The sequence below is a fragment of the Oncorhynchus mykiss genome, chromosome 2 (genome assembly GCF_013265735.2).
Source record: "Oncorhynchus mykiss isolate Arlee chromosome 2, USDA_OmykA_1.1, whole genome shotgun sequence".
NCBI lineage: Eukaryota > Metazoa > Chordata > Actinopteri > Salmoniformes > Salmonidae > Oncorhynchus > Oncorhynchus mykiss.
The window spans coordinates 65,720,738-65,863,568 of NC_048566.1; the positions used below are offsets into that span (position 1 = coordinate 65,720,738).

At 41.7% G+C, this 142,831-nt stretch overlaps 8 protein-coding genes across 19 annotated transcripts in view; 4 read left to right on the forward strand and 4 right to left on the reverse strand.

Annotated features, from left to right (window-relative positions):
* Window positions 1-9,993: 9,993 nt before the first annotated feature.
* LOC110493906 (carbonic anhydrase 5B, mitochondrial) lies at window positions 9,994-31,308 on the reverse strand. 2 transcript variants are annotated; one of them, XM_021568500.2, is made up of 8 exons: window positions 30,471-31,308; window positions 19,904-20,101; window positions 19,340-19,458; window positions 18,326-18,421; window positions 18,089-18,151; window positions 17,440-17,598; window positions 17,131-17,304; window positions 9,994-10,848 (listed from the first exon to the last, which is right to left on the reverse strand). In XM_021568500.2, the coding sequence occupies exons 1-7, from the start codon at window positions 30,610-30,612 to the stop codon at window positions 17,134-17,136; spliced, it is 948 nt and encodes a 315-aa protein (XP_021424175.1). In that variant the 5' UTR covers window positions 30,613-31,308; the 3' UTR covers window positions 9,994-10,848; window positions 17,131-17,133. The 2 variants fall into 2 exon arrangements, with proteins under 2 accessions (XP_021424175.1, XP_021424184.1); XM_021568509.2 differs by lacking the exon at window positions 30,471-31,308 and adding an exon at window positions 20,254-20,464.
* Window positions 31,309-41,983: 10,675 nt separating this feature from the next.
* Window positions 41,984-57,779, reverse strand: LOC110493917 (SUMO-activating enzyme subunit 2). Its single transcript, XM_021568519.2, has 17 exons — window positions 57,558-57,779; window positions 55,275-55,358; window positions 54,703-54,773; window positions 54,508-54,572; window positions 53,624-53,724; window positions 53,365-53,486; window positions 53,119-53,186; window positions 52,865-52,986; window positions 52,610-52,709; window positions 52,276-52,424; window positions 52,008-52,101; window positions 51,737-51,849; window positions 46,684-46,839; window positions 46,138-46,234; window positions 43,695-43,800; window positions 43,479-43,615; window positions 41,984-43,266 (listed from the first exon to the last, which is right to left on the reverse strand). Exons 1-17 carry the CDS (start codon window positions 57,702-57,704, stop codon window positions 43,067-43,069), a joined length of 1,932 nt encoding a protein of 643 aa, XP_021424194.1. The 5' UTR covers window positions 57,705-57,779; the 3' UTR covers window positions 41,984-43,066.
* Window positions 57,780-61,592: 3,813 nt separating this feature from the next.
* ccdc135 (coiled-coil domain containing 135) lies at window positions 61,593-72,060 on the reverse strand. 3 transcript variants are annotated; one of them, XM_021568547.2, is made up of 18 exons: window positions 71,934-72,060; window positions 67,153-67,298; window positions 66,743-66,917; window positions 66,458-66,583; window positions 66,147-66,341; window positions 65,812-65,970; window positions 65,480-65,698; window positions 65,227-65,349; window positions 64,967-65,039; window positions 64,296-64,424; window positions 63,933-64,061; window positions 63,480-63,709; window positions 63,091-63,306; window positions 62,824-62,934; window positions 62,579-62,689; window positions 62,300-62,494; window positions 61,954-62,093; window positions 61,593-61,803 (listed from the first exon to the last, which is right to left on the reverse strand). In XM_021568547.2, exons 2-18 carry the CDS (start codon window positions 67,296-67,298, stop codon window positions 61,719-61,721), a joined length of 2,562 nt encoding a protein of 853 aa, XP_021424222.1. In that variant the 5' UTR covers window positions 71,934-72,060; the 3' UTR covers window positions 61,593-61,718. The 3 variants fall into 3 exon arrangements, with proteins under 3 accessions (XP_021424222.1, XP_021424213.1, XP_021424203.1); XM_021568538.2 differs by lacking the exon at window positions 71,934-72,060 and adding an exon at window positions 68,032-68,895 and having other exon boundaries at window positions 67,153-67,308; XM_021568528.2 differs by lacking the exon at window positions 71,934-72,060 and adding an exon at window positions 68,032-68,895 and having other exon boundaries at window positions 61,594-61,803.
* Window positions 71,852-81,235, forward strand: lcat (lecithin-cholesterol acyltransferase). The gene is made up of 6 exons (XM_021568559.2): window positions 71,852-72,253; window positions 78,745-78,901; window positions 79,154-79,269; window positions 79,358-79,453; window positions 79,586-79,810; window positions 80,101-81,235. The coding sequence occupies exons 1-6, from the start codon at window positions 72,103-72,105 to the stop codon at window positions 80,721-80,723; spliced, it is 1,368 nt and encodes a 455-aa protein (XP_021424234.1). The 5' UTR covers window positions 71,852-72,102; the 3' UTR covers window positions 80,724-81,235.
* Window positions 81,236-91,492: 10,257 nt separating this feature from the next.
* On the forward strand, window positions 91,493-100,303 carry pla2g15 (phospholipase A2, group XV). The gene is made up of 6 exons (XM_021568592.2): window positions 91,493-91,897; window positions 93,127-93,283; window positions 94,140-94,258; window positions 94,383-94,481; window positions 98,914-99,138; window positions 99,292-100,303. The coding sequence occupies exons 1-6, from the start codon at window positions 91,747-91,749 to the stop codon at window positions 99,801-99,803; spliced, it is 1,263 nt and encodes a 420-aa protein (XP_021424267.1). The 5' UTR covers window positions 91,493-91,746; the 3' UTR covers window positions 99,804-100,303.
* A 616-nt stretch (window positions 100,304-100,919) lies between these two features.
* Window positions 100,920-109,003, reverse strand: usb1 (U6 snRNA biogenesis 1). Of its 3 annotated transcripts, none has more exons than XM_021568612.2 (7): window positions 108,683-109,003; window positions 108,362-108,528; window positions 108,064-108,247; window positions 107,826-107,879; window positions 107,596-107,701; window positions 107,267-107,350; window positions 100,920-101,082 (listed from the first exon to the last, which is right to left on the reverse strand). In XM_021568612.2, the coding sequence occupies exons 1-7, from the start codon at window positions 108,829-108,831 to the stop codon at window positions 100,978-100,980; spliced, it is 849 nt and encodes a 282-aa protein (XP_021424287.1). In that variant the 5' UTR covers window positions 108,832-109,003; the 3' UTR covers window positions 100,920-100,977. The 3 variants fall into 3 exon arrangements, with proteins under 3 accessions (XP_021424287.1, XP_021424279.1, XP_021424295.1); XM_021568604.2 differs by having other exon boundaries at window positions 108,362-108,543; window positions 108,683-108,992; XM_021568620.2 differs by having other exon boundaries at window positions 108,362-108,547; window positions 108,683-108,991.
* Window positions 109,004-109,377: 374 nt separating this feature from the next.
* znf319b (zinc finger protein 319b) lies at window positions 109,378-118,360 on the forward strand. Of its 2 annotated transcripts, XM_021568579.2 has the most exons (3): window positions 109,378-109,749; window positions 112,594-114,214; window positions 114,380-118,360. In XM_021568579.2, the coding sequence occupies exons 2-3, from the start codon at window positions 112,882-112,884 to the stop codon at window positions 114,697-114,699; spliced, it is 1,653 nt and encodes a 550-aa protein (XP_021424254.1). In that variant the 5' UTR covers window positions 109,378-109,749; window positions 112,594-112,881; the 3' UTR covers window positions 114,700-118,360. The 2 variants fall into 2 exon arrangements, with proteins under 2 accessions (XP_021424254.1, XP_021424246.1); XM_021568571.2 differs by having other exon boundaries at window positions 109,382-109,749; window positions 112,594-118,360.
* A 13,407-nt stretch (window positions 118,361-131,767) lies between these two features.
* The window catches only part of LOC110493986 (casein kinase II subunit alpha'), a 13,201-nt gene continuing 2,137 nt past the window's right edge, over window positions 131,768-142,831 (forward strand). The window contains exons 1-10 of one of the 6 annotated variants that reach the window (XM_036953369.1): window positions 131,771-132,733; window positions 134,993-135,098; window positions 136,007-136,052; window positions 136,228-136,329; window positions 138,885-138,935; window positions 139,240-139,299; window positions 139,430-139,513; window positions 140,532-140,642; window positions 140,795-140,896; window positions 141,441-141,541. In XM_036953369.1, coding sequence (XP_036809264.1) covers window positions 135,070-135,098; window positions 136,007-136,052; window positions 136,228-136,329; window positions 138,885-138,935; window positions 139,240-139,299; window positions 139,430-139,513; window positions 140,532-140,642; window positions 140,795-140,896; window positions 141,441-141,541 — 686 coding nt within the window. In that variant the 5' untranslated portion in view covers window positions 131,771-132,733; window positions 134,993-135,069. Of the gene's footprint in view, window positions 132,734-134,992; window positions 135,099-136,006; window positions 136,053-136,227; window positions 136,330-138,884; window positions 138,936-139,239; window positions 139,300-139,429; window positions 139,514-140,531; window positions 140,643-140,794; window positions 140,897-141,440; window positions 141,542-142,831 lie in introns of all 6 variants that reach the window. The other 5 variants (XM_036953350.1, XM_036953353.1, XM_036953375.1 and 2 more) reach the window with 5 other exon arrangements.

Sequence of the window (142,831 nt, forward strand, 5' to 3'; positions counted from 1 at the left end):
TGCCGGGTGTTCCGTTGTTAGTGGGAGTAGCGGTGTCGGGTGTTCCGTTGTTAGTGGGAGTAGCGGTGCCGGGTGTTCCGTTGTTAGTGGGAGTAACGGTGTCTGGTGTTCCGTTGTTAGTGGGAGTAGCGGTGTCAGGTGTTCCGTTGTTAGTGGGAGTAGCGGTGTCGGGTGTTCCGTTGTTAGTGGGAGTAACGGTGCCGGGTGTTCCGTTGTTAGTGGGCATCTATTTTAATAAATCCATTGAATGCATTTGGAAAGTATTGAGACCCCTTCACATTTTCCACATTTTCTAACGTTTCGGCTTTATTCTAAAATGGATGAATTTTTAATTTTTTTTTACCCTTATCAATCTACCCTATAATGACAATAATGATAATTATTAATTATTAATGATAATGACAAAGCCAAAACAGTTTTAAATGTTTTTCTCCAAGTGTATTAAAAATAAAAACTGAAATATCACATTTACATAAGTATCCAGAACCTTTTCAGCGATTACAGCCTTGAGTATTCTTGGGTATGACTCTACAAGCTTGGCACACCTGTATTTGGAGCGTTGCTTCCATTCTTCTCTGCAGATCCTCAAGCTATGTCAGCTTGGATGGGGAACGTCGCTGCACAGCTATTTTCCTCACTCTCCAGAGATGTTTGATCGTCTTCAAGTCCGGGCTCTGGCTGGGACACTCAAGGACATTCAGAAACTTGTCCCGAAGCCGCTCCTGCCTTGTCTTGGCTGTGTGTTTAGGGTCGTTGTCCTGTTGGAAGGTGAACCTTCGCCCCAGTCCTGAATGTTCTAGAGCAGGTTTTCATCAAGGATCTCTGTACTTTGCTTCGTTCATCTTTTCCTCTGTCCTGACTAGTCTCCCAGTCCCTGCCACTGAAAAACATCCCCACAGCATGATGCTTCCACCACCATGCTTCACCGTAGGGATGGTATTGGCCAGGTGATGATCTTTACCTGGTTTCCTCCAGACGTGATGAGTTCAATCTTGGTTTAATCAGACTAGAGAATCTTGTTTCTCATGGTCTGAGATTCCTTTGGGTGCCTTTTGGCCTTTTACTGAGGAGTGGCTTCCGCCTGGACAGTCTACCATAAAGGCCTGAATGGTGGAGTGCTGCAGAGATTCTTGTCCTTCTGGAAGATTATCCCATCGCCACAGAGAAACTCTGGAGTTCTGTCATAGTGACCATTGGTGACCATTGGGTTCTTGGTCACCTCCCTGACCAAGGCCCTTCTCTCCCAGGCGGCCAGCTCTAGCAAGAGTCTTGGTGGTTCCAAACTTCTTCCATTTAAGAATGATGGAGGCCACTGTGTTCTTAGGGACCTCCAATGCTTCAGAAATGTTTTGGTACCCTTCCCCAGATCTGTGCCTCGACACGATCCTGTCTCGGAGCTCTATGGACAATTCCTTCGACCTCATGGTTTGGTTTTTGCTCTGACATGCACTGTCAACTGTGGGACCTTATATAGACAGGTGTGTGCCTTTCCAAATCATGTCCAATCAATTGACTTTACCACAGGTGGACTCCAATGAAGTTGTAGAAACATCTCAAGGATGATCAATGGAAACAGGATGCACCTGAGCTCAATTTTGCATCTCATAGCAAAGGGTCTGAATACTTATGTATATAAGGTATTTCTGTTTTTTATTTTTAATACTTTTGCAAAAATGTCTATACCTGTTTTCTCTTTGTCATTATGGGGTATTATGTGTAGATTGATGAGGGAAAACAAATATTTAATCAATTTTAGAATAAGGCTGTAATGTTACAAAATGTGGAAAAAGTGAAGGGGTCTGAATACTTCCCGAATGCACCGTACACCATCACAAATAAATAAATGATTCATTTGTTTAGGCAGGTCCTAAGAAACCTTATACGACTAATCACATGTATTTTGAGTTTAGTTATGTTACTAGCATAGAGCTACATGGCAGCACCATGCAAATGAAATTCAACAGACAAGACACACTGTCATTTAAAACAAAAGTGAGATTTTGAGATTTTGTAGGTACTTGTATGTGCTTTAGAAACCTTAAAATCTGCTCTGTCTGATCATGTACAGATAAAAAAGCAAAAATCTGACCTGGATGAAACTCTGATTTGAAAAAGTAACTTTTCTATTTTCTTTCCTAGCCTCACTCCGCTTTGTTAGATATCATGCACATTCATCTAACAAAGCTAGCAAACGTCCTCGCCAACTGCTTTTTTAATACAGATGTAGCATCTTAATTAAGCAATAAGGCACAAGAGGTGTGCTGTGTCGTGAATACACATGTAGGCCTAAATGGCTTTTTTCGGCCCGATGCTTGAGGGCAAGTCAACCCATTTACCTGTGACTGTATTCAGGATACAGCACTCCCTTGCGTGCCTTATTGCTTTTATAAAGCTGTTACCAACATACAGTATTATAACAACAATGAATTACACATTTTCATTATCTTTATTTTGATAAGTAAACGCAAACAATTCAATTCTTCCATCAAATGAAATAGTCAGGACAGAAATCTGGTCCGAGTTCTTTTGGTCATGTTTTTACAGACAATCTCTATTCGTTAAAGGTGCTACACATAGGGGGCATAGAGGCATCACTACAGACTCTGGTTCAATTCTAGGCTGTATCACAACCGGCTGTGATTGGGAGTCCCATAGGGCAGTACACAATTGTCCCAGCGTCATCCGGGGTAGGGTTTGGTCGTCACTGTAAATAAGAATTAACTCAGACGACACTGGGCAAATTGTGCGTCACCTCATAGGTCTCCCGGTCACAGCCGGCACAGGTCTCAAACCAGCACCTGTATCAACACAGTTTGCACTGCAATGCAGTGTCTTGGACCGCTGCACCACAAGTTTTTAATGCTTATCAATTGCCTTGCACAAAGTATAAAATGCTAAAATACTACACAGGACTCTTAAAGAATGTAATTTCAATGTTCATTGTATTTTTTGATCACAGAGACAATTAGAAAATATGGAAAAATAAATAATGAAATGTTTATTATATAAAGCAGCCCGTATAATCATCTGCCAGAGTGTAGCCCCAGTCGGCCTGAGCCCCAAGTAATACATTTGGGCCAGGTAACTCGCACCGGAATCTGCCCGAGCTCAATCCCCGCAGCCTAGCCATAAGTAATACTGCCGAAGGCGGCTGGGGGCCACATGACTTTGGCCGAGTCTGACTTTCAGCGGAGGGCCTCGCCTCCCCTCAGATTCAAGGTGGGTGATGTTTAGTGAGCAACAGGGCATGCACTGTCCTTCACTCTCCAGCCGTTTGGCCATTTGATCTGAACAAGCTGTGCTTTGAGTAGGCCTCTGTTGACAAAATCAAGCCTTTAGACATTAATGTTAATCATCATTAATTATATTTGTAAAACATGTCAGGCGTTTAGCCTATATTTATGTAATTAAAAACTCATCAAAATTTGGTTAACTTTTCAGCATCGGTTTGGACGGACATGAGGCTGTAGCCAATAGGCCTATGCTGTAACGATTGTCGTCGGGAGAAGGAGAAGAGGACCAAAGTGCAGCATGGTACGTATTCATAATAATTTTAATAAAGATGAATACTGAACAAAAACAACAAACCGACAAACGAACAGTTCTGTAAGGTGCAACAAAAACACTAAACAGAAAATAACTACCCACAACCCATAGTGGGAAAACAGGCTGCCTAAGTATGGTTCTCAATCAGAGACAACGATTGCCAGCTGCCTCTGATTGGGAACCATACCAGGCCAAACACATAGAAATAGAAAACATAGAACAAAAAACATGAATGCCCACCCCAACTCACGCCCTGACCAAACTAAAATAAGAGACATAAAAAAGGAACTAAGGTCAGGACGTGACATGCATATCACCTACACTTTGTCATGTAGCCTAGGCTTTTTTATTTATGTACATTTATGAAAAATAGATTTGAATATTATTCCAATGTTGGCCTCTGATCCAATTCTGATCCAAGTAATTGTTTGATATTGTGATTTTTGTGTGATTTTTTTTTTAACTTAAATGTATATTCTTCTTGTCTGATTATAATTTTGGGGGACTTTTCCTAGACAAAAGGACAAGGTTGAGTCCTGAGGAAGGTGCAGTACTGCTTTTCTAGCAGCTTCCGAGTCCCAGCACCAAAACCAGAGGAGAGAGGGAAGAAACGGTGTCCCCAGCGACGGTGAGCTCCCTAGCAAAAGTGCGCCCCGGCAACGGTGAGCCCTCCAGCAACGGTGACCAGCCCAGCGACTGTGACCCGAACAATGGTGACCACAGCGGCGGTAATCCCAGAGGCGGTGACCAGCCCAACAATGGTGACCCCAGTGGCGGTGTCCACAGAGACGGTGACCCCAGCAACGGTGTCCCCAGCAACGGTGTCCCCAACAGCGATGACCCCAGTGGCAGTGACCCTAGTGGCAGTGACCCTAGCGGCGGTGAGCCCAGCAGCGTGGGTCTCGATACAGGGCAAGGCCACCATCCTGCTGCCTGCTCCAAGGTCCTCACCCTCAACACCGGGCAGAACCACCACCCCGCTGCCAGTACCAAGGGCCTCACCCTCAACACCGGTCAGAGCCGCCACTCCTCTTCTGGTACCAAGGGCCTCGACACAGGCACCACAGACCTGTGCTTCAGCCAGCCCAAGAAGAGAAGAAGTAGTGCGCCCTCACTGAACCTTGTGTGTTCCTGAACATGCTTCCTGACATCTCAGGCACTACAGTGGAGAACCCCCAGTCCATAGTGTCAGGAAAGAGCCAACCAGATACCGGCTGCATCCTGACAAAGACTTCCACGACACACCCCACCCACCAAACTTAGTGGTTTTGTCATGCCCTTTTCAGCTCAGCTGGGCTGAAAGGATATTTTAAATAAATGACTGGACATGAAAGAAGACAGTTTTGGGTCCTGAGTTCACTTATCTAAGAACTGTTGTATTGTTGCCTTGCATATGTTGAATATTTGAACAAGATATTCAGGATTCACTAGTAATGTTTACTTACCTATTGTTCTTATAGCTTTAACCGTTTACTCCACAAAGTGTTTTTAGAAAATGCGACCGATTTACTTGCATATGCGCCTAAAAATAGATATTTGAAAAAAAATCAAGTATGAGCACGTGCGAGTTGTGATTTTGTCATTTTGTTTCATAGCTGGTAGCTAATCACACAAATAAACTACAGAGTCCTATACATCTCACAGTCTCATGCAGCAATAGTGCTTGGGGCGCTGTGCCCACCGGGAGACCAGTACGAATAAAAAGTATGAGAATGTATGCACTCACTACTGTAAGTTACTCTGGATAAGAGCGTCTGCTAAATGACTCAAATGTAAAAAAAAATGTGCTGAAAGATCAATTCTTAGAAGTGCACAGGCACAGAAGTTAGTCGAACTTACCCGAAAGGGTACTAAAGTGTGACTTAGTCCTCGAGTTTTTGGGCTATTTACAGTTTTGTTCACACTAGGTTGTTTTTCAATGTTAGCTAAGCTTTGCTCAACTGCTAGCAAAGAAGGTACTGTATGTCGAAGAAAAGAGAGCAATAGTAATGCTGTCTTTTTGTAGGCACTAACTACGCCATGGTTCATTGGACAAAGCCTATGGGGTTTTGTAGCGTTTTAAGATAAATGCCAAAAATAAGTTATCTGGTAAACATGCATAGGAGATCATATACGTTTCGTTCTATGAGATATTATTCATCAGCTTTCATTTTTTGTGAATTTTGAAGCATTTATGTAAAAAAAAAAAGCACAAGGCTTCATAATTGATTAAGGTCATGTTAACTGACTGATATTATGTCATAGAACAAAACATATAAGATCTCCTAAGCCTGTGTTAACCCCAGACCTTATTTTCGGCATTTATCCCAAAAACCTATTATTTCCCCCATTAATTTCCCTCATAGGAATGGCTGAACGAACCAGCGGTAACTAATTGCCGGGTTTTAGGACTACAAGCTGGTTAGCTCTGTATCATCTCTCAAAGACAGACGTCTGAGGCCCACCATTACCATGGTAACAGCCAGCCCCTTAAAGGGGCAGCTGAACATTGTTGTGTCACCTAAATTCACTTTATTGAGAATGGAACACTCCAAAACCTTTTAATTAACTTTTAGTCATTTATCATAAAAACACTCTTCCTCAAATACTTTCATTGTGCTCCAAAATGTCTTTGTGTGCTACTAATTTATTTGACTTAGGCGCACATATGAAAGTCAGCATAGAGCCCTCTGGAGGGGATAGTGTTGTGAATGCAGTTCTGCTCTTTTATGCCCCGCCTACTGGGTGGATTGATTGGCAGTGGTGTTGGCCAATCATCTGTCAGCCCCACATTGCCATGCTATGTAACTGACAGTTTGCCTTCAGTTTTGTTGTATGGACACTGTGCTGTGTGATCTGTGCTGAAGCTCAACAGTAACTAAATGTGAAATTTGACTGTAATTAACATCCTAAAACAAGACATAAGGTTGTCATAGACCAGGGTTCCCCAACTGCCGGCCCGCAGTTTTATTTGGCCCTCCATGTTTTCTGAGCAAAAAAGTATATATTTTTATTTTCATTGTTGGACATAAAAGACTGTAAAAACAACAGGAAATCAGTGATTTTAATTTAAGAAATATGTTCTCAAGTATAATAGAGAGACACGTGATAATATACAAATGTATGCAAGGTTTGATATGATTATGTTTTAGTCAAACATTCTGTTTGGGCTTCTTGCGGTCAATTTGCAGTCTACAAATTATATGTAATTGTGTTCCAGCCCCCCAAACATCCGCTCAACAAAAAAATCTGCCCACGGCTGAATCTAGTTGATGATCCCTGTTGTAGACCTTCCCACACATAAGGTCTGTGTAGATACAAGAGAATAGGCAGCTACAGTACTGTAACGATAGTTAGTTCAGCTTGCTAACTGTTAGCTAATGGTCATCTGGAGACTGAAGAGCCTATCTACACTAAGTGGACAAGACCAGCAAATCTCCAAACATGACAATAGCTAGGTGAGACCACCACATCACAGTCATTGTAAGTACATTTTTCCTCAATAAAGAAGTTACCAGCAAAGTCAGTGCCAGTAGAAAAAGACAAGTGCAAGGTTGTTGTTTTTTTTGGAGGGGGGGGGGGCTTCAGACGTTTTTGGAAGATATGCAGGGATTCTTCTGTTCTAGCATCAGGGGGAAGCTGGTTCCACCTTTGGGGTGCCAGGACAGAGAAGAGTTTTCACTGGGCTGAAGCTGATCTCCCATAGCGGTGGGACAGCCAAAAGATCAGAGATGGCAGAACGGAGTGCTCAGGTTGGGATGTAGTGTTTGAGCATTGCCTGAAGGTAGGGAGGCGCAGTTCCCCTTGTTGCTCCGTGGGCAAGCACCATGGTCTTGTCGTGGACGCGAGCTTCGACTGGAAGCCAGTGGAGTGTGCGGAGGAGCGGGTGACATGGGAGAACTTGGGAAGGTTGAACACCAGACGGGCTGCGGCGTTCTGGATAGGTTGCAGGTTGAGTTTGATGGCATAAGCGGTGAGTCCAGCCCACAGAGAGTTACAGTAGTCCAGATGGAATATGACAAGTGCCCAGATTAGGACCTGCGCCACTTCCTGTGTGAGGAAAGGTCGTACTCTACGGATGTTGTAGAGGTCTTCCTACGAGGTCCAGAGCCTGCTGGTTTTCTGTTCTACCTGATAATTAATCAGTCCCTGATTAAAGGGGAACCATTTTAAAAAGCAGTGGAACTGGCTTCGAGGCCCAGTGTTGAGTTTGAGGGTTGTAGAGCATGAACCTGCAGGAGCGAGTCACTATTTTGATGTTTGCAGAGAACGACAGCGTCACATCGGGATTCTTTGATGAAGGTGCTGCTGCCTCCAGATGTGGAGGTTCTGCTTTTTCTCCTGGCAGGTGATCTAAGGGTGGGACTGACCTCAATTTCAGGGCTGGTCAACATCAGGAAGAGAAAATCATCATTCCGTCCTCTGAATGGAGCCCATAGTAGGCCTGTCAGCGGGGGCACAGAGAGGATCTGAGGCATGGAACACTTTTGTTTGTTAAGAGTGTGGTTATTAGGATAAGGAGTCCCATAAACAGTAATCCTCAAAGCAGTGAGGATAAGTGAAAACAATTACACAACTGAATGAATGTTATACAAGCTCTACTTTGTTGGAAGCTCACATGATCTGAGATAAAGGCAAAGTTACCTGGAAGTAGCCTAACATTCACTGCATGCAGTACTTGAACATTTCAGCAAGTATATTGAAAAATCAAGAGAACGACAGTCCCCATTCCTAATGTCTCTGTGTGTAATGTGAATTTGACTGATAAATCAATAATCCAATCAAAATCCAATCATATCAAACTTAATTTGTCACATGTGCCGAATACAGCAAGTGTAGATTTTACCGTGAAATGCTTACTTACAAGCCCTTAACCAACAGTGCAGTTCAAGAAGAAGAAAATATATAGTAGGCTAAAATAAAAATAAATATTAAAAAGTAACACAATAAGAATAACGAAGCTATATACAGGGGGCACCGGTACCGAGTCAGTGTGAAGGGATACAGGCTAGCTGAGGTCATCTGTACATGTAGGTGGGGGTGAGGTGACTATGCAAAGGTAACAAACAAACAGCGAGTAGTACGAGAGGGGGGGTGTCAATGTAAATTGTCCGGTGGCGATTTTTATGAATTGTTCAGCAGTCTAATGGCTTGGGGGTAGATGCTGTTCAGGAGCCTTTTGGTCCTAGACTTGGCACTCCGGTATGCTTGCCGTGAGGTAGCAGAGAAAACAGTCTATAACTTGGCTGACTGGAGTCTCTGACAATTTTATGGGCTTTCCTCTGACACCGCCTAGTATATAGATCCTGGATGCCAGGAAGCTTGGCCCCAGTGATGTACAGGGCCATTCGCACTACCCTCTGTAGCGCCTTACGGTCACATGCCGAGCAGTTACCATACCAGGCGGTGATACCAAAGCGCATGCTTTGAGTACACGTCCTGCTAATCCGTCTGGCCCAGCGGTTTTGTGAATGTTGACCTGTTTAAAGGTCTTGCTCACATCGGCTACCGAGAGCGTTATCACACAGTCATCCAGAACAGCTGGTGCTTGTGTGCATGCTTCAGTGTTGCTTGCCTCAAGGCGAGTATATATGGCATTTAGCTCGTCTGGTAGGCTCGCGTCACTGGGCAGCTCTCGTCTGGGTTTCCCTTTGTAGTCCGTAATAGTTTTCAAGCCCTGCCACATCCGACGAGCATCAGAGCCGGTGTAGTAGGATTCAATCTTAATCCTGTATTGACACTTTTCTTGTTTGATGGTTCGTCTGAGGGCATAGTGGGATTTCTTATAAGCATCCGGATTAGTCTCCCGCTCCTTGAAAATCAGCAGCTCTAGCCTTTAGCTCGATGTGGGTGTTGCCTGTATCCTGTATCCTTGGCTTCTGGTTGAGATGTGTACGTACAGTCACTGTGGGGACGAAGTCATCTATGCATTTATTTATGAAGCCAGTGACTGAGGTGGTGTACTCCTCAATGCCACTGGATGAATCCCGGAACATATTCCAGTCTGTGCTAGCAAAACCGTCCTGTAGTGTAGCATCCGCGTCATCTGACCAGTTCCGTATTGAGCGAAATGTTAATGCCATTTCACTTTCAGATCGACTGAAAACAATGAACAAACAAGTTATTTTCTTCAGTTCAAACCAATGTGTGAATATCCTATGAACAAAACATACTGCCAACCAGACTCATAACAAAGAGCCTGGACTATCCTAATTTCGTGTTTCAAGGAGCTAATTACTGTTGAAGCCAAGGTCTTCCATTCACGTCACAGAGTGGATTTCCTAGTTCTAAATCCCCATCTATGAGAAGCTGATTGAAATATCTAATAAACCAAACATAAAAAGAGTTGAGGGGGAGGAAGAGCAGCTGGATGAGAGTTCTGAGAGAACGTCCTCAAGCTGCAGGTTCCTGTTACACTTTCAGCATCTGGTCTTTTTTGTCTTTTGGTCTAAAAAAATATACTGTTAAAACAACGAACAAAACCAAGAGAAGAAGAAATGATCTTTAATTAGACCTTTTCTAACCACCACTTCATCTTGAAGTGTATGGTCAGAAGAAGAGGTCCACAGGCCTTCATAAGAATGACATTTTACATTTACATTTTAGTAATTTAGTAGACACCTTTATCAAAAGCGATTTACAGTAAGTGCATTAAACTGAAGATAGCTAGGTGAGACAACCACATCACAGTCACAGTACATTGTTCCTCAATACAGAAGTTATAGAGCAGATTCAGTGCTAATAGGAAAAGACAAGTGTACGCCTTTTAAAGGGAAAGGGGGGATACCTAGTCAGATGTCCAACTAAATCTATTCAATTGAAATGTGTCTTCCGCATTTAGGCGGATAAAACTGAGATGTCTTTAAGATGCTCTTTGACGAGGTAGGGTTTCAGTTGTTTTCGGAAGATGGGAACGGACTCTGCTGTCCTAGCTTCAGTGGGTGGATTCTCATGCTCTGAATGCAGAGTTGATAGCTATGTGGTCACGAAAATATTCACTCTAATCGAATGTTCATTTAATTCCCCCATTTGTTATACACAGTTCATAAAGCAGGTTCTCAAACTCTCCCACACAATGGGGAACCTGCAGCCTTTTGGGAGACAACTCTTATCCCATTTTTATATCCAGTGGCCAACTATAATAAACAGATGAGGGTCTGTTTGAATCAGGTTGAGATAAAACTCAAACCATGTTTCCTAACATATCTAAATATCCACACCCTGGCTCCATTCTCTGTTTTGTCTTCAAAGGTGCCGACTAGGTCTGGTGTGGGGTTATGGGTCCTGGAACCAGGTCCTTATTGCCTGCCCAGGCCTAGGCTCCTGTCGAATGGGGAACAATGCACAGCACAACCATTCATTTATAGGGGACCTTTCTAACAACCCAGATCATTGTGACATCATGGTTGTTGCTACTGCAGATTTTACTGGGTTCTGGCTGCTGAGCATTACTCAAGTAGAGACCAGCATGTCCCATAACAGACTTAACTACATCACTTTCCCCAGATGAACACCACATTCCATATAAGCATTTTAATACCACCAGCAAGTCAAAATACTATACAAATACTAAAACACAGTGTACTCATTTCTTTAATATATTCATCTTTAAAATCTTCTATATGAACATTTGTCAGCAGTGGCTTCCTGGTTGTACGGCTGGACTGGGCTAATCAAGCACCTGGTACAACATGCCTGTTGGGAGAGGGGCCCCAATCTAGCCCTTGAACCACAGACCCTCAATAGCAGTTTTCCTTCCGGCCCATGGGGCAGGAATGTGGCCACCCATTGATAAAAGAAATACAACATTTACGACATCACAACAAACGTAGAACACTCCTCTAGCTCCAGGAAAACACCTGCTACGTAGCAAACAAAGCAAGGGGAAGCACTGTCAAGTTTCCATCTGAGGTGTTTTACCCAAAAGGCTCAGAATTGTGGGCCATGACTCCAGCGGACCTGCTCTGACTTGGGCCCAATACCAGGCCACAGGAAGCTGGCATTTATACCGAACAAAAATATAAACACAACATATAAAGTGTTAGTTTCATGAGCTGAAATAAAAGATCCTAGAAATGTTCCATACGCACAAAAAGCATACTTCTCTCATATTTTGAGCACAAATTTGTTTATATTCCTGTTAGTGAACATTTCTCATTTGCCAAGATAATCCATCCATCTGACAGGTGTGGCATATCAAGAAGCTGATTAAACAGCATGATCTTTACAAAGGTGCACCTTGTGCTAGGGAAAATAAAAGGTCACTCTAAAATGTGCAGTTGTGTCACAATGCCACAGATGTCTCAAGTTTTTAGGGAGCGTGCTATTGGCATGCTGACTGCAGGAATGTCCACCAGCGCTGTTACCAGAGAATTTAATGTTAATTTCTCTACCATGAGCCACCTCCAACATAATTTTTGAAAATTTGGCAGTATGCCCAACCGGCCTCACAACCATGTGTAACCAGGACCTCCACATCCGGCTTCTTCACCTGTGGGATCATCTGAGGGGGTGCTGAGGAGTATTTCGGTCTGTTATGTCAATTGACCTATTTCCTTATATGAACTGTAACTCAGTAAAATTGTTGAAAATGTTCAGTTTAGATTTTTGTTCAGCACACATAACAATGGCTAACTGTGAACACCTCACAAAGAAACTGTCTTGATGCAGAGGTTGTTGATCCTGCTCACCCCAAGTCTTTAGTGTCACACTCCTGATGGAAACAATGATACTAGAGCTTACATCAACATAAAAACACTGGCAACACAATGGTGTAGGGCAAGTTAAGTGGAAGTTCCGCATAAGTCCCATTTATGTAAAACATGTACATCGATCTGGATCATTGTGTATGCTAAGTTTGACACGTTTAAAAGAGTCACTGGTGGCATATACATGAAAATACAGCAGTTCATCATTGATGACAGATTAATCAAGACTAATGATCATGATTTAAAGTACAGTCATTACAGTTAAATCACATTCCAGTTACCATTTAGTATTTATAATTTGAAAACAAAAATACAGTTAAGTGAAAGGAAACATCCCACTGGAGATTAAAAAGGCAGAACATAACTAAACAGACCAGGACAAATAGGGGGCAGAAAATAGGTCCCTTACCACAGTTACAGCAAAAAAAAGTGAATCTCTGTCCTACCATCACTTACCCATAAAAATGCCCACATCAAACCAACACCTAAAATGCACAACTGTTTCGTAACCCCATTCAAATCCTCCCTGTACCCAAACATTGTTCCCCTAACCCGTAGTGTGAAAAGGGGTCACCTTCAATTTCATAGGTAACGCAGTGAAACAGGCATAAGTGTCAAGTAGGTATGGAGGGCTGGAGTCTTGAACAGTGCTTTTCAGTTTTCAGAACATGTTATTGTCAAGCTACTTCTCTGCAATTGACCTATTGGGGAGAGGGCCAGGCCGTACAGAGAACAGTTTGTACAGGGACATTGTTATTGAAATATATATACACACACACACACACACACACACACAAAAGACAACCGTCCTCTCACTTAATGCTTTATAGAACAATACCAAAGCTCCCTCTGTGACTGCTCTCCCTTTCATTCCCTGTTCATAGAACAAACCAATCAACCATTTTCTCCTCCAATCTTTTTAGCACCCACGTCAAAGCTCTTCCTTCACTGTCTCTGAACATTGCACATACAGTGAGCTCCAAAAGTATTGGGACAGTGACAATTTGTTGTTGTTTTGGCTCTGTACTCCAGCACTTTGGATTTGAAATGATACAATGACTAGGAGGTTACCTTTAATTTGATAGTATTGTCATCCATATCTGGTGAACGGTTTAGAAATGACAGCACTTTTTGTATACCCCCCCAATTTTAGGCGACTAAAAGTATTGGGACAAATTCACATGTGTACTAAACTAGTAATTGGTCCCATAGTCATAGCACGTAATGAATACATCAAGCTCGTGACTACACATTTCTTGGATGCATTTGCTGTTTGTTTTAGTTGTTTCATTTTTTTTTGCCGATTAGAAATAAATGGTAATTCATTGTGTCATTTTGGAGTCACTTATTGTAAATAAAAATATAATATGTTTCTAAACACTTCTACATTCATGTGGATGCTACCACAATTATGTATAATACTGAATGAATCGTGAATAATGATGAGCGAGAAAGTTACAGACCCACAAATATCATACCCAAGACATGCTAAACTCACCATTACAATAACAGGGTGTGATATGTGCATCTGTAACTGAAGTAGAGCCAAAACAACAACAAAAAATGTGTCACTGTCCCAATACTTTGAGCTCACAGTACATAAGACCCCCCTCTATATTTCCCAGTCACTCTCTAACCAAGATGTCTTATTTAAAGATCTTTGAAGAAAACAGTGAAGCACTGCAAGGCACACCCATCAAACTGCAACGAGAAGTAGGCCAATGGAAAATAGGCAGCACGATACACGTGTGTGTGTGTGTGTGTGTGTGTGTAAGTATGTGGGTACCACTTCAATTAGTGAATTTGGCTATTTACAGCCACACCTGTGGCTGGCAGGTGTATGAAAGAAAATCGAGCACACAGCCATGCAAACTCCATAGACAAACATTGGCATTAGAATGGCCTTACTGAAGAGCTCAGTAACTTTCAACAGGGCATCGACATTGGATGCCACCTTTCCAACATTTTTTATTTATTTAACTAGGCAAGTCCTTCCCAAATTGTGCGCCACCCTATGGGACTCCCAATCACGACGGTTGTGATACAACCTGGAATTGAACTAGGGTCTGTAGTGACGCCTCTAGCACTGAGAAACAATGCCTTACACCGCTGCGCCACTTGGGAGCCCCCAAAAACTCAGTTCATCAAATGTCTGCCCTGCTAGAGCTGACCCGGTCAAATGTAAGTGCTGTTATTGTGAAGTGGAAACGTCTAGGAGCAACAACGGCTAAGTCGCGAAGTGGTAGACACACAAGCCTAAGATCACCATGCGCCATGCCAAGCGTCGGCTGGAGTGGTCTACAGCTCGCCGCCATTGGACTCTGGAGCAGTGGAAACGCGTTCTCTGGAGTGATGAATCAAGCTTCACCATCTGGCAGGCCTACGGGCGAATCTGGGTTTGGTGGACGCCAGGAGAACGCTACCTGCCTGACTGCATAGTGCCAACTGTAAAGTTTGGTGGAGGAGGAATAATGGTCTGGGGCTGTTTTTCATGGTTCGGGCTAGGCCTCTTAGTTCTAGTGATGGGAAATCTTAACGCTACAGTATACAATGACATTCTAGACGATTCTGTGGTTCGAACTTGGTGGAAAAAGTTTGGGGAAGGCCCTTTCCTGTTTCAGTGTGTAAGAACTTGACTGGCCTGCAGAGAGCCCTGACCTCAACCCTATCGAACATCCTTTGGGATGAATTGGAACGCTGACTGCGAGCCAGGCCTAACTAATTCTCTTGTTGCTCAATTCCCCACAGCAATGCCCCAACATCTAGTGGAAAGCCTTCCCAGAAGAGTGGAGGCTGTTATAGCAGCAAAGGGGGGACTAACTCCATATCGATGCCCATGAGCTTGGAATGAGATGTTCGACAAGCAGGTGTCCACATACTTTTGGTCATATAGTGCATGTATTACAATTGCTATAAAATGTGCTATATCACTTATCATGGTTGTGTGTCAACACAGGGAATAGCAATGCTTATTTTACCGTAAACAACCTTTTGGAATGCTATTAAAGCATAACATTAAGTTCAGGTATGTTTTCAAGTTGATACATGTAGTTGGTCCCACTGTAATCCCTGTCCAGCTACCTAGATATTTTGCATTTATGGATGGTTCCGCTGTAAACTTTAAAATCATCTCCAAATTATTGCAATAACAAGGTCTGAACAAATAGCAGTTTTCAGAGTACAGTCGAAGCTAAACAGTCTCAAGAAATGACATACAACTATCAGGAGAATGATTCCTGTCGGTGTGCTGCTAGTGCTTCTAAAAGGCAAGTCAAATCCTTCTGACCTCCACCAATAAATAAATACAGAACCAACATGCTAATGATGTACATGTGACACCCTCTCTAAACTCTCCCACAGCTCCTGGATCAGAAATTGGCAAACAATCTACCGACTGCCTGTTAAAAACCTGCGAGGGGCATAATATTGTCAATATTAATTAAACCAGCAGGCTCCAACAGAACAGACACTGCAGTGAGCTATTGATCTATGAAAACAAAGGTGACCGTGTGTGTGAGTATTATGCATAACATGGAAGGCACTATGGTAGAGTCCTTTTTAGTACAACAGAAGAATTTGATTACAAGAGGAAAATAATCTTAGACACATGTAAAAAAAAAAAGTCAATGTTTGCTATAGAATTCAACATATTAGTTGTAACAAATGCCCTGGTTTCCCTGTGCTTATAAGGCATAATGAAGCTGTACATCCTACACATTACTTTTACATCTAAGTTAAAGATACTGAGATGTACATTCTAGTCTACTCAAGACTATGTATTAAAATCCATCAAATCACCTAAAAACATATTGAGCAACAATCATGTGTGCAGTTTGGAGCCTTAGCTAGGCCTAAATAGAATGAACTAAACCTCTTCGCTTATATGCTGTAAACAAATTTAGAGCTTAAACCTTCAAACTAAACCCCCATTCATATATGATGCCCCTTCACCTCAAATACTTTGTCAAGGAAGAAAAAAATGACTGTAGAAGTACTCTTTCCACAAGAGGGTGATATTCATAATCTTTAGTTTACATAATAAGTGTTGATAGTACTTCAAATGATTCCAGCAGCATCAATCATTTGTTTCTGGAAGCATGTAAAGTTTGACTGTTAATAAGGAGTGAATAAATAAGATTTACAACTTATAAACATTAAGAGGATTCATAAAAATCTCCAACCAGATTCACCTAAGACACATGATTTTCAAAAATATGTTAGCGTCGACTACAGCAATATACCTGCCATGTGTTGATGACTTTCAATTATTGACAGAACAGCAGACAGTGAGACAGATGTAAAAAAAATAAAAATAAAAAAATAAAACATTTAAAGCCTATAGATCATTGGTATTCTAACTTTTTCAGGGGGGACCAACCCTTTCTTTCGTAATCCTTTCGAGACCCCCCCACCCCAGAGCTAATGACAACCTTAAAACAGAAACATTTCGATTTTTACATCAACAAATAAAAATGTAATGAATTTAAGTTTCTCTTATTAAAATTAAAAGAAACCATTAAATACATTTACTCAAAATAGTATTTTTCAAATTCTTTCTCAAAAACATTTGTATAATGTCAAATAAAATGATCTGTACTCTCAATTTGCTTACTTTTAATATTGGGGGGGGGGGGGGGGGGGGGGCGAACCCACAGCAGTTCCCACACAACCCAACTAGCTAGAGGTCACAACCCTGACTTTGAATACCACAGCTTAGATGGTGACATTGGAATGCTAAAATCCCTGTCATTTAAGCGAAATCATTGAGTGCTTTCTGAATGCATAAGGCATTTGGAAAGAAGATGCCAGCAGTATGACTTCTGTAGAGTAAAAAAAAAGGCTTCCTGGGGTAATTGCATAATTTTGGTTTGAAGGGTTCGAGTGAGTTAGTGTGTACCGGTCAGTGGCCTGTGTGTGGACCTTTTGCAGGTGGCTCCTGCTGCAGGAAGGGGGTGAACGAGGACCGCACAGTGCGGCCCCTCAGGGGCTGCTGCACGCGGAAGTTGTTGACCATGCTCTTCTGCACCTCCTCCTCTGCCGAGGTGAAGAGAAGGCTCCGGAACACTGCCAGCTGAGAAAGGGACAATGTGTTACGCAGACCTGAAACTACAGAGTTAAAATACCAAGGTGTAAACCGCTGGTAATGCCATTGATGTTCCCTCCCTGTTCTCCACTAGCAAACAAACACATACAAATCCACACTAACCTGGTCATGGCTGACTTCGATGTGCTGCTTCATGATAATCCAGGTCACTGCCTCAGTCAGAGGAGGAGTGGTAAGTGACCCTGCATACGTCCAGTAATCGTCAATGTTAGCAGGCAGTAGGCAGGCTGGGTCAAACCTAGTGAACTCAACAACACTGTCCTAGGGAGTGAAAACGGAAAGAGGAAAGGGTTACATGGTGCTGCCAACCATGTAATAATAATAATTATTATTGGCATTCCCCATCCATAATAACCTGATAGTAGTGGCATGTAATTTGACTCAAGGCCACTAGATGGCAGTTAGTTGACCATCTTCCCATCTCTGATCATATTTCAGAATTGTTATTTTGTGTAATAATTCTGTGGGAGGTAACAAATGGTGTTCTACCCTCTACCACTCCTGTATAGCTCCTACACTGTCGTCACTCTCCCCCTCACATACTATTGCCATACAAATGTCACGTGTGCTCCACCTGAGACTTGTCCAGATTGCCCAACAGTACATTAACTATTTTTGTTCTTACACTTGGCGGCCTTCTCAGAAACTCAGAGGCATATACCACCTGCTTGAAATGTGCTCTTTGAAACCTTGGTTTAAAAAAAAGAAAAAAAACAACTTCATGATTTAAGTGGCCAATCATTGAACTCACCTTGTGTCTGACAGCAGGTAGGGCATCCACTAGTTTCTGCAGTCCCTCGTGTCTCTTCCCTATCTGAGGAGTAAAATAATCTGTGTCTGAGCACTGAGTCCATCGCTCAGGCATGGGGTGTGTGTGTGTGTGTGTGTGTGTGTGTGTGTGGTCAAGTGTGTATATGACAGTAGTGGTGGTGGGTTGCATATTGAAGGGATGCATCAATAGCTATGTTAACGAAGAGCAATAAATGACCTTGAGGAAGACTCCGATAACAGCCAGTCCATTCTCCTCCATCACAGCTTCCTCAAACCGCCTGTACTTATTAGAGTTCCAGTGGACCATGTGGAGCTAGGAACAGAAAAGACGGAGGATATGTAAATCAAAGTGTGCTTATCCCCAGATATCATGTCACAAATGATATCTGTTGCTGAATAATGATTAACCTAATTCATGTTTAATATCATTCTCAAGATAAACAACAGCCAAAAAGCAGAAGTAAAACAAATTTGGGATCATATTCTGAACTTCAAAATACACCCCAAAATACCCATCCTTAACTGACAGGAATCAGTATCTATTAAACCAAACTGAGCATTGTCTGACCCCGAGGTCACATGTATCTCCTCTTTGTTTCACTCTTTCAGTTCTCAACAATGGCCCACAGTCACACTGGGATCAGGGGAGGTTTACATAAAGAAAAAAGGAGTTACAAACCAATAAATACTCAGACTGTGGTGTGCTCCTATTAGGCACACAGGGAGTTGTGTTGTAATCGTAACTTCAGCCTCTCTACACCTGGGGAATGTTGAGAACCCTGACATGGTCAGATTCTCACAGCCATTAACGACAGCTTGGCATGGCACCCTCCCCCAGACAGACAGTAGTACAGTAGTACTCCCTCTATTGTGTAAGTGTGCTTTAGGTGAGTGGAATAATATGAAAATAGATAACAAAAGGTGGGTCATGAGGATTGACCAGAATGCAGTTCACGCAGAGAATTTTGCTTCTATATGTAGAGGTTTCCAACAGCACAATACCCCTCTGTCACAAAAATTCCATGCCAATATAGTCATGGATTGGCTGGGACAGCACTATGCCCTGATGTCTAAAAGCAGTCCTTCCACCATTCCATAGTCTCCTGAAGACTACAGCTCTACTAGACTTGACATGTTAGGAGGTTTTTCAAATTGCTTAGAGGCATTCAACAAAATTGACATTTAAAATACAACACACTAACTCTCAAGGAAGAGGATGTGCGGTAGCTACCTCAGCAGGGAAGAGGCGGCGGTCCACGGTATGCTCGGAACCCCACGCGTTGCTCTCCCCCCAATGGAAGTGGAACTGACACAGCCGGAAGTTATCTTCCAGAGGACCCCCTTTAAGTACTGAGTGAGGGATGGAGAAGAATAAATAGATAATTCGGTGTTATATTAGAGAGCCAAGAATGGGAAACAGTGGCTAGTACATAAATAACAACTGAGTGGGGGTTAAAAACATGATTGTATAAACAAACATGCTAAAACATAAACAAGTATCCTCTCTCTTCACACACACACAGGCAGATTATATTTTTATTTTACACAATAAGCCTATTGTATAATTGGAATGAAAATATGTATAAAGTATATTATTAAAGCAGTGAAACAAAATATACATTTTGAAATAACATTCAATTGAAAATGAGAAATGTCTAAACAACACATTTCAAGACAGAGTGATGTTGAGAAATAAGACTAGGGCAGGGATACTTAAAAAGCTAAAATCAGTCACATTCCACGTGGTGGGCATTCTGGTTTTAATGAGGCATATTGCAGAGCAGAGAGTCCTTACTGGATTTGTCGGTGGTGTCGTCGTACTCAACCAGGAATGAGTACCCGTTGTTCCATATCTGTGAGCACGTCCCGGGGTCGTAATCCGGGGTCAGCGGCTTAAGGTGCGGATCAAAAACGCTCTTACGCACCCGAATATCGATAGGAGATTGTCTGTTACCCCCTGGAGCAACGAGTGGTCCCTGCCACATTGGATGCACTGGAGTCAAAGGATGAGAGAGGATTTCAATCTTGGCTGACAGTAACATTTGTGATGAATAAAGCCCAACCAGGAAATACAGGGCACATGTGTAAATCACATTTGGTCCTATTGCTTAACCCACTAAAACAAAGACAAATGCTGACACTTACTTTTCATTGTGTACTCTCCAGCTTCCTGCATTATTATTTAGCTATTATAGTCAAAATGCCAAACATAAAATACGATTAAAATGTCTTACAGTAGACCAGCAATTCAACAGACTTCGAGTTAGACCAGTAAGCCTCCTCCCTACATCCCATTTAAAGAAATGAGTAAAGCAGAGGAGGAATGAGACACTTGGGTTATTCCTCATGAAACTAGGACAAAAAAAAAAATACCATGATTTGGCAGATTTTCACAACATTTAATATACAGAACAGTCCTTTGGAGGAAGGTTTGTTGACATATATTTAACATTTGTAACAAAGCACAATTGAGAAATAATTAATGAAAATGTGCATATTTATAACATTTTTGTCCTTACCCAGGCCTCCTTTAAGACTCCATCATTTATCTGTAGGTGCTACAAAGTAAACACTGGTATCATATGATTGTTTTCCCCACTTGCTCAGTAATAGCAGTAGTATTTTGATTTCAATAAAAGTCCTACATTAAATGTATACATATTGAAAAATCGAAACATGAATATAGAAAATACACCAGTTAAGACTTGGCACATTTTTCAATATAGGGGGGGTGTCCTGGTTTCGTGAGGACTCACCCACTTCCTTCCTCTTACTCAAAGGAAATTGCAGAATAAGTCAAATGTGGGTAGGTTACAGAAACGGACTTGGCAGCCCAACAGGTCTTCTCCACAGAAGGAGAGACAGAAGTCGTTCAGTTCTGAACGCAAAGTTTATTAAATCTGCATTTTCTGGCATTACAATAAATCTACTAGGACCTCCTATATCTGTACAATGGTCCGTTGGAAAAGTTTTTTTAAATGGGAACAATTATTTGTAAATGAACCTTTTTGCTACTGTAGCCATGGCTCTAATGTGCGTCGCTGCTGTGTAACCTGCAGTTTTAAATTGGGAACACCAATGCGACAACAAACATTTATTTTTATTATAATTGTTGTAACAAAGCTTCGCTGTACCGTTGTTTCCTGAGTGCAGATTTGTTAGCTTCATGCTTGCACCCTTACTACAGCGAACACGGTTGTTTCCTACTAGCACACAGTTCAAAAGATCGGACTCATTAACCAGGGCAACGTTTCTTTTTCTTCCTGTCGAGGATTGGAAGCCGCATTTTACATTCCTAAAAACTGTCACCGGCCATTAACCATTCGTTTTAAACCTTGTTTAGTCATGTTTGTCACTTGACTAACTAGCTAGCTAACAACCTGGTAACATTACCAGTATATATATTTTTCTAGGGCATAACGTGTTCCAGATTTAACTAGAATTCATATAGGGCTGCTATATCTCAATAAATGCTATGTTGTGCTCCTAACCTTTTAAAGTTGTGAGCACCAGTGCTAACAATGCATTTACATTTAGAGCCCAGACTGTACCGGATTAAAATTTTAAAACGTTTTTACTTCCACTTTATTTTCCCAATGGAAGTACCCCAAAATAATGTATGGGTTTCCCTGGGACTGAAGAAATTAAAACATAAAATGCAACTCAGTGGGGCAGTAGTTCTTGACAAACATAATTTTACAGTTGGAAGTCGTAAGTTTACATACACCTAGGTTGGAGTCATTAAAACTCGTTTTTCAACCACTTCACAAATTTCTTGTTAACAAACTATAGTTTTGGCAAATCGGTTAGGACATCTACTTTGTGCATGACAAGTCATTTTTCCAGTAATTATTTACAGGTTATTTCACTGTATCACAATTCCAGTGGGTCAGAAGTTTACATATACCAAGTTACCTGTGCCTGTCAACAACTTTGACTGAATCTGCAATAGGTAAGCAGCTTGGTTTGAAGAAATCAACTGTGGGAGCAATTATTAGGAAATGGAAGACATACAAGACCACTGATAATCTCCCTCGATCTGTGGCTCCACGCAAGATCTCACCCCGTGGGGTCAAAATTATCACAAGAACGGTGAGCAAAAATCCCAGAACCACACGGGGGGACCTAGTGAATGACCTGCAGAGAGCTGGGACCAAAGTAACAAAGCCTACCATCAGTAACACACTACGCCGCCAGGGACTCAAATCCTGCAGTGCCAGACGTGTCCCCCTGCTTAAGCCAGTACATGTCCAGGCCCGTCTGAAATTTGCTAGAGAGCATTTGGATGATCCAGAAGAAGATTGGGAGAATGTCATATGGTCAGATGAAACCAAAATATAACTTTTTGGTAAAAACTCAACTCGTCGTGTTTGGAGGACAAAGAATGCTGAGTTGCATCCAAAGAACACCATACCTACTGTGAAGCATGGGGGTGAAAACATCATGCTTTGGGGCTGTTTTTCTGCAAAGGGATCAGGACGACTGATCCGTGTAAAGGAAAGAATGAATGGGGCCATGTATCGTGAGATTTTGAGTGAAAACCTCCTTCCATCAGCAAGGGCATTGAAGATGAAACGTGGCTGGGTCTTTCAGCATGACAATGATCCCAAACACACCGCCCGGGCAACGAAGGAGTGGCTTCGTAAGAAGCATTTCAAGGTCCTGGAGTGGCCTAGCCAGTCTCCAGATCTCAACAAAATAGAAAATCTTTGGAGGGAGTTGAAAGTCCGTGTTGCCCAGCAACAGCCCCAAAATATCACTGCTCTAGAGGAGATCTGCATGGAGGAATGGGCCAAAATACCAGCAACAGTGTGTGAAAACCTTGTGAAGACTTACAGAAAACGTTTGACCTCTGTCATTGCCAACAAAGGGTATATAACAAAGTATTGAGAAACTTTTGTTTTTGACCAAATACTTATTTTCCACCATAATTTGCAAATAAATTCATTAAAAATCCTACAATGTGATTTTCTGGATTTTCCCCCCTCATTTTGTGTTATAGTTGAAGTGTACCTATGATGAAAATTACAGGCCTCTCATCGTTTTAAGTGGGATAACTTGCACAATTGGTGGCTGACTAAATACTTTTTTGCCCCACTGTATATATGTACAGTGCCTTGCGAAAGTATTCGGCCCCCTTGAACTTTGCGACCTTTTGCCACATTTCAGGCTTCAAACATAAAGATATAAAACTGTATTTTTTGTGAAGAATCAACAACAAGTGGGACACAATCATGAAGTGGAACGACATTTATTGGATATTTCAAACTTTTTTAACAAATCAAAAACTGAAAAATTGGGCGTGCAAAATTATTCAGCCCCCTTAAGTTAATACTTTGTAGCGCCACCTTTTGCTGCGATTACAGCTGTAAGTCGCTTGGGGTATGTCTCTATCAGTTTTGCACATCGAGAGACTGACATTTTTTCCCATTCCTCCTTGCAAAACAGCTCGAGCTCAGTGAGGTTGGATGGAGAGCATTTGTGAACAGCAGTTTTCAGTTCTTTCCACAGATTCTCGATTGGATTCAGGTCTGGACTTTGACTTGGCCATTCTAACACCTGGATATGTTATTTTTGAACCATTCCATTGTAGATTTTGCTTTATGTTTTGGATCATTGTCTTGTTGGAAGACAAATCTCCGTCCCAGTCTCAGGTCTTTTGCAGACTCCATCAGGTTTTCTTCCAGAATGGTCCTGTATTTGGCTCCATCCATCTTCCCATCAATTTTAACCATCTTCCCTGTCCCTGCTGAAGAAAAGCAGGCCCAAACCATGATGCTGCCACCACCATGTTTGACAGTGCAGATGGGGTGTTCAGCTGTGTTGCTTTTACGCCAAACATAACATTTTGCATTGTTGCCAAAAAGTTCAATTTTGGTTTCATCTGACCAGAGCACCTTCTTCCACATGTTTGGTGTGTCTCCCAGGTGGCTTGTTGCAAACTTTAAACAACACTTTTTATGGATATCTTTAAGAAATGGCTTTCTTCTTGCCACTCTTCCATAAAGGCCAGATTTGTGCAATATACGACTGATTGTTGTCCTATGGACAGAGTCTCCCACCTCAGCTGTAGATCTCTGCAGTTCATCCAGAGTGATCATGGGCCTCTTGGCTGCATCTCTGATCAGTCTTCTCCTTGTATGAGCTGAAAGTTTAGAGGAACGGCCAGGTCTTGGTAGATTTGCAGTGGTCTGATACTCCTTCCATTTCAATATTATCGCTTGCACAGTGCTCCTTGGGATGTTTAAAGCTTGGGAAATCTTTTTGTATCCAAATCCGGCTTTAAACTTCTTCACAACAGTATCTCGGACCTGCCTGGTGTGTTCCTTGTTCTTCATGATGCTCTCTGCGCTTTTAACGGACCTCTGAGACTATCACAGTGCAGGTGCATTTATACGGTGACTTGATTACACACAGGTGGATTGTATTTATCATCATTAGTCATTTAGGTCAACATTGGATCATTCAGAGATCCTCACTGAACTTCTGGAGTGTTTGCTGCACTGAAAGTAAAGGGGCTGAATAATTTTGCACGCCCAATTTTTCAGTTTTTGATTTGTTAAAAAAAGTTAGAAATATCCAATAAATGTCGTTCCACTTCATGATTGTGTCCCACTTGTTGTTGATTCTTCACAAAAATATACAGTTTTATATCTTTATGTTTGAAGCCTGAAATGTGGCAAAAGGTCGCAAAGTTCAAGGGGGCCGAATACTTTCGCAAGGCACTGTATGTATGTATAAAATATTACACACACACACACACACACACTCTTTTGTTGATTTTTTAATACTAGAACAAGGGGTCTTGGACACACACAGTTCCAGCAGTAAGTGTAAAGCTGCTGTTCTCATCCAAGTGCTGGGTGGCTAAAGATCAGTCACACCATCTGGCCTGGAGAAAAGTATACATTTCAGAGTACTGTTTTAACACATCTGGCTCTAGAGCCAAGCCCCTTTTCATTTGACTGGTTTGCCTTACCCAGTAGGGCTTGCCAGTGCCTGACCAGAGGACTCCACTGTCATGTGACATACTCCACGGAACCTGCTGGCTGTTACTCTTGGCCAACGCATTTGGCTCCATGGTGGGGACTCGATTGCCCTTCAGTACCTTCCTCGATCACAGCTGACAACTCGTGACCATTAAGCTCTCTAAAATGGTAGAACTGGTGGCAGTTTGGGACAAAGTGTAATTTACTCTAACTTCCCATCTATATGGAGTTAGGGAAAGACTGGATTATCTGGGTGTTTGTCAAGCTTTCTTGTCATAACAGGGCGACATTTGTGAGACAGCACAGAACCACGGGGCAGAGATCCAAAACTGGAATCAAATAGAGACAGTTCAACTATGCTGTGCAGGACAGAGGAACTCAGGAATTGGGGTGTAATGCTCCTCAAAAGCCTCTCCAGCAGAACGCACTGCCTGGTCAGGAAGGGGCCCTGAAATAAAATGATGCATTAAGTTGGAGAAAGTGATAAACTATTGTGACGCGGTTGAGAAAGTGTTTATATTCCTTGCAAAAAAATGTTTATTAAGAGCGTGACTGAAAATATATATTTTTCTCTCATCACAGAAAATTGATGTATGCTTGTTAAAGTGTAGATTTTAAGCCACTTTTTCCAGATGTCGTTGGTTCTGGGCGGCTCCCCTGAAAACAAGAACACTTGTGCAGAGATCCCATTTACCATTCCAAAATGATTACAGAAACAACATCTAGGCCTAGCTCTACAAAGTATATTACCACAGTCCTTGGCCTGTGCCATGTCTGCAGGACACTTGAGCATGGTACATGTGGTGGCACAGTCTTCATGCTCATCGTGCTGTCATTGTATTGTTTGGAAAAGCAAGGCAACCAGGTGGTTGCACACAGGACAGAAGGCTTCATGTCCGTGTACAAAGTGAACTACAGTACCAATATCAGTGGCAGTATGATTTATAAATTTGTTTCTATAGAAGACAAAGCAAAAAATGTAATGCACAGCTGCCAAACCTAATTGAAAGGGCTAGGCAGTGCTACAGTAGATAAACAAAGAGTATGGTCTTTATGAGAGTTATATTGTAGAGTTAAAGGAAATCTGCAACCACAGTAAAACAAAAGCAATGAACTTGGTCAAATTTGAACTTTTCCTAATCTTATCTATGGGTAACCTGCAGTGAATGGGGCTCCTCGTTCTTGCTCATTGACCTGTAGCACCTAGCTCTCAAACAAACTCCCCGTTCCCTTGCTCAATACTGAACATTTACAGAAAAACAAAAAACATTTAAAAAACTTAAATCATTATTTGTCAAATCAAGGAAGGACTCACGTAATCAATTTGGTAGCACTTGAACTGAATTACTTGTTGCTAGCTATAACGTGTTATCTTTAGTCACAGGTTAAACAATGCCATAACGTTGTAGCTTGAGTTGGTAGCTAACATTACAGAGTTAGCTACAGCTAGCTAGCTGGTGATGGTAAATATAGCTGATGGTAAACTTACCTTCATAATTGAAAAGGTAGTTCTCGTGGAAGAACATAATTTATCGAGCTTTGGCCTCAGTCGCCGAGTGGAGCGCAACAAGATTTGATCAGACAGATGTGGTTACTTTTGGCAGGTCAAGCAGGAGTGGTAAAAAAATAAAATAAATAACAGCTCCATTTTGCAGGATGTTGTGCTACGCAACTAATCACTGACCAGATGCAACCGTTATGGGTGTGATAAAGGCCTATTGACTAGAGGTCGACCGATTATGATTTTTCAACGCCGATACCGATTATTGGAGGACCAAAAAAGCCAATACCGATTAAATCAGCCAATTTGTATTTATTTATAATAATGACAATTATAACAATACTGAATGAACACTTAATTTAACTTAATATAATACATCAATACAATCAATTTAGCCTCAAGTAAATAATGAAACATGTTCAATTGTTTAAATAATGCAAAAACAAAGGGTTGGAGAAGAAAGTAAAAGTGCAATATGTGCTATGTAAGAAAGCTAACGTTTCAGTTCCTTGCTCAGAACATGAGAACATATGAAAGCTGGTGGTTCCTTTTAACATGAGTCTTCAATATTCCCAGGTTAGAAGTTTTAGGTTGTAGTTATTATAGGAATTATTGGACTATTTCCCTCTATACCATTTGTCTTTCATTAACCTTTGACTATTGGATGTTCTCATAGGCACTTTAGTATTGCCAGTGTAACAGTATAGCTTCCGTCCCTCTCCTCGCTCCTCTCTGGGCTCGAACCAGCAACACAACAACAACAGCCACCATCAAAGCAGCGTTACCCATGCAGAGCAAGGGGAACAACTACTAGAAGGCTCAGAGCGAGTGACGTTAGAAACGCTATTAGCGTGCGCTAACTAGCTAGCCATTTCACTTCGGTCACACCAGCCTCATCTCGGGAGTTGATAGGCTTGAAATCATAAACAGCGCAATGCTTGACGCACAACGAAGAGCTGTTTGAATGAATGTTTACGCGCCTGCTTCTGCCTACCACCGCTCAGTCAGACACTTAAATACTTGTATGCTCAGTCAGATTATATGCAATGCAGGACACGCTAGATAATATCAAGTAATATCATCAACCATGTGTAGTTAACTAGTGATTATGATTGATTGTTTTTTATAAGATAAGTTTAATGCTAGCTAGCAACTTACCTTGGCTTACTGCATTTGCGTAACAGGCAGTCTCCTTGTGGAGTGCAACGAGAGAGAGGCAGGTCGTTATTGCGTTGGACTAGTTAACTAAGGTTGCAAGATTGGATCCCCCGAGCTGACATGGTGAAAATCTGTCGTTCTGCCCCTGAGCAAGGCAGTTAACCCACCGTTCCTAGGCCGTCATTGAAAATAAGAATATGATCTTAACTGACTTGCCTAGTTAAATAAAAGGTATTAAAAAATAAATAAATAGGCGCCACAAAATACAGATTTCTGATTGTTATGAAAACTTGAAATTGGCCCTGATTAATCGGTCGACCTCTACTATTGACCAGTACACGCCCACACCATTCTGTTGTTCAGGTAAACCCATACAATTTAAAACAAAGAAAAGCTGCTTTTTATACAAACTATTTCACACATATTGTCATTAAATGTCATATAATAGAAATCTGGACACACTGGACAGAATTTAAAGGGATTTTGGCAATGAGGCCTTTTACCTACTTCCCCAGAGTCAGATGAACTCGTAGATACCATTTTTACACCTCTGCATGCAGTTTGAAGGAAGTTGCTAACTAGCGTTACCCATAGACTTCCAGTCATTGCTATCTGCTAGCACATAGACTGTGTCATTGTGCTAACACTAGTTAGCATTGGCTCGTGAAAATACCTTAAACTTCCTTATTTGACAGACATAAAAATGGTATCCACGAGTTAATCTGACTCTGTGGAAGTACATTATGGGATTTATTGCCAAAATATATATAGTATACATATAGTATACTAGTATACATTTAAGATTTTTTTTATTACTATGTTTGTTTATCAGTAACAGTTTCCATCCACAGTTTGAGTGTAAAGTCATACCATATTAAAAAAACAGCTGTGATGGAAACAGGTAATTTCGAAATAATTTTATAAATGGCGACATTATTGGTTTGTTCGACATGGTGGTATCTTTTTGTGTCTGTATTATGTGAAAAATGGTGGCGGAAACAGCTTTATGCACAAATATTTATACAATAACCATTATACTGAAGTAACCTTGGAGCCACGCAATGATATGGTGTGTGGTCCTCCCACTATAACTTGGGAAACAATGCAGTTTATTAGGATACAGATGAAATAAATGATGATTAACTTCACAGGGTGGTGAAAGAGCACGGTCTTTAGCGTGATGCTTCATGCCAATAAATATTGAGGGTCTTTTTCTGGTGACATGATGGTCGATACTTAGCTGCTATTTAACAAATTAATATTTTTTATCTTGCTCTTTTGTCCATAATAATCTCATCACGTAGGCTATACCCACACTATCTGCAAGCTGTTGGCTAAAACGCACGTGCCAACATCTGAGTGGGCACATTACCTATAGAACGCTGCATTTGTGACAAAACCCTCAGTAGAGTTGAAAATGCACTGCAGCAAATGTATTTAACCTTTAATCTAGGCAAGTCAGTTAAGAACAAATTCTTATTTACAATGACGGCTTACTTGTAAAGCACCCCCATAACCCGAATGACTTGTATTTTTTATTTCGGTACATGGGAATTTAACTGTAAAAGTAATTTTTATGTGCACTACGTCGTCACTCACAGCCTTTCATCTGCAACAAGTCCATTTGTTGGAATTACAACACAGGTGAGAAAATGCTCTTTTTTTTAATGCAAATTTGATTATATTAGCATAAAAAAGGTGCACGGTGTAGCGACACATTGGTGTGGCTGGCATCCGGGTTGGATGCGCGCTGTGTTAAGAAGCAGTGCAGCTGGTTGGGTTGTGTATCGGAGGACGCATGACTTTCAACCTTCGTCTCTCCCTAGCCCGTACGGGAGTTGTAGCGATGAGACAAGAAAGTAGCTACTACAACATTGGGGAGAAAAAAAATAAAGAGCATTTTCATTTTCTCACCAGAAAACAGCTTGCAGATTCAGTGCGGGTATAGTCTACATGAGATTATTATGGACAAAATAGCAAGAATATTTTTATTTGTCAAACAGCAGTCAAGCATCAATCATCATGTCACCAGAATAAGACCCTTGATATTCATTGGAATGGAGCATCAAGCTAAAGGCTGAGCACTTTCTCCACCCTGTGAAGTTCATAATTTCTTTCATCTGTAGCATAATAAACGGCATGCTTTGCCGAGTCGTAGTTGGCGTACAACACATTACATTAGTTTAACGACCCAGTCGAAAGACAGGGCAATGACTCCAATCACTGCCTTGGGATCATTTTTTAGACCTTAGGGAAGAGTGCCTACTACTGGCCCTCCAACACCACTTCCAGCTGCAAATGGTCCAGGGACTAACCAGGACCAACCCTGCTTAACTTCAGAGGCATTCCAGCAGCGAGATGCCGGATGGTATGCTGCTGGCATAATGAACCAGATTCACTCATGCAGAAATCCACTCCCTGGTTTCCATGTATTCTTTGTTTTCATCGCAATGCGTGCACAATGTCATTATCCCTTTGGTAATGTAGCAACCAAGGATTTATATACATAATTGGTAGCCATAGTGACGTTGATTAAAACGTTACCGCTGCTTGAGAGATTTAACAGTTATTTATCATGTGTGTGGCATGCCAGCTGGACTGAGTGACTAGTGGTGATCATAGCACTGACTGTTCTAGTCTTAAATATATTGCCTACAACTAGCAACTGTACTTAATATAATGATACAAGATATATGAAAAGTTTCGACACTTACAGGCAGAAAGCACATATTTGCTTGAACATGCGGTGAGGTTGCATCTTCTCACAGGTATCAAACGTTGCCCTTTAGTTTGCTTGATGAGATGTCTGTGCAGCTGCCGAGCAAGGGGCGTTAAAACCGATGAGAGAGCCACCATTATCTCGGATTCTTCGAATACGCTTCTCGAGGGTTGCGAGAGTCAAAGTTAACTGTTATTTATCGTTTCGGGTAAGGCAAAACGTCAAGTCAACTGCTCATCTTGTCCCCAGGTGTTACGGGTTGGTTTCATAGCTGTTTCCACCTAACGGGATTTGCTTTTTAGGGCCCCTCGTCTTCCACATTGTCGGCTACCTCTCGCTTGACTGGTAGCAACGAAATGGGCAGGCTTTCACACGATTAAAACATTCACGAACTGACAGTAAATTCCATCCGGTTTTACAGCTTTTCACTAGTCCTGTTGATGCGTGCTCTTACTTGAACACCGCACCCATCTAATTTAGCTTCCTACGGATATTTCACGCGCTGCATCAACGAAAATAACAGATTGTAAATGTGTTTACAAAGCAATGTCATTACGAAGAGTTAGCTGAGTGGGGGGTCGCAAAATTTCCATCCCGACCTATCAGCTTTATCGTCTGAGGGATGTTTCAATCCACATGCGCGAGACGATGCTGCGTTCATAGCATCTTGTAAATACGAGCATATGACTGGAAAATCCACTTGAACGCCTCTCCAACTCGTAATTACTTGAGGGAAACTCGTTTACACCCTTGAGCTCCGACTTCTTCCATACACCTAATCAAATTGTATTTGTCACATGCAAACAACATGGCTGCGTTCGGGTATGTTTTTACGTTCTGGCACGTTCAATTTAACGGAAATGGTGCTGAACTGAACGACCAGTTGGAACGCTGTCGCACACAGTTTCTAAACCGAGGCACAACATTGCGAGACTTCTGGGAACGCTTGCAAAACAAACTAAACAGACCAGGCCAGGGTTTGGGGTTAAAGAAGTCAATGAGAGAAGTGAAAAGTTATTCCTTAGTTGTTCATTTTCTCTAAATCTAAAGGCACAATCTCGATTCGAGACAATGTTTTTGGTTAGTTCAACATGTTATTGCTCCAACCTCGTGAAAGTGACAAACTGACACGTTTTCATTTTCGTCAAAAACAACTTTATCGAAGGATTAGCTTTGACCTGCACATGCGCAGTTTTGCGCGAAACGACCGTTAGAAACATGTCATCGGAGTTTAGCTAGCCAATGTCGCCATGGCATTGACTACAAGTGTTTTAGCATATCTTCATACGATATTATAAACCGGGTGTTTTGAGACCTGAATGCTGATTGGCTGAAACCGTCGTATATCAGACATCATAAACTGGGTGTTCGAGCCAAGAATGCTGATTGGCTGAACACTGTGTTATACCATGGGTATGACAAAATACTTATTTTTACTGCTCTAATTAAGTTGGTTAACAGTTTATAATAGCAATAAGGCACCTCTGGGTTTGTGGTATATGGCCAATATACCACAGCTACGGGCTGTGTCCAGGTACTCTGTTGTCATGCTTAAGAACAGCCCTTAGTATATTGGCCATATACCACACCTCCTCGGGCCTTATTGCTTATGTATACAACAGGTTGGTCTAATCCTGGATTCTGATTGGTTAAAACCGTATTCCAACTGGTGTCTATTCCACAAGTTACCACCGGCTAAAGATATGACGTTGAAATGCCTATTTACTCTGTTCCATCTCACTGCGCAATCCACTGTCTCATCAGTCCAGCCAGGCAATTTATAAACTTGATCTCCACTATAAAAAGCATCTAGATATTATCTCAGATTTCTTTTAGACTAGCATTTGATTTAACAGCGGAGATTAATATAAACCTTGTGGTCTGTCTGACATTTGAATTTCAATATTGAAACAATGTTGCAATCTCCAGCTGTCCCATAGTAATAAATGTGTTGGGACGAGACAGGCAGGCAGGTAGCTTTTCTCAGCAAGTTGAATTCATGAATCAGCTGGCATCATTTTTATGGATATATATATATATATATTTCTTGATGCCTATTCAGATTCCTTGACTTTTTCCATATTTTGTTATGCTAGCCTTATTTTAAAATGGATATAAAACAAAGAATCCTAAGCAATCTGCACACAATACCCCATAATGACAAAGCGAAAACCGGTTTATAGAAATGTTTCCATTGATCATCCTTGAGATGTTTCTACAACTTGATTGGAGTCCACTTGTGGTAAATTTAATTGATTGGAAATGATTTAGAAAGGCACACACCTATAAGGTCCCATAGGTGACAGTGCATGGCAGAGCAAAAACCAAGCCATGAGGTCAAAATAATTGTCCATAGAGCTCCGAGACAGGATTCTCTAACCTTCATTTAACTAGGCAAGTCAGTTCAGAACAAATTCTTATTTACACTGATGGCCTACCCTGGCCAAACCCAGACGACGCTGGGCCAATTGTGCGCCACCCTATGGGACTCCCAATCACTAAAGTTTTTAGTGTCGATTGTGTCGAGGCACAGATCTGGGAAAGGGTACCAAAACATTTCTGCAGCATTGAAGGTACCCAAGAACACAGTGGCCTCCATCATTCTTAAATGGAAAATGTTTGGAACCACCAAGACTCTTCCTAGAGCTAGCCGCCTAGCCAAACTGAGCAATTGGGGGAGAAGGGCCTTGGTCAGGGAGGTGACCAAGAACATGATGATCACTCTGACTGAGCTCCAGAGTTCCTCTGTGGAGATGGGAGAATCTTACAGAAGGACAACAATCTCTGCAGCACTCCACCAATCAGGCCTTTATGGTAGAGTGACCAGACAGAAGCCACTCCTCAGTAAAAGACACATGACAGCCCACTTGGAGTTTGCCAAAAGGCACCAAAAGACTCTCAGATCACGAGAAACAAGATTCTCTGATCTGATGAAACCAAGATTGAACTCTTTAGCCTGAATGCAAAGCGTCACATCTGGAGGACACCTGGCACCATCCCTACGGTGAAGCATGGTGGTGGTTGCATCATGCTCTGGGGATGTTTTTCAGCAGCACGGACTGGGAGACTAGTTAAGATCAAGGCAAAGATGAACAGAGCAAAGTACTGAGAGATCCTTGATGATAACCTGCTCCAGAGCACTCAGGACCTCAGACTGGGGAGCAGGTTCACCTTACAACAGGACAGCGACCCTAAGCACACAGCCAAGACAACGCAGGAGTGGCTTCGGGACAAGTCTCCGAATGTTCTTGAGTGGCCCAGCCAGAGCCCGGACTTCAACCCTATCTAAACATCTCTGGAGAGCTGAAAATGGCTGTGCAGCAATGTTAACTTCCAACCTGACAGAGCTTGAGAGGATCTGCAGAGAAGAGTGGGAGAAACTCTCCAAATAAAATACAGGTGTGCCAAGCCTGTAGCGTCATACCCAAGAAGACTTGATGCTGTAATCGCTGCCAAAGGTGCTGCAGCAAATTACTGAGTAAAGGGTCTGAATACTTACGTAAATTAGATTTTTTTTTTTTTTAAATTAGCAAACATTTCTAAAAAACTGTTATTACTTTGTCATTATGGGGTATTGTGTGTAGATTGATGAGGGGAATTTAGAATAAGGCTGTAACATAACAAATGTGGAAAAGGTCAACGGGTCTGAATACCTTCTGAAAGAACTGTATATCTGAAAGGGGCCATCTGTAGTTGCCATATCAATGTTTGGACTTATAAATATGTACCCATTGATCATTGAAGAATATAACCTATAAATGCCTCATGGTGAACTTAGTTCAACTGTCATACCTCATCAGAACCCAAAATATAGCTAATGTCTGTAAACAAAGTAAATGTAAACAAACACTATATAGCCTCAAAACGTACATTTTAATATCATGGATGATCAGTCTTTGCATCCATAGCTCTCTCTATGAATTTGAGTGGTTACATTTCTTCATCCCCATCCCCTTGAGCTTTTTTACCAAAACCGGCGCAATCGAGAATCGAGAATCCCAAATAAAACAGTATTGGACATGATCCAGAAATTAGGCGGGACTTGCAAAGCGTATAACAGCACAATACATCTGACAGTTTCATGCGCTACAATAGATGCAGCACATAGAGTTGAAGTCGGAAGTTTACAAGTCAATAATACTCGTTTATCAACCACTCCACAAATTTCTTGTTAACAAACTATAGTTTTGGAAAGTGAGTTAGGACATCTACTTTGTGCATGACAAAAGTAATTTTTCCAAAAATGGTTTACAGATTATTTCACTTATAATTCACTGTACCACAATTCCAGTGGGTCAGACGTTTACATACACGAAATTGATTGTGCCTTTAAACAGCTTGGAAAATTCCAGAAAATTAAGTCATGGCTTTAGAAGCTTCTGCTAGGCTAATTAACATAATTTGAGTCGACTGGAGGTGTACCTGTGGATGTATTTCAAGGCCTACCTTCAAACTCAGTGCCTCTTTGCTTGACATCATGAGAAAATCAACAGAAATCAGCCAAGACCTCAGAAAAAAATTGTAGACCTCCACAAGTCTGGTTCATCCTTGGGAGCAATTTCCAAACGCCTGAAGGTACCAGATTCATCTGTACAAACAATAGTACGCAAGTATAAATACCATGGGACCACGCAGCCATCATACCGCTCAAGAAGGAGACGCATTCTGTCTCCTAGAGATGAAAGTACGTTGGTGCGAAAAGTGCAAATGATTCCCAGAACAGCAGCAAAGGACCTTGTGAAGATGCTGGAGGAAATGGGTACAAAAGTATCTATATCCACAGTAAAACGAGTCCTATATCGACATAACCTGAAAAGTCCGCTCAGTAAGGGAGAAGCCACTGCTCCAAAACCACCATAAAAAAAGCCAGACTACGGTTTGCAACTGCACATTGGGTCAAAGATGGTACTTTTGAGAAATGTCCTCTGGTCTGATGAAACAAAAACCATCATTATGTTTTGAGGAAAAAGGGGATGCTTGCAAGCCGAAGAACACCATCCCAACCGTGAAGCACAGGGGTGGCAGCATCATGTTGTGGGGGTGCTTTGCTGCAGGAGGGACTGGTACACTTCACAAAATAGATGGCATCATAAGCAAGGAAAATTATGTGGATATATTGAAGCAACGTCTCAAGATATCATTCAGGAAGTTAAAGCTTGGTTGCAAATGGGTCTTCCAAATGGACAATGACCCCAAGCATACTTCCAAAGTTGTGGCAAAATGGCATAAGAACAACAAAGTCAAGGTATTGGAGTGGCCATAACAAAGCCCTGACCTCAATCCTATAGAAAATTTGTGGGCAGAACTGAAAAAACGTGTGCGTGCAAGGAGGCCTACAAACCTGACTCAGTCACACCAGCTCTGTCAGGAGGAATAGTCCAAAATTCACCCAATTTATTGTGGGAAGCTTGTGGAAGGCTGCCTAAAACATTTGACCCAAGTTAAACAATTTAAAGACAATGCTACCAAACACTAATTGAGTTTATGTAAACTTCTGACCCACTGGGAAAGTGATGAAAGAAATAAAAGCTGAAATAAATCATTCTCTCTTCTATTATTCTGATATTTCACATTCTTCCAATAAAGTGGTGATCCTAACTGACCTAAGACAGGACATTTTTATTAGGATTAAATGTCAGGAATTGTGAAAAACTTAGTTTAAATGTATTTGGCTAAGGTGTATGTAAACTTCCGTCTTCATCTGTATGGTAAAATGTACAGTGCTTTGTGTCTATAATAAAAATAGTAGTTTCCAATTGTGGTTGAGCACACAAATGCATCTTTACAAACAGCCCAAGTGTTATTTTCTGGTTTAATGTAAATAATTGGATGAGGTTATTTTGACTAACAGAGGTCTTGGAAATGTTATGCAAACGTTGTACCTAGTACTTGACTGAGAATATGTTTAGCTAAAGCTCCTTAGGAATGGCATTATTGTAAACTTGCTAATGGCTTTGCAATTTTGTACTCCATTTAGGAGTGTCACTGACAGGACTGTGATTACTCTTTTGGACTTTAATCCCTACACACTCACCCACACACCTTCAATTACAAAATATTCGCTCTGGAAAAAAAGTTTTTCCCTGAGTCCTGGGACACCACGCTGGAAGTGGAAAACACAAAATACTATCTCAAAGTGAGAAGGACATTATGAAACATACTTGCTGTTCTGGAAATCATGGCTGTAAAAGTATCCAGTTGTAAATGTTATATAATGAGGTGTTTTCTCCATCTGAACCATTTATAAAGAACTGTGGCAAAAACAAGACATCACTTACTGTCAAACCAAAACCAAGCAATGAAAGGGCTTCACAGTAACACGTGTTGTATCCAGTAAAAACAACTGCAAAGTACGGAAGTTCCAAACATATACCTTCTGAAAGTATTCACACCCACTGACCTTTTACACATTTTGTCCCACTGAATTTAAAATGTATTCATCTAAGATTTTTTTTGTCACTGGCCTGCACAAAGTGGAATTACAGTGCCTTGCGAAAGTATTCGGCCCCCTTGAACTTTGCGACCTTTTGCCACATTTCAGGCTTCAAACATAAAGATATAAAACTGTATTTTTTTGTGAAGAATCAACAACAAGTGGGACACAATCATGAAGTGGAACGACATTTATTGGATATTTCAAACTTTTTTAACAAATCAAAAACTGAAAAATTGGGCGTGCAAAATTATTCAGCCCCCTTAAGTTAATACTTTGTAGCGCCACCTTTTGCTGCGATTACAGCTGTAAGTCGCTTGGGGTATGTCTCTATCAGTTTTGCACATCGAGAGACTGACATTTTTTCCCATTCCTCCTTGCAAAACAGCTCGAGCTCAGTGAGGTTGGATGGAGAGCATTTGTGAACAGCAGTTTTCAGTTCTTTCCACAGATTCTCGATTGGATTCAGGTCTGGACTTACATTGTATTTATTGTTAAAACAAATATCTATCTATATAAAAATAAAAAGCTGAAATATTTTGAGTCACTCGCTATTCATCCCCTTTATTATGGCAAGCCTAAATAAGTTCAGGACTAAAATGTTGCCTAGTCACAGAATAAGTTGCATGGACATTGTGTGCAATATTAGTGTTTAACATGATTTCTGATCGACTACTTCATCTCTGTACCCAACACATTCAATAATATGTATGGTCCCTCAGTGAATTTCAAACACAGATTCAACCACAAAGACCAAGGAGGTTTTCCAATGCTCAAATTTTGTATTTTTTTTTTTTATCACCCATTGATGGGTAAAAATAAATAAAAGCAGACAAGAAAAAAATATCCCTTTGAGCATGGTGAACGTATTGATTACACTTTGGAGGGTGTATCAATACACCCAGTCACTACAAAGGTGCAGGCGTCCTTCCTAACTCAGTTGCCGGAGAGGAAGGAAACCACTCTGGGATTTCACAATGAGGTTAATGGTGACTTTAAAACAGCTGTAATTGTGGAAAACTGATAGATACTCCACAAGTTGAGCTAAGCACAGGCAAAATCCTAGAGGAAAACCTGGTTCAGTCTGCTTTCCGCCAGACACTGGGAGATAAATTCACCTTTCAGCAGGACAATAATATAAAACACAAAGCCAAATCTACACTGGATTTGTTTACCATTTGAGTTAGGCAGGACACCCATATCTTTGTAGTGACTGCAGCATACCACTGCTGGCTTCCTCTGAAGCCAAGCAGGGTTGGTTATGGTTGATCCCTGGATGGGCTGTGTGTGGCTGGAAGTGGTATTGGAGGGCCAGTAGGAGGCACTTTTTCCTCTGGTCTAAAAAATAAATATCCCAATGTGGCAGTGATTGGGGGATTTTTCCCGGTTAGGGTACGGTCTTTTGAATGGGATGTTAAATAGGTGTCTTGACTCTGTTGCCACTAAATATCCCATTGTGTCCTAACTAAATTCCCAATCTGGCCCTCATACCATCATGGCCACCTAATCATTCCCAGCTTCCAATTGGCTCATTCACCCCCCTCTCGCCTGTAACAATTCCCCAGGTCGTTAATGTAAATGATGTGTTCTCAGTCAACTTACCTTGTAAAATATGGGATCAAATAAAGCAAGACAGTGAATCTGGACAAGTTACAGTTTTGACATAAATCTATTTCATTTTCAATAAATCTGCACAAATTTCTAAAAACATGTTTTCACTTTGTCATTATGGGGCATTGTGTGTAAACGGGTGAGAAAAAAAGTATATTTAATCCATTTTGAATTCAGGCTGTAATACAACAAAATTGTGGAATAAGTCAAGGGTATGAATACTTTAAGGCACTGTAAGTACAGTCGTGGCCAAAAGTTTTGAGAATGACACAAATATTAATTTCCACAAAGTTTGCTGCTTCAGTGTCTTTTTTAGATAAGGTGCTCCATCATGCTGGAAAAGGCATTGTTCATCACCAAACTATTCCTGGATGGCTGGGAGAAGTTGCTCTCGGAAGATGTGTTGGTACCATTCTTTATTCATGGCTGTGTTCTTAGGAATTGTGAGTGAGCCCACTCCCTTGGCTGAGAAGCAACCCCACACATAAATGGTCTCGAGATGCTTTACTGCTGGCATGACACAGGACTGATGGTATCGCTCACCTTGTCTTCTCCGGACAAGCTTTTTCCGAATGCCCCAAACAATCGGAAAAAGGATTCATCAGAGAAAATGACTTTGCCCCAGTCCTCAGCAGTCCATTCCCTGTACCTTTTGCAGAATATCAGTTTGTCCCTGATGTTTTTCCTGGAGAGAAGTGGCTTCTTTGCTGCCCTTCTTGACACCAGGCCATCCTCCAAAAGTCCTTGCCTCACTGTGCATGCAGATATACTCACACTTGCCTGCTGCCAACCCTGAGCAAGCTCTGCACTTGTGGTGCCCCGATCCCACAGTAGAATCAACTTTAGGAGACAGTCCTGGCACTTGCTGGACTTTCTTGGGCTCCCTGAAGCCTTCTTCACAACCATTGAACCGCTCCCCTTGAAGTTCTTGATGATCCGATAAATGGTTGATTTAGGTGCAATCTTACTGGCAGCAATATCCTTTCCTGTGAAGCCCTTTTTGTGCAAAGCAATGATGATGGCACATGTTTCCTTGCAGGTAACCTTGGTTGACAGAGGAAGAACAATGATTCCAAGGACCACCCTACTTTTGAAGCTTCCAGTCTGTTATTCAAACTGAATTAGCATGATAGAGTGATCTCCAGCCTTGTCCTCGTCAACCCTCACACCTGTGTTAACGAGAGAATCACTGACATGATGTCAGCTGGTCCTTTTGTGGCAGGGCTGAAATGCAGTGGAATTTGCTTCAGATTCAGTTCATTTGCATGGCAATGAGACTTTGCAATTAATTGCAATTCATCTGATCACTCTTCATAACATTCTGGAGTATATGCAAATTGCCATCATACAAACTGAGGCAGCAGACTTTGAAAATTAATATTTGTGTCATCCTCAAAACTTTTGGCCACAATTGTACACTGTACTGGCCATCAGTGGTTGACACAGGCAGCACAATTCTGATATATTATGTATGCTAGTAATACTGTGCATGCTAAAGCTTAAGAAAACAAGTTTTGGGTCATTAGATCTGTAAGCGTTTATTCTGTCGTTACCTACTTGGTCCAAAGGGAGGTCAAGGCCCAGCTATGATGGATCAAACTATAAACCACATGAAAAATGGAATGTATAAATAAAGTAACAAACACCAATACAATACATTTTTTAGCCAGCTGTGACAAAGCAACTCACGTTGCAAGTGGTCAATGGTCAACAATTACAAAGAAAATTCAGTCAATGCTAGACCCAAAGAAATAATTGGGTTTGATTATATATATATTTTTTACAATGATCTGGAGGAAATACCCTGAAAACATTTGGTATTAAAGGTGCTACACAGGATTTAGGGTGAAAAAATGTTAGCATTGTAATTTCAGAAAATGTCCAAAATATACAGTTGAAGTCGGAAGTTTACATAAACCTTAGCCAAATACATTTAAACTCAGTTTTTCACCATTCCTGACATTTAATCCTAGTAAAAAATCCCTGTTTTAGGTCAGTTAGGATCACCACTTTATTTGAAGAATGTGAAATATCAGAATAATAGAAGAGAGAATTATTTATTTCAGCTTTTATTTATTTCATCACATTCCCAGTAGGTCAGAAGTTTACATAAACTCAATTAGTATATGGTAGCATTGCCTTTAAATTGTTTAACTTGGGTCAAACATTTTGGGCAGCCTTCCACAATAAAGTGAATTTTGGCCCATTCCTCCTGACAGAGCTGGTGTAACTGAGTCAGGTTTGGAGGCGTCCTTGCTCGCACAACATTTTTCAGTTCTGCCCACAAATTTTCTATAGGATTGAGGTCAGGGCTTTGTGATGGCAACTCCAATACCTTAACTTTGTTGTTCTTATGCCATTTTGCAACAACTTTGGAAGTATGCTTGGGGTCATTGTCCATTTGGAAGACCCATTTGCAACCAACCTTTAACTTCCTGACTGATGTCTTGAGATGTTGCTTCAATATATCCACATAATTTTCCTACCCCATGATGCTCTCTATTTTGTGAAGTGCACCAGTCCCTCTTGTAGCAAAGCACCCCCACAACATGATGCTGCCACCCCCGTGCTTCACGGTTGGGATGGTGTTCTTCGGCTTGCAAGCCTCCCCCTTTTTCCTCGAAACATAACGATGGCCAATATGGCCGAACAGTTCTATTTTTGTTTCATCAGACCAGGACATTTCGCCAAAAAGTACGATCTTTGTCCCCATGTGCAGTTGCAAACCGTAGTCTGGCTCTTTTATGGCGGTTTTGGAGCAGTGGCATTCTTCCTTGCTGAGCGGCCTTTCAAGCATATCAATATAGGTCTCGTTTTTCTGTGGATATAGATACTCTTGTACCTGTTTCCGCCAATATCTTCACAAGGTCCTTTGCTGTTGTTCTAGGATTGATTTGCACTTTTCGCACCAAGTACATTCATCGCTAGGAGACAGAACGGATCGCCTTCCTGAGCGGTATGACGGCTGCGTGGTCCCATGGTGTTTATACTTGCGTACTATTGTTTGTACAGATGACGGTGGTACCTTCAGGCATTTTGGAAATTGCTCCCAAGGATGAACCAGACTTGTGGTCTACAATTATTCTTCTGAGGTATTGGCTGATTTCTTTGGATTTTGCCATGATGTCAAGCAGAGGCACTGAGTTTGAAATACATCTACAGGTACACATCCAACTGACTGAAATTATGTCAATTAGCCTATCAGAAGCTTCTAAAGCCATGACATAATTTTCTGGAATTTTCCAAGCTGTTTAAAGGCACTGTCAACTTAGTGTATGTAAACTTCTGACCCACTGGAATTGTGATACAGTGAATTATAAGTGAAATGTCTGTAAACAATTGTTGTAAAACGACTTGTGTCATGCACAAAGTAATGTCCTAACCGACATGCCAAAACTATATTTTATTAATAAGACATTTGTGGAGTGGTTGAAAAACAAGTTTTAATGACTCCAACCTAAGTGTATGTAAACTTCCGACTAACTATCTGCAGTAATAGTGGAATGATAGTGTTTCACAATATTACTTACTTGCCAGTGTTGTGATTGGCAGTGATATTCGCCTATTGATTTCTCCCACCAGAGCAGTATCTGTTGTCAGAATGGGAAAGCTAATTTGACTTTGGCTGTGTTATCTAGGATGGGTCAATTGGCCAATGTAGAAATCACTTTTCCTATTTGCAAATATTCTACATGGTTCGCTCAATTTCAGTTTATGTGAGAAAACAGAATAGTGTTGGGAAGCATTGTACCATCCAAAAATATATATATTGTAATAGAACTGAAAGAAAGAAGAAAAAAAAAAAGATGAAGCTGGAGACTCATATCTCTTACCAGCTCACTGCACCTGTAAATAGCCCAGCCAACTACCTCATCGCCAAACCGTATTTATTTATCTTGCTCCTTTGTACCCCAGTATCTCTACTTGCACATCTATCACTCCAGTGTTTAATTGCTATATTGTAATTACTTTGCCAACATGGCCTATTTATTGCCTTACCTCCCTTATTTGCACACACTGTGTATGTTTGTTGATTCCATTTGTAACTGTTGTTGTAGGTGTCAAACTGCTTTGCTTTATCTTGGCCAGGTTGCAGTTGTAAATGAGAACTTGTCCTCAACTAGCCTACCTTGTTAAATAAAGGTGAAAAAAATAAAAAGCACGTTACTAATTCTACGGGGAAATGGGATGAATGGGAGGGGGAGATTTGCTTTGAATGCCTATTGCAGTTGCAATTCACCTGCTTCCACATAGGGGAGAAATTCTAGCTGTAGCACCTTTTAAAATGTTTCTTTCAATCTCCCCAAAATAACACACCCGACTTGTGACAAAACAAATACATTATTATTTTAAAAAAATCTTAAATATTTTATCACAAATAGATGCAATGTATCAAAATGTCCACTGTAAACAGTACTCTGTTGACCCCAAATAACCAGAAAACGTAAGTTTTGTACATAATTATTTACAAATGTTTGGTAAGAGGAATGGCGCATGAAAATAGTTCCCTTCTTCTAACAGGGGGGGGGTGGGGGTTGAGAGACATGCTAGTCCAGCGCAATGATGTCATTATCATCATCAGCTGAGGGTTGACTCAGGTGTTGGCGCTTAGCTGAGGCCTCGCCTGTCTCAGCATCATGGAGCTTCCTCTTGTGGCCTCCTGACTCCATGCTGACAGCCATAGTGCTGGAGGACGGCGCCTCCTCGTCTGAATCAACTAGCAGAATGTCATTCTGTTCAGCAGGAGCTAAGAGGTGAAAGGAAAGCAAGAGGAAAACAAAGTCAGATTTACCTGTACCCCTTTAGAGTTTATATTCAACTACAGAAGAAACATTGCCTCATTCTCAGCACTATAAACAAATGGTTTAAGGACCGGACTGATTACTTATGACCAGGATTTGAATTATCAGATGTAGTCTAAAATAGTTCATTTCTGTAGACAATGCCAGTTTTGCTCACCTTCGGAAGAGGTGGACGGTTCTGAAGAATCTTTGTTGCCATTGGCAACGTTCTTTCCCTCTTCTTGTGACCTGGTTGGGGCCTTGTCAGGTGCATCACCCACCACCTCAAATTCCACATCCTTCTCCAAGTTTTCACTTTTTCAGCAGAAATACATTTACATTAGGGAAATACAAAGGCGAATACAGCACACAGAGAAATACATCCTTCTCTTACCAGTGAATCACATTAACCAGGAGTGTGTAATCCTGCAGAAAGTCATCCACTTGCAGACGGCTGCCATTTCGAATCGCAAAGTCAGACAGGAACTTGCAGTTGTTTGCTATGAGAAGAGAATGGTGCATGAAAAGATTTGTATACTGATGATAAGAGAGTATACTGTTTAGGGGTGGGCACAGTTAATCAAATATCCCAACAGACGTTAGTATCGGATTATTTGCAAGAGTATTCATGTTGGTGATCGTGTGCCCACTGTTTTTAGCTGATAGAAGAAGTGCAACCCGGTGTGGTCTGCTGCAATAACCCTCTACAAGGTGTGGAAAACTTTCCACAGGGATGCTGGCATGTTGACTCCCAATACTTCCCACAGTTGTCAAGTTGGCTGGATGTCCTTTGGGTGGTTGATCATTCTTGATACACACAGGAAACTATTGAGCTTGAAAAACCCAGCAGTGTTGCATTTCTTGACACAAACCAGTGCGCCAGGCTTGCACCTACTACCATACCCTGTTCAAAAGGAACTTAAATATTTTGTCTTGCCCATTTACCCTCTGAATGGCACACATACACAATCCATGTCTCAATTGTGTCAAGGCTTAAAAAAACCAAAAAACTATTTAACCTGTCTCCTTGTTGTTCAGTCTGTTTAGGCTCTAAAGATCATATCACTCACCTATTTTAAGACACATATAGGCTGTAAAAACGGGTAAGAATCAGTTCTTGATTGTGTTAATGCTTTAAGGGAGTAGAGCTAAGAATCTCCTCTCATGTAAGCTTGCCTCCCTCTTGGAGGAGTAAGCAGTTCAGAGAGTGCCTCAATTAGCCTTGCTAGCTAGCTACTTTGTCGATTTGACATACAGTGTCAAGAAAAAGTATGTGAACGCTTTGGAATTATCTGGATTTCTGCATAAATTGGTAACAAAATTTGATCTGATCTTCATCAAAATCACAACAGACAAACAGTCTGCTTAAACTAAATCACACAAATCATTGTATTTTTCTTGTCTATACTGAATAGATCATTTAAACATTCACATTGTAGGTTGGAAAAAGTATGTGAACCCCTAGGCTAATAACTTCTCTAAAAGCTAATTGGAATCAGTAGTCAGCTAACCTAGAGTACAATCATTGAGACCAGATTGGAGATATTGGTTAGAGCTGCCTTGCCCTATAAAAACTCACAAAATTATGAGTTTGCTATTCACATGAAGCATTGCATGATGTGAACCATGCCTTGAACAAAAGATCTCAGAAGATTCAAGATTAAGAATCGCTGACTTGCATAAAGCTGGAAAGGGTTACAAAAGTATCTCTAAAAGCCTTGATGTTCATCAGTCCACAGTAACACAAATTGTCTAAAGTTGAGTTGTTTGGCAGGAACACACAACACTGTGGAAGAAAAAAGGCACAGCACACCAACATCCCAACTGTAAAGTATGGTGGAGGGAGCATCATGGTTTGGTGCTGCTTTGCTGCCTCAGGGTCTGGACACCTTGCTATCGTTGACAGAAAAATGAATTCCCAAGTTTATCAAGACATATCGCAGGAGAATATGGAAGGCTATCTGTCCACCAATTGAAGCTAAACAGAAGTTGGGTGATGTAACAGGACAACAACCCAAACACAGAAGTAAATCAACAACAGAATGGCTTCAACAGAAGAAAATACACCTCCTGGAGTGGCCCAGTCAGAGTCCTGACCTCAACCCGATTGAGATGCTGTGGCATGACCTCAAGAGAGCGCTTCACACCAGACATCCCAAGAATTTTGCTGAACTGAAACGGTTTTGTAAAGAGGACTGGTCAAAAATTCCTCCTGACCGTTGTGCAGGTCTGAGCCACAAATACAGAAAACATTTGCTTGAGGATATTGTTGCCAAAGTAGGGTCAACCAGTTATTAAAACCAAGGGTTCACATACTTTCCCCACCCTGAGCTGTGAATGTTTACACGGTGTGTTCAATAAAGACATGAAAACGTATAATTGTTAGTTTAAGCAGACTGCGTTTGTCTATTGTTGTGACTTAGATAAAGATCAGATCAAATTTTATGACCAATTTATGCAAAAGTCCAGGTAATTCCAAAGGGTTCACATACTTTTTCTTGCCACTGTAGGTAAAACCGGCACTACCAGATGGTATGGTATGATAACCTATAGCAGCAAGTTTGTCAAACTAGCATGACTATGGCTACTTTCACTCTGTCTATCCATCCCATCTCTCACATATACCGGCCCCTGCCCTTCCCCCACTCTGCTGCAGCTCTCCCGAGTCACGCAGCAAACAAAAGCTGTTTTACAAAAAACTATCCGAAAGAATGTCATGATATTATTCGAACAGTACAAGTATTTCAAATGCAAACCCTTAACTGTTGAGTGCAATATGCAGTCCTCTTCTGGTCTCCTTTGGGACAGTCTGATAATATTCTGTGATTGTCTCATACCTTCGGTTTCACCCTCCTCAGAGGAGATAAGGATTGTCCCTTTCCCATCCTCGATCTGCACATCTGGCGCCACCATCCCAAACTTCTCCTTTAATATCTAACAAAGAAACAAGAGTCTTTAGCTGAACACATGGTTATGGGGTGGCAGGTAGCCTAGTGGTTAGCGTGTTGGACTAGTAACCGAAAGGTCACAAGTCGACAAGGTAAAAATATGTTGTTCTACCCCTGAACAAGGCAGTTAACCCACTGTTCCTAGGCCGTCATTGAAAATAAGAATTTGTTCTTAACCGACTTTCCTAGTTAAATAACAGTATTAAAAAAAGGTTAAATATATATATGCTGATCACATTTTCACTCATGTTTGCAACAACAAAACAAGATTTGTTTTGTTTAGATTTTACATGCAACCCACTAGTCAATATCTACATGGCTTTATCTCTTCCTCCCTGGTCAAAAATGTCTATCAGTCTGTGCATTTATCTGGCTTTATCAGTATGATTGTAAGCATGGTTACATGAAAAAGGAGCCAGAAAGCCAATGCTTTACCTTGTCTTGTAGGGCCAGCACAAGAGTTTTGTGCACATTCAGTTTGACTGTGACTTCTGGCTTGCTGGCGCACACATAACAGTTGGCACTGGGTGGGTCCAAAGCACACGGAACCAGCAACTTTTTCCTGGGGTTGGGCTGCTTGTTCAGGAAGATCTAGGAAGACAATACAGGAATGGACATTGGAATAGGTTTCAGATCACACTAGCTATACACTAAAACAGCACTAAGTTGCCATTAAATTATTCACAACCACAGGGTATCTGCAGGTTCAATGACGCTACATTTTTAATGGCACTTGGAATGCAAATTAATACCAACTTGATGTCTGCACACACCACACACACACACCAATATTCCTCTCCAGAAATGAGCACATATTGGCAAAAAGTAGTATTTTTTGGGGCTGACTTTCATCAGAAGGCTTAGGGCTTATATTATCAGGCAGGTGTGCCATTTTAGGCTTACTGATATAGCATAGTGGCTAGGTTATAGATGGGTAAAGCATGGGGTTGCCCATTTGCATTTGTTTAGGTTACCCCGATGGGCTAATCATTTTTATAACCTTTATTTAACTAGGCAAGTCAGTTAAGAACAAATTCTTATTTACAATGACGGCCTACCCTGGCCAAACCCTAACGACACTGGGTCAATTGTGTGCCGCCCTATGCGACTCCCAATCACAGCCGGTTGTGATAGAGCAGGGAATCGAACTAGGGTCTGTAGTGACGCCTCTAGCACTGAGATGCAGTGTCTTAAACCACTGCGCCACTCGGGAGCCCTTTCATTAGCTAGATCACAAACTAAGTGTTCAGAATTTTGGGTTCAATACCAAAACCAGCCTAGTAAATCAAATTAAATTTTATTTGTCACATACACATGGTTAGCAGATGTTAATGCGAGTGTAGCGAAATGCTTGTGCTTCTAGTTCCGACAATGCAGTAATAACCAACGAGTAATCTAGCTAACAATTCCAAAACTACTACCTTATACACACACACACAAGTGTAAAGGGATAAAGAATATGTACATAAAGATATATGAATGAGTGATGGTACAGAGCAGCATAGGCAAGATGCAGTAGATGGTATCGAGTACAGTATATACATATGAGATGAGTATGTAAACAAAGTGGCATAGTTTTAAAGTGGCTAGTGATACATTTATTACATAAAGATGCAGTAGATGATAGAGTACAGTATATATATACATGCGAGATAAATAATGTAGGGTATGTAAACATTATATTAAGTAGCATTGTTTAAAGTGGCTAGTGATATATTTTACATCAATTCCCATCAATTCCCATTATTAAAGTGGCTGGAGTTGAGTCAGTGTGTTGGCAGCAGCCACTCAATGTTAGTGGTGGCTGTTAAACAGCTTCTATCTCAAGGCCATCAGACTGTTATTCAGTCTCTCGGTCCCAGCTTTGACGCACCTGTACTGACCTCGCCTTCTGGATGATAGCGGGGTGAACAGGCAGTGGCTCGGGTGGTTGTTGTCCTTGATGATCTTTACGGCATTCCTGTAACATCGGGTGGTGTAGGTGTCCTGGAGGGCAGGTAGTTAGCCCCCGGTGATGCGTTGTGCAGACCTCACTACCCTCTGGAGAGCCTTACGGTTGTGGGCGGAGCAGTTGCCGTACCAGGCGGTGATACAGCCCGCCAGGATGCTCTCGATTGTGCATCTGTAGAAGTTTGTGAGTGCTTTTGGTGACAAGCCAAATTTCTTCAGCCTCCTGAGGTTGAAGAGGCGCTGCTGCACCTTTTTCACGATGCCGTCTGTGTGGGTGGACCAATTCAGTTTCTCTGTGATGTGTACGCCGAGGAACTTAAACCTTACTACCCTCTCCACTACCGTTCCATCGATGTGGATAGGGGGGTGTTCCCTCTGCTGTTTCCTGAAGTCCACAATCATCTCCTTAGTTGTTGACGTCGAGTGTGAAGTTATTTTCCTGACACCACACTCCGAGGGCCCTCACCTCCAGACCTGCCCTGTAGGCCGTCTCGTCGTTGTTGGTAATCAAGCCTACCACTGTTGTGTCGTCCGCAAACTTGATGATTGAGTTGGAGGCGTGCGTGGCCACGCAGTCGTGGGTGAACAGGGGAGGGCTCAGAACGCACCCTTGTGGGGCCCCAGTGTTGAGGATCAGCGGGGTGGAGATGTTACCTACCCTCACCACCTGGGGGCGGCCCGTCAGGAAGTCCAGTACCCAGTTGCACAGGGCGAGGTCGAGACCCAGGGTCTCGAGCTTGATGACGAGTTTGGAGGGTACTATGGTGTTAAATGCTGAGCTGTAGTCGATGAATAGCATTCTCACATAGGTATTCCTTTTTTCCAGATGGGTTAGGGCAGTGTGCAGTGTGGTTGAGATTGCATCGTCTGTGGACCTATTTGGGCGGTAAGCAAATTGGAGTGGGTCTAGGGTGTCGGGTAGGGTGGAGGTGATATGGTCCTTGACTAGTCTCTCAAAGCACTTCATGATGACGGAAGTGAGTGCTACGGGGCGGTAGTCATTTAGCTCACTTACCTTAGCTTTCTTGGGAACAGGAGCAATGGTGGCCCTCTTGAAGCATGTGGGAACGGCAGACTGGGTTAAGGATTGATTGAATATGTCCGTAAACACACCAGCCAGCAGGTCTGCGCATGCTCTAAGGGCGCGGCTGGGGATGCCGTCTGGGCCTGCAGCCTTGCGAGGGTTAACAAGTTTAAATGTTTTACTCACCTCAGCTGCAGTGAAGGAGAGTCAGCATGTTTTGGTTGCGGGCCGTGTCAGTGGTACTGTATTGTCCACAAAGCGGGCAAAAAAGTTAGTCTGCCTGGGAGCAAGGCATGCTGGTCCGTGACTGGGACGGTTTTCTTTTTGTAGTCCGTGATTGACTGTAGACCCTGCCACATACCTCTTGTGTCTGAGCCGTTGAATTGCGATTCTACTTTGTCTCTATACTGACGCTTAGCTTGTTTGATTGCCTTGGAGGGAATAGTTACACTGTTTGTATTCGGTCATGTTTCCGGTCACCTTGCCCTGATTAAAAGCAGTGGTTCGCACTTTCAGTTTCACGCAAATGCTGCCATCAATCCACGGTTTCTGGTTTGGGAATGTTTTAATTGTTGCTATGGGAACGACATCTTCAACACACGTTCTAATGAACTCGCTCACCAAATCAGCGTATTCGTCAATGTTGTTTGACACAATACGAAACATATCCCAGTCCACGTGATGGAAGCAGTCTTGGAGTGTGGAATCAGATTGGTCGGACCAGCGTTGAACAGACCTCAGCGTGGGAGCTTCTTGTTTTAGCTTCTTTCTGTAGGCAGGGAGCAACAAAATGGTGTCGTGGTCAGCTTTTCCGAAAGGATGGTAGGGGAGAGCCTTATATGCATCGCGGAAGTTAGAATAGCAATGATCCAAGGTTTTACCAGCCCTGGTTGCGCAATCGATATGCTGATATAATTTAGGGAGTCTTGTTTTCAGATTAGCCTTGTTAAAATCCCCAGCTACAATGAATGCAGCCTCAGGATGTGTGGATTCCAGTTGCAAAGAGTCAAATAAAGTTCGTTCAGAGCCAGTATAAGTATAGTATAATGACACTCAATATCATAATGATACCACTCTGAAAAAAATGCCTTAGAGTCAAATATACAGCACTGTTACTCTCCATCTGGAGAGCTAGGCCACACAGGAGTCAGATTAACAATGTCCTGTTGAGCAGTGTGCTAGAGTAGAGCTGGACCAAAAGTCTACACACTCAATAGCTCACTCGGAGGTATTATGCTATAACATTAGCCTACAACCAAAAAGTCTAATAAATTCCTTAATTCCGTGAAACGGGTATAAAATGCCTATACTTTGAAGCAAAGTAACTAAGCAGGAGAGCTCTAGACTTACCTTTTCCCAATGCCAAGTAAGACCTGGCAAAAGTTAGATATTTCAACTAACATGTTCAGGGAACGCATGATGGATATTTTTATGTGCAGCATGTCAAAGCAGGATCCAAAAAAATCAAATTTATTTTTGGCTCTTTAGAGAGATTAATTTGCCGGCATTGTTTGTGCACATTGGCATAGGCCATGCCTATATGCTATATAACTCAAATCAAATGTTATGGTCACATGCGCCAAATACAACAGGTGTAGAATTTACAGTGAAATGCTTGCTTACGATCTCTTTCAAACAATGCAGTTAAATTATAAAAATAGTAACAAGACGAATGATCAATGCCAAGCGTCAGCTGGATTGGTGTAAAGTTCACCGCCATTGGACTCTGGAGCAGTGGAAACGCATCCTCTGGGAGTGGTGGATCACACTCAGCCATCCGGCAGTCCAACAGATGATTCTGTGTTTGGTGGATGTCAGGAGAACGGTACCTGCCCGAATGCATATTGCCAACTGTAAAGTTTGGTGGAGGAGGAATAATGGTCTGGGGCTGTTTTTCATGGTTCGGGCTAGGCCCCTTAGTTCCAGCGAAGGGAAATCTTAACGCTACTGCATTCAATTACATTCTAGACAATTCTGTGATTCCAACGTTGTGGCAACACTTTGGGGAAGGCCCTATCCTGTTTCATGAAATTGCCCGTGTACAAAGCGAGGTTCATACAGAAATGGTTTGGCGAGATCGGTGTGGAAGAAGTTGACTGGCCTGCCGCGCCCTTGACTTTAGGGGCCCACAGTTACACTGCAACCATCACAGCTACTATTACAGGGAATGATACAAAGTGACAGGCAGGTAAGAGGGCTACAACAAAACCGTTCCGTCACCAAATGTATTTTGAAATAAATGCTGTGTTGTGTACTTAAAATTACATGAGTTTTGAAAATAGTTCCCCATTCCTACTGTCAAACTTCCCCTGGGGTGTATTCATTAGTTGCACACCATAGCAAAATGTTTAGCAACGGAAGCGGTTAGATCCAAATGGAAAATGGTATGCAACGAAAACAAGAGTTTGTATTGGACAAGTTCAGGTTCGTCCTGTTTGGTTCCTAGTTAATATGACAAAAAGTTTGAAGGCTTAGAACCACCCTTAGCAGAAAGGATCACTCCTGATTTCTCACCGTGCGACACTGCTTCACATCTCCCGAAAGAATCTTCAGTGCCTCCAGCACTATGAGGCCAGCAATGACTGCATTGGTTGTGGCAATCGCTGGGATGATGTTCCCTGCCATGGCTGCAAGGAACAATTTACAACACGTCAAAACAGCTAACTAGGAAATAGACCTTGCAAAATTTATCAAAAGTAAAATCACTTATTTATAATACATCAAAATAACACATACATTATTTTTTTTTTTTACAAATGCTAGACAGCTTTAACTCAATACCCACACTTGATGTCAAAACGGCTCTTCATATTCATGCTGAAAATATACATGCGCAGGTTGGCGGCTGCTGTCACAAAGTCCATCGCTGGAGGGTCATCCTAGCAACAAGAGGAAGACAATCAAATGGACTTCCAAAGAACTTGCAATGCAACTTTAAGCTTAAACTATGAGCACATCATCTTCACCGTTCTGTTGTACCTTGATAATATATTGTGTTCCAGTTTAGACCCTGCACAGTTACCCATCCAAATCAATTCCCTGTGTGTCCTCACCTTGTCCCACACAAGCTCTGCTCCATCCCCTTTGTCAACCAGCATGAAGTGCAGGGTTTCCACACTGCGGGAGAAGAGCTGGCAGTAGCCTGCCACACCCAACACCTGCTGGTCCTTCAATCCCGTCCCAGTCACCCCCTGGGGACACGCTATCACACAACCAGAGAGAATCAAACCTAAACCTCAAAGCTTCTATAACAAGACCAGAAAATGAATCAGAAAATATTCAAATTCAATTTGTATTAGAAGATTTTCTAATTACATTTTTTGAAAAAAATAAAATAAAAATCAAATTCAAATTGGAGCAATATAATATAGGATGCTAATATCTTACTAAGTTTCTGATGCTCAAGCCAATCCAGAGGCAGTGGGGCTTTCCTCTTCTTCCACAGCTTGTCCATGGTCAGGAGGTACTGGATGTCATCTTTAAAAAGCTGGAGGACCACACAAATGTAGTCCTGGACTAGTAGCTATTTCTATACATTTTAATACCCATAGCTTAGGGTAATAAGCTGCTTGACAACAAGACATGTGGCCACATTCAAGCAGTCCTCTAGTAAATGCTTGCTCACCCTTAAGCCTACAGTACCTTATTGAAGAGTTTGACTGGGTCGTAGCCAGTGGAACGTGCCCAGTCCTTAGTGGACACACGTTTGATGTCTCCATCCTGGTCAGATGCTGTGGCTCGGGCTTCAGTGTCTGCAGGGTTCCCTGGGAATAGGCAACAAATATCCAATGGCATATATTATTATCCCAATAAAGCCCAGAGTACACACGACCTAGTCTCATGGAGACCAGGGAGAGTGGCAGTTGGAGAATGTTCAAGTGTTTTGTTATACTCACATGAAAGCTCTGGGTCAGCTGTGTCAGGGGACACCTCTTGATCTGCATCTTCCTCTCCAAAAAGCTGGCTGAGGTGGAGATAGAACTGGATTATCAATACCATGGACGACAGCTCAACCAACCTGATTGCAATAACAGATCTACGCCAGGAATCCCATCATTAACCCCCTATTGGGTAAAATGAAAAATCATCTACTTTGCAATTGTTTACTACGAGAGAGAAACAAGCACTTTTACTAGACTTACTTGAAAAGGTACTTGGCCCACACAATGCAATGTATGGGCTCAGATGGGGTGTTGCGAATGGTGCAGCCAGGGAATGTTTTCTGTGTGGGTTTGGGCTGGCACTCATAGCACTCAGTAAGACCCTGTAGTGTGTAAAAACAAGAAGAGGGAGGTGGTTGTTATGTGTTACATTGGTGCTCAACATTAACAATTGGATGAATGGTACTCACAGGTTGTGGTTGACAACTACACACATGTGATTCACAATCAAATTGTTTACCTTCTTAATAACGGTCACCTGCCCAAGGTAGCCAGCTGTGCCACTCTCAATAAGGGGAATGTCAGCTGCAAGACACATCCTGTTCACATGGTTACGAGCCACTGCAAGGAAGAAAAGATTCAGCTGGCAGCAATGTTCCACAAAATGTTTTTAAAAACATGTTTTATGGTCTTGTAGGAAGCAATCACTCCCCTATTGCTGACTACAAATTATCTATAACTGGGCTAATAACTCACTAGCAAAAAATTAACAAAATGTGCACACGTGGCTACATGCAGCTCTTGCTTTGACCTCAAAACAAGCGCATCTACTCAGGACCGCTCATGCTGTCAACATAGTTCAGTTCAAAGTAAATGCCACAGATCCATATATCGCATTGATCTATTTGCATATAGGCCTACTGCAACTCTGATTGGTTATGCCACACCGGTCTGTGTAGAGTACGGTCTGAGTAGTGCGTATCAATTCAATAGAATCCTACTCCGAAGCGTTCTGCATACAACAAAATCTCTTGGATACTTAGTCTTGCATAGTTTGTTTTGTTTCAGTATGTTGCATTGAAAGGGGCTAATATTGCGCTGATTCAATCACAATTGCCAGAGTAATGGGAAACGTTGAGTGTTAACAGGGAAAACTCTAGAAAGTTGTGTGAAGTTCAATCTCGTGCTTCTCTCCATGGGCTTATATTTCTTCTGTGTGGCAGTCCAGGGGAGCTGAACGGCAGTCTCGGGCTACTGCACGCAGCTTAGAGGGAACATTGGCTGGCGGTAAGACAAGGACCATAATAATTGGGAAAAGATACCAAATATACTCTACAAACAGACAAATTGACTAGGGATCGGTATTGAGGGTTTCATTAGGAAGGCATTGAGATTCCACTATACCTCGATTGTCCAAGGCATTCATTACAAGCATGAAGTTCCTGAAGAATTCCACATTGTAATCTGGACTGGGAAGGACAAACAGACCAAGGACATTCAGTTTTCCCATCGGCAACCCGCGGTGACAAACACACACAATATAATATCATATGCACAATGAACAATCATGCACATAACTACAGTAGCTAGTTGACTTACTTCATGATGCTGTCATGGTAGGCCGTGATATTGGCAGTAGGACAGAATTGCAGCACAGTCTCTTTGGCCACCTGCAAGACAGCCACAAGTTAATTTATAGCAGGGGTTGGCAACAGGCAGCCCCCAAGAGTTTTTAGTAACAAAATAAAAAATATATAATAGATAAAAATAAATGTAGCTTTGGGTCAAAAAGCCTAGAAATCACCAGTTGTTCAGCTTAAAACTATTTTGATTTAGGAAATCTGCTCCCAAGTATTCCCACAAATAAAAAGAGAGGTGATTGTGTCTCAATGTAATCAAGGAATGAAATGTTCAAATACAATCTATTTTGGGCCTTAAATTGTGGTAATTTGCAATGTGCAAATTGTTATATTTATGTTCCGGCATCGTGACTATCGGCTCTGGGGGGATTTTTATTTATTTATTTTTTTTAATCAGCCTGCGGTTGAATCTAGTTGCCTACCCCTGACATAGTATTTTGGTTGTATAGCTACATAGCCTACAGCAAAAGTGAGAATGGACCAAAAGGATCAAGCAGTGATGCATGTGAAAAGAAACATTGGATCCCCTACCTGAGCCTTGGACTTTCCCACATGTTTCTTCTGGAACAGGAACTGTCTGTTCAGGTTGCTCACATCAATAATGTCCAGATCAATCTATAAGGAACACAGATACAGCCAATTAAAATCCAAATCCAAGTTAACAAGACAATTACTAATAACTGCAACAACAAAAATGTACATTTTGTCAGGTTCACTAAAAGTGTGAATGTATGAAAGAATTTGCTACAAGCAGCAATGTATCTAGCTACCTAACAGAAATGCACATTATAAAACACCTGAGGGGTAGAGTACAAAGCAAGATCAATGACTGACCAACCCTGCAGCTAAGCTTATTTACACTGAGCTACACATTTTGGAATGGCAGTGTAGGCCAATCAGCTCATTTGTTGTTCAACGCGACATGCCATTCCATAATGGCCGTTGCGGCTACTGCCAGCTAGTTTGAGGACGAAAAGGGCAGTTTTCCAGGAAAAAGCAACAGTATCTCAATCTTCGATGGAGCAGTGTCGATAAAGATAACATTTGGAGTGCAGTGGTATAATCCATCCCTGCATTGAGGTACATTTTCAGACCCATATCTCGCACCGGCTCTAAAGGTGCATTCGTAAATACTCTCTGACGCTCTACTCAGACATCAGAGCGCTCTCTTCTGAGAGGGTTAATCTGGGTGTTCTGGCCTCACAACTAGTCAAGCACCCAAGCTAACTGTCTCGAGTTAGCTTAGACAACTGCTTCCAGGCACAATTGAGAGAACACTTCACTCTGACCATTTTTACAGAGGAAGAAAATTACAAAATTGTCAGACTCCAGTCACCCAAATCGTAGACTGTTCTCTCTGCTACTGCACGGAAAGCTGTACTGGAGCGCCAAGTCTCGGTCCAAAAGGCTCCTTAACAGCTTCTACCCCCAAGCTATAAGACTGCTGAAGAATTAATCAAAAGGCTGTTTTTACACTGCTGCTACTCACTGCTGATTATCTATGCGTAGTAACTTTACCCCTACCTAAATGTGCAAATTAACTCAAATAACCTGTACTCCCGCACCTAGACTCGGTATGGGTACCCCCTGCATATAGCCTCGTTATTTTTTTATGTAATTTTATTGTGTTGCTTTCTGTTTTAATTTTTTAAAACTTTATTTAAATATTTTCTTAACTCTATTTATTGAACTACATTGTTGGTTAGGTGCTTGTAAGTAAGCGTTTCACGCTACACCTGTTGTATTCAGGACGTTAAAAATACATTTTGATTTGCCCTAGCAGAGCTGGTTGGGCTGTTTTCATGTTATCTAGGTCGTTAGTGATTAACTGTGCTGTTGAAAACAATTTCATTTAACATGTTTGCTGACGTTTATTGTCACCGGTCATATTCAACGGATGTTTTGTGTTGATAAATTAAATCAGTTATTCTGCGCTCTGGCACACTCAGCCAGAACCCCCAGATCAAACCTGGGGCGGCAGGGTAGCCTAGTGGTTAGAGCGTTGGACTAGTAACCGGAAGGTTGCGAGTTCAAACCCCCGAGCTGACAAGGTACAAATCTGTCGTTCTGCCCCTGAACAGGCAGTTAACCCACTGTTCCCAGGCCGTCATTGAAAATAAGAATTTGTTCTTAACTGACTTGCCTGGTTAAATAAAGGTAAAATAAAAAAAATAAAAACTCCGAGGCCAGAGTCCAGTGTGCGCTCTGAACGCTAAGAGAGCGTAATGCTCTGAATTTACAAACGCCCCAAGGGCACTCTGCCACTCCAGTTTGCATTTAGGAACGCCCCGAGGGCACTCTGCCACCCCAGACTGAATTTAGGCGACATGGGTGGGCGACATGGGTGGCATTTTACCGGGGCGGAACCGGGCGCCGAGGGGGGTTTGGGCGCCATATTGAAACAAATAGCCAAACCGAAAACAGCAGACAAAAATGCTTTCTTCTACTAAGAACAGTGAAATCTAGGCTGAATTGACAACGGATTGAAGAGCAGAAATCTCAATTTGCAAGCAAATCGCAGCAATGAAGAACACGAAGGGGAGGAGATTTTCGGCACAACACCGTGAAAGATGGGACTCCTTAGTATTGTCTAACGTTACAGACCACAAAGTCAGAAAATGGCGCGCAATTTACAATTTAGATGAAGTGACAACTGTTAACTAGGTAGTTCTGTTCATTCATGACTATATCTAAAGAGAACGTCACCACTTAAATATAGACATGTTCGAATATAATTATTTTCAGATTAGCTAAATTGAGCTAGCTAGGCCTTTTATACCACCCCGGCAAGTGTCCGCCCCCTGCACGACTTACCACTTCTATATTTTTGAAACCGGTGAGAACAACATTTTTCAAGAGCTCACAGCCAATTCCTCCAGCTCCGACCACCAGCACCCGGCAAGTGGATAAGGAGTCAGCGAGCTCTTTTCGGAGAGACCCCACTAGTTGTAACGTTACCATTGTTGACCGCTTCAAGATATAAACTGTAGAGGACGAGATAGTAGCTTCTTCTTTTGTGGATTTTATATGACGGTTGGCAACCAACTTTAGGGTACATTACCGCCACCAACTGGACAGGAGTGTGGACCAGAGACAGTGAAGGTCTAAATCCTATCCAATATCGGCTTGAGGAGCTCCCTGCCCCCACCTTTTCCTGGATTTTATACAGGTGTCTTCCCTTACTCTCCCTATTCCACAACTCTTGCCACTTATTTTTAAGCAGTGTTCTTATTAATCCATTGGCTTCTGCTTTACTGATTGACAATTCCATCTCAACATTAGGATGTTTAAGAGCCTGCTTAGCAATAATATCCACTTTTCTCCCACATGAGCTGGTACGCAGAGGAACATCACAAATAATCTGTTTCAAATTAAATTGTATTTGTCACATGCTCCAAATACAACAGGTGTATTAGACCTTACCGTGAAATGCTTACTTACCCCACCCTATTCAAACACTGCAAAACCTCAAACAATACATCCTGTCTGCTTTGAGTCACACTTGAATTTACACTCATCAGTGTAGCACAGGAGTCAGAGCAGATGACTACCCTGTCTGGCCTCACCTCCTCCACCCACTCTGCAGCCAACATTACGGCCAACAACTCCATTGTGTAAACAGATAAATTATTTCTTGCTCTTTTTGTCACTGCCACCTTAAACTCAGGAACACTAAAAGCTGCTCCTGTCCTCCCTGTTTTAGGGTCCCTAGATTCATCTGTGAATATATTCAAGAAAGTATTTTGTTCTTAAATGTTCACTTACAACTGAATCTACTCCTTCCTCAACATCTCTTACTCTCTCAAGCAACCCTAGATATATCACTGGTTGAAGGAAAAACCAAGGTGGGATAGCAGACAGAACCACAGAGGGGCTAAACTCCCTCCAAAACCACCCCATCTCTCTCACCATCCGCTATCCACCCAAAGCTTGTATTCAGATTTTGTTCATGTTCCCAGCACTCAAGGAGCACCTTTTTTGTAGGATGTGTAACCTTATTTCCTTGTAGATTTACCCAATGTCATGGCTAGCTGTTGTCTTTTTATATTTAACGGCATCTCTACCTGCATTGCTGCCACCGGAGGTCCTTAGTGCTCCACAACATATTCTTAGGGCTTGGGCCTGAAAACATCTAGCTTTTTTAAAGATGTCTGAGCTGCTGATACATATGCTATACTTCCATAATCCATTGATGACCTTAATACCGCTACAGTGCCTTGCGAAAGTATTCTTGAACTTTGCGACCTTTTGCCACATTTCAGGCTTCAAACATAAAGATATAAAACTGTATTTTTTTGTGAAGAATCAACAACAAGTGGGACACAATTATGAAGTGGAACGACATTTATTGGATATTTCAAACTTTTTTAACAAATCAAAAACTGAAAAATTGGGCGTGCAAAATTATTCAGCCCCTTTACTTTCAGTGCAGCAAACTCTCTCCAGAAGTTCAGTGAGGATCTCTGAATGATCCAATGTTGACCTAAATGACTAATGATGATAAATACAATCCACCTGTGTGTAATCAAGTCTCCGTATAAATGCACCTGCAATGTTATAGTCTCAGAGGTCTGTTAAAAGCGCAAAGAGCATCATGAAGAACAAGGAACACACCAGGCAGGTCCGAGATACTGTTGTGAAGAAGTTTAAAGCCGGATTTGGATACAAAAAGATTTCCCAAGCTTTAAACATCCCAAGGAGCACTGTGAAAGCGATAATATTGAAATGGAAGGAGTATCAGACCACTGCAAATCTACCAAGACCTGGCCGTCCCTCTAAACTTTCAGCTCATACAAGGAGAAGACTGATCAGAGATGCAGCCAAGAGGCCCATGATCACTCTGGATGAACTGCAGAGATCTACAGCTGAGGTGGGAGACTCTGTCCATAGGACAACAATCAGTCGTATATTGCACAAATCTGGCCTTTATGGAAGAGTGGCAAGAAGAAAGCCATTTCTTAAAGATATCCATAAAAAGTGTTGTTTAAAGTTTGCCACAAGCCACCTGGGAGACACACCAAACATGTGGAAGAAGGTGCTCTGGTCAGATGAAACCAAAATTGAACTTTTTGGCAACAATGCAAAACGTTATGTTTGGCGTAAAAGCAACACAGCTCATCACCCTGAACACACCATCCCCACTGTCAAACATGGTTGTGGCAGCATCATGGTTTGGGCCTGCTTTTCTTCAGCAGGGACAGGGAAGATGGTTAAAATTGATGGGAAGATGGATGGAGCCAAATACAGGACCATTCTGGAAGAAAACCTGATGGAGTCTGCAAAAGACCTGAGACTGGGACGGAGATTTGTCTTCCAACAAGACAATGATCCAAAACATAAAGCAAAATCTACAATGGAATGGTTCAAAAATAAACATATCCAGGTGTTAGAATGGCCAAGTCAAAGTCCAGACCTGAATCCAATCGAGAATCTGTGGAAAGAACTGAAAACTGCTGTTCACAAATGCTCTCCATCCAACCTCACTGAGCTCGAGCTGTTTTGCAAGGAGGAATGGGAAAACATTTCAGTCTCTCGATGTGCAAAACTGATAGAGACATACCCCAAGCGACTTACAGCTGTAATCGCAGCAAAAGGTGGCGCTACAATGTATTAACTTAAGGGGCTGAATAATTTTGCACGCCCAATTTTTCAGTTTTTGATTTGTTAAAAAAGTTTGAAATATCTAATAAATGTCGTTCCAATTCATGATTGTGTCCCACTTGTTGTTGATTCTTCACAAAAAAATACAGTTTTATATCTTTATGTTTGAAGCCTGAAATGTGGCAGAAGGTCGCAAAGTTCAAGGGGGCCGAATACTTTCGCAAGGCACTGTATGTATATCATTTTCAGTGCCATTCTATCTGTCCCCCACTCCATTCCTGACAAGCAACGCATCACATTCAATATTTTCTTTCCTTTGACAACTACTCTGTTAATATGCTCCACCCATGTCATTCATGTCAAACCAGACCCCCAGGAACCTAAACCCTTGAGAGTAGCAGTGACCATAGATTATGGCTATACTGACAAGGTACATGTCTCTCAACCCTAACAATGGGAGTCGTTGTCCATAAAGCGGCGCAGCTGGCTGAATAGCTCCCACCTATCCATTCTTTGGATTGGTGGATACATTTCATTATTCAAATTATGTTTTGAATATCCGATAAGGGTTGTTGACGTCAACCACCTGTATTCAATGGAAAGAGATGCTATGCTACTAGCATCATGTCATGAATATGCATAGCCATCTCAAAATATAGTGTTATTTTCTCAAAGTTACCGGGATGTCACGTGTCCTACTTATATCAGTACACCCGTAACAACTTAAACATTACGAAACTTCTATTCGATCAAATAAATCTCACATAGCAAATAAGTCATACATTTTTGTTGTAGACTGAAATTTGACACTCATTGACCTCCATTCAAAAAAGTCCTTGCTTTGTGGGCGAAACAACGAAAAGACGCCACCTGTTGGGCCTCGCTCTTCTTCTTCCTCTCTGTTGTTGATACAAGCTAGCTGGTAGCAGGCACCACCTCCTCACTCCAGTGTTCTGCCAAAAGCACACAGCGTGATCCAACTAGTGCCGCCTGCTGGAGAGGCGAGGTTTAGTTTACTTCTCCGATAGTGCAGTTCACAAGTTCACATCAAAACCATGACCAAAACAGCCTTGGTTGGCTTTTTCACTATGTGGGTGGGAAGATATTTTTGGATACCATTTTTTATTTAAATGTTCAAGATAGAGCCATGGCAAATTAACTCAATCCAGATGAACAAAAACATCCAGTCAATCGCGTTGTCAAGCTCAAACAAATAGTCATGATGAAAATGATTAAGAGCCAGAAAATAACGAATATAAAAATAGTTTATTGCTTTGAGTGGTGGTATACCTAATCAAAACAGAGAAATTGAGGAGTGTCAGATTATGGAGTGGGGGAAGGATGTGATTAGGAAGCTGTACGTGACCATGTTTATCACCACAGGTGATTGGCCAGTCTGGGGTCTCGTCTCAGTCTTTCATCCAGAGCCAGGTATTTCTGGGGGGCTTTGTCCTTATGCCTGAAACACAACCCAAGTCATCCTTCACAAATAATCTAACAAAATAACTATTGAAGTATGTAAACGTCTATACTAAAGCCCAGTCATGTGAACTAATTTCTATACCGATCGTAAATCAAGGCTTTGAAACTGAAACTTTTCAGTGCTTACCTGCTCAGTCGCAGTTTGAGAATATGGATCCTGAACATGGCATCAGAGCAGTAGGCAAGGTATTCATCTTCATCCTCCTTGGTCATAGTGAGCTGGTTCTTCTGGTACCACTGCTGTTTCTGCTGAAGCTCCTGGGTCTCCTAAACATACAGTATGCATTACAATACATGAATAGAGAAACATTACAAAATATAGAGATACCCATCAAGATTAAACCATTGTTTTTCTACCAGGAGTATTCCCAAACCTTGAACCTTTGCTTGTTTTGTGTATTTTAACATTACTGTACAGATATTCACAAAACGGTTTGTTCTTTTGATTCCACTTATCCTGTGCTTTGACATACCCTCTCAAAACGAGCCTGTATGAGGTTGGCCTTATCAATGAGCCGCTGCTTCAGGTCAGCCAGGCAGTCATTCCTCAGCTGTAGAGCAGCCTGTCTGGTCAGGTTCTCTGGGTCACCCAGCTGGGCCAGAAGAGGTGCTAAGAAGTCCAGCTCCTTCTCCTCCTGTCGGAGACGCTCCTCTTTGGCCGTCCGCTCCTGAACATAAGGTAGAGAGGAATTAGGTTAAGGAGGTTCCTGAGGGTCGGTCAGTCTTCTATGATAAGAGAGTGTGATGCTCACCAATGCCTCTCGGTGGCAGCGTGCTCTCTCATTTCTCGCTGTGTTGTAGATGGAGATGTGGAGCTCAATACTGCTCTCTTCTTGTTCCCTAACACCCAGTATCGCCCTCACCTAAGCAAAAATACAAATGCATATTAGCACTACCAACTACATACCTTCTATTACTTTTCGAATTCTCTCATTTTAAGACGTACTGGAAAAGGCATATCAATTCATGCCAGAATACCCACACAACACATGCATACCTCTTTTTCAGACTCCTTGACTCTGAGAGCAACGCGCTCCTCCTCCTTCATCATATGGACTAGCATTTCATACAGAAAGAGATTCTTACTGGGCTTCTCAAATGGATCTACCTGAAAGCGCATACATAAAAACAATTGGAAAAACACCCTAGTTCACTCAAACCAATTAACAGAAGAATATGTTACCTCAAATTGATGGTGGCGCCAGTAATGAATGTGAATTGGTTGTTGTTTAGGCACTGTTTATTGTCCCTGGTGATGTCTGACCTGGAAAGTGGAGGCCATTTGAGGGGTGAAGGAGTGTGGGTTCTGGGAATCGCCTGAATCTCTGGGCTTTATGAAGTTTCTCCAAGCAGGAATAATCCGGTCGTCCTCCCGGTGGTATGTCACTTGGATCCTGTCCTCAGACACTAGAAAGATACGCTCTGCTACGTCCTCCCCGGCTGGCTTGGACCGGTCTCGATTGAATCGCTCCACCACCTTCTTCTCATAGACCATCGGAGATATCGTCAAAGATGTTCAAATGTTTAACCATATATTTTCCAGTGATGCAGACATGTGTACGACACATTATGGTGGTGTTAAGTTTACCCAAATGGAGTTATGTTTGAATGGTAGTGCAACCAATTATTATCATGTAATGTAAGCAGTATTACCTGTAAAGGGCGTTGCCCCTGGTCAGGTACCTCAGTATTACTGGGGCCGAACACTTTGATACGTTTGCCAAAAACGACATGACGATGGTACATAAAGTCTGGTCGATCCTCAAAGGTCTCTGTCATCTCAAAGGGCATCTCGACCCGCCTGGCCAGCCCGTCTGCTCGGGCATGGCTGTAGAAGTCCATCTGACGCTCCGTCTCCGGAGTCATAGTAATATACCTGTGGGCTTGACAGCAAAACACACATTTGTCATGTATGCACTCTTGTCACTTTTGTCTTTATGTTTAGATACATTATCTGATGTAAATGTTGTAACACGGTTAAGGCAGCTGTCATAAGCTGACACTAGCTGTTATGTCATGATTATGGCAGAGTCATGTAGCCCTTATGGGAGTGGGTTCAAGTTACAGTTACTGTTTTTCCACTTTGTCCAATTTTCTAACAGTTACATTTTAAAGCGTAGCTCCGTCCAGGTCTGAAATGCTCAATAGTGACATTGCTAGTCTTCTTCAGTTCCCGTTCCTCTAGGTGGTCATGCCTGTGTTGGTACCACTCCTTCACAGTGCTGGGCTGGGTACCTACAGAAACTCACCAGAGGGGGACAGGAGGGAACGGGAGTCAGTGTCTGAGGTAGGAGATAAATTAATCAGAGACAGACTCAAGTCAGAGTTCAGATACCAGAGAGAGGAGACATTATTGCTGATCATTTATCAGTGTGCTGGCTTTATCAGTCCACATTTAGGACTTTTACTGTAACACATATTAGGCAATCACAGCACCATGACTCAATATGTCAATAATATGCAACTCACAGTCGAGGTCTGAGTATGAGGTCAAGCGTGTCACAAGACCATCCGGGAGGAGGTAGGGTGCAAACTTTTCCAGCTTGGCCTTCCGATACTGGATAACTTTCATGCCCCCAGGGCAGCGTGTCTCCATGTCTGGACAAAGTCACAAAGGTCACTCAGGCCAGACAGATGGAGCATGTAACATTTGATAAGGATAGGAGACATGAGAGTGGGTTAGGCTGGTTAATCCATGCCAGAAGGTCCAGTTAGTTATGTAAGATTATGAGGCTGAGTAAAGCGGAGAGCCAGTAGGTGGCACTCTTTCCTCTGGTCTAAAAAAATATCCCAATGCCTCAGGGCAGTGATTGGGGACACTGCCCTGTGTAGGGTGCCGTCTTTCGGATGGGACGTTAAACGGGTGTCCTGACTCTCGGAGGTCATTAAAGATCCCATGGCACTTATCGTAAGAGTATGGGTGTTAACCCCGGTGTCCTGGCTAAAATTCCCAATCTGGCCATCAAACCATCACGGTCACCTAATAATCCCCAGTTTACAATTGGCTCATTAATCCCCCTCCTCTCCCCTGTAACTATTCCCCAGGTCGTTGCTGCAAATGAGAACGTCTTCTCAGTCAATTTACCTGGTAAAATAACGGATCAAAAAATCAAATTAAAATAAAGCAATGAATGACTTACCTTGTTGTGAGATGTTGATTTGATTCACCCAGGATGGAGGCATTTCAAACACCTTGGGCTCATCCACTTCTTCCTTCAGAAAAACAACAAAGTACACATGCTCATAGTGAATCATAGCACAAATATACACCCATGCATGAACTTCACTATTTATTCCCACACGGTCAATGCCATAGAGGGTGTGCAGAATCAAGGGTAAAGTGCACTAGAGCAGAGTTGAGCAAGAGAGTGAGCGAGGGAGTGCGAAATTGGGATTGCACCTCTTCATCATCCTCTGCCTCCTGCTGTTTTTTCATATCAGGGATGAGAAGCAGAGATTGGCCAGTTGTGCCATAGAGCAGATACTCCCACTTCACCGCATCCCCCAGGTCGAAATTCATCTCCTGCAAAAACATCCAGTCATTCCCCAATTTCAATAACACCTTGTCACTAACTCTGTGAGCAAGATATAATACATGTAGTACATGCATACAGTACAAATCACATTGTCACAGACAAGAGGGCATTACTAACCGCACAGCCGAACCGGCAGTCCTGCATGTTGACCCAGTAGTTCTGATGGTTCCAGATGCTCTCTATGCCCAGGAAGCATTTGTTGGTGGTGGATAAACTCTTCCCTGTGAGTGGGTTAATGAAGAAATTCTCCGGAACCTCCCGGTTGCCAGACAGAATGAGAACCCAGCAGTGGACCCGCAGGCCCAACAGGGGATCTGGGGGTAGGCGCTCTCGCTCCTTAGGCACATAACAGAGGGACAGTCACAGACATATACACTGTGCTCAAAAAAGGACAATACATTGACAATTCATTTGTTTCTCAGAGAGTGTTTCTGGAGTTGCCTCCATACCTCTTGAAGTCTCTCTGCCTCCTGCTGTTTCTTCAGGAGGATAGCCTGTGCATCAGCCTGTCTGCGTTCCTCCTGACGCTGCTCAAAGCCACTGCGAAGGTCCCGTGGTGGTTTCACTGAGTACTTCTTCACCTGCCGCTTCTGCTCAGTAGCCTTTCCCTGAAACACACAAACCCGCAAGAAAACCACAAGAGTGATGCAATTGTGCTATAAGGGACGGATGCAGTGAAATTACATACTGTAATTTGAACATGAAATGAAAGCAGATATACCAGTTCAGTGGTACTGGAGGGCAATGTACAGGCCGTGTAGCCAGGTTGCTATAGGTCACTCACCTTAACATGTGTAACCAGTAGGGGACATTCCTGGAGGGACTGGTTGAGGAGACACATTTCCTTCACAGCGTATCCACTAACACAGTAGGCATTGTAGCCTGCACCCAACAACAGGCTACACAGCAGAGTAGAGAAATCAAAGCAGGAGCCTCGCTGAGTCTGCATCAACCAGGTTGGAGAGTAGAGGTGTCTTGGCTAGAGATAAAGAACATTACTCCTTGCGTCTCTTATATACAAAAGTAAATGCACCAAATCTTCTATTAGTATTATATCATTTTTAGGACAAGCGAAAAGATGTCTCTCTCCCTTACCGGGTCAATGGGAGGATCCAGTGGCTTTAAAGACAAGAACTCTGACACAAAGCTTGCACATCCCTCCCAGCTGTACAGCTCCGGGTATGAGAGCAAGGTGGGCCTCAAGGTTGTACTGACAAATTTCTATTTTGGCCGTTAGAAAGATAAGAGTGACAAAAATGCCCATTCAAAGATGGGATGTTGGAGGAACATAGGAAGTATGGGTGTCAGTGTGCACAACAAACATGTCACAGAGAAAACAAAGTCAAAGGTGAGTGTAATTGTGTATGCTGTGGAGTTTACCTGGACTCCACACTCATTGAGTGGGCTCAGCAGAAGGGGTTTTCGGTCAGGGTAAAGGTGCACATACTGGCAGCAGAAGTTGTCGGCGATGGCAAGCAGCAGCTTTTCCTGTGGTGAGTTTTCTTTATAAGAGGTTGGGTATTGGGACAGGTCAACCTCCTGTGCCCGTTCTGGCCTGTTAGGATTGGATTTGAGCATGAGTGTTGATGCAGCTGTCTAAGCATGTAGTAGGGATGTGAATACAATAAGATGATGTATGTATGTGAGAGCACTCTACGTCATTGTGCAAGTAATCATGACATTGAACATAAACATCCTGTATGTTTATACTTTTAGGTAGAAAGCCATATGAATCAATAACCATGTGCCCTAGTTAAACATGACTAAAAGTGTAACAAAAGTAACCTCACAGGGAACACGGTGTTGGGGTTATTTGTATGTTGCAGAGGGTCTCCTCTAGTTTAAGCAGATCCTCGTTAACCTCATCCTGTCGATCCTCTTCAGCTTCATCAATGGCAACCTCTTTGTCAGACTCCACTTTAGGCAATACCTCCATCTAGAAACAGCTATTTATTTAGGCATATCAATAACTAACATTCACATTTTCTCTTAACTAATATGGTGGGTTATTTATGGGTGCGTTCGTAAATTAATTTTGGCTATCTAATCCGATTTCAGAGCACTCGTTTGAGTGTGCCGGGCGCAGAATAACTGATGAATTTACGAGCATGCAACGGCCGTTGAACATGACAGGTGTCCGTAAAGGTTGGCAAAAACAATTAATTAAATTGTTGCTAGCAGCAGCTACAGTCACTAACGCTCTAGATAACATTAAAAAAGTTATGAACGCTCGGATCAACCCTACTCTTCGGTCCGGTGTGCGCTCCGAGAGGGAAACGCTCTGAATATACGAACGGCCCAGAGTGGACTCTGACACACTGGAGGCAATTCACGAACGGCCCAGAGCACACACTGGGGGAAATTTATGAACGGACAATCTGAAAACGCTCAATATTTACGAACGGCCCATAGCGGACTCTGACACACTGGAGGCAATTTACGAACGCACCCTATTTTGACGCTTAGTTGACGTCAACATCCATGTGAGCTAACGAGAGCTAGCTTGCAAAACTAGCAGCGTTTAACGTTAGCTACCAAACAGGCGGCAGACATCCGCAATCCAGAGAATAACACATTTCCAAACTTCTATGTAGAAATATTCTACATAGCAACTATTACCAGATTAAACAGTTTATTGAGAACGATAAACGTTTCTTTATGCCGGTTACCTTGGATTAGACAAGATGTTTGTTGTCGTCTGCCTGTCGTTTACCGTCTATCTCCATAGTAACGGAAATTGTTTGACGTGTTCAATTCTGGATTCCTACCCACGATTTCGCGCAGCTAGAGATGTAATTCCCGGAATCATGGTCGATTAAATAAAGTAGCCAAACATTTAATGAATTATATTTGTTAATGATATTATTAATAGGAAATGTGGAGTTATGTCACATGTGCAGCTAACAAAAATATATGGAAATGTGTGCTCTATCCAAAATTAAACCAACTGATTTAAGCATTAGACTACTGCAAAAATGGAGGAGAAAAGTGGAAAGGGAGAAGGTAAGAAATGTTTGTCTGCTCTTTATTAAATACCAAAATTGGGTAAACAAATTAATAAAAATCGTCATAAATAGAAAAATATAGCCTATCAGTTATATGGTTTATAAATGTATATTTATACACACGTCATTGATCTAGAGCGATTTACAGGAGGGCAATGACAGATTTTTCACCTAGTTGGCTCGGGAATTAATCCCAATCCCCTGTCCCCGCAGGAGGCCTTTTGCCTCTTAGTAGGCTGTCATTGTACATGCGAATTTGTTCTTAATTGACTTGCCTAGTTAAATAAAGTTTAAATAAAAAATGTGTGACTGTAACTGTGCTGCTGGCAACAATTTAATAAAAATTTTTGTTGCCAATGTTTACCTTCTGACACCGGTCACATTCAACAGGTGCTGCTCATGTATCGGCTGCAGATACGCAAAACAACGCTTGATTTAAAACGTAATTTTTTTAATGAATTATTATAAAAAATTGCCACCAACAGAACGTTACACTATATATACAAAAGTATGTGGACACCCCTTCAAATTAGTGGATGTGGCTATTTCAGCCACACCCGTTGCTAACAGGTGTATACAATCGAGCACACAGCCATGCAATCACCATAGACAAACATTGTCAGTAGAATGGCCTTACTGAAGAGCTCAGTGACTTTCAATGTGGCACTGTCATAGGATGCCACCTTTCCAACAAGTCAGTTTGTCAAATTTCTGCCCTGCTAGAGCTTCCCCGGTCAACTGTAAGTGCTATTATTGTGAAGTGGAAACGTCTAGGAGCAACAATGGCGACGTCGAACACCGGAGGGGAGGAGCAGGAGTAGACGTGACACACCTTTAGCAGCGATTACAGCCTTGAGGCTTCTTGGGTATGACGCTTCAAGCTTGGCGCACCTGTATTTGGGGAGTTCATCCCATTCTTCTCTGCAGATCCTTCAAGCTCTGTCAGGTTGGGTGGGGAGCATCACTGCACAGCTATTCTCAGGTCTCTCCAGAGATGTTCGATTGGGTTCAAGTCCAGGCTCTTGCTGGGCCACTCAAGGACATTGAGACTTGTCCCGAAGCCACTCCTGCGTTGTCCTGTTGAAAGGTCAACCTTCGCCCCAGTCTGAGGTCCTGAGCCCTCTGGATTAGGTTTTCATCAAGGATCTTCTCAGTACTTTGTTCCGTTCATCTTTCCCTCGATCCTGACTAATCTCCCAGTCCCTGCCGCTGAAAAACATCCCCACAGCATGATGCTCCCACCACCATGCTTTACCGTAGGGATGGTGCCAGGTTTCCTCAAAACATGGTGCTTGGCATTCAGGCCAAAGAGTTCAATCTTGGTTTCGTCAGACCAGAGAATCCTATTTCTCATGGTCTGAGAGTCCTTTAGGTGCCTTTTGGCAAACTCCAAACGGACTGACGTGCCTTTTACTGAAGAGTGGTTCCGTCTGGCCACTCTAACAAAAGGCTTAATTGGTGGAGTGCTGCAGAGATGGTTGTCCTTCTGGAAGGTTGCCCCATCTCCAAAGAGGAACACTGGAGCTCTGTCAGAGTGACCATCGGGTTCTTGGTCACCTCCCTGATGAAGGCCCTTCTCCCCCGTTTGCTCAGTTTGGCTGGGCGGCCAGCTCTAGGCAGAGTCTTGGTTGTTCCAAACTTCTTCCATTTAAAAATGATGGAGGCCACTGTGTTCTTGGGGAACTTCAATGCTGCAGACATTTTTTGGTACCTTTCCCCAGATCTGTGCCTTGACACGATCCATTCTCGGAGCTCTACAAACAATTTCTTCAACCTCATGGCTTGGTTTTTGCTCTGACATGCTCTGTCAACTGTGGAACCTTATATAGACAGGTGGGTGCCTTTCCAAATCATGTCCAATCAATTGAATGTACCACTGGTGGACTCCAATCAAGTTGCAGAAACATCTCAAGGGTGAGAAACAGGGTCTGAATGATGGGGTATTGTGTGTAGATTGATGAGGGAAAAAAGTTATTTCATCAATTTTAGAATAAGGCTGTAACGTAACAAATTTGTAAAAAGGCAAGGGCTCTGAATACATTCTGAATGCACTGTAAATCTTACCAAATGTTGCTTTTTTCTGTCAGAAAATAGACATTTCCCTTAAGAGGGTGGCGTTTTCCCACAAATTACCCAATGTGTTTAAGTACTATCTATCCAGATGTAATGTACATGAAATAACTATATTCTTGCTATGGAACTACTGTGAAAAAAATGCAATGTATGTAAAAATGTGTGTAGGATGTACATGTAACAAAAAAAAATTGCAAACAATTTCAAAAGTAAAATAATAAGTAACCAAACCAGAAGAAAGGGCAATAGCCTTACTACATTTTTTCTGGGGGTGGGCACAATTTTTTTCCAAAATGAATAAAAAATAAAAATGATGCTGACATCTAAAATGTAATTTCCCAGCCAGAAATGAGGCCATTAACATATTGTTCCATATTACCAGGCAGGTGTGCTATTTAACAATACTCATTGTCAATTGATTAAGCATCGTGGTTAGAAATAAATAGGCTTGAGGGTTTCGCATCTGCATTTACCCTATTAGGCTAATCATTAGCTAGATAAGAACTCTGAAGTCTAAACCTTAGGCTATCTTGTTGCTAGTTAGCAACATATTGATTACTTGAATGTCCTCCCAAAAATAACGTTCCACTGGCCCTCAGCCAACCAAGGATCATGTACTGTGAATATATTTTAGGCCTGTTTAGCCCTGGTCTTCCATTTGCATTCAACGCCATTGGCGAGCGAATACACCATGCTGCTGCTGAAAACTCAGGCTCTAAAATTGTGCATTTTAGCCAATTAATTTATTGGATTTAAGAAATAAGTGTAGCCTAGTAACACTAGGCTACACTTGAATGCGACAGGCGGAACAATTTCACCATGGAGTTGTCTAATTGTAATGTTGTTTATTCGTTTTTTTTACTGTGGAAAATTTTAATGTGGACAATAATTTTTCATTAGATAATTCAAATAATCAAAGCAGATTCCGGATCTCAGCTCAGCCTACATGGCTATCATTTGGGTCATATAGGTACCGGGTCTCGGACCCAGGTGGACCCGTCCCAATTTAACCTCTGTGTGTAGGTTATAATAAGGGCTAATTGTAGACGTAGCCTCTATAAAAATGCATTGGCTATATCAACAGGCCTATATTTTATATATCATTGTAAAAAGCCAAAACATGTATTGCATGATAATAAAAATATGATATTCAGCAAACCAGCTAACTTTTTTTTTCTTCTAAATGTTTTTTTTTGTATAATCAATAGAAATCTCTAAATGCCGGACTGTAATGAATAATTTACCTTGGGACCATAGCGCAAACAGCCTTGACGGAATGGGACTTGTACAACAATCAATAGGGCAATGGGTATGTGGTAGGCTACACGTTGTGTTTGTCCTTCTCTGTGTGTGTGTGTGTGTCCTTAAATTTCCATATAAATTCAGTTAAACTATAACCCGTCGGCCTTTTACGTTTACTACACGGTAGAAGCACACATCTGCTCTTATAGAAGGTCAGATGCGCATCATGTTGATGTTGTTTAGAACGTTACCTGATTTGAGATGCACTTTGAAAGTGCGGTCCAACGATGGTCGAGTAACTGACCTCACATTTTCCCTCTGATTTCGCGCCCCACCTCTTTCACACACAGCATTAATAGGCCAGTTCTCCTCCTCCTGACCTAGTGAGAGACAAGACAACACTGTCAAGATTTGGACAGAATGGGATATGCGCACTGCTGTACCGTGCTCCTTATAGTATTCATTGCGCTACAGCAATCTGCTGGATTTTGGCTCTTCGATGTGGTATTCCCACCAAGTGCCAAACCGCAAAACAAAGTGGCCAACAATAGCACTCCGCCGGTTCTTATAGGTAAGCGTTTTTATTTCTTGATTAGTTTGCTGTGATTTGATTGCACCGTGTTATTTATCATGGAATTCGATGTATGTTTTATGTGATTGTAATATCAGTTGGCTTTCTTGCATACTGAAAGTCCAAAATGTATTTCACAAGACAGGTCGATTTTCTGTCTGGAACTTGAAGCCAGCTCCAGGCCGTTTTCTATGGTATCTGCAGGTGTTGGTATGAATGCTAAGTGAATCCTATGGTCCTAGGCCAGGGATATATATATTTGATTCCTAATGGCATTGGCTGGGATTTGGACTTGGGTGAAGAAGCATACCCCAATTCAGCATAATGGGAGGACAGCCAGCCTATTTCCTCTGGAGAGGAAATCATTTGGGGCCTTGGGGTTCAGGAATAGTTCTGGTAATACTTAATTTTAAGGAGTCATTATTACAGTGTAAATATATGTGTAATTACACTGTAACAAGTCTTGTAGTTAATTGTAATAACTCATAGTTACACTGTAATAACAAAATGTAGCTGGCGGGAATTGCAGTCTGTAATTACAGAGGTGTAACAACAAATGCGTGTTACTAATGGGCAAGTTTCCACTAAATTCACCAAATGTAGTGTTTAGTTTCTTCTGAGTTGCATCTGATTCAGTAATAACTGTCACAAGGTTGTAGTCTCTTGTGGACAAATGGGTGTCCGAGATTACAAAGGTTGGAGGCTCAATAGGCACTAATTACCTCCTGTGAATCCGCACTCTTCAAAATGTCTACTCAATGTTGTTGCTGCTATCACTTGCCCCCAATAAGTGTAACATCTGGGTTAACTTGATTTACTTTACAATAACAGATCAGATATAGGCCAGCCTCACTGACTGAAGTCTACCATACGGGAGTCATTCCACATTATAATACAAAAATAACTTGTAATGTATGTGCACGTTATCGATGATGACAACCTGAACCTAAACCCACAAGTACACCACAGAGTACATGTAATATCTGCATAAGTACAATGTAATTACTAGGTGTTACACAGGATATAACTTGTGTATCTTGAGGGGTACTTACTTGTAATTATTGTGTACTTATATAGTAAATTACTTATCCTGACAATCTGGCCCTTATTTTAAGGCTTCCGAGAGCGCCATCCAAGTGGGAGGTTAAACACACTAGTACCCACAGAGTACATGTAATATCTGCATAAGTAAAATGTCATTACTAGGTGTAATACAGAATATAGATAGTTAAAATGAAGTGTAACTTCTTGAGGGTTACTTACTTGTAATGAATGTGTACTTTTATATAGTAAATTACTTATCCTGACAACCTGGCCCTTATTTCAAGGCTTCTGGAAGCACCATCCAAGTGGGAGGTTAAACACACTAGTACACAACAGAGTACATGTAGTATCTACACAAGTACAATGTAATTACTAGGTGTTAGCTAGTTAAAATGAAGTGTATCTTGAGGGGTACTACCTTGTAATTATTGTATACCTACAAAGCTCGTTACCCAATTTGACAATCTAATTGTCAGCTTCTGAGAGCACCATCCAAGTGAGAAAATAAACACACTAGTACTAAACATAGTATCTGTAATAGCTGCATAAGGACACGGTTGTCGCTAGTCACACTGCAAAATTACTGCAGTACAAAAACATTTTTGGGGGGGATGCAGTACTTGCAGAATACTGGAGTTATACTGCACTCTAACAGCAATCTATTTTCGTAAGGGAAGTGAAGTGTAACTTTATAGTTACCCATGAGCAATTTCTATATAATTACTTATTACTCATTACCAAATGAAAATGCCTACAAACAAAAGATGAGCTTCTACTTTAGTCAACTTTATTGCAAAAATACATTACATTTCATACAAATAATAACTTGATGTATTGTTTGTTTAATCTAATTAGTCAAATTATTAATCTAAGATATACAGACCTACTCAATAACATAAAAATAACTATTCTAGTGGTGACTCAAATCTGTAGCCTATATAATGGTGATTAACCTAGATAGCTAGCTAATACAAAAATGGGATGGTCTTTTTATACCCTTTTTAACATTACAAGTAACAATGGAAATTGACAACTCTGTCTCTGACTCTGTCTTCATCCGTTTATTTCTTGTCAACATTTTCCAATCCCGGAGTCTGAGATCTTGTGGGAATCAGTGGTAGAGAAGAATAATGTATAACAACTTAGCATAGGCACTATATATTACCCCTATTTCTCATCATCATGATTTCTAGGCATGCAGCCAGCTAAGCTTAGCTAGTTGTTGTGTTATCCAGCTAGCAATAATAATGCTTGTGTTGACACAAGTAGCTAACTAGCTAGATAATGTTAACATGCTGGGTGTCTCACGTAATACAGTGCATTTGGAAAGTATTCAGACCCCTTGACTTTTTCCACATTTTGTTATGTTACAGTCCTATTCTAAAATGGGTTAAATAAAACATTTTCCTCACCACCTATGGTAGTCCACCTGTGGTAAATTCAATTGATTGGACATGATTTGTAGAGGCACACACCTGTCTATATAAGGTCCCACAGTTGACAGTGCATGAATTGTCCATAGAGCTCCAAGACAGGTATGTGTCGAGGCACAGATTTGGGGAAGGGTACCAAAACATTTCTGCAGCATTGAAGGTCCTCAAGAACACAGTGGCCTCCATTATTCTGAAATGGAAGAAGTTTGGAACCCCCAAGACACATCATAGAGCTCGCCGCCCAGCCAAACTGAGCAATCAGGGGAGAAGGGCCTTGGTCAGGGAGGTGACCAAGAACACGATGGTCACTGACAGACCTCCAGAGTTCCTCTTTTTAAGATGGGAGAAACTTCCAGAAGGACAACCATCTCTGCAGCATTCCACCAATCAGGCCTTTATTGTAGAGTGGCCGGACAGAATCCACTCCTTAGTAAAAGCCACATGACAACCTGCGTGGCTTCGAGAAAAGTCTTTGAATGTCCTTGAGTGGCCCAGTCATAGCCCGGACTTGAACCCTGTTGAACATCTCTAGAGAGACCTGAATATAGCTGTGCAGTGACGCTCCCCATCCAACCTGACAGAGCTTGAGGTTTTGCAGAGAAAAACGGGAGAAACTCCCCAAATACAGGTGTGCCAAGTTTGTAGCGTCATACCCAAGAAGCCTCGAGGCTGTAATTGCTGCCAAAGGTGCTTCAACAAAGTACTGAGTAAAGGGTCTGAATACTTATCTAAATGTGATATTTCAGTTTGTTATATACATTTGCAAAAATGCATATTTTTTGGGGGTTCGTCATTATGAGGCCATTATTTAATCCATTTTAGAATAAAGCTGTAACGTAACAAAATGTGGAAAAGGTCAAGTGGTCTGAATACTTTATGAAAGGACTGTACCCTTGGGGTACGGATATCTTGAGAACAAGGTTCAGGGAAGATAAGACCATTGAGCCTAGCTAACGTTAGCTAGTGAGTAGCAACCATAGTCCACTTTTTGCCAGCTTTAGGTAGCTAGTTAGCTAGTCAAGGTTAAAAAACTAGCTAGCTAGCTAAAGTGCTAGCTAATTTTAAAAACGCTAGCTAACTGCCTATGCTAAATTGTCCCGCAGAATTAATGTATCCAAAAATTGTATGGGAAACTTACTTTCTCTTTCCTGTGTTGACGATTTTGGCCTACAACACTTTGTTTCGTTCACTGAAATCTTTAATGTCTGGATTTTGCACACTGAGCGTGTACTCCAGGGGTTGACAAACTTTTCAACTCAGGCCCCCCTTCCAGCATTTGGGCAAAAAAATCTAGCTAAAAAACTTTAGCTGACAATTTATAAATAGCTCTCTAACATATATTTAACCTTTATTTAACTAGAACACATTCTTATTTTCAATGGCAGCCTAGGAACAGTGGATTAACTGCCTTGTTTAGGGGCAGAACGACAGATTTTTACCTAGTCAGTTTGAGGATTTGATCTTGCAACCTTCCAGGTACTAGTCCACTAGTAACTAGGCTACCCTGCCGCCCCAAATGCATTGACCAATTTCGAAAATGCACCTTGTGCATTCTACTATTACAACTTTCAAGAGTAAGTTGAAACCTGGACTGAGTGCCTTAAATATATACAGTACCAGTCAAAAGTTTGGATACACCTACTCATTCTCGGGTTTTTCTTTATTTTTACTATGTTCTACAATGTAGAATAATATTGAAGACATCAAAACTGTGGAATAACACATTTAGAATCATGTAGTAACCAAAAAAGTGTTAAACAAATCAAAATATATTTTATATTTGAAATGTTTGAAAGTAGCCACCCTTTCCCTTGATGACAACTTTGCACACTCTTAGGCATTCTCTCAACCAGCTCCATGAAGTAGTCACCTGGAATGCATTTACATTAACAGGTATGCCTTGTTAAAAGTTAATTTGTGGAATTTCTTATCTTCTTAATGCGTTTGAGCCAATCAGTTGTGTTGTTACAAGTTAGGGGTGGTATACAGAAGATAGCCCTATTTGGTAGAAGACCAAGTCCATATTATTATTAGGCCTCCCGGGTGGCGCAGTGGTTAAGGGCGCTGTATTGCAGCGCTAGTTCTGCCATCAGAGAATCTGGGTTCGCACCCAGGCTCTGTCGTAACCGGCCGCGACCGGTAGGGATGTCCTTGTCTCATCGCGCACCAGTGACTCCTGGGGGGCCAGGCGCAGTGTACGCTAACCAAGGTTGTCAGGTGCACGGTGTTCCCTCCGACACATTGGTGCGACTGGGTTGGATGCGTGCTGTGATAAGAAGCAGTGCGGCTTGGTTGGGTTGTATATCGGAGGACGCATGACTTTCAACCTTCGTCTCTCCCGAGCCCGTACGGGAGTTGTAGCGATGAGACAAGATAGTAGCTACTAAAAAACAATTGAAAACTAGCTAGCTAGCTAAATGGCAATAACTTATCCTCTGCAGCAGAGGTAACTCTACGCCTTCCTTTCCTCTAGCGATCCTCATGCGAGCCAGTTTCATCATTGCACTTGATGGTTTTTGCGACTTGAAATTTTCCATATGGAAACAACTTTCTCTTTGCTTATTTGAGCTGTTCTTGAACGGATGATCTACGCATGTGTGGTTCCCACCGTGAAGCATGGAGAAGGAGGTGTGATGGTGCTTTGCTGTCTGTGATTTATTTAGGAATCAAGGCACACTTAACCAGCATGGCTACCACAGCATTCTGCGGCAATACGCCATCCCATCTGGTTTGCGCTGCATCAGATGAACTGGCCTTCAAAATCACCCGACCTCAACCCAATTGAGATGGTTTGGGATGAGTTGGAATGCAGAGTGAAGGAAAAGCAGCCAACAAGTGCTCAGCATATGTGGGAACTCCTTCAAGACTTTTGGAAAAGCATTCCAGGTGCAGCTGGTTGAGAGAATGCCAAGTGTGCAAAGCTGTCATCAAGGCAAAGGGTGGCTACTTTGAAGAATCTCAAATCTGAAATATATTTCGATTTTTTAAATATTTTTTTTGCTTACTACATGATTCCATATGTGTTATTTCATAGTCTTGATATCTTCACTATTATTCTCCAATGTAGAAATGTAGAAATGAACCCCGCACCCGCCCTGCCGACTCCTTTTTATTTTATGTGAACTGTTGGTGTCACACCCTGACCTTAGTTATCTATGTTTCATGTATTATTTTGGTCAGGTCAGGGTGTGACGAGGGTGGGTATGTGTGTTTTTGTCCTGTCTAGGGTTTTTGTATATCTATGTGTTTTATGTATGTCTAGGTAATGTAGGTCTATGGTGGCCTGAATTTGTTCCCAATCAGGAGCAGCTGTTTATCATTGTCTCTGATTGGGGATCCTATTTAGGTTGCCATTTTACATTTTGGTTTTGTGGGTTATTGTCTATGTGTAGTTGCATGTCAGCACTCGGTCGATATAGTGTCACGATTGTTTAGTTGTCTTGCTTTATTTAAAGAAGGAAGTATTCATATCACGCTGCGCCTTGGTCTCCTCTATACGATGAACGTGACAATTGGGCCAGGGCATCAGACTCCAGCTCTGTATTGCAAAATTGTGTCAATGAATTGGTCAGTGTTCAATTGGTTTACACTTATCACGTGGTTTGTGCAGGCTGAAATATGGTGCGTTGGGATGCTATTGGAAACTTTAACATTTGTAACAAACAAAATCAAGCATTTGTTGTTACAGCCCTGTAATTAGACTCCAATTACCACATGTTATTAATGTTACTATTATTACAATTAATTAGCCTTAAATGAAGTGTAACCATTATTTTTATTGGTCAATGTCTTGTGTCTGTTTGATGGGACAAATCACATTGACAGTTGTGAAACAAGGGAAAACACAAATCTCTACGTTGACTTTGTCTTGTCATCCTTTTCTTCATCTACCCTTGTTGTATCCTCTTTTTAAACTACTTTATTGTAAACTGTGATGATTGTCTCTACATTTTCTAAACTTGCCTCCTTGCTCATCTGGCTTCTAAGTTCTAACATTTTTCCACTTTTGACCAGTACCTGGGAACCTAGGAAACCAGCTTGAGGCCAAGATTGACAAGCCAAGCCTTGTGCATTGGATGTGCTACAAAAAGACAGATGACTTTTTCACACTTTGGATTGACCTGAATATGTTCATGCCAATTGGGCTTGACTGTTGGATCGATAATATAAGGTGAGGGGGAGAATGAATCTGATCTATGTCAAAATAATTCTGTTTATATCTTATAAATTCAATCATTTCAATTAGCAAATTTGCTAATTGTTCTTTGCTGTATTAATGAATAATGCACTGTAATAGAAGAGAGAAGCATACAACCGCAACTCTATCTTCACAAGTTTGGTTTTGAGTGCGAGGCATTTTAGTGGTTGGGATCATTTCCTTATGCAATAACATCCTGTACATACTGAATATTTCCTGCTACAGAATTGTATACAATAGGACAACTCGCAAGACCTCCAATTCTGCAGGGGTGACGGTGAGAGTGCCTGGTTTTGGACAGACCTATTCTGTTGAGTTCTTGGACACAAACAAGTTGTCAGGTGAGAACAACCATAATGAGGACATCTGTTCCTATAATTGTTTTCTTTTTGATTATGATTTCATTAAATGAAACCTGTCCTTTTCCAGGATATTTTCACACTATGGTTACACATTTGGTCAACATGGGATATGTCCGTAATGAGACTGTCCGAGCAGCACCATACGACTGGAGGGTAGCTCCAAGTAAGTGACATCATGGACACACACACACCATCCAACTGACAATAACATTCCTGTAAAACAAAAGTACAACTCATTCATTGTTTATGCATACTTGCTTTCTCATTATGTGGCCTATTTGTCTCTCCTTATCAGACGAGCAGGAGGAATACTTTGCACGACTGAAGAAGCTGATTGAGGATATGTACGAGCAGTATCAACAACCACTTTACCTCTTGGGACACAGCATGGGAAGCAATTATGTCCTCTACTTCTTATATCAGCAGACCCAGACTTGGAAAGACCAATACATCAAAGGCTTCATTTCACTTGGAGCACCCTGGGGTGGGGCAGTCAAGCCTATTCGAGTGCTAGCATCAGGTACTATAAGTCAAAGTCTGGTGGACAGATTGAAACAACCTTACCTATAGTAGAAACTTAACCTAAAAAAAAAAAAACTGATAACCGTGTGGAAGTAGTTTTTACTGTCCTGTAAATCACATTGACAGTAATCGGTACATATTGCAAAATCATTTTACTAGTGATGATGCCCACATCTTCATTTTCCTGAAAGGGTGGTAGGACTGGTTTGTCTGGATTACTTTGGCGAGTCACACATTGATGAAAGATTGCCAAGAGAAAATAATTTATGATAACAATTGTTTCTGCAGGTGAAAATGATGGCATCCCAATGGTATCCAACATCAAGATCCGGGAGGAGCAACGCATGACCACAACAAACCCCTGGATGCTTCCATTTGAAGAGGCATGGCCTGCAGACCATGTCTTCATCTCCACACCCTCATTCAACTATACCCACCAGGACTACCAGCGCTTCTTCAAAGACATTGACTTTGAGGATGGCTGGTTCATGTGGGAAGACACCAGAAACCTGACAGCTGGTCTGCCCCCTCCTGGTGTTGAGGTATACTGCTTCTATGGTGTGGGGCTGCCCACACCGGTTACCTATATTTATGACGACCAGTTCCCAAATGTAGACCCTATAGACTATGTGTATGCTGATGGGGATGATACAGTGGGCAGTCTTAGCATGAGTTTATGTAAGCGTTGGATAGGAAAGCAAGCACAGCCTGTCTATGTCAAGGAGTTCAGGGCCATGCCCCACTTGGAAATAGTATTCAATAGCAAGGTTCTCAACGTGGTCCAGAGTATCCTGGAAGGAAGATATGGGGAAGAGGATTCTACATTCCATGAGACTGATGAACGTCCCATTGGCTCTGCAGTCATGCAAGATCAAGTCCAGCCGGACAAGGCTCCCAAATCTACACTGTAAGCTTTTGGGGAGAAAATAATTCACTCTCCCAATGTACATACAATTACTGATGTAGTAGCTACTGAGTTGGACTTACACACTGAGTGTACAAAACATTAAGAACACCTGCTCTTTTCATGACGTAGACTGAACAGGGGAACCCAGGTGAAAGCTATGATCCCTTATTGATGTCACTTGTTAAATCCACTTCAATCAGTGTAGATGAAGGTGAGGGTTAATTAAAGAAGGATTTTTAAGCCTTGAGACATGGATTGTGTATGTGTGCAACTCAATATTAGGTGTTCCTAATGTTTGGTATACTCAGTGTATATGTACACACATCCTAACTAGTATTACTAATGAGATGTGATATAGTATGCATATGCCTCTTGTTTCATTATGCTTATCTTTTCCTCTTAGCATGATAGGAAATCAAAAAATAAATATGTATTTGGTCAGTGTACGTTTCCTTATTTTGATTTTCGAGTCAAAACAGAGTGGAAAAACAAGACGGCTAAAAACATTTTTGAATTTAAAAAAATAAAATCATAAATCGACTTTCCCATCTATTGTGTCAAAATTGGACATGGAATAATGGCAAACAAATAACAAATTGTATTAAATGTTTTTGTTTTTTTCATACACGGAAGTACACACCCCCTCAGAGTATTCACAGGGTTGGGGAGGGGGGTGGGGTTTAACAGCCTATGTTGGCAGCTAAAAGAAAGGATTAGACTGAAAAATATAAAATAATAATGTTAGCTAACATGCAGAACTTATTATGAAGTTCGCATGCCAATAGCACAAACTTAATAACAACTGAACAAAGTTGGCTTGGACTAGCTGGCTAGCTAGCACTAGCCCTACCTGGTTACTGGATATAGTCATGCTAGATAGTAGTAGCTAGTGGAAGTAAGTTGGTCCCTTCACTTGCAACAAGATGAAGCTGCCCAGTTAGAGCTAACTGCTGCAGAAATGTCAGACTCCTCTAATACTTAGCTAGCTCTTCTGTTGGCTAATAGTCAAACACTAAGTAATGATGAACAGCAGTTACTGTAAATGGATACCTTATCTGGCACATTGCATAGCTATTGCTAAATGGGCAAATAGTTAAAGTTCTAAAGGGAAAATAAACATAAATATGGGTTGTATTTACAATGGTGTTTGTTCTTCACGGATTGCCCTTTTCTTGTGGCTACAGGTCACAAATCTTGCTGCTGTGATGGCACACTGGGGTACTTCACCCAGTAGATATGGGAGTTTATCAAAATTGGATGTGTGTAATCTGAGGGAAATATGTGTCTCTAATATGGTCATGCATTTGGCAGGAGGTTAGGAAGCGCAGCTCAGTTCACACCTCATTTTGTGGGCAGTGTGCACATAGCCTGTCTGCTCTTGAGAGCCAGGTCAGACTACGGCAGCCTTTCTCAATAGCAAGGCTATGCTCACTGAGTCTGTACATAGTCAAAGCTTTCCTTAAGTTTAGGTCAGTCACAGCGGTCAGGTATTCTGCCACTGTGTCCTCTCTGTTAAGGCCAAATAGCATTATAGTTTGCTCTGTTTTTTTGTTAATTCTCAAGTTGTTTTGCTGTAGACACCAATCTCATGTTGCCAGAGCAACTACTTTATCCCCTAATACTAAACTTTGCTCACTCTTATTAAACTGCCTTTTGATTATATCGGTTTATTTCAATGTTTAAATTTGCTTCAAGTGTGTTTTTTTACTAAAAGTTGACAGATGGCACTTGTATGGAGGAATGTGGGTGGCGGGAGAGAGTGGATACATGTTTGTTTTTAAGAAACTCCCTCTCTCCTTACATCCCCTCCTTCTCTTGATGAGTAATAAAAGTAAATGTAATTGCTGCATTTGACCTGTGATCCAAAATCTAATAAAATTGAAGACAAAATGAGATTTCATATTGCGTTGTCTTTACACATCTATTCCCTACTTGCCAAATGCAGACCCCATTTTAGCTCTGTTTAATTTTAAGGTCAAGCACTTTGGATGAAATGTCAAAAATGTGACAGGCTGTATTATCATACTTATGTATGTGTTGGTACTGTATGTACAATAAGGTCTCCAATATTCTTAAATCTGACAAATATTCCCATTAGTTCTCTCTGCTATAAAATAAAGCTGCCACAGATATATGTTAAATACTCAAGCACTGGCTCATTGGAAGAAACATCAATTTTATTTGTATTCAGTCAGGGTCTCAATTTACTGTTGAGAGGTCGAACAGTAGAATAGACAAGGTGCAATTTCACAAGCTCGTTATGTCAGTCACTGACACACTTAATTAGCCCATGTCAGCTAACGTTTTTACATTGGTCAATTAGTCTAGCGGCCCTCTACGAAAACAGCTTTTTAATGTTAAATGTTGGTCAGGATCACCCTAGACACTATGCAGATGAGGAGATCTGAGGTGTGTGTGTGTGTGTGTGTGTGTGTGTGTGTGTGTGTGTGTGTGTGTGTGTGTGTGTGTGTGTGTGTGTGTGAGAGGGAGAGAGAGATGAGAGGAAAGGAAGATTACTTTCTCACAGCAGGAAAAATAATCCTGCAGCAACAGGAAATGTGAATTATTGTGTAGATTATAATGAAATTACAAAACTTTAGATGCCTTTTTATACCTTGAATATTCAGAGAAGTAGGTCAATTGTCACAGCAATAGTAGTGTTCACAACTGAAGAGTATAGCCTACGTCTGCCTTTCAGTAAGCAAGAAAGGATGTTGGTGAAGTATACCCATACCAATAAAAATGCTAATTTTAAGTTGCTGTATTGACTGATGTAACTACATGAAGTTCATGATGATCAGCTAAGATGCCATGCTGTGCTTTTCTCCTGTGGGAACATTCAGAACTCACAGGCACACACACACACACAGAATAGCTCAATTGAATATTGTTGTATGTGTAAGTACTAGCTAAGTCAGCTATTCAAAGAGCCAGGTAGGTAACCATTTAGAGTAACTGATGTTCATTATTACTCAGTCAATAAACACCCTCAGCTGACAAAAGATGCTAAGCTACAGTAGCTACAGAAATTAATGGAGAAATCTGACATTTCTGCTGCAGGTAGCTCTGGCTGGGCAGCTTCATCTTGTAGCATGTTGAGGGAATAATTTACTTCCACTATCTACTACTAGCTAGCATGACTATAGCCAGTAACCAGGTAGGGCTAGCTAGTCAGTTAGTGGAAGCAAACTTTGTTATGATGTTGTTGAGTTTGTGTTATTGGCATGCTAACTTCATAAAAGGTTCTGCATCTTAGCTAACATGAGTATTTTTCACACTCACACAGTCAAATCCTTTCCTTGTACTGCCAACCTAGGCTTTGTGTTATTCTGAGGGCACATTGTCAACTGATTTTGATTGGGTGTCCAGGTGGTAGAATAAAAAAAATATATAAAAATATATATATTAGTGTATCAAATATTCTTATGGTTATATACTAGTGGAGTTTACTTCTTGAATGTTTTGAGATTAAATGTTTTCTGAATTAAAGTTATTTCAGACTACAGCTGTTTGTCGGCCACTCCCATCGAATTTCAACACTTCACACGTCACTACTCTAAATTTGATCTGGGGGATATTCTTTTGGTTTGATGATTATTATCTGTTGAGTGTTGTTTTGACCAGTTATGTTTTCATGCTGTGAAACGTGCCAGCAAAGGGATTTCTTTGTGTAGATAAATGTCTCAATTTCCTCATCAGGGGTAACATATCACAGACCATGATGAAGTTGGTTTGAGATTCGATATTCGCCAGACATCTGGACCTTCAAACTTCAATAACTCGCGAACCTTGTCACAACACAACTGATTGGCTCAACCACATGAACTTTTAATAATTAATTGAAATGCATTCCAGGTGACAAGGTCATGAAGGTGGTTGAGAGAATACCAAGAGTGTGTAAAGCTGTCATCAAGGCAAAGGGTGGCTATTTTGAGGAATCAAAAATATATTTTGATTTGTTTTACACTTTTTTGGTTACACATGATTCCATATGTGTTATTTCATAGTTTTGATGTCTTCACTATTATTCTACAATGTGGAAAATAGTACAAATAAAGAAAAACCCAACATTTTGACTGGTACTGTATGTAAATGACATATTTCTGTTTTCAATACATTTGCAAACGTTTCTAAAAACGTGTTTTCAGTTTGTCATTATGGGGTATTATGTGTAGATGGGTGAGAACAAAAAATATTGAATCCATTTTGAATTCAAGCTGTAATGCAACAATGTGGATTAAGTCAAGGGGTACTTTCTGAAGGCACTGTGTGTTACCATCCACTTAGACCCCAGTCTCACACTTCTTGTTAGAGGTTTTTGAGCATATTACTCCAGTGCTAGCCTCACTACACTGGCCTTCTGTTAAGGCTTGGGCTGATTTCAAGGTTTAACTGTTTACCTACAAAGCATTGCATGGACTTTCTCCTTCTTATCTCTTTGATTTGGTCCTATGGTACATAATGTACCTACACGTACGCTATGATCACAAGACCCAGGCGTCCTTTTTGTCCCTATAGTTTCAAAGGAAACAGCTGGAGGCAGGGCTTTCTCCTATAGAGCTCCTATTTTATGGAATGGTGTGCCGATCCATGTGAGAGAAGCAGACTCGGTCTCAACCTTTAAGTCTTTACTGAAGATGTATCTCTTCAGTAGGTCCTATGATTGAGTGGCTCAGGGGTATGAAGGTGAATGACATGGCACTTGCAAGAGGAACCACCCTTTCTGTCTCTGCCTGGCCGGCTCCCCGCTCTCTCCTGGGATTCTCTGCCTCTGATCCTATTATGGAGGCTGAGTCACTGGCCTGCTGTCGCTCTCCCATGTCATTCCTATGAAGGCGCATCAGATCATGCTAGGCTTTGTTAACTATACTCGACTACCTTGGGTGGGTTGAGTCACTGACGTAATCTTCCTGTCCTGTTTTGCGCCCCCTAGGGGTAGTGGGGTGTGGGAGATCTTCCTCGGTTATACTCAACCTTGTCTCATGGTAGTAAGTTAGTGGTCTGTTGATTTCCCTTGAGTGGTGTGGGGGCTGCGCTTTGGCAAAGATGGGTGTTGCTTAATTAATCATGCCTGATTTGCACTGTCCGGGAGTAATTTTGGAAGGGGCCACAGTGTTGCCCAATCCCCCTGTTTCTGTCCCCATTGATTATGTTGCAATAGCTTATGTGTTGGGGGATATGATCAGTCTGTCCTATCTGGTATACTGTGTGATCTTAGGCATGCTCCCTCTGATCTTCCTCTATCTCTCTGTGTCCCTGTGTGTGTGTGTGTGTGTGTGTGTGTGTGTGTCTCTCTCTCTCTCTCTCTCTCTCTCTCTCTCTCTCTCCTCTCTCTCTCTCTCTCTGTGATTTTATTGTTATATATTGTTGTACATTTATCGTTCTAGGTAGAACTGTCTGCAAAGGTTTATACCTAGCCCCAAATGTGGTTCTCCTGTAGGGACATGCAGAAGTAGACTATATGTTCTACTTAGTACATGTTTTCCTAAGAGTGTACAACAATAATTCACTCTCATTTGTCATTCAGTTCTTGTGTTGTGATGAGTTCAGTGTGTTGCTTGAATTATGTAATTTGTCATAGCTTGTCAAATGTGTTGTTAAATGAAATTGAATATTTAAATCCAGTTTCTAGTGGTACATTTCTCTTTCTTTTCAAAGTTTCTAATGTCATGATAAATGTGTCCCATGATTTAACTGGCGGGAATAGACCCATTTTTTTTTATATCAATGAACATTCTGATTTCTCAAAACAGTTATTGATGGATAACTGTTTTGATAAAGTGCGAGTGTTACGAAGGGGGGGGGGGGGGGGGGGGGGGGTCAATTGCGAGTGCTAGATCACAAAGGGAGGGGAGGGGGGATTATTTAAGATAATTTTTGAAGAGGTAGGGTTTCAGATGTTTTTTCAATTGATGGGCAGGGACTCTGCTGTCCTAGATTAAGGGGAATGCTGGTACCACCATTGGGGAGTGGGGTGCATGGGAGAATTTGGTAAGGCTGAATACCAGGCAGGCTAAGGCCTTCTAGATAAGTTGCAGGGGTTTGATGCCACAAGCAGGGAGCCCAGCCAACAGTGAGTTGCAGTAGTCCAGACGGGAGATGACAAGTGCTTGGATTAGGACCTGCGCTGCTTTCTGTATGAGGTAGGGTCGTACTCTACGGATGTTGTAGAGCATGAACTTGCAGGAGCGAGTCACTGCTTTGATGTTTGCATAGAACGACAGGGTGTTGTCCACGGTCACGCCAAGGTTCTTTGCACTCTGGCAGGGGGACACCGTGGATTTGTCAACTGTGATGGAGAGCTGGCAGGCCTTACCCGGGAGGAACAGCAGCTCCGTCTTGTTGAGGTTGAGCTTGAGGTGTTGGGCCGACATCCAAGCTGAGATATCAGCCAGGCATGCAGAGATGTGTGTCGCCAACCTGGATGTCAGAAGGGGGGAAGGAGAAAAGTAGTTGAGTGTCATCCACATAGCAATGTTAGGAGAGACCATGTGTGGATATGACAGAGCTGTGAGTGAAGAGGATAGGGCCTAGAACCGAGCCCTGGGGGACACCAGTAGTGAGAGTAGTTGGTGCAGACAGATCCTCTCCACGTCACCTGGTAGGAGTGCCCTGCAGGGTAGGATGCAATTCAAGAGTGTCCAGAGCCTGAGGCGCCCAGCCCTAAGAGGGTGGAGAGGAGGATCTGATGGTTCACGGTGTCAAAGGCAGTGGACAGATCTAGGATAATGAGAACAGAGGAGAGAGAGTCAGCTATGGCAGTGCGGAGAGTCTCTGTGACACAAAGGAAAACAGTCTAAGTTGAGTAGCCCGTCTTGACTGGTTAGGGTCAAGAAGATCGTTCTGAGAGAGATAGCGAGAGAGTTGGCCAGAGACAGCACGCTCAAGTGTTTTGGAAAGAAAAGCAAGAAGGGATACCGGCCAGTAGTTTTTTGATGTCAGAGGGTTCGAGTGTTGGTTTCTTGAGGAGGGGAGCGACTCTGGATATTTTGAAGTCAGAGCGGATTGGCAAAAAGTGGTTGATAAATAATAAACATTAAAAAAAGAATAGGAATCATTTTATGAGAAAAGTAAAAGGTGTGCAACCTGCCTCTCTATATAAGGAATAATGGACAGTTGAAATGAGATTGTTTTGTCACGTGGTTGAAGAGCTATTACATTTGAACATTTTCAAATATTGACATAAAATTGTGTAAGTGCTTTATGGGAAAATCAAATGATGTGTAATGTGTATCCCTACCCTGTGAACAATACAACGTTGGTTTAAGGTGCCTAGATCATGTGATCCAGTAGCTATTGAAATTCTAAATCAAGAATTTTACTTATAAATTAAGGCAAGGGGAAAAAAATGAATTATTCAAAAAACCAAAGCGTGTGCAAAGTGTGTCCCTACCCTCTGAACATGCCAAAGTTGGTTTAAGGTGTCTAGGTCATGTGATCAAGGAGCTATTGAATTTGAAGCATTTTTTTGTAAACATACATATATTTAAAACATGTAGGGATCATTTTATGAGAAAATTAAAGGGTGGGCAACATGCCTCTCTAGATAAGGAAAATGGACAGTTGAAATTAGATTGGTAAATCACATGGTTGAAAAGCTACGGAAATTCTCAATTTGTTTATATTTCTATAAAAATCTTGTAAGCGCTTTATAGGACAACCAAAGGGTGTACAATGTGTTTCCGGAGCCTGTGTACAATAGAAAGTTGGTTTAAGGTGCCTAGGTCATGTGATGAAGTAGCTATTGAAATTCTAAGTAAAACACGTCATTCATAAATTAAGGTAAAGGAAAATGTAAATTAAAATCAGAAAACCAAAGAGGGTGTCCCTACCCACTGAACATTCCAAAGTTGGTTTGAGGTGTCTAGGTCATGTGATCAAGGAGCTGTTGAAATGTAATTGATATATTTTAAATGTAGGAATAACTTTATGAGAAAACTAAAGGGTATGCAACATGCCTCTCTGTATGAGGGATAATGGACAGCTGAAATGAGGTTGGTGGACAGAGAAAATGGGTTTCCAGGAGGTGGAGGAGAGGTACCTATGACGGACTGGTCCAATAATGCATTTGTTATTGGACTGCGTTTTTTGGACAAGGAGGTAAATTGGGAAATCCATTTTTACTATCAAGGGCTGTGAAGAGAGCAGTGGGAAAGGTGGATTCAATCAAGGTGACTAGATGTGGCCTTGTTTTGGTTAATTGTGTTGATGAAAATCTCTGAAACAGGAAACACTTATCTCCCTCACTAGCTTTAAGCACCAGCTGTCAGAGCAGCTCACAGATTACTGCACCTGTACATAGACCACCTATAATTTAGCCCAAACAACTACCTCTTTCCCTACTGTATTTATTTAGTTTTATTTATTTATTTTGCTCCTTTGCACCCCATTATTTTTATTTATACTTTGCACATTCTTCCACTGCAAATCTACCATTCCAGTGTTTTACTTGCTATATTGTATTTACTTTGCCACCATGGACTTTTTTTTGCCTTTACCTCCCTTATCTCACCTCATTTGCTCACATCGTATATAGACTTGTTTCTACTGTATTATTGACTGTATGTTTGTTTTACTCCATGTGGAACTCTGTGTCGTTGTATGTGTTGAACTGCTTTGCTTTATCTTGGCCAGGTCGCAATTGTAAATGAGAACTTGTTCTCAACTTGCCTACTTGGTTAGATAAAGGTGAAATAAAAAATAAATGAAGAATAGAAGAAGCGTGCACTGGATCTGGCTAAATTGCCACATCAGAAGTAACCTGTGTTGATCTACGGAGCAGGGCGCCTGCCAAAGGAGTTATAGCTGGAGTCTCGTTAGATATACTGTAGATGACGAGTACCTTTTTCAGAAAGTGGTCAGTACACGTCACTTGACCTGTATGGTAAATGGAAGGAAGGAGAAAAGCCTATCGCTACTATTGTTGTTTAGGGAGATTCTACATGTGAACATGTGAAGCTTGGCTATGTGAGGTATGCTGTGAGAGTATTTGTGTCCAAACCACTACAGTGTGGGAATTGTAAAATATATGGTCATGTGTCAAATGTTTGGAGATGGGAGAAATATGGTATTGAAGAATCTTTGAATGGAAAATGTTGCAACTGCGGTGGGGATCTTACTCCAGAGTTCCTTGAGTTGCCCTGTTAGGGTGAAAGCGGTTGAGGTGTCAAGGATCAGGGCTGTTCAGCAGATCTCCTATGTGGAGGAGATGAAGAGAGTCGAAGGGGCTAGAGGCCACAGTGTTGAAGAAGATATGGAGGTGGATGCATTTCTGGCCACAGTGATTAATTGTACAGCAGTGTCCAAGAAGCTGGACATCATTATATCTGCAGCCAAGAAGTTTTGGGGGCTCCAAGACTTCATGGCAGAAGCACTGCAAGGACAATTGTTGCTTGGAAATGTCCTGCCCTCACAGGAGTCTTCTGAGCCTGTGTAGGGACCTGATTATAATTTGTTTTGTTTTTTGTTAGAGAAAAGCAGGTTGATTTTGTTTAGTAAAAAAATAGTTTAATAGTTTGTATGATATTTTCAAAAAAAATGCATCCACATTATTTCTTTTTTGGGATCCTTATTATCCACTAGCACAGTAGGTGGCATAATCCATAAGACTCAAATGCATGCTTTTCAACCGTTCGCTGCCTGCACCCGCACGCCCGACTAGCATCTAGTACCTAGATGTCTGGCTAGACTGTAAACTCTTCTTCCAGACTCATATCAAACATCTCCAATCTAAAATCAAATCTAGAATCGGCTTTCTATTCCGCAACAAAGCCTCCTTCACTCACGCCGCCAAACTTACCCTAGTAAAACTGACTATCCTACCGATCCTCGACTTCGGCGATGTCATCTACAAAATAGATTCCAATACTCTACTCAGCAAACTGGATGCAGTTTATCACAGTGCCATCCGTTTTGTTACTAAAGCACCTTATACCACCCACCACTGCGACCTGTATGCTCTAGTCGGCTGGCCCTCGCTACATATTAGTCGCTAGACCCACTGGTTCCAGGTCATCTACAAGTCCATGCTAGGTAAAGCTCCGCCTTATCTCAGTTCACCGGTCACGATGGCAACACCCACCCGTAGCACGCGCTCCAGCAGGTGTATCTCACTGATCATCCCTAAAGCCAACACCTCATTTGGCCACCTTTCGTTCCAGTTCTCTGCTGCCTGTGACTGTAACGAATTGCAAAAATCACTGAAGTTGGAGACTTTTATCTCCCTCACCAACTTCAAACATCTGCTATCTGAGCAGCTAACCGATCGCTGCAGCTGTACATAGTCTATCGGTAAATAGCCCACCCAATTTGACCTACCTCATCCCCATACTGTTTATATTTATTTACTTTTCTGCTCTTTTGCACACCAATATCTCTACCTGTACATGACCATCTGATCATTTATCACTCCAGTGTTAATCTGCAAAATTGTAATTATTCGCCTACCTCCTCATGCCTTTTGCACACAATGTATATAGACTCTCTTTTTTTCTACTGTGTTGTTGACTTGTTAGTTGTTTACTCCATGTGTAACTCTGTGTTGTCTGTTCACACTGCTATGCTTTATCTTGGCCAGGTCCCAGTTGCAAATGAGAACTTGTTCTCAACTAGCCTACCTGGTTAAATAAAGGTGAAATTAAAAAAAATGTAAAAAGATAATGCACATTCAATTGTTGCAAACAGTATTATATCATAGAAGAAGAAGATATTAGGTTGCTAAGTCACTTGGTGTAAGACCTATTGAAATGTGAATATTGTGATCATGCACTTTGTTGAAGATCCCTAACTAGTTGCATTGACGGGGTGCCAGGCTGTCTCCACAATTGCCATGTGATTACTTAACTCGGGTCAGAATCGGGAAAATAAGACTTGTGCAATGTAAACCCTTTGTCCTTCACAAAAGGGACCAATCTGAGGTGTGTAGCTCAAATCGTTCGCCAGCTATTGAAGTTTGGAGGTCCGAATGTCTGGCGAATAGCGAATCTCAAGCCAACTTTTCCAGGGTGGGGGACTAGTGTTATGAGTGAATGGGAGAAATGGTATCCTGTGGGTTGACTAGCCCAGCGCTCTTCCAGCTGTGTTTGTTGTTGATTTTGGTACCATACATCAAAGGCAGAACATTTGAGAAATGTCTCCCGGGCAATGCATGTCGATCGGAAAAACCTCCAGTAGTTCTAAGTAAGTGGTCATTGTTTATCCTTGATGTATAACGATAGCTAGCTCTTCTATTTTCAGCTGTTCATTATTGTGAAACAGATGGTCAGACAGCGAACAAGGCTAGTTAGAATAAACTCGTGCGTCCAAAAAAAACTCATGCATCATGTTTCTCTCATATATATATATATATATATATATATTAGATGATCCCGAGTTGAACCGTGTATTATTTCATTACATACAGGGGATAAAAAAAAAAACGAGCTAATATACAAATCAACTAAACTGTTGTTGGTCGATGCATGCTTAATAAGGCTACATTGTTGTCTCCAACATTACAATGTAGCATCTGTCTCCAATTGTTTGAAATTGAACTTAATTTGACTTGGACATTTTGTTTCCCATGCGCTACAATGTCTCTAGCGACCGGTCTATCTAGCTGCTGTTACTATGTAACAGAAATGTAACCACATTGTAGTAATTCTGTTTTCTGTCATTGAGAACAGAAAATGATCAGTCCTATCACCATTTTAATTATGCTCAGTTATACAGTTAATCATGAAAATAATTATAGCAGCCTAGAAATTAGTAGTATGATTTGTATGTTTCAACTAAGGTTGTCTCACTGTCATATCTAGAGTTTGGCAAGTTACAACATTTAACGGTACCCTAGCAGTGTTTGTAAGTCTACATGCATGTGATGGCAGTCAGTAAAGTTTTCCCTAGGTCAGTGTTTCTCAAAATCCGTTCACGTTTCGGGTTTTTGCCCTAGCACTGCACAGCTGATACAAATCATCAAGCTTTGATTGTTTTAATCAACTGTGTAGTAATGGGGCATAAACCAAAACGTGCACCTCTTGGGGTCCCAAGGACTGAGTTTGGGAAATGCTGCCCTAGGGTTTCCTTTCTGGTTTCAGCTTTTAACTTGTGGTTGACTCAGGGTCACAAAGGGTTGTATGTAATCACAGACTCACATGTTGAAATTTTAATCTGGCAGGATTTCAGTGATTGACCACTAATCTCTACATTACCCCCCCTCCCCCCAACCATGAGTTTGTCTCAAATAGTTCAAGAAATGGGGTTTAATTGGGGGGGGGGGGGGGGGGGGGGCTGGTAGGAAAAGAGGGGAGGTACACTCAGTGGTTTTTCTAGTACATTGGGCTAATAAATGGCAACTGATCACCTTTATCACACTCTAAATTGATAATGTCTTTGATTGGCCATCCTCATCATATTGTCTTGTCCCACAGTTCCTGGGGACCTGGGGAACCAGCTGGAGGCCAAGCTGGACAAGCCCAGCGTGGTTCACTACATCTGCTACAAAAAGACTGACGCCTACTTCACATTATGGCTCAACCTGGAACTGATGGTGCCGGTGGCCATTGACTGCTGGATTGACAACATAAGGTCAGTGCTTAGTGTTGTGTGAGGTGGAAAATAGGGTGATTGGTGCGAGGAGGGGTTGGGGGTATCTGATTTAGTATGAGCTCTGTATAAAGCTACTGTCAGCATCTCTACTGGCAACTTGACATTAATAATAAAATAATTGTAATACTATTACGTAGCTGGCAGGGTAGGCATGAGAGAGAGGGATCTGTTTTTCTAGAGATCTGTTTTTCTGTAGCCTAGGTTGAATAGGTTATCTTCTGACCTTTGAATCCCCTTTGTAATCAATATGTTTTCAACAATTAGTCGGTCTCAGAGCGTATAGTTCATTTAATAGTGAAGGCATAGTTCACAACCAGTTGGGTCTTTCTTTTCAACCTCGATTAGGACTAGTTCCTCTTGAAATGCAGAAATTCTACTGAAAAATAATTCAAACAGGTGCTTCCAGATGGGTCGCTAACCAAGTAACTACATGTCATTGTGCTGTGGCTTTATTCCAGGAACAGCTCATGAATTAAGGGAAGAAGTGAAAGTTTCCAATTCTATCCCATATCATCTTCACAATACTTATATTGTAAACTGTAATGTCATTGTAATTAAAGGTAGACTCAGCTAAATGACTGCCATGAGCAACACTGCAGATATTGAGTGAGATGCAACCCTTTGCTCTCACAGTATCTGTGCCTGTGCAAGGGTTTGCTTCATGCTATTACAGCACGCTAGCCACGGGACTAAAAACGGCAGAGAAGTTGAGCCTTGCGCGTCAACGCTCTTAGTAGTTTTGGAAATTGACCCACTATGCTGTTTTTCCTGCATCCACATATCGCTGAGTCCATCTTGAACTTTTCTAATATTCTGGGATGTCTGTCTGCATTAGACTGATTTATAACCGTACAACAAGGCAGACAGAAGCACCTCCGGGGGTAGATGTCAGAGTGCCTGGCTTTGGACAGACCTTCCCTCTGGAATACCTTGACCCTAGCAAGGGCGATGTTGGTGAGTGGACCCATCACCCTAGCGTGCCTAAAGTATCTATTCAACAGTCTCCCTAATAGTGTGCAAGTATGTCAGTCTTTGCTTGTGTGTGGGTTTAAGTGAGCTACTATTGTTTTTGTTGCAGGTGTGTATTTCTTCAACATAGTGCAGGCACTGGTGGAGTGGGGATACACCAGAGATGACGATGTTCGAGGAGCTCCGTATGACTGGCGTAAAGCTCCAAGTAAATCAGTCTCTTTTCATTTTCTTACACACACATTTTAATGTAGATGCATGTCTGTCAAAGAAACATTTGTGGTCTGATGAACAGAGCTTGGTCTTTGGATGGATTGTATGTCCTTGCAAGGAGCTAGCAATGTTATTGACACCCCCTAGAACTCTCAAACTCAACTCTGGACCTCGAAGCCAGTCCCACTGCTTTTTTTTCATTGGTCCCCTCTAATCAGGGACTCATTTAGACCTTGGACAACAGGTGGGTGAAATTAATTATCAGGTAGAACAGAGAACCAGCAGGCTGTGGATCTTGTAGGTTATAGGGATGGCTCCCTTTTTTTTCTTCAATTTTTGCCGAAAATGACATACCCAAATCTAACTGCCTGTAGCTCAGGCCCTGAAGCAAGGATATTCATATTCTTGGTACCATTTGAAAGGAAACACTTTGAAGTTTATGGAAATGTAGGAGAATATAACAACAGATCTGGTAGAAGGAAATACAAAGGGAAAAAAACGTTGTTTTTTTTACCACCATCTTTGAAATGCAACAGAAAGGTCACAGTTCTAGCCATCACTCTGGTTGTAATTCCGATGGTGTCCATAAGATGGCAGCAGTGTATGTGCTTTGATTGAGCTTTTCCAGTATTAGTAGCCATATTATAAGTTCAACAATTGCAAAACACCCAGTTTTCACAACTCTCCATATTCTTAATTTTTGTCCAAAAGGAAAGGCTTGCTGTCGCACAAGGTTAGCAGCTACATTTTGCCACAGACACAGGGTTTCCAGATACTCCCGTAAAGCCAAGCTCATTGGCTATCTAGCTAACTTTGTTTGACCCCGATTGGTGCTAATTTAACAAAGTTACAGTCAATCAAATGAAGACCGCTCGAGTCATCGGCGTGCCATGAAGGCGTCACTCTCTGACCAAATTCGGTGTCCTATAGGATATACTACACCCCTAATGATATAGTGAAGTCTGGTTTATGTTCTAGGATCTCTGAGGAATAAATACGAACATGATTTGACTGGTTGAAACAATGTTTAGGGTTAGATTTTCACAGATTCCGTTCTTTGCAAATTGAACGAGTGGAAATGCAAAATCGATTGTGCATGCTATATGGACCTTTTTAGGATATGAAAAATGATTTTATCTGACAAAACGACACTTCATGTTATCTCTGGGACCCTTTGGATGAAAAATCAGAGCAAGAATTCAGAATGTAAGTACACATTTCACCTTCAGAGGTGAATTTTTCAAACCTATCGCAGTGAGAACATTTGTTGTTGTTTCTCTAAAATCTGCGATTGTGACAAGGCGCTGCATGATTTACAACTGTCCTGTTGACGGGACGCCTATCCCGAAGAAGTTGTAAGAGTTTTAAATGCCCTAGACTAGAGTCTACGGGTCCGGGGCTGGGTTTCTACTAAGCGAACATATGGAATTGTTTTATTTTATTTTATTTTGAATTATAGGGCCCCTGTAGGAATAAAATATATATTTTACAAACTCTTCCGTTCAAAAGTTTGGGGTCACTTAGAATATATTTTTTTGTCCCATTAAAATAACATCAAATTGATAAGAAGTACAGTGTAGACATTAATGTTGTAAATGACTATTGTAGCTGGAAAATGCATTATTTTAATGGAATATCTACATAGGTGTACAGAGGCCCATCAGCAACCATCACTCTGTTCCAATGACAGATTGTGTTAGCTAATCCAAATATCATTTTAAAAGGTCAATTGATCATTAGAAAACCCTCCCTTGTCATAACTCACCTGATTGGCTCAAACACATTAAGTTAAAACCTTTCGTGACTTGGGGGCAGTATTTTCATTTTTGGAAAAATAACGTTCCCGTAGTAAACGGGATATTTTGTCAGGATAAGATGCTAGAATATGCATATAATTGACAGCTTAGGATAGAAAACTCTAAAGTTTCCAAAACTGTAAAAATATTGTCTGTGAGTATAACAGAACTGATATTGCAGGCGAAAGCCTGAGAAAAATCCAATCCGGAAGTGACTCATCTTTTGAAAGCGCTGCGTTCCAATGCGTCCCTATTGAGCAGTGAATGGGCTGTCAACAAGATTACTTTTTCTCTGTATTCCCCAAGGTGTCTACAGCATTGTGACGTAGTTTTACGCATTTATGTTGACGAATACCTGTAAGCGGCTACATTGCACAACTGGTCACCTGATGACTCCCTTGATTCTCGCGTATAATACAAAGGTAGCCAATCTTTCCAATCGGCCCTACTGAAAAACCAATTGTCCCGGTGGATATATTATTGAATAGATATTTGAAAAACACCTTGAGGATTGATTATAAACAACGTTTGCCATGTTTCTGTCGCTATTATGGAGCTAATTTGGAATATTTTTCTGCGTTTTCGTGACTGCAATTTCCGGGCGATTTCTCAGCGAAACGTGAAGAACAAACGGAGCTATTTCGCCTACAAAAATATTATTTTTGGAAAAAAGGAACATTTGCTATCTAACTGGGAGTCTCGTGAGTGAAAACATCCGAAGCTCATCAAAGGTAATCTATTTAATTTGATTGCTTTTCTGATTTCCGTGACCAAGTTACTTGCTGCTAGCTGGACAAAATGCTATGCTAGGCTATCGATAAACTTACACAAATGCTTGTCTAGCTTTGGCTGTAAAGCATATTTTGAAAATCTGAGATGACAGGGTGATTAACAAAAGGCTAAGCTGTGTCTCAATATATTTCACTTTTGATTTTCATGAATAGGAATATTTTCTAGGAATATTTATGTCCGTTGCGTTATGCTAATTAGTGTCAGTCGTTGATTACGCTCCCGCACGCGGGATGGGGAATCACTAAAGGTTTTAAGAAATTCCACAAATGAACTTTTAACAACCTGTTAATTGAAATGCATTCCAGGTGACTACCTCATTAAGCTGGTTGAGAGAATACCAATAGTGTGCAAAGCTGTCGAAGGCCAAAGGGTGGCTACTTTGAAGAATATAAATTATATTTAGATTTGTTTAACACTTTTTTGGGGGGGGGGTTTACTACATGATTCCATATGTGTTATTTCAGTTTTCACAATTCTACAATGTAGAAAGTAGTACAAATAAAGAAACCCTTGAATGAGCAGGTGTCCAAACTTTTGACTGGTACTGTATATATTTTTGGGAATGTGGAAATGCCTTATTCACTTCCATAAAAATGGTTTGGCCCGGTACACTACAGCACTTGTAAGGGTTGTAGAGCAAAAAAGAGTACATGTTCGTGAGTCATCTTGCCATAAGAGTGGTCATATTAGTTTGTACCCAAAACCTGTTCGGACACTACAGATATTTTTCGGGATCTGGTCTGACAAACACCGCTGTAGCTCTTCCATTGCAGATGCGTTAGGCTGACATCTGTAGCTTAAAACAGACATCTTTTTTTATCATTACACTAATTAGATTTTTGTGGGGGCGCAGACATCGACTATAGGTTGATAGTCTTCGTTGTCAGGTTGTTTTTAGCCTTCTATTGTAAGATTTATTACCTGACTTCGGTCCAGTCATTATGAGTGACATTTAAGAGGAAAGGGAAAGATGGGTGTTAAGACCTTTATAGTGTATTGAATATATACTGAACAAAAATATAAATGCAACAATTTTCCCATGACTTTACTGAGTTACAGTTCATATAAGGAAATTAGTCAATTGAAATCAATTAATTAGGCCCTCATCTATGGATTTCACATGACTGGGCAGGGGCACAGTCATGGGCGGGCCTGGGAGGCCATAGGCTCACCCATTTCGGAGCAAGGCCTACCCACTGGGGAGCCAGGCCCAGCCAATTGTTCCCTACAAAAGGGCTTTATTACAGACAGAAATAGTCTTCAATTTCATCAGCTGTCCAGGTGGCTAGTCTCATGATCCCACAGGTAAAGAAGCCAGATGTGGAGGTCCTGGGCTGGCTTGGTTATTCGTGGTCTGCGGTTGTGTGGCCGGTTGGACATATTGCAAAATTCTCGTCTAAAATAACGTTGGAGGCGACTTATGGTAGAGAAATTAACATGAAATTCTCTGGCAACAGCTCTGGTGGACATTCCTGCAGTCATCATGCCAATTGCACACTCCCTCAAAATGTTTGAGTGGCCTTTTATTGTCCCCAGCAGAAGGTGCACCTGTGTAATGATCATGCTGTTTAATCAGTTTCTTGTTATACCACACCTGTCAGGTGGATGGATTATCTTGGCAAATGATAAATGCTCACTAACAATGATGTAAACAAATTTGTGCACAAATGAGAGAAGCTTTTTGTGCATATGGAACATTTGTGATGTTTTATTTCAGCTCATGAAACATGGAACCAACACATTACACGTTGCGTTTTATATTTTTGTTCTAATAACAATATTTAATTGCAGTAGTTTGGAATGATCAGTCTCATGCATGTTTCCCCCCATTTTTAACAGATGAGAACAAAGCCTACTTTTTGAGACTGCAACATATGATTGAGGAGATGGCCGTGAAGGCTAGGGGTCCGGTTGTCCTGATAGCCCACAGCATGGGGAACATGTACACCCTGTATTTCCTGAACCATCAGCCCCAGGCCTGGAAGGATCGCTACATCAAGGCCTTTGTGTCCCTGGGTGCACCTTGGGCTGGTGTGGCTAAAACCCTGAGAGTTGTGGCTTCTGGTAAGCGTTTGCATATGCTTTTCTGCATGAATTACATAGGTGTCAGAACCACAATAGTAAAGTTACCGTGGGCTGCATACTATTTAATGTTTAGCAACCATGTATTTTATATCTACACTATTGCATTGGATTATAATGTCTCTTTCCTTGCAGGTGATAATAACCGTATCCCAGTCATCAGTTCACTAGAGATCCGCTCACAGCAGCGCTCTGCGGTCTCAACCACATGGCTGTTCCCATACGCACATTCCTGGCCTGCTGACAAGGTGCTAATCCAAACACCCACCACCAACTACACAGTGAAGGACTACCAACGCTTCTTCAAGGATATCGACTTTGAAGATGGCTGGGAGATGCGTCAAGACACTGAACCACTGGTCAGTGCACTAGAGCCCCCTGGGGTGGCCATACACTGTCTTTATGGCAGCGGAGTGGCCACAGCAGAGGGTTTTCTCTACACTATCTTTCCTGATACAGACCCCACACTGATTCTCGGAGATGGGGATGGGACGGTCAACCTGCTGAGTGCCACCCAGTGCAAGCGTTGGATAGGCCACCAGACACAGCCTGTCCATATGTTTGAACTGGAGGGGAATGAGCATGTGGCCATGTTGCGCAACTTTACCACAGTAACCTACATCAAGACTGTGCTCTTTGGCCCTTGAGCAACCTTAACCAACTACTGCCCCTCGTCTTGCTGTCTTAAGTGACAAATTCACAAAGATAAAGAACGGGGATAGTACAAAGAGAGAACTGATAGGCATTTGCACACATGACGGTCTCAGAGCCTGAGGAGGAATTGATGACGGCACTGAATGTTTTATCCTATTTTAAATGATCCCCTCAGCAGACATTTGCTGTTTTTCCAAATTTGTACTATGTTAATTGATAATATTTGTAAAGGTCTTTCCCCAATTAACTCAGATTTCCAGGTTGTAACAGTTTACTAGGTGAATTAGCAGCCGTAAGCTGATGAATTAATAAAATCAGGGTCTTGTTGTCGATGCTGGATTGCTTACAGGACAGGAAGACGTGGTCTGATCACCTTGATTGTAACTATGCCATTGCGCTATGGTTGGACTTGAACAATATATTGCTGGAACTATCATGATCTGTGTGTTGTGACGATTAAGTAAAATATAATGTTAAACATTGCATTAAGCCAGCCTTCTGTGTGAGCTCTTTGTTATTAAAGTAAGAAGGGGTGACACTCAATATTAGCCTCATCATAGGTTCCTCTTCCCTAGTCTCTTCTCACATCTACTGTGGAGCGTGCCTGCAGAACGCCTAGAGTCTGGCAAAAACAAACTACCTCTTTCCCTCGGTCTTAACACATCTATCATATCAACATGCAACACAATCAGGGTTTCTGTATTCATCAATTCTAGTCATTGCATCTTATCGTCTGGATTATAATTTTTGGATTATTCCATCCTCTCTTAAATAAAAGCTTAACGGGTCTATCCTACTAGTTCACATCAAGTCGAGCTCTTTATAAAGAATGGATTAAGGGGCTGTGAAGATTAATGGAACAGATTAAAGCTTTAGCTGACAACTGTCATAGGTCAATAAGTATTTGAAATACTCTTAATCTCAAGTCTAGGGTCAGTGTCTTGTCATACAGGAACTGTAGCAGAAATGCTTGAACACATGTTTTAGCAAAACAAGCCTCACGTACGAAGATATGCGCAACCTTCAAAGGAAGTTGCTTGATCAATATCGCATCACTGCCGTTTTCTAGATTGAAAGGTGATTTGATTCACTCATTTAAAAATACATACTTTTTTCACATTTTACTGTTGAGGTATCCAACATTAGACTGAATGACAACTGGTTTTGTCAGTGTAGTGGAATGGAAAAGGTCTTGTTCCCAGCCTTACAACGCAGCTCTTGACAATCCAGCCTCAAGAGAAAGGGTCCATCCTCATGGGAGTCGACCAGACCCTGATGGGCGAGAGAACACAATGGGTGCATTCAGTTAAATTGAGCGTTCACTACGTGGCATAACAGCTTGTACTGAATGACACATTTCCCCAAAACTTTCAACATTCTTAAAACAGACACTGAGGTACGTTTGCTCCGTTTGGTGGGTGTGGCTTGAAGCAATGAGTGATGTATTTAATATTTATTATTTAACTAGGCAAGTCAGTTAAGAACAAATTCTTACTTACAACGACGGCCTACGGTAACGGGGGCTTGGATTTAAAATAATAGGACAAAACATCACGACAAGAGACACCACTACATAGAGACCTTCGATGACAACAGCACGGCAGCAACACATGATAACACATGGCAGCAGCACATGTTAGCAACACAAAATATGGTACAAACATTGGGCAAAGACAACAGCACAAAAACAATACATTGCGCAAAGCAGCAACAACTTTCAGTAAGTGTCCATGATTGAGTCTTTGAATGAAGAGATGGAGATAACTGTCCAGTTTGAGTGTTTTTTGCAGCTTGTTCCAGTCGCTAGCTGTAGTGAACTGAAAAGAGGAGTGACCCAGGTATGTGTGCTTTGGGGACCTTTAACAGAATGTAACTGGCAGAACAGGTGTTGTTTGTGGAGGATGAGGGCTGCAGTAGATATCTCAGATAGGGGGGAGTGAGGCCTAAGAGGGCTTTATAAACAAGCATCAACAAATGGGTCTTGCGATGGATGTACAGATCCAGTTTACAGAGCAGTATATAGTGCAGTGATGTGTCCTATAAAGGAGCATTGGTGGCAAATCTGATGGCCGAATGGTAAAGAACATTTAGCCGCTCTAGAGCACCCTTACCTGCCAATCTATAAAATACGTCTCCGTAATCTAGCATGGGTAGGATGGTCATCTGAATCAGGGTTAGCTTGGCAGCTGGGATGAAAAAGGAGCGATTACAATAGAGGGAACCAAGTCTAGATTTAACCTTAGCCTGCAGCTTTGATATGTGCTGAGAGAAGTACAGTGTACCGTCTAGCCATACTCCCAAGTACTTGTAGGTGACTACCTCAAGCTTTAAACCCTCAGAGGTAGTAATCACACCGGTGGGGAGAGGGGAATTCTTCTTACCAAACCACATTACCTTTATTTTGGAGGTGTTCAGAACAAGGATATGGACAGAGAAAGCTTGTTGGACACTGAGAATGATTTGTTGTAGAGCGTTTAACACAAAATCTGGGGAGGGGCCAGCTGAGTATAAGACTATCATCTGCATATACAGTGGCTTGCAAAAGTATTCACCCCCTTAGGCATTTTTCCTATTTTGTTGCCTTACAACCTGGAATTAAAATAGATGTTTTGGGGGTTTGTTTCATTTGATTTACACAACATGCCTACCACTTTGAAGAAGCAAAATATTTTTTCTTGTGAAACAAGACAAAAAAAAAAAACTTGTGTGCATAACTATTCACCCCCTCAAAGTCAATACTTTGTAGAGCCACCTTTAGCAGCAATTACAGCTGCAAATATCTTGGTGTGTCACTATAAGCTTGGCACATCTAGCCACTGGGATTTTTGCCCATTCTTGAAGGCAAAACTGCTCCGGCTCCTTCAAGTCGGATGGGTTCCGCTGGTGTACAACAATCTTTAAGTCATACCAGATTCTCAATTGGATTGAGGTCTGAGCTTTGACTAGGCCATTCCAACACATTTAAATGTTTTCCCTTAAACCACTTAGGTGTTGCTTTAGCAGTATGCTTAGGCTCATTGTCCTGCTGGAAGGTGAACATCCGTCCCAGTGTCAAATCTCTGGAAGACAAACAGGATTCCCTTAAGAATTTCCCTGTATTTAGCGCCATCCATCATTCCTTCAATTTGGACCAGTTTCCCAGTCCCTGCTGAGGAAAAACATCCCCACAGCATGATGCTGCCACCACCATGCTTCACTGTGGGGATGGTGTTATCGGGGTGATGAGAGGTGTTGGGTTTGCATCAGACGTAGCGTTTTCCTTGATGGCCAAAAAGCTAAATTTCTGACCAGAGTACCTTCTTCCATATGTTTGGGGAGTCTCCCACATGCTTTTTGGTGAACACAAAACATGTTCGCTTATTTTTTTCTTTATGCAATGGCTTTTTTCTAGTCACTCTTCCGTAAAGTCCAGTTCTGTGGAGTGTACGGCTTAAAGTGGTCCTATGGACAGATACTCCAATCTCTGCTGTGGAGCTTTGCAGCTCCTTCATGGTTATCTTTGGTCTCTTTGTTGCCTCTCTGATTAATGCCCTCCTTGCCTGGTCCGTGAGATTTGGTGGGCGGCCCAATCTTGGCAGGTTTGTTGTGGTGCCATATTAATTCCATTTTTTAATAATGGATTTAAAATGGTGCTCCGTGGGATGTTCAAAGTTTCTGATATTTTTTTATAACCCAACCCTGATCTGTACTTCTCCACAACTTTGTCCCTGACCTGTTTGGAGAGCTCCTGGTCTTCATGGTGACTCTTGCTTTTCATGGTGACCCTTGCTTGGTGGTGCCCCTTGCTTAATGGTGTTGCAGATTCTGGGGCCTTTCAGAACAGGTGTGTATATATATACTGAGATCATGTGACACAGATTGCACACAGGTGGACTTTAACTAATTATGTGACTTCTGAAGGTAACTGGTTGCACCATATCTTATTTAGGGGCTTCTTAGCAAAGGGGGTGAATACATATGCACACATCACTTTTCAATTTTTTTTTTCTCCAGAATTTTTTTCACTTCACCAATTTGGAATATTTTGTGTATGTCCATTATATGAAATCAAAATAAAAATATATTTAAATTACAGGTTGTAATGCAACAAAATAGGAAAAATGCCAAGGAGGATGAATACTTTTGCAAGGCACTGTACATGGATGGGAGAGCTTCCTACTGCCTGAGCGATGTTGTTGTAAATTGAGAAGAGCATGGGGCCTAGGATCGAGCCTTGGCGTACTCCCTTGGTGACAGGCAGTGGCTGAGACAGCAGATGTTCTGTCTTTATACGCTGCATTCTTTGAGAGAGGTAGTTAGCAAACCAGGCCATAGGCCCCTCAGACACCAATACTCCTTAGTTGGCTCACAAGAATGGAATGGTCTACCTTATCAAAAGCTTTGGCCAAGTCAATAAAAATAGCAGCACAACATTGCTTAGAATCAAGGGTGACATAATTTAGGACCTGTAAGGTTGCAGTGACATCCATAACCTAAGCAGAAACCAGATTACATACCAGAGAGAATACTATAGACATCAAGAAAGCCCTCTTAAATTAATACTTTGTAGCGCCACCTTTTGCTGCGATTACAGCTGTAAGTCGCTTGGGGTATGTCTCTATCAGTTTTGCACATCGAGAGACTGAATTTTTTTCCCATTCCTCCTTGCAAAACAGCTCGAGCTCAGTGAGGTTGGATGGAGAGCATTTGTGAACAGCAGTTTCCAGTTCTTTCCACAGATTCTCGATTGGATTCAGGTCTGGACTTTGACTTGGCCATTCTAACACCTGGATATGTTTATTTTTTAACCATTCCATTGTAGATTTAGCTTTATGTTTTGGATCATTGTCTTGTTGGAAGACAAATCTCCGTCCCAGTCTCAGGTCTTTTGCAGACTCCATCAGGTTTTCTTCCAGAATGGTCCTGTATTTGGTTCCATCCATCTTCCCATCAATTTTAACCATCTTCCCTGTCCCTGCTGAAGAAAAGCAGGCCCAAACCATGATGCTGCCACCACCATGTTTGACAGTGGGGATGGTGTGTTCAAGGTGATGAGCTGTGTTGCTTTTACGCCAAACATAACATCTTGCATTGTTGCCAAAAAGTTCAATTTTGGTTTCATCTGACCAGAGCACCTTCTTCCACATGTTTGGTGTGTCTCCCGGGTGGCTTGTGGCAAACTTTAAACAACACTTTTTATGGATATCTTTAAGAAATGGCTTTCTTCTTGCCACTCTTCCATAAAGGCCAGATTTGTGCAATATACGACTGATTGTTGTCCTATGCACAGAGTCTCCCACCTCAGCTGTAGATCTCTGCAGTTCATCCAGAGTGATCATGGGCCTCTTGGCTGCATCTCTGATCAGTCTTCTCCTTGTATGAGCTGAAAGTTTAGAGGGACGGCCAGGTCTTGGTAGATTTGCAGTGGTCTGATACTCCTTCCATTTCAATATTATCGCTTGCACAGTGCTCCTTTGGATGTTTAAAGCTTGGGAAATCTTTTTGTATCCAAATCCGGCTTTAAACTTCTTCACAACAGTATCTCGGACCTGCCTGGTGTGTTCCTTGTTCTTCATGATGCTCTCTGCGCTTTTAACGGACCTCTGAGACTATCACAGTGCAGGTGCATTTATACGGAGACTTGATTACACATAGGTGGATTGTATTTATCATCATTAGTCATTTAGGTCAACATTGGATCATTCAGAGATCCTCACTGAACTTCTGGAGAGAGTTTGCTGCACTGAAAGTAAAGGGGCTGAATAATTTTGCACGCCCAATTTTTCAGTTTTTGATTTGTTAAAAAAGTTTGAAATATCCAATAAATGTCGTTCCACTTCATGATTGTTGTTGATTCTTCTCAAAAAAAATATAGTTTTATATCTTTATGTTTGAAGCCTGAAATGTGGCAAAAGGTCGCAAAGTTCAAGGGGGCCGAATACTTTCGCAAGGCACTGTAGGTTTGGCGATGATAGGGGCAGCAACCTTGAAGAAGAAAGGGTCTAAACTATCTGAACCAGATGTTTTTTGGGGGTCAAGTTTAAGGAGCTCCTTTAGCACCTCGGACTCAGTGACCGCCTGCAAGGAGAAACTTTGTAGCGGGGGGAAAAAAAGAGGGAGGAGCATCGGCCTAGTTGCATTAGAAGGGTTGGGAGATGAGGAAATGTTGGACGGGCAAGGAGGCATGGCCGTTTTCCAGAACTTCTTGGGGTTAGACCCATAGAGGGAGAACTGCTCCTTAAAGTAACTAACTTTGGCCTTCCGGATAGCCTGAGAGCACTTATTTCTCATTTGCCTGATCGAGAGCCAGTCAGCCTGAGCATGCGTGTGCCGAGCCTTTCACCAAATGGAATTCTTGAGGTGGAGCAACTCTGCCAGATCACGGTTGAACGAGGGACTGAACCTGTTTTTAATTCTCATTTTCTTTACGGAGGCATGTTTGTTAACAATACCACTGAAACCATCAAAAAATAAAGTCCAAGTGTCTTCCACAGAGGGGATCAAGCTGATTCTATACCAATTTAGAGGCCAGGTCATGAAGGAAGCCTTGCTCATTCAAGTTTTTTAGCAAATCAGAACAGGTCGTTTCACTGAGCAGCCATTACGAACACAGGCTGGAAAACAGTGATCACTAAGGTCATTACAGAGAACACCAGACTGATTCCTATCAGGATTATTTGTGAGGATAACGTCAAGGAGAGTAGACTTTTCTGGGTGTTTGGAGTCATACCTTGTGGGATTGGTAATAATCTGAGAAAGAGTTACGGAGTCCCATTGCCTTAGGACTTGGTCAGGTGGTTTAAGCATGTCCCAGTTTAGGTCACCTAGCACGACAAATTCAGACTGCTGATCAGGTGCTGATGGTGGACGATAACACCCAGCAACAGTCAACAAAGAGCTATTTGAAAGTTAAATGCTTAAAACCAGCAAATCAAAATTGTTTGGAGACAGACTTGGTGGAGACAACCGAGCACTGAAGGTGGTCCTTGGTAAAAAATTGCCACACCACCACCTTTGGAAGATCAGTCTTGCCAAAAAATGTTATAACCAGAAAGGTTAACAGTGTTCAAAACACTCTTTCTTAACCACGTCTCAGTAATGACCAACACATCTGGATTGGAGCTGTATTTATAGGGCAGCAGTGTATTTTGAACCCACAAACCAACTCCTCTACATTTCTCAAATTGTCATTCAGAACAGCACAGTTTAATTTAATGTTGCATTACATTTTTTCATGCTGAACGCAGGCCAGGCTTTAGGCTCTGAGTGAGACACTGGGGCTGTTTCATTCCCGATAGGATTAGATAGCCGATGAGATCAACAGGCTAACTTCGTCTAGTTTCTGCCATATGGTTTGCATCTATCAAGTCCTCTCAAAGCCACAGGTGGAGGAAACAGCCATAGATGTTATTAATTGATGAGATTACCAAATTAAACTGATACATGGACAGAATAAACATATAGGAAGAGGTCATACCTGCAACTCCTGCAGACACTTTTTGCGAATGTGTTCAGTGCAGTCACCAACACACCAGGCCAGACTTATATGGAAGGAAGGATTCTAGAAGAAAAGTGAAAGTTCAGTATTCACTCTTCATCTTATGCAATACTGTTTATTTGTTTATCAATTCCTTGCTCAACAGTGCCACTAGTGTCTGAAACGTGCTCCTGCAGTGACCAAATCCTATGTCAATGCACCTAACAGATATTTGAGAGATGTCATAAGAATTGTGAGAGAGATAGAACAGTGATGGGTTGGAAATCAGTAGTGTATTTTTAATACGCTAAATTGTTTTGTGTTCAGACCTTGTAAAACGTGTCAAGGTTGAACTCCTCCATAGTGCTGTCCACTGCTTTCACAAGCTCTAGTAGCTGAGCCTGTCCTGTGGAGACTTCCATAGCCAGGAACATCCTGTCGGGGAGAGCAGAAGACTAGACCATAAGACTAGCTGCAAAATAAACCATAAGTCTAAGCACTTTAGAATGCACTTCTTCATTCATGCTGTCAATGATCGTGACAAGAGATCCTACTGTACCTGGTTCTCTCATCATTAGAGTAGACCTTCAGCTTCTCAGCCAAACAAATGAACCTATAAACAAGATCATAATCATTTTACCTCATCCAGACTATTTAGCATAGTATTTGTTTGCTGCCTGCGTACTTCTGGTGACATGCATCCTCTAACCAAAATATAACAGAGAATAGTAACTCCACTTCCACATAAACAAAGGGACTAAACATAATAGCTCGGTGTACTGAGAAGAATAGCAGACCTCCTGCTGTGTGTCAAGCCTGTTCTGAGGGACTGTATGAAAGGCTGGATCCAGTGATGCCTCAGAACCACTGTCTTAGATAAACTGAGGTGAAACTCATCTGTATGAGTGAGGGAGAAGCTGTGGGATGCTGCTACTTCAGTCATCTCATCAAGCAGCTCCAAGAACCCTTCCTCTGGGATGTCTAAGGAAGGAAATAAGAAGAAGTGGCAGGATGTTAAAACCGACAGCAAGCAATCCTTCAAGACAAAAACATTGTGTGTGTGAATGTATGCAGCTCTGAAGATAAGGCGTTTACATGGAAAGTACACGTAAGTTGCCCAGTTTCCCCTCTCGTGTTTGAAGGAGCGAATCCGTCCACCATGTTGCATGCTGTCGTCAGTCAGTGGGTCCTCATCTTCCTCCGTGAACATGTCCAGCACACTGCCAGGAACAGGCAGTCTCGACTTGGAGTCATCCTGCTCCCTATTCACAGATACACTTACTGAGATGTGATTAAAGATATCAATCAAGGAACAAATCAACTTATAACAATGAGACATACTCGTTTGGGAGATGTCATAGCCTATCTAGCTGACGATAGAGAACAGTTGAAACAATATTTGGGAAAGGAAGTTACCTTGCATTGAGGGTGTGCTCTTCTGATTTGTGCTTCTTCCTCAATGAGTTGTCATCTTTGTGCCAACTTTGCTTCCTTTTTGTTACATTCCCTCCTAATCGTAAATGTTCTGTCTCCTCTTCAGAGCTGCTACTATAACTGACTAACATTCTTCTAAATTAAGGTCATACATCAATCCTTATATCAAGTTTCTTGATTCGTGTCTAAAATCAATTTAAAAAAAAATGTGCAGTGAAGTTACAGAAACGTTGACTAACGAATGGCTTGCGATATTCTTCCGAGAAAAACACAGTTGTTGGGGGTAATTTATGTCCCCCTGAAACAAGAACGTTCAAATAGGTTCCATATTCAGTGACATATCGTACATAATTAATTTTGACAGTAGCCTATATTTAATCATAATTTACTTAATGTTAGTATCATTTAATTAGCTACTTATGTGGAGTATGTCAAATTCAATATGATTGTCTTGTCAGAAGTGATTATTTGAAACATCCTCCCTTTATAGCAGCATGATCTTCTAGATAGCATAGCAAAGCAGCCACACACCCTTACTTAAAATCAAATAACATTATTTGTGAAAATTCACAAGTGTATTACTGTAATGCATAGTTATACTCATTGACGAAAGATAAACGCTATTCGTTGCAGGTTCCGGGTATATGTTGTGAGCATGCCAATTAAAACTTGGATCATTCATGTTCCCGTGCCTGGGCAGGATCTCTGAGGCTAGCCAGTTAGCTAGCTAACGTTTTATTCCAAATACTCTCGCCTTTTTAAACGGGAGGAGAATGGCCCTGGCCTAGCTATCACACATTGACAGGGTGTTAAGGAAGTTACCCCTCTGGGCTGAATAGAATATTAGACATGTAGTGCGGTCATTTGGAACGACACAAAAGCTCTGAATTAGTCGGACCCGGAGTGGCTCTTGTGGAAACCCGCCGCGCCACAGCTTCGTCAGGCCGAGGCTGCGGAGATGAAGGAACAGATTCTACGGCCTACGAATCATTTTCCATTTCTGAAAAAATTGCCAGACGCTACAAAGAACTTTCAGTGAAACGTTAAAGGTATGTTACCAGTAATACTGTCCTCAATATGTCACAAGTATCCTACTTCTGTAGATCAGTTAGCTAACGACATCAATAACCAAATATTTTCCGAGCCCAGCATTAGCAAATGCTAACTAGCTACCTCGCCATACAGATTTATGCTGCTGCAATCTGAGACAGACTGTCGCCCGCCACTGTAAAAATGATGGGCCGTATACTTTTCTCCCTTTTGTGGCAAATGGCGTAGTTAGCTAGGTTTGCGTTACTGCATGAACACCCCCAATGGATGCGTATTGATTGTGTTCACGCTGTGGATGATTTGCATACAACCAATACTGCAATCATGGGGGGATGGGGGTGAAGGATTTCTTCAAATGGGATGGCAGAGAAACGGATGGGTCAAATAGTCGTCACCGAAAGCCTGCCAACACAGACAGCTCGTTGATCACCCCAAACCAATATGATTGACCCATTCTGGAAAGGGTAGTGGCGTTCTGCTGACCAGATAGAATGTTGAAAAAATAGACTGGTACTCGGACTCACCAGTTTAGATATTGTCTGCCTCCTTATAATAGGTCTGAAATGAGGGCATTTGTTTGGATATATTTTAGTGTGTTTGTAGTGATGGATCATTAGGCAGGTAAACGGAACTGATGTAGCCTATCCCTCTAGAGCTTTAATCTGATGGATGGATAGGGCAATTTCCGTGTAAAACCCATGAGCACCAACATGTGAAGTTTATAGGAGCATATCACATTTGGTGTTAAACGAAAGCTAAGAGTATGTTTTGGGGAAATGGAGGCATAGATATGTTTTTCAACCATTTTCCATCCTAAAAATGTATTTAGGAATAAGCAAAAGCTTTGGTCACACAGATAGAAAAGGGGTCTTAAAAAACATCTACTAGGAAAAAGTCTTAAAAGGGGTTAGAAATACATCACAACACATGAATGTTAAAGTAAAGGCTCCTGCCAATTAATATTTAGTTTGACACATTATTTACCTTAAATATTGCCTAGTGTCTTCATTCTGTTACCAAAAACCTACATACAGTTGCATTCGGAAAGTATTCAGACCCCTTGACTTTTTCCACATTTTGTTTTCCGTTATTTTCCGTTATAGCCTTATTCTAAAATTTATTTGGAAAATAACAATCTACACACAATACCCCATAATGACAAAGCTGTTTTTAAACATTTTTGCAAATGTATTACAAGTTGAAAAGGGAAATCACATTTACATAAGTATTCAGACCCTTTACTCAGTACTATGTTGAAACCTTTGGCAGCAATTACAGCCTCAAGTCTTCTTGGGTACTAGCTTGGCACAACTGTATTTGTGGACTTTCCCCCATTCTTCTCTGCAGATCCTCTCAAATTCTGTCAGGTTGGATGGGGAGCGTCGCTGCACAGCTATTTTCAGGTCTCTCCAGAGGGTTCAAGTGTGGGCTCTGGCTGGGCCACTCAAAGACATTCAGAGACTTGTTCCCGAAGGCACGCCTACATTGTCTTGACTGTGTGCTTAGGGTCTTTGTCCTGTTGGCAGGTGAACCTTCACACCATTCTAAGGTCCTGAGCAGGCTTTCATCAAAGATCTCTCTGTGCTTTGCTCTGTTCACCTTTCCCGTATGGATGGTGCCAGGTTTCCTCCAGATGTGACGCTTGGCTTTCAGGCCAAAGGGTTCAATCTACATACAGGCCTGATTGGTGGAGTGCTGCAGAGATGGTTGCCCTTCCGGAAGGTTCTCCCATCTCCACAGAGGAACTCTGGAGCTCTGCCAGAGGAACCATTGGGTTCTTGGTCACCTCCCTGACCAAGGCCCTTCTCCCCAGATTGCTCAGTTTGGCAAGTGGTGGCCAGATCTAGGAAGAGTCTTGGTGGTTCCATATTTGTTCAATTTTAGAATGATGGAAGCCAGTGTGTTCTTGGACTTTCAATGCTACACTTTTTTTTGGTACCTTTCCCCAGATCTGTTCTTCGACACAATTCTGTCTCGGAGCTGTACAGACAATTCCTTCAACCTCATGGCTTGGTTTTTGCTCTGACATGCACCGTCAACCCTGGGACCTTATATAGACAGGTCTGTGCCTTTCCTAATCATGTCCAGTCAATTGAATTTACCTCAGATAGACTCCAATCAAGTTGTAGAAACATCTCAAGGATAATCAATGGAAACAAGATGCATCAGAGCTCAATTTTTTATTCTCTTAGCAAAATGTCTGAATACTTATTTAAATAAGGTATTTCTGTTTGTTTTTTTGCCCACATTTTTTTTTTCACTTTGTCATTATGGGGTATTTTGTGCACTGTTCCTCAAATAAATGTGTTTTAGTAACATTTTCAGTGGCAATTGTTAAAAGTAGACTACATATTTAACTAGGCAAGTCAGTTAAGAACAAATTCTTATTTACAATGACGGCCAAACTCTCCCCTAACTCGGACGATGCTGGGCCAATTGTGCACCGCCCTATGGGACTCATGATCACGGCCGGTTGTGATACAGCCCAGGATCGAACCCGGGTCTGTAGTGACGTCTCTAGCACTGCGATGCAGTTTCTTAGACCATCACTCGGGAGTCTGTTTGTTCAACTTTGCAATACATTTTTTTTTTTGCTTGGCATACATTTTAAAGTGAAAAAGTGAGTGCCAGCCTCACTCTGTTACGTGGAATTGCCCATATAGTCGTAGCAGTGTTGTCTTCTGACCTGCTTCCTCTGAAGTATATACTTTTGGGCTCTGATAATTATTCTGTTGTCTAAGGGGAAGTCTCTGTGAAACTGAGATTTTGCACATCTTCTAGGAAGCCATAACACACACTGTAGTAATGAATAGTTGAATAATAATTGTTTCCTTTTTCTGCAGTTATCAGAAGAGGACTTGAAGACAGGTGGAGACGGTGTATTTTCTTTTTTCTAAATTTAAATGTCTTTGCAGCAGGTGTTATTCCTCTGCACATTATTTTCAGACACAATTGATTGCATCTTAGAAACAAGCCCTTTGTCATATTTTCTACGTGCTTATGTTCGTCACTGACATGGCAGACTAAGTTACTGAGATTTTCCACCCCGTCCACCGATCAATGTACCTTTGATTTTTCTTCATAAAAAGACCCAGTACAATATAAAACTGAATCCCTACACGAGAGCCAGGATGTCCGAGGCGTGGCAGCAGCACGCTGTTGCTCCTCCTCCGGTGGTGCACACCATACCACCAGGGGCGGAGAACGCGTTGGGCTGTGCTGTCTACGGTATCGTCCTGCAGCCTGACCCTGCTCTGCAGCAGTCACAGCAGCAGCACCAGCATGGCCAGCAGCACAGCCAGCAGCATGGGCAACAGCAGCAGCAGCAGCACCCTGCCCAGGTACAGCAGCCTTCTCTGCAGGTAGGGGGCGAGGGCGGCCACAAGTGTGGGGCATGTGGCCACGACATCTCCCACCTGGCCAACCCACATGAGCACCAGTGTATGGTGAGCCAGGACCGCTCCTTCCAATGCACCCAGTGCATGAAGATCTTCCACCAGGCCACTGATCTGCTGGAGCACCAATGTGTGCAGGTAGAACAGAAGCCCTTTGTGTGTGGTGTGTGTAAGATGGGCTTCTCCCTCCTCACCTCGCTGGCACAGCACCACACCTCACACAACAGCACCAACCCCATGAAATGCTCCATTTGTGAGAAGACCTACCGACCGGGCTCCTCTGGAAACACCACGCCCAGCTCCTCTGCCACCAACCCTCAGCAGCCGTCTGCTGATGGAGCCTCTTCCAGTGGGAGTGCAACAGTGGGATCCTCTTCCTCAATTACATTTCCATCGGCCCGTGACAGGCCCTACAAGTGCTCTGTCTGCCAGAAGGGCTTCAGGCACCTGTCAGAGCTGGCCCGCCACGAGCGTGTGCACACAGGAGAGAAGCCCTTCAAGTGTGACACGTGTGACAAGAGCTTCAGCCAGTCCTCTCACCTGGCCCATCACCAGCGCACCCACAGCTCTGAGCGCCCATACAAGTGTGCTGTGTGTGACAAGAGCTTCAAGCACCGCTCCCACCTGGTGCGCCACATGTACGCCCATTCCGGAGAGCACCTGTTCAAGTGCAACCTGTGTGAACTGCACTTCAAGGAGTCTTCTGAACTGCTGCATCATCCATGCCACCCACAAGGGGCACGCCCCTTCCGCTGTGCCACCTGTGGAAAGGGCTTCAAGCGTCCATCAGACCTGCGGCAGCATGAGCGCACTCACTCTGAGGAGCGTCCCTTCCACTGTGAGGAGTGCCAGATGAGTTTCAAACAGCAGTATGCCCTGGTGCGCCACAGGCGCACACACAAAAACCCTTCTGACCGCCCTTTCAAATGCAACCTTTGCGACAAAGGCTTCCTGCAGCCATCCCATCTGCTGTACCACCAGCACGTCCACGGCATGGAGAACCTGTTCAAGTGCGCGTCCTGCCAGAAGGAATTCAGTCAGTCAGGAGAGCTGCTGCGCCACAAGTGCGGTGAGTCGTCCTCTTCATCTAGGGACACAGACAAGCCCTACAAATGTGACGTGTGCGGCAAGGGATACAAAAAGAGTTCGACACTGCAGCGACATCAGAACTCGCACTGCCAAGAGAAGCCCCTAAAGTGCTCCCTATGTGACCGCCGCTTCCTGTCATCCTCAGAGTTCGTGCAGCACCGCTGCGACCCGTCCCGAGAGAAGCCCCTCAAGTGCCCCGACTGCGAGAAGCGCTTCAAGTACTCGTCTGACCTGAATCGGCACAGGCGTGTCCACACCGGGGAGAAGCCCTACAAGTGTGCTAGCTGTGACAAAGGCTTCAAGCAACGGGAGCACCTGGCCAAGCATCAGAGTGTGCATTCCAGAGATGCCCAGTTCAAGTGTGTTTGGTGTGGAGAGCGCTTTGGAGACCTGGGAGCTTTGCAGGAGCACACAGTCCAGCACACAGCTGAAGGAGGGGGTTACCCTGTGCCACCTTGCATATAGTTATGCCCCTCCATTCTGTACAAGTTCATAGCAAACGTCCCTGTCTACCATTAATTTGCAGCACCCAGCTTAACACACTTGAACTGGGCATCTCTGGAGTGCACACTCTGGTGCTTTCCAGAGATGCCCAGTTCAAATGCTTTGGAGACCTGGGAGCCTTGCAGGAGCACACAGTCCAGCACACATCTGAAGGAGGGGGTTACCCAATGGTAGGTTACTCTGTGCCAACTTGCATATAGTCACGCCCCTCCCTTATTTTCCAGTTCATAGCAAATGTCCCTGGCATTTGCCCTAATTTGCCCCGAGCATATAGAATCCCTAACCTCACTTCCCATCTGAAACTGTTATCAGTTTCCCCTACCCCCAAAATCCCATACAAATGATCATTGTCTCATAAAATGGAAGTCACAGCTTGTCATTGTACTGCCAAGTGTCACTGCTTTAGGGCTACCATCTGAAGGACAGAGGAGAAGAAACCATCAAGGATATGTCTTTCACTTCAAACTCTAGGGTGGATGTTCTAGTCCAGGGCCCAGTTTCTGAAAAGCATCTTAAGGCTAAGTTAATCGTTAGAACCTTTTGTAGGAGCATCGTTCAATCTCTGAGCTGTTTCCCAAAGCCATCGTTATTGGCGGTGCACTTGAAAGCGCTCGTAATCTAACTCCTGCCTCAGACCACTCGTAGAACAGCGAAGTGCGACGTTAAATGCTTTTTTCGTCTTCCCGCGTCACTTTATATACACAAGATCTCCACTAAACTTAGAATCACATGGTTTATCCCTCTCTGTGAACAAAGTTAACTACAAATGCACAGTTGCCAATATCTTTGCAATTGATACAAACAAGCAACGTATAAAAAGATGCTTCAAATGAAAACTGAGATTACTGCACTCAAACATACATACAGTAGGCTATAGTCCTATTTCAACCATATTGAAATACATTTAATGTTCAGTAAATTCAGTTATATTTTGCTAGCTGTACACTACTGTCTCATTTGTCTCAGTATACTGTATTTCATGATGTGTAGCCTAACGTGTGCAGTGATGTGCCAAATCAGTGATATTTTTTTTGGGGGGGGGGCATTTTTATTGGCATTAGAATAAGCTGCCTCAATATTTGCAGCGGTAGGTAATAATATCTCTCTAGGAACTCATCCGTAGTCAGTATTGTGGAATACTTCTGTTTCGATCCTATCAGTATCGACACATGCTCCAACGATGCACTTAGCGACTCTTCTCTCTGTGTGGTGTTTTGCGTAACACATGTTATGTCTTCGGCCATTGTAAGAAAGATGAATCGTTAAAACACTCAGAAGCCTAAGTTCCACTGCTTTCGGGGAAACTGGGCCCAGGTCAATTACCTTCTCCTCTATCCTTGAATCAACTGCCCAAGAAGGAAAAAAGGAAAGAAATGTACATCACCACATTAGCCTACATTTCTGTCTATGAAAAGCTTTGTATTTGTACATAAGTAACCTTGTAGACTTGTATAGGAAAGGGAATGTGGACCAGTTCCCCTCAACCTGCTCGACAGGTCTGTAAGTGTTAAGGGTTGCACCATGACCCAGAACTCTTCTCTTGCCAAAAGTGGTTGTCACTCTAGAACCCATCTACAGAGTTGCTGCATGCAGTAATGTTCCATACTCTTACCCAGGATAGACTTGAATTATTGCTAAGTTTCAGCAGTTGCTACAGTCTGCTGATGGCCTCTTGCTTTTTTTTTATTATTTAGGAATCAATTACGCTGTATCAACGCTGATATAAAATGTTTTTGTTGGGTGGGTAGTGGGTCGAGATTATTGTGTATTGGTTACTTTTCCACAACCTCATATCACTGTAGTAGCAGTGTATGTATATACACTAAAATCAGACACCTCTTTACCCTTTGTGCTTTAGTATTTTTAAGCTTTTTATGTATAAGTATCAACTCCACAACTATTAGTGTGTTTTTTTTTTTTTTGTGTGTTTTTTTTAAACATGAGGGTTTATTGTGCTATTGTGAAATATTACATATGCTTGTGAGTGTATTTGGAAGTATATGTTTGTATCAAAACACCATTGTACTGCACCAGAATCCCAAAGGTGTGGAGATTAACCAGCTGAAGTTTCATCTCACTGCTATATAGAAATTGTATAGAAATCTATATTTCACACTAATATACAGTTGATATTCCTACCGAGATCAGTGTAGACTCTGCTGAAAACGTGTAAAAACCTGATCAAGCTTCCTCTTACTACGTGTGTGTGTGTGTGTGTATATAGTACAGTATGTATGTTTACCAGCTCCACTGTCTGTTTCTAAAACGGCATTAGCTGTTTTGTATGTTACTATTTTTTATCATATGGGGACTGAAATGTTTTTTCTTCTTCATTAAAGTCATAGTTATGATAGATTGTATGTCAAGTTTCCAAGGAGAACATTGTCTGTAAGTCCTACAAGGATTCTGACCCCTTCGTGCTCCTTTTGAAATTTTAGGATGAATGATTGTTGAATCATGTCTGTGAAAATGGAATCCTGGCTGTGAAGTAGAATTTGGGCAGGTCTGTAGTTTTAGTTAACCCAATGTATGTCAGAGAAACTTATCTGCAGTATATTTGTGCAGGTCATGCTAACTTCTGTTTTTTATAGCCTTTAAAAAATATAAATAAAAGCTAGCATCCTTACCAAAATGGGCTGCTACAGCTTAATTGCAAAAATTATGGATTTACCCTCTCGTCTAAGTAGTAGACTTTTAAGTCTCATTCAGAATGGCTCAAATTTACCTCAATTTGGGTTTTTGATGTGTGCAGGTGTTTTTTAAAACATTTTTTGCAAGTGAAGCATTTCAAGTGGTCATGTTTTGTCCCATTTGGTGGTGGATTTGTGGTTTGAGTGCAGTATTGACAGTGTTTTATGATGGGAGATGGTAATGATCATTTTGAGGAAGGTTCTTTTTATAATCAGATTCAGTTAAGACTGTTTGGCCTTAATCTGGGGTCAGGGTTAATTAGAAACCCATTCTACTCCAGATCTGACTGCCTCCATGTTGTTGATCTGTTCCTTGTACTCTGTTTTGTTTTCCTCCATTGGCATCTGATGTAGGCTAACATTTGGTGTCATTTGTCTTTTGTCTGTCTTTTCTTAAATGTGTTCATGTCTTTCATCCGGCATTAAGACAACATAAAAGAGCAGTTAGGAATTTATTATTTTTGTAAAAGTACTGTATACGTTTTTGTCTTTCTCTTCAGTTTATTAATACCAAATTTATATAAACATTGTTTAAAATCTATATAAATATCTATATTCTTGGAAGGAGTTAACAGGGCCTTTTGGGATGTAGGGGGGGGGGTGTTTGTTTGATTGATGGAAGGGTCATTAGGAATGTGATTGACATGAATTTTGATCTAGTGTAGTGCAGAACAGTTAGCCCCTGCCCGTTGACCCTGTTTTCTCTGTTCTGTGCATGCTTGCTGTGTTAGTTCCTGTAATCTGTCCCAGGTATTAGTGCTTCAGATAGTACTTATTCCTCTTATCGCTTTTTTTCAAATTGTAGTATGTGAATGACGTTAAAAAAAAAAAATTACGTGACAACGTACAGTATGTGTACATTCATGCTAAGATATCTGTATGTAGCATTCAATACACACAGCACTAACAAATAAACTTTTTTCATTTATAAAGGGGTGTGTCATGCGTGTTTAATTGCAGAGGGAACTGACCGGTATTCTTTTTGAAGTATGTAGTGTGACTAAAATCACAAAATGTTCTAATTTGTAATAGGGTCTATAATGCTTGTTCAAATGCAGGTTATGACCTGTCCTTTATGCCACACGGTAGAAAGCTGGCACTTACCATTTGATAATATAGTACAGAAATATAACACATTTTCTGGTTAATAGTGACTTGATGCATGATTGTTCAACCATTTTATAAACATGTTCCATATACTGCAAGTTAAACAAAAAAACAGCTATATTTATATGTGGTTTTATCTCAGTTTACAAAAGAGTGATGGATTTATGACTGGTTTTGGGCTGCTTTGGATTATTGAATAAAGTATTAGGAAGCATGTGAGGGTTCACCGGGCATAAACTGGTCCCGCTCTTCAATCATCAATCAAATGTATTTATAAAGCCCTTCTTACATCAGCTGATGTCACAAAGTGCTGTACAGAAACCCAGCCTAAAACCCCAAACAGCAAGCAATGCAGGTGTAGAAGCACGGTGGCTGGGGAAAAACTCCCTAACTCCCTAACTCCCTAAAACTCCCTAGGCCAAAACCTAGGAAGAAACCTAGAGGATCCAGGCTATGTGGGGTGGCCAGTCCTCTTCTGGCTGTGCCGGGTGGAGATTATAACAGAACATGGCCAAGATGTTCAGATGTTCATAGATGACCAGCAGGGTCAAATAATAATAATCACAGTGGTTGTAGAGGGTGCAACAGGAGTAAATGTCAGTTGGCTTTTCATAGCCGATCATTCAGAGTATCTCTACCGTTCTTGCTGTCTCTAGAGAGTTAAAAACAGCAGGTCTGGGACAGGTAGCACGTCCAGTGATTAGGTCAGGGTTCCATAGCCACATGCAAAACAGTTGAAACTGGAGCAGCAGCACGACCAGGTGGACTGGGGACAGCAAGGAGTCATCAGGCCAGGTAGTCCTGAGGCATGGTCCTAGGGCTCAGTTCCTCCGAGAGAGAAAGAAAGAAAGAGAGAGAATTAGAGAGAGCATACTTAAATTAACACAGGACACCGGATAAGACAGGAGAAATACTCCAGATATAACAGACTGACCCTAGCCCACCGACACATAAACTATTGCAGCATAAATACTGGAGGCTGAGACAGGAGGGGTCGGGAGACACTGTGGCCCCGTCTGACAATACCCCCGGTCTCGCAGCTGACTTCACATTGCACAACACAAATTCATAAGCAGTACAGAAGCCATCGTAATACAGCTGGCTGGCTACGAGAGGCCTTAGCTGTGATGTATTGCAGCACATAGGGTACGTGGAAGTCTTTCAGCTGGCCTCACAGTTTCCTGTTTAGGGTTCTGTCTGCACAAATGGTAAAGGTCAGAGATTTGGATATAATGACGAGATACTCATGTCTCCACCCTAACACGCTGACTACACCATCCTCGTTGCGTGCACTAGTGTTGCAAAAATAAATTGACATGTTATTCAATCCTTTTTATCCAAACTGCTCGTGGGCGTCAACGAGCATCTGCATGGCCAGGCGCTAAAATAGAACTAGATCTCCTTATTAGTTTTTAGGAGCATATACCCACGTGTGTGGGATTGAAAGATAGGTCCACACTCCCGTCCAGTTGGTGGTGGTAATGCATCTTAAAGTTGGTTGCCAACTGCCATAAAAAGTCCACAGAAGAAGACTGAAGGAGGTGTGATTACTGGAAACGAACTAGGTTTCCCCTTTTATCTGTATATTAATTGTCGGAGAAGAGAACACATGATTTTGTGTCTCAAAATGGGTAAAAATTCTACAAATATCCACATAAAAGGACCTTGTACATTTCAGGTAAAACAACAAGCCAATGTGTATATCCCAGGAAAAATTAGCTAGCAACCGCAAGCTAGTTAAATGTCTTTGAATGTTTCATGTGTTTTGACCTGTCCCCAAATTAGTATAGTTGGTTCAGTGTTCGTTTTGAAGTTTCAACCTGCGTGTCCTGATTGCGTCTGGTGTGGATGGATTCATGCACGTGCCCGGTCTAGTCAGCATGTAACAACTGGATTGGTTGTTACACAGCGGAATGGTGGGCTGTTAAACTCCTGCCTATTCCTCTCTTTGGATTGGTGGATACATCTCATTAATATTTTTTGAATATTCGATGAGGGGTGTTGACGTCAATGGAGATATATGCTATGCTACGAGCCCAATGTCATGTCATGAATATGCATAGGTATCTCGAGACAACAACGATATAGTGTTTTTTCTCAAAGTTGTCGGGATATCACGTGTCCTACTTATGTCAGTACACTCGTAACAACTTAAGCATTACGAAACTTCTTTTCAAATACACCTCACGTAGCAGGTAAACCATTACATTTTTTGTTGACCAAATTCGACCCTCACATTGACCTCCATACGAAAACAGATTTCTGGCGGAGTTATTTCTCTCGTGTGCCCTCTTCCTCTCTGTAAAGATGCCTTGTGTCTCTGCCCATTCTTTCCCATCAACCAATCAAAGTCAAATTGCAGACGATCCACTTGTGCGTTCTGCCTTTTCTCATTCCTGCCCAAGGAATACAGGTATAGGTAGCTGTGTCCCGGACTGGTCTCGGGAGTAGTGGGTGTGTCAAAAGGAGAGGGTGTGTCAAAGTGCTCTGCCAATGGGACGCTCTTGATTGAACGGCTTTGTCTAGAAAGAGTTCACATTGGTCAATTCTAGACCGTTCTCTATCTGATGTTGAGGAAACTACTGACATGCAGCATTGTTTTGTAGCTAATATTTTTCCTTTGCTTTTGCCTATTTTAAAGTCACTCACTGTCCATAAAAACTGCATCACCAGATTAGCATAAACAGTGGGTAACACTTACAATAGCTTTTTCTATGTGATAACCAACGTATCAGTAGTTATAGCACACGCAGTGGCGACCCGTCAATCAGGGTTTTGAGCCCCACATTTTTAGCAATTTTTTTTATTTTTTATATATATATATTTTTTTAGGCTTACCTGTTTTGCATGTTATTTTGACATTAATATGTGCAAACAATGTAAAAAAAAAGAAAAAAAAGAAAAGAAAAGGGAATGGCTTAATAAAGCCGCATACAAACATGGTCTCTTGTTTGCATTCTTGAGTAATGCAGGTGTTTGAGCCTAGCTCAGTGATTTCTGTGGTGGTGGGGCAGCCAGCGGAAAATACGGAGGGTAGGTGTTGGTAATGTTCTCTAGTTGCGCCATGATTACCTCAGTGTTCTGTCACTCGTGGGGACAGTATGTCACTGCCATGTTTAAAGGTAGACCTCGAAAATTCAAGCCCCTTGGGTGCTGCCATAGAGTTACATTACAAGTGCCCAAGCAAGGTCATTGGCCATAGATACAATTACGTCAAATCACATTATATCATTATCTACAGTAGCTTTGATTGGACTGAGCATGTCAACATCATACTTTCAAAATCTTAGCTAGCAGTCATCATCATGAATCAAGTCGAGATTCTACTGGTAAATCCTTTTTAATCCTTGTCATATGAAGATAAATAATGAAGAGAAATTACAGATAAATCATATCGGAGACTTTTTATTTCTCTATTTGGTTAGGTCAGGATGTGATTTGGGTGGGCATTCTAGTTTTCTATTTCTTTGTTGGCCCGGGTATGGTTCCCAATCAGAGGCAGCTGTCTATCGTTATCTCTGATTGGGAATCATACTTTGGCAGCCTGTTTTCCACCCTAGTTTGTGGGATTTTGTTTTTGCACAGTAGCTGTATAGCCCTGCAGAATTTTTTTTTTCTTCATTCTAATAAAGTACGATGAACACTTTCCACGCTGTGCTTTGGTCTCATTCCGACAATGGACGTAACAGTGCCTTGCAAAAGTATTCATCCCCCTTGGCGTTTTTCCTATTTTGTTGCATTACAACCTGTAATTTAAATAGATTTTTATTTACATTTTATGTAGACATACACAAAATAGTCCAAATTGGTAAAGTGAAATTTTAAAAATTACTTGTTGAAATGTATTTTTAAAAATGGAAAAGTGGTGCGTGCATATGTATTCATCCCCTTTGCTTTGGAGCCTCTAAATAAGATCTGGTGCAACCAACTACCTTTAGAAGTCACATAATTAGTTAAATAAAGTCCACCTGTGTGCAATCTCAGTGTCACATGATCTGTCACATGATCTCAGTATATATACATACACCTGTTCTGAAAGGCCCCAGAGTCTGCAACACCACCAAGCAAGGGGCACCACCAAGCAAGGGTCACCATGAAGACCAAGGAGCTCTCCAAACAGGTCAGGGACAAAGTTGTGGAGAAGTACAGATCAGGGTTGGGTTCTAAAAAAATATCAGAAACTTTGATCATCTCACGGAGCACCATTAAATCCATTATTAAAAAATGGAAAGATTATGGCACCACAACAAACCTGCTATGAGAGGGCCACCCACCAAAACTTACGGACCAGGCAAGGAGGGAATTAATCAGAGAGGCCACAAAGAGACCAAAGATAACCCTAAAGGAGCTGCAAAGCTCCACAGCGGAGATTGGAGTTTCTGTCCATAGGACAACTTTAAGCCGTACACTCCACAGAGCTGAGCTTTACGGAAGAGAAGCCACAAAAAAGCCATTGCTTAAAGAAAAAAATTTGCAAACACGTTTGGTGTTCGCCAAAAGGCATGTGGGAGACTCCCCAAACATATGGAAGAAGGTACTCTGGTCAGATGAGACTAAAATGAAGCTTTTTGGCCATCAAGGAAAACGCTAAGTCTGGAACAAACCCAACACCTCTCATCACCCCGAGAACACCATCCCCACAGTGAAGCATGGTGGTGGTGGCATCATACTGTGGGGATGTTTGTCATTGGCAGGGACTGGGAAACTGGTCAGGATTTAAGGAATGATAGATGATGCTAAATACAGGGAAATTCTTAAGGGAATCCATTTTCAATCTTCCAAAGATTTGAGACTGGGACGGATGTTCACCTTCGTGTCCTGATTGCGTCTGGTGTGGATGGATTCATGCACGTGCCCGGTCTAGTCAGCATGTAACAACTGGATTGGTTGTTACACAGCGGAATGGTGGGCTGTTAAACTCCTGCCTATTCCTCTCTTTGGATTGGTGGATACATCTCATTAATATTTTTTGAATATTCGATGAGGGGTGTTGACGTCAATGGAGATATATGCTATGCTACGAGCCCAATGTCATGTCATGAATATGCATAGGTATCTCGAGACAACAACGATATAGTGTTTTTTCTCAAAGTTGTCGGGATATCACGTGTCCTACTTATGTCAGTACACTCGTAACAACTTAAGCATTACGAAACTTCTTTTCAAATACACCTCACGTAGCAGGTAAACCATTACATTTTTTGTTGACCAAATTCGACCCTCACATTGACCTCCATACGAAAACAGATTTCTGGCGGAGTTATTTCTCTCGTGTGCCCTCTTCCTCTCTGTAAAGATGCCTTGTGTCTCTGCCCATTCTTTCCCATCAACCAATCAAAGTCAAATTGCAGACGATCCACTTGTGCGTTCTGCCTTTTCTCATTCCTGCCCAAGGAATACAGGTATAGGTAGCTGTGTCCCGGACTGGTCTCGGGAGTAGTGGGTGTGTCAAAAGGAGAGGGTGTGTCAAAGTGCTCTGCCAATGGGACGCTCTTGATTGAACGGCTTTGTCTAGAAAGAGTTCACATTGGTCAATTCTAGACCGTTCTCTATCTGATGTTGAGGAAACTACTGACATGCAGCATTGTTTTGTAGCTAATATTTTTCCTTTGCTTTTGCCTATTTTAAAGTCACTCACTGTCCATAAAAACTGCATCACCAGATTAGCATAAACAGTGGGTAACACTTACAATAGCTTTTTCTATGTGATAACCAACGTATCAGTAGTTATAGCACACGCAGTGGCGACCCGTCAATCAGGGTTTTGAGCCCCACATTTTTAGCAATTTTTTTTATTTTTTATATATATATATTTTTTTAGGCTTACCTGTTTTGCATGTTATTTTGACATTAATATGTGCAAACAATGTAAAAAAAAAGAAAAAAAAGAAAAGAAAAGGGAATGGCTTAATAAAGCCGCATACAAACATGGTCTCTTGTTTGCATTCTTGAGTAATGCAGGTGTTTGAGCCTAGCTCAGTGATTTCTGTGGTGGTGGGGCAGCCAGCGGAAAATACGGAGGGTAGGTGTTGGTAATGTTCTCTAGTTGCGCCATGATTACCTCAGTGTTCTGTCACTCGTGGGGACAGTATGTCACTGCCATGTTTAAAGGTAGACCTCGAAAATTCAAGCCCCTTGGATGCTGCCATAGAGTTACATTACAAGTGCCCAAGCAAGGTCATTGGCCATAGATACAATTACGTCAAATCACATTATATCATTATCTACAGTAGCTTTGATTGGACTGAGCATGTCAACATCATACTTTCAAAATCTTAGCTAGCAGTCATCATCATGAATCAAGTCGAGATTCTACTGGTAAATCCTTTTTAATCCTTGTCATATGAAGATAAATAATGAAGAGAAATTACAGATAAATCATATCGGAGACTTTTTATTTCTCTATTTGGTTAGGTCAGGATGTGATTTGGGTGGGCATTCTAGTTTTCTATTTCTTTGTTGGCCCGGGTATGGTTCCCAATCAGAGGCAGCTGTCTATCGTTATCTCTGATTGGGAATCATACTTTGGCAGCCTGTTTTCCACCCTAGTTTGTGGGATTTTGTTTTTGCACAGTAGCTGTATAGCCCTGCAGAATTTTTTTTTTCTTCATTCTAATGAAGTACGATGAACACTTTCCACGCTGTGCTTTGGTCTCATTCCGACAATGGACGTAACAGTGCCTTGCAAAAGTATTCATCCCCCTTGGCGTTTTTCCTATTTTGTTGCATTACAACCTGTAATTTAAATAGATTTTTATTTACATTTTATGTAGACATACACAAAATAGTCCAAATTGGTAAAGTGAAATTTTAAAAATTACTTGTTGAAATGTATTTTTAAAAATGGAAAAGTGGTGCGTGCATATGTATTCATCCCCTTTGCTTTGGAGCCTCTAAATAAGATCTGGTGCAACCAACTACCTTTAGAAGTCACATAATTAGTTAAATAAAGTCCACCTGTGTGCAATCTCAGTGTCACATGATCTGTCACATGATCTCAGTATATATACATACACCTGTTCTGAAAGGCCCCAGAGTCTGCAACACCACCAAGCAAGGGGCACCACCAAGCAAGGGTCACCATGAAGACCAAGGAGCTCTCCAAACAGGTCAGGGACAAAGTTGTGGAGAAGTACAGATCAGGGTTGGGTTCTAAAAAAATATCAGAAACTTTGATCATCTCACGGAGCACCATTAAATCCATTATTAAAAAATGGAAAGATTATGGCACCACAACAAACCTGCTATGAGAGGGCCACCCACCAAAACTTACGGACCAGGCAAGGAGGGAATTAATCAGAGAGGCCACAAAGAGACCAAAGATAACCCTAAAGGAGCTGCAAAGCTCCACAGCGGAGATTGGAGTTTCTGTCCATAGGACAACTTTAAGCCGTACACTCCACAGAGCTGAGCTTTACGGAAGAGAAGCCACAAAAAAGCCATTGCTTAAAGAAAAAAATTTGCAAACACGTTTGGTGTTCGCCAAAAGGCATGTGGGAGACTCCCCAAACATATGGAAGAAGGTACTCTGGTCAGATGAGACTAAAATGAAGCTTTTTGGCCATCAAGGAAAACGCTAAGTCTGGAACAAACCCAACACCTCTCATCACCCCGAGAACACCATCCCCACAGTGAAGCATGGTGGTGGTGGCATCATACTGTGGGGATGTTTGTCATTGGCAGGGACTGGGAAACTGGTCAGGATTTAAGGAATGATAGATGATGCTAAATACAGGGAAATTCTTAAGGGAATCCATTTTCAATCTTCCAAAGATTTGAGACTGGGACGGATGTTCACCTTCCAGCAGGACAATGACCCTAAGCATACTGCTAAAGCAACACTTGAGTGGTTTAAGGGGAACATTTTAAATGTCTTGGAATGGTCTAGTCAAACCCCAGATTTCAATCCAATTGAGAATCTGTGGTATGACTTAAAGATTGTTGTACAGCAGTGAAACCCATCCAATCCAGCAGTCTTGAAGAATGGGCAAAAGTCCCAGTGGTTAGATGTGCCAAGCTTATAGAGACATACCGCAAGAAACTTGCAGCTGTAACAAAGTATTGACTTAGGGGAGGGGGTGAATAGTTATGCACGCTCAAGTTTTCTGTTTTTTTTTGTTGTCTTATATCTTGTTTGTTTCACAATAAAAATGATTTAGCATCTTTAAAGTGGTAGGCATGTTGTGTAAATCAAATGATACAAACCCCCATTAAATCAATTTTAATTCCAGGTTGTAAGGCAACAAAATGGAAAAAATGCCTAAGGGGGTGAATACTTTCACAAGCCATTGTAACCCATCTGAACAGTAGGCTAACGTTCCCTTGATGTGCCATAGGCCTATTACCTGGATTTCTGCATAAATTGGATATTATCCTACACCACCACAACAGTAGACAAACACAGGCTGCTTAAATTAATAACACACAAACAATTATACATTTTAATGTCTTTATTTAACACACTATGTCAACATTCACAGTGCAGGGTGGGAAAGTATGTGAACCCTTGGATTTTATAACTGGTTGACCCTCCTTTGGAAGCAATAACCAAACATTTTCTGTAGTTGCCGATCAGACCTGAACAACGGTCAGTCAGGAGGTCCGAACTCTGACTGGGCCTCTCCAGAAGTCATATTTCCCTCTCTTGAAGCCATTTTGTTGTTGATTTACTTCTGTGTTTTGGGTCGTTGCCCTGTTGCATCACCCAGCTTCTTTTGAGCTTCAATTGGCCGCCTGATCGCCTTACATTCTCCTGCAAAATGTCTTGATAAACTTGGGAATTTATTTTTCTGTTGAAGATAGCAAGCCATACAGGCCCTGAGGCAGCAAAGCAGACCCAAACCATGATGCTCCCTCCACTATACTTTACAGTTGGATGAGGTTTTGATGTTGGTGTGCTGTGCCTTTTTTTCTCCACACATAGTGTTGTGTGCTCCTTCCAAACAACTGAAATGTAGATTAATCTGTCCACAGAATATTTTGCCAGTAGCACTGTAGCACTGTAGAACATCCACTGGCTTCTCTTGGCATGCATGCCACTGGGTCTACTTTAACCACTTCACCAAATCTTTGCCAAACATTACTTTTCTGGCCCTTCCTTCATTTGCAACTCTTCATTTAGCAGATTTTCTCTTATTGAATTAAACTCCGACATTTTCCTTTTCCCCTCTTGTGGATCAACGTTAACTTTTTCTGCCTGTCCCCAAAAGCATTTGGCAATTTGCATGTAGGCTATTTGTTAGGCCCTAAAGTTGAGGTTAGGCCCTAAAGTTCAGGTTTATGCACTAATGCCAAAATAATGAATGAAAAAAATGACATGAATCCGATAGATATAAATTGCACAATAATTATACAGCCTCTGTGTCTGTGGATACTTTCCCCTTAATGTATTTTTCATGTCAGCCAGGCCCATCTTTTCAAAGAAACACCATGTATTTCAACCTCTAGTTGAGTAAAATAAGTAGTTTTGTTTAGATCACAAGAAAATCTTAATGTTCATCATAAAATGGGGACAATTTGTTTCCCTGGCTGTTATATGGTTTATAATTAGAAATACTAAAACAGTAAATGAATAGATGACATTCACTGCTATAAACCTGTCTCCAATATGATCACATAGTTTACAAAGGCCCACGGCGGACCTTTGACAAATACACCCCCGTGTGAAAAGTCGTCCCATGGTGTTTTTTTAACGAGCTCAATGTATTCCAAACACTGGTGGTAACCAGATGATCCCGATAATTTAGGTAGTAAACGATGCCCACCTCTGATATGTTCTATTGCGAACTGTCTGGGACTCTTTATGTTTTTTTCTTGTATACTACTCAAAGATACTTGACTAATTAAGTCAAATTCGAAATTAACTGCAATACACTGGGGTCAAATATATTAGCATAACTAAGCTACACAGAACCCCGGTGGACGCGTATTAAAATGAGAGGCTATTCTCCATGTAAAACCTGTCCCAGTCACTGAAGTACACTAAGGTCCCAGTGCAATATTCCTAGCACTGCCCATTGTGGCGTGGCATACATAGAGCTCTAAGAAATATACAGTGCCTTGCGAAAGTATTTGGCCCCCTTGAACTTTGCGACCTTTTGCCACATTTCAGGCTTCAAACATAAAGATATAAAACTGTATTTTTTTGTGAAGAATCAACAACAAGTGGGACACAATCATGAAGTGGAACGACATTTATTGGATATTTCAAACTTTTTTAACAAATCAAAAACTGAAAAATTGGGCGTGCAAAATTATTCTGCCCCTTTACTTTCAGTGCAGCAAACTCCCTCCAGAAGTTCAGTGAGGATCTCTGAATGATCCAATGTTGACCTAAATGACTAATGATGATAAATACAATCCACCTGTGTGTAATCAAGTCTCCGTATAAATGCACCTGCACTGTGATAGTCTCAGAGGTCTGTTAAAAGTGCAGAGAGCATCATGAAGAACAAGGAACACACCAGGCAGGTCCGAGATACTGTTGTGAAGAAGTTTAAAGCCGGATTTGGATACAAAAAGATTTCCCAAGCTTTAAACATCCCAAGGATGTTGAAATGGAAGGAGTATCAGACCACTGCAAATCTACCAAGACCTGGCCGTCCCTCTAAACTTTCAGCTCATACAAGGAGAAGACTGATCAGAGATGCAGCCAAGAGGCCCATGATCACTCTGGATGAACTGCAGAGATCTACAGCTGAGGTGGGAGACTCTGTCCATAGGACAACAATCAGTCGTATATTGCACAAATCTGGCCTTTATGGAAGAGTGGCAAGAAGAAAACCATTTCTTAAAGATATCCATAAAAAGTGTTGTTTAAAGTTTGCCACAAGCCACCTGGGAGACACACCAAACATGTGGAAGAAGGTGCTCTGGTCAGATGAAACCAAAATTGAACTTTTTGGCAACAATGCAAAACGTTATGTTTGGCGTAAAAGCAACACAGCTCACACCATCCCCACTGTCAAACATGGTGGTGGCAGCATCATGGTTTGGGCCTGCTTTTCTTCAGCAGGGACAGGGAAGATGGTTCAAATTGATGGGAAGATGGATGGAGCCAAATACAGGACCATTCTGGAAGAAAACCTGATGGAGTCTGCAAAAGACCTGAGACTGGGACGGAGATTTGTCTTCCAACAAGACAATGATCCAAAACATAAAGCAAAATTTACAATGGAATGGTTCAAAAATAAACATATCCAGGTGTTAGAATGGCCAAGTCAAAGTCCAGACCTGAATCCAATCGAGAATCTGTGGAAAGAACTGAAAACTGCTGTTCACAAATGCTCTCCATCCAACCTCACTGAGCTCGAGCTGTTTTGCAAGGAGGAATGGGAAAAATTTCAGTCTCTCGATGTGCAAAACTGATAGAGACATACCCCAAGCGACTTACAGCTGTAATCGCAGCAAAAGGTGGCGCTACAAAGTATTATCTTAAGGGGGCTGTTTCTTTTCAGTTTTTGATTTGTTAAAAAAGTTTGAAATATCCAATAAATGTCGTTCCACTTCATGATTGTGTCCCACTTGTTGTTGATTCTTCACAAAAAAATACAGTTTTACATCGTTATGTTTGAAGCCTGAAATGTGGCAAAAGGTCGCAAAGTTCAAGGGGGCCGAATACTTTCGCAAGGCACTGTATGTATTGGACTGTCATACATATACAGCTAGATAATGTGTTTGATAGGTCTAAATACAAGGACAAAATTGTTACCACTTAAAATCTTAATAATCATTATGATCATGTTCCTGCACAAACACAGTCACTTTTTTATAGTATTTTTCTTTAAAAACAAGGCAATATTTCTAGCAACTAAATTACATTTCCCATTATTTATGAATAAGTATATCTTCCTAGTCTCTAGACAAATGTTAATGCTTTGATATCATGAAATTGTCAATGATCAATGATGGGAGTAATTATTTGCAATGCATTGACACACTAGACGGCACTGCAGCCTTTTCTAAACCTGGAGCCACGTGGCCGTTCCACAAATTTATCCAGAGATATTAAAGAAAAGAGGAGATAGAAATCCCATTGCGAAAAGAATGGAGGAACGTATAACGCACCACCCAGCAGACTGTTGTCAAATCGGATTCACGTTGTCATGCTGCTTCACGCCGTTGCTAAAATAATTCAGATTGTCGGTTTCGCTCTCGGAGCGCACACCGGACGCTCTGGCCAAGGAGTAGGATTGATTTTAGCATTCTGACCTCACAATGGCAGTCAAGCACCCAAGATAACTGGCTAAAGTTACCCCCTAGCTCGATTGTCCATTGTTTGTCATCTATGTATGCTTGTGTTCCCTCATGTGCTTTATGTATTGATTTGTTGTTAATAAAAATAAATTAAAAATATAAAAAATATATATTAAATAACTGGCTAAAGTTGGCTAGCAACTTCCAAACACAAATGAGAGAACACCTCACTGACCATTTTGTTAGGATGTTTTCATGTTATCTATGGAGTTGGTGACTGTTAAAGTGCTGTTGGCAACAATTTAATTACGTGTTGCCATTTAATGACACTGGTCGTATTCAACTGGTGTTGTGCATTCGTAAATGAATCAGTTATTCTGCGCTCTGGCACACCCAGACGAGTGCTCATTGAAATCGTAGAAGATAACCAGAGTGAATTTACGAACGCACCCCGAGTCGGAATTAGGAAAATCGAACATTTTCTACTTACTTATTCGTTTAACGAGGCACGAGTATAACTACCAAGCGTTCGCATGTCCGAGTAATATAGTTTTTTAGTGCCGACTAACATGTGGACGCGGCATAAATTGAGAAACCTGCCTATTTTCCTCGAAAGCATGTAATGTCACGATTCCACAGCCACACGATATTACAGAGAACAAATTAATTATCTCACATCTCGAAAAATATTTGTAATGTTTTATTTGAACCTTTATTTAACTAGGCAAGTCGGTGAATAAAAAAAATCGTATTTACAATGACGGCCTACCAAAAGGCCTCCTATATAAATATAGGACAAAACACACATCACGACGAGAGACAACATTACATAAAGAGAGACCTAAGACAACAACATTTTACACTTATTGTTCACTAGCGCCCAATTGACTCCCATTCACTCGTTGAAGGAGAACTCTCCTTGTTCCAGAATAACCCATAATACACCGGGTGATTGGCGACGTACACAATGGCCGTTAATAAGATTCCAATGGAGTTTCCCATCTCTTCAAAATTATATTTGGTTTATCCAGATGATATTCGTTTCCGGGTACACTTTCTATCGCAATCCGGTTTCTTGCGGTTCGGAATAAGGGGCGGAGGCGGGGGCGGGGGGTCTATAAAGAAAGCCCCAAAACCCGAACTCCAACAGGTTTTTCAAGCGAATTTTTAGGTGGTCTTCACTCCGACTGCATATGCCACGGGCCCACGTGGATGCATTGCACCGCGCTCAACGGTGGCGCGATTCTGACTGAGTTAGCATGCTAGCTAACAAAATGTATTTATACTCCACCCATCTCCAACCGGCTGTAGCGACTAGTCAATACCCCATATTTAGGGGTGAGCTGTAAAACCCAACTTCTCTATTGGACTTTTCCGTTCAATTCCTCACTATCCACCCGCTGGAAGATTGTTGCATTGGGAGGGCCATAACAAGAAGAGTGTACTCTGGTAGGAACCCAGTTTTGGATTCGGGATTTAAGGCCCACAAGGGGGTTGGGGGTTTATACCACAATCATTTGATCCCTAAACCCACCATGCCTGGCATCTCGGTCAGTGTTTTGGTCACTTTTAATAAAAATGTTTGCCTTTTATTTTATGTAAATCGTGGCAGTTCTTGAATTTGGCTTTCTACCTCAACACTCCATTTTCATTCTCCTCCCAGACGTCTTAACACTAGCAGTATCTGACGGCCCTCGTCTCCCCTTATCCATCATCAACCTCGGTGCGCAGCGCACTGTGGTCATCTCTCGCGGGGGAAAATATAAGATAATAGGAACCACCTTACTCGGACAAAGCGAGGCTCCGACAAGAGAACGGTGATCTGTGTTCCCTTTCCAAATAGCAAACGAGCTCTGTGGCAATCGAATCCTCAAAACAGACCGGGCTCCGGTGCTCGCCATGCCCGGCCCGGCGGCCGGCAGTAAATCTCGGGTGTATGCCGATGTCAACACGTTGAAGAGCAGGGAATATTGGGACTACGAAACCCACGTGCCTAACTGGAGGTAAAGTGTTTTATTTTTTTGCCGGGCTGGACTTTCTAAACGTCATAATGCATTATTTAGTATTTTATTGCCAAATGCTTTATCAAGTATATGATCTCCATATATGTTTTCTGTTTTTGTTTTATGTCCTTCATAGTTTATTGCTGCAGGCTATTCATATTTGCTATCCACTCAACACGATGTACAGGTAGCTACCACAACAGAATATTCTACTACTACCATGGATTATCATTATGGTCGAATCTGTGGCCATATATTGTCCCATTGCATTGGTTCTGTGTGGGCGGGTGCAATATCAGACTAGATAGCTAGCTATCATAATTAATACATAATACGAACGTACTTTGAAGACTATATTTGGAAAATAATGTATTTTGGAGATTTAGCTTGGTTTAGCAAGGTTTTGTTGGGAACGTTCATGGCTTGAGTAAGTGAGTCTGCGCCACACACATTCAGATTGGCGTGGGATGGGAAAATCATCAATCTGTGAGATCGAGGAGGCCTTGCTGACGCCGAGGCAGCACCAAATGATGCTTGTGAATCGTACAACAGTAGATACATAGTTTCCCACATTTCATAAAACTTTACATAGCCAGATCACATTATCATTCCTTTAAGTGGCATATATAGATTTTTCTTTCAGATCTAGCTAATTTGGTTACATTTACACAAGCTGTTAATGAGACACAACCTTTTAATTACTTAATTAAATGTCTGTACAGTTGCAGCACTTTATTGAAGATTGACTAGACCTTGAATTGAATCTGTTTCCATTAGACCACTAGCTTAATATATTCAGTTCGATGCACAAAATAGGGTTGTCCCAGCACCACTGGTCTTATTCATTAGTATAATCAAGGGCCCTCAAACAGATGGATACTCGGAATGTCCCCTCTCTGTGGTTGAAATGTCACTCTCGCTTTCATTGACTGGGAAAATGAGTCTTGTTTCTAAAAGATTCAACCTCTTTCCATCGAGGCCTATTCTATACCTTGAGTGTTGTGATGGGAAGGAAGGATGTGGAATAAAATGTTGACTAATCTGTTTTCTCATTTACATTAAAAAAAAATGTATTGTTATTTAACCATTATTTAACTAGGAAAGTCAGTTAAGAACACATTTTTATTTACAATGATGGCCTACCAGAAGGTAAAGGCCTACCAGAAGGTAAAGGCCTCCTGCGTGGACGGGGCCTGGGATTAAAAAATAAATAAAAATATATCACGGCAAGATAGACACCACAACACTACATAAAGAGAGACCTAAGATAACAACAACAGCATGGCAGCAACACATGACAACAACAGTTGTAGTAGACCTTACAGTGAAATGCTTACTTACAAGCCCTTAACCAACAATGCAGTTTTAAGAAAAATAAGCGTTTAGTGAAAAATAAGAATAAAAGTAACAAATAATTAGAGCAGCAGTAAAGTAACAGTAGTGAGGCTATATACAGGGAGTACCGGCACAGAGTGAGTCAATGTGCGGGGGCAACGGTTAGTCGAGGTAATTGAGGTAATATGTACATGTAGGTAGACTTAAAGTGACAATGCATAGATAATAACAGAGAGTAGCAGCAGTGTAAAAGAGGGAGGGGGCAATGCAAATCGCCTGGGTAGCCATTTGATTAGCTGTTCAGTAGTCTTATGGCTTGGGGGTAGAAGCTGTTGAGAAGTCTTTTGGACCTAGAGTGTCCATGATTGAGTCTTTTGAATGAAGAGATGGAGATAAACCCTCAAACTGGACTGTTTTTGCAGTTCGTTCCAGTTGCTAGCTGCAGCGAACTGAAAAGAGGAGCGACCCAGGGATCTGTGTGCATTGGGGACCTTTAACAGAATGTGACTGGCAGAATGGGTGTGGTATGTGGAGGATGAGGGCTGCAGTAAGTATCTCAGATAGGGGGGAGTGAAGCTTATGAGAGTTTTAGAAATAAGCATCAACCAGTGGGTCTTGCGATGGGTATGCAGAGATGACCAGTTTACAGAGTTGTATAGACTGCAGTAATGTGTTCTATAAGGAGCATTGGTGGCAAATCTGATTGCCGAATGGTAAATAACATCTAGCTACTCGAGAGCACCCTTACCTGCCGATCTATGAATGAAGTCTCCATAATCTAGCATGGGTAGGATGGTCATCTGAATGAGGGTTAGTTTGGCAGCTGGGGTGAAAGAGGAGCGATTACGATAGAGGAAACCAAGTCTAGATTTAATCGATTTAATTGATATGTGCTGACTAATCTATTTTCCGTCTTCTCTCTAGTAACCAGGAAGACTACCAGTTGGTGCGGAAGCTCGGCAGAGGGAAGTACAGTGAGGTCTTTGAGGCCATCAACAACAATGAGAAGGTGGTTGTCAAGATCCTCAAGGTAAGTTGCTGAAGGCCTGCTTTGCTCTTCTGAATGCTCCAGCAGCGATGAAAGAGTGGTCTGTTTTATTTAAACATGTACAGTGGAGTCCAAAATGATTTGCACCCCTGATAAAGATGATCAAAAAATACTGTATAATACAAATACTGAGCGTTATTGTATGTCCAAAAAATTTGGGAAATTATTTTATACTAATACAATTGCTCAGATAGATATATATATATATATAACAAGTAATAAAAAAACATCTAAATAAGATAGAGGTCAAAATGATTGGCAATCCCATAAAACATTTTAGAAAAAGGCTGTGTCATTATCCTCACAAAAAGAGAGTGCTACAGTATTAAAAACTGGTGCCAATAATTTTGAGTCCTATCTTTTTTTTTTTTTTTTTTAAATATATTACTTGTTAAAATGTCTTTCTCTGTATTAGTATAAAAGTATATATTTTCCCTTTTTATTTTAGCATACAATATAGCTTCCCTCTAGTAACCAGGAAGAAAGACTACCACTTGGTGCGGAAGCTTGGCAGAGGGAAGTAAAGTGCGGCGCTTAAACAATAAAAAAGAATACAGTTGGTCAGAGAAAGACAGTTTAACAAGTAATACAAACAAATCTAAATAAAGATAGGGCTCAATTATTAGCACCCCTGTTTTCAATACATGTAGCATTCTCCTCTTGAGAGGATAAAGACCCTAAGCCTTTTTCTAAAATGTTTTATCAGATTGCCAATCATTTTGACTCCTATCTTTAATGTTTTTTTTATTATTACTTGTTTAACAACATCTATTTCTCTGAGCAATTACATTAGTATAAATAATTTAATATTTTTTTTCGAGCATACAATGTAGCTCAGTATTTGTCTAATTTATTTTATACAGTCTTTTTTTTTGCTCATCTTTTTCAAGGTTGCCAATAATTATGGACCCCACTGTACCACATCACATTGTCCAAGTAATATTCCGACAGGATAACAGATCGAAATATGGTGACATGGGAGGAAAAGTGGACCTCTTGCTGATGCTTTCACTATTACCACTGTTGTTAATGAGATCACATCCTGCACAATCAAATGTTTAGGCTACATCCTGGTTTAATTGGATGTCTCTGTTATCATCACCCTAATTAGCCTGTCAAGAAGAAGAAAATCAAGCGTGAAATCAAGATCCTGGAGAATTTGCGAGGTGGAGCCAACATCATCCGATTGGTGGACACAGTGAAAGACCCTGTGGTATGTTACAGCTCTACTTTCTTCTAGCTTCTAGTTCTTAGTCACCTGAGATCAGATTTGTTTACATTGTAAACCAATTTTATCAGTGTTCCTATACATATAATGGCTGTTGAATTGAAGCTTCGGTGTTGTCAGTATACTTTTTATGCTTGCAAAGATAGCAAATGTTATCCTCAGAAAATGAAAGTTTGGCTAATGAAGGGAAAGACCACACCTTATCAACATTTTTACAGTTACAGTTGACGTCCTTTCTAATATCAGCACATTATACTTTACTTATTGTGAATGCGTTTTGATATTATTTTAGTGATGTTCACTTTAAACTGTTTGAAAGTTCTGCGAACTAGTCATCTTACTCACAGATGAAGTCTTAAGCTAATTAACTGACAGACGATCTGAAAACAGGTAGATGATCTGGTTCTTGCATGGCAGCCTTGATATTAACTGTACGTGGGGATACGGGACTCAGTCTTTTTTACATTTTGTCAGGGTTATTTTGAGAATAATGTTTATGGATGCAAGGAAGATGCCCAACCGATAACATTACCTCCTCAAATAATTGCTTACATGCAATTCTTCATCACCTATTCCCTATGCTGCTGCCTACAATAACATAAATGGGAATTATGATAATGGAAATTACTGAGGCTAACATTGACATGGCTTACCTTTAATTACAAAATGATTGCAATTGCAACTGGGACCAAATTGTGATGTGATTGCTATTATATTATTTTATGTTTTATCTATGTTGATGTGCTTCTGCTGTGTGGTGGGTCTTAAGTCACTTGTTGCTCTACCTTTCCCTCGCAGTATACATTTTATGTCGGGAAGTTTACACACACTTAGGTTGGAGTCATTAAAACTCATTTTTCAACCACTCCACATATTTCTTATTAACAAACTATAGTGTTGGCAAGTCGGTTAGGACATCTACTTTGTGCAAGTCATTTTTCCAACAATTGTTTACTGACAGATTATTTCACTTGTAATTCTCTGTATCACAATTCAAGTGGGTCAGAAGTTTATATACACTAAGTTGACTGTGCCTTTATTAAACAGCTTTGAAAATTCCAGAAAATTATGTCATGGCATTAGAAGCTTCTGATAGGCAAATTTACATAATTATAGCCAATTGGAGGTGTAGCTGTGGATGTATTTCAAGGCCTACCTTCAAACTCAGTGCCTTTTTGCTTGACATCATGGGAAAATCAACAGAAATCAGCCAAAATATTGTAGACCTCCACAAGTCTGGTTCATCCTTGGGAGCAATTTCCAAACACCTGAAGGTACCACATTCATCTGTACAAACAATAGTACACAAGTATAAACACCATAGGACCACGCAGCCGTCATACCGCTCAGGAAGGAGGAGCATTCTGTCTCCTAGAGAGGAGCATACTTTGGTGCGAAAAGTGCAAATCAATCCCAGAACAACAGCAAAGGACCTTGTGAAGATGCTGGAGGAAACGGGTACAAAAGTATCTATAACCACAGTAAAACAAGTCCTATATCGACATAACCTGAAAGGCTGCTCAGCAAGGAAGAGGCCACTGCTCCAAAGCCACCATAAAAATTCCAGACTACGGTTTGCAACTGCACATGGGGACAAAGATCGTACTTTTTGGAGAAATGTCCTCTGGTCTGATGAAACAAAAATATAACTGTTTGGCCATAATGACCATCGTTGTGTTTGGAGGAAAAAGGGGGATGCTTGCAAGCCGAAGAACACCATCCCAACTGTGAAGCACAGGGGTGGCAGCATCATGTTGTGTGGGTGCTTTGTTGCAAGAGGGACTGGTGCACTTCACAAAATAGATGGCTTCATGAGCAAGGAAAATTATGTGGATATATTGAAGCAACATCTCAAGACATCAGTCAGGATGTTAAAGCTTGGTCGCAAATGGGTCTTCCAAATGAACAATGACCCCAAGCATACTTCCAAAGTTGTGGCAAAATGGCTTAAGGACAACAAAGTCGAGGTATTGGAGTGGCCTTCACAAAGCCCTGACCTCAATCCTATAGAAAATTAGTGGGCAGAACTGAAAAAGCGTGTGTGAGCAAGGAGGCCTACAAACCTGACTCAGTTACACCAGCTCTGTCAGGAGTAATGGGACAAAATTCACCCAACTTATTGTGGGAAGCTTGTGGAAGGCTACCCAAAACATTTGACCCACATTAAACAATTGAAAGGCAATGCTACCAAATACTAGTTTGTGTATGTTAACCTCTGACCCACTCTGAATGTGATGAAAGAAATAAAAGCTGAAGTAAATCACTCTACTTTTATTCTGACATTTCACATTCTTAAAATAAAGTGGTGATACTAACTGACCTAAGACAGGGAATTTTTACTAGGATTAAATGTCAGTAATTGTGAAAAACTAAGTTTAAATGTATTTGGCTAAGGTATATGTAAACTTCCGACTTCAACTCTATATGGCTCATAGCATAATGTCATTTTTAATGTTTGCTTTATCAATTAATGTGATTTGAATATTTCCACCTTTCTCAGATTTTTTCCTCTTTGTCCTCTCTCTCAAACCTCTCTACAGTCCCGAACGCCTGCGCTTGTCTTTGAATGCATCAATAACACAGATTTTAAGGTAGAATCATCTCTAGGCATGGGGTTTCACTGGTATGGGATGGTGTAATGAGTGGGAATCTCGATCATTTCACCCATAATGCTTTTTTAATAGCCTATTAGGCTATACCGTTTCAGATACCATGTTGGTAGCAATGACTTATTGCATTGTGCAGAGAATTTTCCACTCAATATGTCTGTCTCTGTCTTTTTTTTGGTTGGTTGAAAGTGTTTAGGTAAATTGTGTTTGTTTCATCATGGATGCATGCATCGCATACTTTCTTTCTGCAAATTAAATTTAAAACTTGATTTTCTTCTCTGCCCAGGAGCTCTACCAGAAGTTAACAGATTTTGATATCCGTTTTTACATGTATGAACTACTTAAGGTGAGCCTTACAGTTTGACCCTGTGTGTTTTCACATCCTAGTCCCACCTTCACACCTTCCTAACTGTGGGGTTAGTTTGTGGTGTCTAGCCAATGTGTCTCTGACATGATGTGGGTATTTGTGCTCTCAGGCTCTGGACTACTGCCACAGTATGGGGATAATGCACCGTGATGTCAAGCCCCACAATGTGATGATTGACCACCAGATGAGGAAGGTAGGGGGAGCTCTTCACCTTTCTTATGAGATGTTGGGTCCTCAGAAAGCTCTAGGAGTTGGATGTTATTCTCTGTTTGAAAAGTCTACAACGCTTACAGAAATGTGTCAGATTTGTCTATTTAAGTGACTATTTCTCCACTAACTATTTTAGTCTTCATCAAATACAATATTCTTATGGCATCAGATTGCATAAGGACACATACATGCAAAAAATGAGTCTTTTTCCAGTAGCAATTTCCCTCTCGCGGTTTACATTGTGACGCGGCGCGGTTTACATTGTGACGCGGCGCGGTTTACATTGTGACGCGGCGCGGTTTACATTGTGACGCGGCGCGGTTTACATTGTGAAGCGGTTTACATTGTGACGCGGCGCGGTTTACATTGTGATGCGGCGCGGTTTACATTGTGACGCGGTTTACATTGTGAAGCGGCGCGGTTTACATTGTGACGCGGTTTACATTGTGAAGCGGCGCGGTTTACATTGTGACGCGGCGCGGGTTACATTGTGACGCGGCGCGGTTTACATTGTGACGCGGCGCGGTTTACATTGTGAAGCGGCGCGGTTTACATTGTGAAGCGGCGCGGTTTACATTGTGAAGCGGCGCGGTTTACATTGTGAAGCGGCGCGGTTTACATTGTGACGCGGCGCGGTTTACATTGTGAAGCGGCGCGGTTTACATTGTGACGCGGCGCGGTTTACATTGTGACGCGGCGCGGTTTACATTGTGACGCGGCGCGGTTTACATTGTGACGCGGTTTACATTGTGACGCGGCGCGGTTTACATTGTGAAGCGGCGCGGTTTACATTGTGAAGCGGCGCGGTTTACATTGTGACGCGGCGCGGTTTACATTGTGACGCGGCGCGGTTTACATTGTGACGCGGCGCGGTTTACATTGTGACGCGGCGCGGTTTACATTGTGACGCGACGCGGTTTACATTGTGACGCGGCGCGGTTTACATTGTGACGCGGCGCGGTTTACATTGTGACGCGGCGCGGTTTGTATTTGTGCTGCAGCTACGTCTAATAGACTGGGGCCTTGCAGAGTTCTACCATCCTGCACAGGAATACAACGTCAGAGTAGCATCTCGCTACTTTAAGGGACCTGAGTTACTGGTGGATTACCAGGTAAATCCCCAGCACATGCAAGCAAACACACAGACACAATTGGTATTTCTAAACATTTGCCATGTTATTGTGTACCGATTTTCATTGTTATTGGTAACTGTATGTGTATTGATGTATGGCAGTAACTGATGCATTCTGTGATTTCCTGTCAGATGTACGACTACAGTTTGGACATGTGGAGTCTTGGCTGCATGCTTGCCAGTATGATCTTTCAGAAAGAGCCCTTCTTCCATGGCCAGGACAATTATGACCAGGTATCCCACTAACTATAACCACTCAACAGATGTTCCCCTTCTATTGTCACCACCAAACTTTAGTCTCACTACAACCCAACTTATTCAACCCAATGTTACTACTAACTTGTGTAATCTCAACCTCAACCAACACTGACTCAGTGTTTCCCCTATATTTATTTAGCAATGGCGGACCACTACTGTTAAATCGTTGCCGCCACTCCAATTTTTTATTTTATTTCTCATTTTTAGAAAATACTTTTCGGGATGGTAAACCGTTTCTGTGTAAACTTAAAACCAGATATAACAACTAGACAGGCATTGGGCCCCCATTGATACATTTTTCTCATCCCCACGACAACGTGTAGAATTGCAGGAAACTAACTTTGACACCGCTCCGTAAAAGAATCCTAGGAGAAAAACTGACTGCTACAATCTATTAGAGTAGATAACACATTCACTACCTGATGATAACATGTACTAACCAAATTAGCTTGTGTATGGAAAAATATTCCCTAAGACAAACCCAAACACTTGTGTGAAATTTTCACTGTTATCATTTCAGCTAGTCCGAATTGCCAAAGTCCTGGGGACAGATGAACTTTTTGGTTACCTGCGCAAATACCACATTGAACTGGACCCACGCTTCAAGGACCTTCTTGGCCAGTGAGTACCAAAAGGGAATGCTGTTGTGACATGGAAATAAGGGTTACTGGTATTTACCTGGTAATGAGGAAGCATTTTAATTAGTTGTAGGATATAAATTATTTCAACATGCCCCACTACAAGATTGATTCTATTAGTGATATATTTAAGCAATAAGGCACAAGGAGATGTGGTATATGGCCAATATACCACAGCTAAGGGCTGTTCTTATGCATGACACAATCTTTAATAGCTGCCAGACAGTGGCCCACTAGTTCCAGAAAAGGAAACATAATTTCCCAGGTGACGATAATGTTGTACAGTGCCTTCAGAAAGTGTTCATACCCCTTGACTTATTCCACATTTTGTTGTGTTACAGCCTGAATTCAAAATGAATACAATAAAATAACAATCTCACCCATCTACACACAATACCCCATAATGACAAAGTGAAAACATGTTTCTTGAAATGTTTGCAAATGTATTGAAAATGAAATACAGATATCTCTCTTACATAAGTATTTACACCCCTGAGTCAATACTTTGTAGAAGCAGCTTTGGCGGTGATTACAGCTGTGAGTCTTTCTGGGTAAGTCTTTTAAGAGCTTTGCACACCTAAATTGTACAATATTTGCCCTTTTCTTAAAAAAAATATTTAAACTCTGTCAAGTTGATTGTTGATCATTGCTAGACAGCCATTTCCAAGTCTTGCCATAGATCTTCAAGCCGATTTAAGGCAAAACTGTAACTAGACCACTCAGGAACATTCAATGTCGTCTTGGTAAGCAATTTCAGTGTAGATTTGGCCTTGTGTTTTAGGTTATTGTCCTGCTGAAAAGTGAATTGGTATCCCAGCGTCTGAACCATGTTTTCCTCTAGGATTTTGCCTGTGCTTAAAGCTGTATTCCGTTTATTTTTATCCTAAAAAAAAAACACCTTGTCCTTGCCGATAACAAGCATACCCGTAACACGATGCAGCCACCACCGTGGTTGAAAATATGAAGAGTGGAATAAGTTGTGTTGTATCTGCCCCAAACATATCACTTTGTATTCAGGACAAAAAGTTAATGTCTTCGGCACATTGTTTGCAGTATTAATTAAGTGCCTTGTTGCAAACAGGATGCATGACAAACAGGATGCATTAAGGATTTTCATTGACCCAATACCGCTACTCACTGTTTGTTTAGGGGCTCCCGAGTGGCGCAGCGGTCTAAGGCACTGCATCTCAGTGCTTGAGGCGTCACTACAGACACCCTGGTTTCATTCCAGGCTGTATCACAACTGGCCGTGATTGGGAGTCCCATAGGGCGG

What these genes read in the sequence shown, in the direction of transcription:
- znf319b (XM_021568571.2), top strand. Translation starts at nt 112,882, where the DNA reads ATGTCCGAGGCGTGGCAGCAGCACGCTGTTGCTCCTCCTCCGGTGGTG.
- usb1 (XM_021568604.2), bottom strand. Translation starts at nt 108,831, where the DNA reads ATGTTAGTCAGTTATAGTAGCAGCTCTGAAGAGGAGACAGAACATTTA. An exon ending in GAGCACACCCTCAATGCAAG is followed by an intron (nt 108,544 to 108,682) that starts GTAACTTCCTTT and finishes CATCTCAGTAAG; the next exon opens with TGTATCTGTGAATAGGGAGC. An exon ending in AACTTACGTGTACTTTCCAT is followed by an intron (nt 108,248 to 108,361) that starts GTAAACGCCTTA and finishes TTCCTTCCTTAG; the next exon opens with ACATCCCAGAGGAAGGGTTC.
- ccdc135 (XM_021568547.2), bottom strand. Translation starts at nt 67,298, where the DNA reads ATGGAGGTATTGCCTAAAGTGGAGTCTGACAAAGAGGTTGCCATTGAT. An exon ending in AGGCAGAGAGACTTCAAGAG is followed by an intron (nt 65,699 to 65,811) that starts GTATGGAGGCAA and finishes TATGTGCCTAAG; the next exon opens with GAGCGAGAGCGCCTACCCCC. An exon ending in AAATGGCCTCCACTTTCCAG is followed by an intron (nt 62,935 to 63,090) that starts GTCAGACATCAC and finishes ATGCGCTTTCAG; the next exon opens with GTAGATCCATTTGAGAAGCC.
- LOC110493906 (XM_021568500.2), bottom strand. Translation starts at nt 30,612, where the DNA reads ATGGTGGCTCTCTCATCGGTTTTAACGCCCCTTGCTCGGCAGCTGCAC. An exon ending in CGACACCACCGACAAATCCA is followed by an intron (nt 19,459 to 19,903) that starts GTAAGGACTCTC and finishes TCCCTCACTCAG; the next exon opens with TACTTAAAGGGGGTCCTCTG. An exon ending in TCGAAGTCAGCCATGACCAG is followed by an intron (nt 17,305 to 17,439) that starts GTTAGTGTGGAT and finishes TCCCTTTCTCAG; the next exon opens with CTGGCAGTGTTCCGGAGCCT.
- pla2g15 (XM_021568592.2), top strand. Translation starts at nt 91,747, where the DNA reads ATGGGAGAAATGGTATCCTGTGGGTTGACTAGCCCAGCGCTCTTCCAG. An exon ending in AAAACCTCCAGTAGTTCTAA is followed by an intron (nt 91,898 to 93,126) that starts GTAAGTGGTCAT and finishes CTTGTCCCACAG; the next exon opens with TTCCTGGGGACCTGGGGAAC. An exon ending in TGACTGGCGTAAAGCTCCAA is followed by an intron (nt 94,482 to 98,913) that starts GTAAATCAGTCT and finishes CATTTTTAACAG; the next exon opens with ATGAGAACAAAGCCTACTTT.
- LOC110493917 (XM_021568519.2), bottom strand. Translation starts at nt 57,704, where the DNA reads ATGGTAACGTTACAACTAGTGGGGTCTCTCCGAAAAGAGCTCGCTGAC. An exon ending in CAGTCAAACTCTTCAATAAG is followed by an intron (nt 52,710 to 52,864) that starts GTACTGTAGGCT and finishes GTGGTCCTCCAG; the next exon opens with CTTTTTAAAGATGACATCCA. An exon ending in CTGGTTAATGTGATTCACTG is followed by an intron (nt 43,616 to 43,694) that starts GTAAGAGAAGGA and finishes CTGCTGAAAAAG; the next exon opens with TGAAAACTTGGAGAAGGATG.
- lcat (XM_021568559.2), top strand. Translation starts at nt 72,103, where the DNA reads ATGGGATATGCGCACTGCTGTACCGTGCTCCTTATAGTATTCATTGCG. An exon ending in CACTCCGCCGGTTCTTATAG is followed by an intron (nt 72,254 to 78,744) that starts GTAAGCGTTTTT and finishes ACTTTTGACCAG; the next exon opens with TACCTGGGAACCTAGGAAAC. An exon ending in TGTTGGATCGATAATATAAG is followed by an intron (nt 78,902 to 79,153) that starts GTGAGGGGGAGA and finishes TTCCTGCTACAG; the next exon opens with AATTGTATACAATAGGACAA.